Raw genomic sequence first — 144,179 nt, forward strand, 5'->3', positions numbered from 1 at the left:
TCACTTTCTGTATTCAAAGCCTGAACAAACTGCTTCATTAAGCCAAGTTTGATGTGAAGTGGAGGAAGAATGATCCTGTCTCAATTAACTACAGGTTCATTCACAATATTTTGCATCCCTACTTCCAGAGCTTCATGTTTCAGCCACTCCTTCTGTGTCCAGTGTTTCTCCCGAGCTTGGCTATCCCACAAACACAGAAAGCAAGGATACTTTGTGAAACCTCTCTGTTGTCCTAGCAGGATATTTACCATTTTATGAAAACACAAATGATCCAGTTATGCTCCTCATACTTCAGAAAGTCAAGGACAATTTTTATGTCATTCTAACTAAGTCATTCAATTCAGGTTGGCTAAACTGCTGAGGGGTTAATGACTGCTTGGCATCAGAAGAAGACCCTTCAGATTCTACAACCATTTCCTCATGCATCTTTTTAAAAATACACTTGATCACCATGTTCACTTTCTTTGTCCTTAGAAGAAATAAAACCATTGAAAACTGGAACTGGAAGTGTCTCAGAGTGTGGTATAAGATGTATTGCTGAAGGAATATTAGGATATGTGATCATATGTCCTTTTTTCTTGCCAATGCCCTTTGTATGGATCAGACAGAAATAGCAGTCACTGCTGTGGCTTTTAGGTTCATGCCAAACCATGGGAATACCTGAAGGCATTCCTTTGCGTTTTCCTTTTGTCCAGTCAGGAGGCATTTCCTCACAATTATGACACAATATGAGGAGCCAAATTCTTTTCTTGATCACCAAGGGGAACTTGAAAATAGGCAATATATGCAGGTGTCACAAATGATGAAATATTGCACCTTTGACATTGAAGTGTGTAACAGCCACATATATAATAGTAAGTGTCAGGAGTATTGTTAAATTTATGTCTACTCAAAGAAGCCATGGTTCAATCTTAAAACAAAATAAGTGGATGTTTTTTATCACAAAATAATTTTTTACATTTAAAAACAACTACAATTATGTAAAAGTGATATTTGTAAAACATTAATTGTCTTGTGGTTATGTTCAATTCAAAAGTCATTGCCCTTTAACTTTAATTTAAAAACCAATGCATGTCATTAACTGTAATAAAAAGAAATTAAAATTGCATAAAAACTAGAGCATGCACCAAAATACGGATTTCAGATTTGGAATCAGCAATGTAGAAATATATAGAAACAGTTCTAAAACCTCTTGCAACAGAAAATTAAAAAAAAAACTGTTCCTCAGTGTAATGATTGTTAGGATGCTCAAAGATCTTAGAACAACAATAGATGGTCATAACAAACAACTAAATAAAGAAATAGCAAGTATAAAAAGAACATTGAAATAATAAAAAAGAATCAGTCAGAAATGACAAATACAATATCAGAAATTAAAACCACAATGGAAGGAATTAAAAGCATGATGGATGAAGCTGAGGATTGAATCAGTGAGTTAGAGGACAAGATAAACAAAGGCACAAAAGCAGAGCAGCAAAAAGAAAAGAGACTCAAAAAGTCTGAGGAAACTCTCAGAGAGCTCTGTGACAACATGAAGAGAAATAACATCGCATCATAGGGGGTCCTGAAGAAGAATAGAAAGAACAAAGGATAGAGACTTTGTTCAATCAAATCATAGCTGAAAACTTTCCTAAACTGATGAAGGAAAAAGTCACTCAAATTCAAGAAGCACAGAGAATTCCATTAAAGAGAAACCCAAAGAAATCTACACCAAGACACATCATAATCAAAATACCAAAGCTAAGTGATAAAGAGAAAATATTAAAAACTGCTAGAGAAAAAAAGGTTACACCTACAAAGGAGCCCCCATAAGGATGACATCCAACTTCTCAACAGAAATACCTGAGGCCAGAAGGGAATGGAAAGAAATATTCAATGTAATGCCAAACAAGAGCCTACAACCAAGACTACATTATACAGCAAGGCTATCATTTAAAATTAAAGGATAAATAAAAAGCTTCCCTGAAAACAAAACCCAAAACAAACAAACAAAAAAAAACTCAAGCAATTCATTACAACCAAACCAATGCTGCAAGAAATGTTAAGGGTCTTGTTGTAAACAGATCAAAGGGGGAAAAGAATATGCCAAAAGAGGGATACAGCTTTAAGGAATAAAATGGCAATAAACAACTACATATCAATAATATTCTTAAATATAAATGGATTAAATGATCCAATCAAAGGCATAGGGTAGCTGCGTAGATAAGAAAACAGGACCCATACATATGCTGTCTACAAGAGATACACCTTAAAACAAAAGATGCACATTGACTGATGGTAATAGGATGAAAAAATGGAAATGAAAAAAAAGTAGGGTAGCAATACTTTTATATCAGACAAAATGGACTTTAAAACAAAGACTATAGTAAGAGATAATGAAGGTCACTACATAATGATAAAGGGAGCAATCCAACAGGAAAATATAACCATTATTAATATCTATGCACCTAATATAGGAGCACCTTAATATATAAAGCAGACTTTATATATTTAATGAAGAATATAAAGGGCGAGATCAACAGCAATACTATAATTGTAGTGGATTTCAATACCCCACTGACATCACTAGATAGATCTTCAAGAAAGAAAATTAACAAAGAAATAGCAAACTTAAAGTACAGACTAGATCAACTTGATTTAATAGATATCTTCATAATCTTTCACCATAAAGTAGCAGAATATACATTCTTTTCAAGTGCTCATGGTACATTCTCTGGGATAGACCAAAAGTTAGGGCACAAAAGCAGTCTCAATAAATTTAAGAAGATTGAAATCATATTAATCATATTCTCTGATCACAATGGCACAAAACTAAAAATCAACCATAACAGAAAAACTAAAAAATACTCAAACACTGGGAAACTAAGTAGCATGTTATTAAATAATGAATGAGTTAACAATGAGATCAAAGAAGATATAAAAAAATTCCTAGAAACGAATGATAATGAGCATACAACAACTCAAAATTATGGGACACAGCAAAAGCAGTACTGAGAGAGAAGTTCATAGCATTACAGGCAGACCTTAAGAAACTAGAAAAAGCTCAAATAAACAACCTAATCCTGCATCTAAAAGAACTAGAAAAAGAACAGCAAGTAAAGCACAGAGGTAGTAGAAGGAAGAAAATAATAAAAATCAGAGCGGAAATAAATGACATAGAGGCTAAAGAAACAATACAGCCGATCAAAGAAACAAAGAACTGGTTCTTTGAAAAGTTAAACAAGATTGATGAACCTTTAACCATATTCACCAAGAAAAAAAAGAGAGAAGACTCAAATAAATAAAATTAGAAAAGAGAGTGGAGAAATAACAACTGACACAACAGAAATACAAAGGATTGTAAGAAGAACTGTATCCCAAAATATTAGACAACCAAGATGAAATAGACATATTCTTTGAAACATATAATATTTTAAAAATCAATCTGGAAGAATCAGAAAACCTAAACAGACCAATGACAACAAATGAGATCAAAACAGTTATCAAAAAACTCCCAACAAACAAAAGCCTGGGGCCCGATGGCTTCACAAGTGAATTCTACCAAATATTCAAAGAAGAACTAACTCTTATCCTTCTCAAGCTATTTCAAAAAATTCAAGAGGAAGGAAGAATTCCTAACTCCTTTTATGAGGTGAGCATAATTCCAATTTCAAAACCAGGCAAAGACAACACAAAGAAAGAAAATTATAGGCCAATATCCCTGATGAATCTAGATGCTAAAATCCTCAAAAAAATATAAGGTCTACCAGAAAGTTCTGTCCGTTTCTATCACAACAAGTTTTGACATGTAAGCACATGTTTATTTGGCGCATGTGTGCCTCTCTATTTTTATCACTTAACGTATACATACTGACGTAGCAAATTAACTAAAACAAAGTTGATTCACGTTAGTCTTATGTGTAAAGTGATAGTGTACCCATGGCTACTGATAAAGTTCATTTATGCCACTGTATTGTATACGAATTTCAACAAGGAAGAAATGCTACAGAAGCATGTAGAAATTTATTGAAAGTGTTTGGTGAAGGTACAGTTTCTGATAGGACATGCAGAAGATGGTTCGAAAAATTAGAAACAGGTGATTTTGACCTTTCTGATAAGCCATGTTCTGGGCAACCATCTTTGATCGATGACGATGTTGTTAAGACCATGTTGGAGCAAGATCCTTTTCTGACAACATCGGAGATCACAGAAAGACTTAATTCAGCTCAGCAAACCATTTTGGACCATATTCGGAAGATAGGATTGGTGTGGAAGTATATTATTTAATAAAGTTTATTGATAGTAAAAAAAAATTGTATTTTGTTTTATTCCAAAAACGGACAGAACTTTCCGGTAGACCTTATATTATCAAATCGAATCTAGCAATATATGAAAAAAATCATACACCATGGTCAAGTGGGATTTATTCTGGAGAGGCAAGGCTAGTACAATATTCTCAAACCAATCAATGTGATTCATCACATAAACAAAAGGAAGGAAAAAAACCACATGATAATTTCAATAGATGCAGAAAACCATATGATAAATCCAGTGCCCATTCATGATCAAAACTCTCAGCAAAGTGGGAATACAGGGAACATACCACAACATGACAAACCCACAGCCAACATCATACTCAATGGGCAAAAATTAAGGCAATCTCTTTAAGATCAGGAACAAGGCAGGGGTATCCCTTTGCTCCACTCTTATTCTACATAGTCCTGGAAGTCCTAGCCACAGCAATCAAGAAGAAGAAATAAAAGGCATCCAAATTGGAAAAGAAGAAGTAAAACTATCTTTATTTTTAGATGATATGATATTGTATATAGAAAACCCTAAAGTCTCAGTCAAAAAATTACTGGAAAAAAAAATTACTGCTGAAGTGAATTCAGCAAGGTGACAGGATATAAAATTAATATTCAGAAATTAGAGGCTTTTTCATATACCAACAATGAACTGTCAGAAAGAGAAATTAAGGAAACAATCCCCTTCACTATTGCAACCAAAAAAATAAAGTACCGAGGAGTAACTTTAACGAAGGAGACTAAAGACTTGTACTGAGAAAATTGTAAAACATTGATAAAAGAAATCAAGGAAGATACAAACAAGTGGAAGCATATACCATGCTCATGATTAGGAAAAATAAACATCATTAAAATGTCTATATTTCCCAAAGCAATTTATAAATTCAATGCAATACCAATTAAAATGCCAATGACATACTTCAGAGATATAGAACACATGGAACCAAAAAGGAACACAAATAGCCTCAGCAATCTATAAAAGAAAGAATAAAGTGGCAGGTATCACACTTCCTGATATCAAGTTATACTACAAGGCCATTGTACTCAAAACAGCTTGGTACTGGCATAAGAACAGGCAAATAGATCAATGGAACAGAACAGAGAACCTGGAAATAAACCCACACCTTTATGGACAACTGATATTTGACAAAGGAGCTAAGAGCATACAATGGAGTAAAGACAGACTCTTCAACAAATGGTTTTGGGAAAATTTGACAGCTACCTGCAAAAAATAAAACTAGTCCACCCAGTTACACCATTCACAAAAATAAACTCAAAATGGATAAAAGACTTAAATATAAGCCATGAAACCATAAGCATCTTAGAAGAAAACATAGGCAGTAAGCTCTCCAACATCTCTCACAACAATATATTTGCTGATTTATCTCCATGGGCAAGGGAAATAAAAGACAGGATAAACAAATGGGACTATATCAAACTAAAAAGCTTTTGCACAGCTAAAGACAATAAGAATAGAGTAAAAAGATAAACTACACAATGGGAGAACATATTTGACAATAGGTCTGATAAGGAGTTAATAACCAAAATTGATAAAGAACTTGTAAAACTCAACAGCAGGAAGATAAACAATCCAATCAAAAATGGGCAAAAGACCCAGGTCCATGAGTTGAGTACCTATGTCTTCTTCTATGTACTTAATTGTTTCAGTCTTATGTTTAGATCTTTGATCCATTTTGAGTTAATTTTTGTACAGGGGGAGAGACTGTAGTCCAGTTTCACTCTTTTGCATGTGGCTTTCCAGTTTTCCCAGAACCATTTATTGAAGAGGCTTTCTTTTCTCCATTGTGTGTTGTTGGCCCCTTTATCAAAAATTATTTGACTATATATATGTGGTTTTATATGAATTTGACTCCACAGGCAAGAGAAGTGAAGGCAAAAATTAATGAATGGGACTACATCAGACTAAGAAGTTTTTGCTCAGCAAGAGAAACTGATAACAAAATAAACAGAAAGCCAACTAAATGGGAAATGATATTTTCAAACAACAGCTCAGATAAGGGCCTAATATCCAAAATATACAAAGAACTCATAAAACTCAACAACAAACAAACAAACAATCCAATAAAAAAATGGGAAGAGGATATGAATAGACACTTCTCCCAGGAAGAAATACAAATGGCCAACAGATATATGAAAAGATGCTCATCTTCTTTAGCTATTAGAGAAATGCAAATCAAAACGGCAATGAGATACCACCTCACACCTGTTCGATTAGCTGTTATTAGCAAGACAGGTAATAGCAAATGTTGGAGAGGCTGTGGAGAAAAAGGAACCCTCATACACTGTTGGTGGGAATGTAAAGTAGTACAACCATTATGGAAGAAAGTATGGTGGTTCCTCAAAAAACTGAAAATAGAACTACCTTATGACCCAGCAATCCCTCTACTGGGTATATATCCCCAAAACTCAGAAACATTGATATGTAAAGACACATGCAGCCCCATGTTTATTGCAGCATTGTTCACAGTGGCCAGGACATGGAAACAACCAAAAAGCCCATCAATAGATGACTGGATAAAGAAGATGTGGCACATATACACTATGGAATACTACTCAGCCATAAGAAATGATGACATCGGAAAATTTACAGCAAAATGGTGGGATCTTGATAACATGATACGAAGCGAAATAAGTAAATCAGAAAAAACCAGGAACTGTATTATTCCATACGTAGGTGGGACATAATAGTGAAACTAAGAGACATTGATAAGAGTGTGGTGGTTACGGGGGGGAGGGGGGAATGGGAGAGGGAAAGGGGGTGGGGAGGGGCACAAAGAAAACAAGATAGAAGGTGACAGAGGACTATCTGACTTTGGGTGGTGGGTATGCAACATAATTGAACGACAAGATAACCTGGACTTGTTATCTTTGAATATATGTATCCTGATTTATTGATGTCACCCCATTAAAAAAATAAAATTAAAAAAAAATGGGCAAAAGAAATGAGCAGACACTTCTTCAAAGAGGACTTACAGATGGCCAATAGGCAGATGAAAAAATACTCAACATCACTAATCATTAGAGAAATGCAAATTAAAACCACAATGAGATATCACCTCCCACCAGTCAGAATGGCGCTCATCAACAGAACAACATAGAATAAGTGCTGGCGAGGATGTGGAGAAAAGGGGACCTTACTGCACTGCTGGTGGGAATGCAGACTGGTGCAGCCACTGTGGGAAACAGTATAGAGATTCCTCAAAAAATTATAAATCAAACTGCCTTTTGATCCAGCTATCCCACTTTTAGGAATATACCCCAAGAACACTATATCACTGATTCAAAAGGAGAAATGCACCCCCATGTTTATGGCAGCATTGTTCACAATAGCAAGGATCTGTAAATAGTCCAAGTGTCCATCAGTGAAGAGGGGATTAAAAAGCAATGGTATATATATATATACAATGGAATACTATGGGGCCATGAAAAAGACAGAAATCTTACCTTTTGTGACAACATGGATGGACATGGAAACTATTATGTTAAGTGAAATAAACCAGGCAGAAAAAGAAAAATATCATATGTCCTCACTCATTTGAGGAATTCAATGAACAATGAGAACTGAGGAACGGAATTGAGACAAGGGAGAGATGAAAGGGACCAGAGGGAAAGGGGATGTTAGGATGGGATAAACCTGAAAGGCTATGTGGAGGGGGTCACGAGAGATGTTGAGGGGAATATGGGGGCGGGGGGGAAGCATTCGGGACAACATTAGAATCTATGTAAACACAATAAATTAAAATCAATAAAAAAACCCCAAAAGCTAATAATTGAAAATAAATTGATAACCTTCTTACCTAATGGGGACTGGTAAAAATAGAATTATTTCAGGCACCACTGAAGCAGAAATCACCTTGAGCATAAGCAAATTCAACTAAGATCATTGGGTCTATAATCTTCATACAACATCAAGATAGTTAAATGTTTTGCAGACCAGCATACAATCTCTGGTAGATTAACCCACAGATATGAGTTTGAAAAACACTGCTCTAGCCAAAACTAATTAAGAAAATAAGAGGAAATAAATTACTATTACCAAAAATCAAAGAGGAGACTTTACTAAAAATTTTATAAAACAATGGCTTTCTAACTATAACACCAAAGTCATAATCTATTATATAAATAATTGATAATCTAATCTGAACTTCAGTAAATTTTAACAATTCTGTTCTGTAAAAGACAATGTAGAGTATAAGAAGACAAGCCACAAATTGGAAATAAATATATTTGCACAGGACATCTGATAAAGAAGTGATTAAAAAAAGTTTAAAAGAAATCTTTAAATTTAACAACAAGAGAACAGTCCAATTAATAAAATCAAAGTTCTTAACAGCAGCCTAAACAAAGAAAACATACCGATGACAAATAAGTATATAAAAAGAATTTGCACATTCTATGTGGGAGATAGCTGTAAATTTACACAGTCCTTAGAATCTAGGGTTTAGTTTAAGAGGAAGCTCTTCCCCACACCCTTGGCTGTTGCATGGTGCGGGGTGGTGCACTTTTGAAAGGATTCCCATTTATAGCTTAGATATGTGACTTTGTATCAGAAACTTCGTTGTTTTAAAAATGGATTTGTTTTCTGCACTATATAATAAAGCTGGCCAGGGGTTTTGCCTCTTTTTTTCTTGTATGCTCAAGGAAGCCTCCCAATCCCATTCTTTTTCTTTCTATGTTAATTTTCTTAATCTTCCACCATTCTTCTTTAGGACCTGGACAGTTACAAGTTTGCCTGTTCCAGGCAATTCTATGTCATCATGGAAATGCAAATTAAAACAAAGGGACACCACCTGACTAGGCAGTGGCACAATGAATAGAGTGTTAGACTGGGATGCAGAGGACCCAGGTTGAAAACCCCAAGGTCACCAGCTTCTGCGCCGGCTCATCCGGCTTGAGCATGGGCTCACCAGCTTGAGTGTGGGGTCACTGGCTTGAGTGTGGGATCATAGATATGACCCCATAGCCACTTGCTTGAAGCCCAAAGTTGCTGGCTTGAGCCCAAGGTTGCTGGCTTCAGCAAGGGCTCATTCACTCTGCTGTAACCCCCCCCCCCATCAAGACACATATGAGAAAGCAATCAGTGAATAACTAAGATGCCTCAATGAAGAACTGATGCTTCTCATTTCTCTCCCTGTCTTTCTGTCCCTATCTGTCCCTCTCTCTGTCTCTTTCTCTGTCACACACACACACACACACACACACACACACACACACATTGGGACACTATACATCTCTTAGAATGGTCAAAATTTAGAACACTGACAACATCAAATGTGAGGATGTGGAGTAACAGAACCCTCATTCATTGCTGATGGGAATGAAATGGTGCAGCCGCTTTTGAAGAGTATGTGGTGATATTTTATGAGTATATGTCCTCCTACCATAAGATCTGGCAATCATGCTTCTTAGTATTTACCCAAAGGAATTGAAAACTATGTGTACAAAGAGACATGCACAGGAATTTTTATAGCATCTTTAGTCATAATGGCCAAAACTTGAAAAAAACCAAGATGTTGTTGTCAGATAAACTGTAGTACATGCAAACAATAAAATGTTATTCAGCACTAAAAAGAAATGAGTTATCAAGCCATGAAAAGACACAAAAGAAACTGAAATGCAAACTAATAGGAAGACATATGAAAAGATTACAACCTCTATGATTCTAACTATATGACATTCTGGAAAAGGTTGAACTATGGTGACAATAGAAAAATAAGTAGTTGTGAGGGGTTAAGGTGATAGGGATGAATGAATAGGTAGAGCTCTGAGGATTTTAAGGATAATAATACTGCCTATCATACTAGAGTGGGGGATATATATCACTATAAATTTGTCCAGGTCAGAAGATGACCAAATAAGATGCCTCCCTTCCACATTCTACCATCAATAGCAGTGTGTCATCTTTCCATTGCCAAATGTGCCTTTGTGAGAGCTTTGGGATCCAGGAAATTGTGAGACTCTCGGCAGTCCAAGACTAGAGAGAACCATTTTGAAAAGGCAGGCTATCCCTACCCATAAAGTTACACTTTCAGAAAGCCAGAAAGGTAACTTAGATAACTAACTGCTTGAGTACCTCACTTTTCCCTTTCTATGTCCTAATTCTTTCTCTTATGTTTTAATTTTACCAATAAAAAGAACTCATGAAACCCTAGGCATTTCACCCTCAAATCATAATAAAGACAGATCCATCCTTCCTCCCTTTTTCTCTGCTTGCAAATTCTCTGTGTGGCCCTTGGGCAAACTATATACCTACCAGGATTTGTGAGCAATAAATCTTGTTCTTAGAAGTTTACTGATGGTTGATGCTGAGTTGATTCCTGCAAACATAAGAACCACAAGGGCCAGTCCTGCCACAATATTGGCTCCAGAGAAACGCCTGTGGGGCTCTCCAGGGGCTCTCCACAAGCAGAGACACTCTCCACAGGTGAGTGTTTCAGGCATTTCTAGCTAAAGCATCACAATCAATAACAGGCTGAGACCTACAGGACGGGTGGTTACCAGAAGGCAGGAGAAATGGAGAGATGTTGGTTAAAGTGTACGAATTTTCAGTTATAAGATGAAGAAGTTCTGCGGACCTAAGATTCAGCATGGTGACTATAGTTTTATGATACTTAACACTATTATGTACTTAAGAGTAAATCTTAAATATTCTCACCATAAAAACAGAAAATAAAAAATGTAATTATGTGAGTGGTAGATGTGTTAACCTTATTGTAACAATCATTTGACCATATACATGTGTATAAAATCATCACATTGTATACCTTAAATTTACGCAATGTCATCTGCCATTTATATCTCAGTAAATATTGAAAAAATTTGTCTAAACATATAGAATGTACAACAGTAAACAGGAGCTATAACATGAACTATGAACTTTGGTGATAATGATGTGCTAATATAGCTTCATCAATTATAACAAATATACCATTCTGTTGTTGGATTCTGTTAATGGGGAAAGCTGTGTGCGTTGTAGGGAAGAGGGTACATGGGAAATATCTATACCTTCCTCTCTCTTTTGTTTCATGAGGACCTTTTGCACTGGAATCTTTTATGATACTTAATAATTTTTTTATTTTTTTTTTTACAGAGACAGAGTGAGAGTCAGACAGCTAGGGACAACAGACAGGAACAGAGAGAGAGAGAGATGAGAAGCATCAATCATTAGTTTTTTGTTGTGCATTGCGACACCTTAGTTGTTCATTGATTGCTTTCTCATATGTGCCTTGACCGTGAGTCTTCAGCAGACCGAGTAACCCCTTGCTCGAGCCAGCGACCTTGAGTCCAGCTTTGCTCAAACCAAATGAGCCCACACTCAAGCTGGTGACCTCGGGGTCTCGAACCTGGGTCCTCTACATCCTAGTCCAATGCTCTATCCACTGTGCCACCCCTGGTCAGATGATACTTTAAAATTTTTGATAACAGGAGTACACCTAAAATCTCCTAGGTCAAATCTTTGAGAGCTATACCCAGCAATTTGCATTTTAATAAGGATTTCAGGTAATCCCCCCAAACATTAATGTTCCTTGGATGTCAGCATAGCTTGTTTTAACTTCTATATGTTTTTACTGAAATGAAAACTTCTCAAAGATATCTTCTCTGGTGATTGTGCATAAAATTGTAGTCTCCCTATCCCAATAGCCTGCATTTCCTATTCTCCTTCTCTAAATTATCTCTAGAATTGATCACTGTTTTAAACACTATACATATTATTCATTTATTGGATTATTCACTCTTTTCCAATCTACTTATTAGCAACTAGAATGTAAACCCTATGAGAACAGGTTATTGTTTTAAAATTTTGTTCATTGCTGAATGCTCGATACTTAGTGAAACCCTTGAAAATTAACTTCTTGATAATTATTTGTTAAATAAATAAATTTATTTGTTAAATCAATTAATTTACTTGTTTAATAACTTTTAAATTTATATACTTATAATATTAACATTTGTGTTTTTCTCCATCAAAGAGAAATCTCAACCTTGCCTTTTCCCCCAAATAGGAAAAAAGCAATGTGTAATTTGGATCTCTACATGAAAGTTTCCTTGAAATATGTCTAGTTTGTGTTCTTCACACCATAACCCAGCAGATTGCTTTTGAGATCTGTCATCACAATCTTTGTGTTTTTCTTTAATGTCAAACTGGGGTCAAAGACCAGGTGAGGATAAAAGTAAAGGAGAAATATCAAGAAGTGTCAGCCTTAATGGCAGCAATAAATAATGTTTTGCTAAAAGCTGCCTAAGAATAGATGGCACAGTCTGTAGGTGTATTTAAATAATATGCAAATCAGAATTCAATTTTAATGCAAATGTATGTGTGGTCCTCCTAACTATTTCATGCACCTGGATAGAGCCCCTAGGAAAATTCTAGTGGAGAAAAATGTGCTCTCAGCAATGTTTTAATGACTGAGTGGATTGGAGAGCTCAGGGTATGACACCTGGTATATATTTAAAGGTCTGTTAGTTAGCTGTTATAAACAAGCTCTTATATATGGAATATTGCTTTGCAGCTTTGATGAACTACCAACTTAAATTGTGCATGCCTTAAGTTACCTTTTATACAAGTTGGCATGACATTGCTTTGCCTCAGGCTAGTAGAAAGTGTCATCAGTTAACAAATACTGTTCAAAGCAGGCATACATGTAAGAATTTTGACCAGCAGAATTGTTAAATATAAACTATCCCAACTCAGTGCTATGATCACATTTCATTATGAAACACAATTCAACCTGTCTGGGTAATTCGCAATCTACTGGTAGGGTGAGTTCTACAAAATGGAGAAAACTGTTGGATGAAAAATAGATAGTAAAATAAGTTGGGTACTATAACAAGAGTTTAAATATAAGCAAAACTGATAGAAGAAACAAAGGCCCAAAAGGAATGGCTCAGTTCAAAGACTATCAACTGGCAACAAAAGAAACAAGTACCATTTTGTCTTATGACAGCATTATATGATTTGTCCATTTCAGAGGATAACAGATGATTATAAAAAATACCACCAAATTATATTGTTTTATTTCTATAACCCTTTATTATTAACAATGCTCTTCCAATTCTATTATCTCTACTGATTGTGCTGACAGATAAATAGGTTTCCATTACAAACTCTCCTACTCTTTTAAATAGTTTTAAAAAGCAAATCAAACTTTTGTTTCTGGCATTATGACTAGGTGCTCTAGGGACATTTCAGCAGCCAGACACTAGGTATTGTACTGTAGCATAGACAATGACTTCTCGGAGACCACATGGCATACACTGAGGGACTTAGGGGAGACCACCTTACAGTCCCTGTTGCAGTAATATATTGTTATAGTAATTAAATATATAGAATTATAGAAAAATATAGAAGATATATAGAAATAATTAAGATACAATATTAAAAGCGGTTAAGGAAATTAAATAAAGTTATGCCATCTGGAAAGGAATTAATATAGTGTGTACAGATATGATAAACAGACTCTGCCTTTCATGCAGGGCTCAGTGTGTGTATGAAGTTATATATAGATAAGAAGTGGCTTGATGTCATAACTCTGTAGTAACAAGCTTGTAAACAAGAAGCTTCCCTAGGAAGACTTTAAAAGTGGCTTGATGTAACATTTTGGTAGATTAACATAAAAAGGGCTCCCTTTGAGGAACTCCCAAAAAGGTGGTTTGAGGTGATAATCCTGTAGATTGACACCTGTTAGAAGTCTTTGGCCAGAAAAGGTACTAAAGCTAAGGGGCCCCCCTGCTGCCGTAGTTGCCCAGACTCCAACGTTGAACATGGAATGTGTCCATGCCTCTCTAACCAAAGACAGCCGAGAGGAGCACGCCATTGGGGGCCCCCTTAAGCTGTATCCAGGGACACCAAAAGGATTTGCGAGTAATAAACTGCCTGTGTGATTCTTGCAACTAACTTGTGTGTCAGTCGTATCTTTCCTCCAGTGGCAGTTGGTCTCGGCACTGATAAGTAGAATCCTCATAGCTGCCTCTAGAGTAGTCTGGAAGGGTCTGCCAGCCCTGCTGATAAGCAGGAGTGTCCCACTGTGTGGGGAAGTCGAATCAGGGAGTTTGATCAACATAGAGCTTGGGCTCTACTGTGACAGTCCCCTATACAGGTTTCATGAGATGACTCTGACCTCTAGTCCTTAAGAGTATCTTTTGATACACATAAAATAGAAGCAGGTACAAGAATGAGAAAGTCAGGAAGGAGAACTTCTTTAGAGCAGATTAAAGGGCAAGCAAAGTAGCTCAAATGCCCCCACCTACTGATTAATCAGAATTGCTAATTCTATCCCTATTGTGCTGTGTTCAGCATAGTACTGCATTCTGTACTTTTGTCAGTAAAGTCATTGTGGCCTGTGCCTCCAGGCACTGAACTCTGTCCCTGTTTTATGCTCCTTTTCAAGGCCTCTACACTGTACAGAATACATATTGTGTGGTATCACTTGTCTAACATGAATAATTCATAATGTTCCCTCTTAAAAAAAGAATCTTCAGCAGTGAGAGAGAGGGAGGCATGGAGCTAGAGACAAATTTACAGGTGAAAGATGTACAGGATTTCCCAGGGAGTAAATACTAATAACCCTGATCCTATTAGGATACTGAGTTTTGAGTTACTGTGGGATAAGGCAGTTTCTGGTACTATTTCAAGTAAAGGAGAATGCTGGTCAATGTGAGCTTAGTTTTTAGGTAGAGCCTTCTGACTACCAGCAAACACAGAACCTGAAGCAATTCTTCTAAGCCTATGCTACTCAAAATGTGGCCTGAGGACCAATAGCATTAGCATCTTCTGGGAGCAGATTAGAAGCCAAGAGCCTCAGGATTCAACCCAGATCTACTGAATTATAATCCACATTTTAATAAATTCCTTAGGTGATTCTTATACACATTATAATTGAGAAAAATTGTTGGAAAGAAAAATATCTTCTAATGTGGATCCATCAGACTATAATCAATTAAGATAATGAGCTCATAGTTACATACTACCAAGGATATGAAGCAAAAGCCACTTGGAATAAACATCATCAGGAATAAAAACCATTATAATTAGACGTCCAAGGACTGCATATGAAAATGTCAAATACAGAGCTAAAGCTAGTAATGTATAAATCCTTCAAGACAGAAGGGAACCAAAAAGTGAGCATGCAGTGGAACATAACAAGGAATGAATAAGTACATTGGGAACTTGAAAATTAAGCTTCTAAAATAAAAAAATATAATGTTGAAATAAAAATAAGAAAAAATTGTGGATGTGTTAAACAGTAGATTAGACATAGTTAAAAATAGAATTAATAAGCTGGGATATATATCCTTAAAAAATTATCTAGAATGTAGCACTAAAAGAAAAATAATATGAATAACCTAACATACACAGGACAGATTGAGTCTAATAACTTAAATGATTGAAGACCTGAAAGGAAATATTAAAAATCATGGAAGAAAGGCAATATGTTAAAAATAATGGTATAAATTATCTATTATAGCACCAATAAAAAATAAAAATGCAGTTTTTAAAACACCCAACCTAGATAGAAATTGAAATTAAGTGGCAGGACACCAAAAGAAAATATATATATATATATATATATATATATATATATATATATATATATATATATATATATATTATCTTAAAAGAACCAGAAAAAAAGAAGAAATAATATAGAAAAAAAATAGAATAACAGCCAATTTCTGTTGGATAAACAAATGTTTTTAGGTTTGCTTACTTGTATTGGGGCAGCACCATGTGTGTGTACAGTGGTCCCTCATCTAACGTGGGGGTTAGGTTCCAGAACCCACCACAATAGGCAAAAATCTGCGAAGTAGCGACCTTATATTAATTTCATTATTTATATATATACTTTAAGGCTGGCTTTTAAACCCTTCCCACACTCTTATTAACCATTCCCACACTGTTATTAACCTTTGCCATACTCTTACAAACACTTCCTATGCTCTAAACACTTTCTACACCCTTAAACTTACGTAATTTTAACATATAAAATTCTATATGGGTATTTACCAGTGAATACTAATATGTTTTAATTAAAATTTTTTATATTGTTTTTAATTTTTTAGGCTATAAAATGCTTATTTTACTGCAGGAATAATTAAAATAATAAATATATAAAAATACCTATATACCGCAAAATCCCATGATATAGCGAAAAATTCGCAATACAAAATTAGATATATACAATTTTAAAATCCGCGATACACTGAGACCGCAAAAAGTGAACTGATATGGTGAGGGATGATTGTATATAGTCTATGAAAATCTGCGGGTTCTGTGGGTGATTGCCCTAAGAATGGCAGATTGCAAATTGTGGATTACCTTCCTGCTTGGGAGGAGCCATTGTTTGCTAGAGAAAGTTCCCGCCCCCCCCCCACCTGTTTTACTGAAGGGAAAGCAAGAGAGAGAATGCTGATGGGCTTGGGAGCCCTGCTGAGGCTGGTGGGGGACATGAGTCTAGCTGAATCTGGAGGGCTGAGGGGCTTGGGATCCTTAAAAGAAAGGGAAGTGGTCTTCCCTGCCTGCTTGCTTGTCCGCCATTATGAGACTTTAATAAACAAAATGGCCCACTATTTTCTGGCTCCACAGTTCCTTAACCATCTGTCTGAATCCAATGGGAACCTGCATGGCCATGGCAGCGGCCACTGGCCTTATAATTTCTCAAAAGTACAATTAAAAAAAAAACAAATATCAGTTGATTTTGATAGAAAATGGAGCCAAAAAAGCTACTCTTCAAAAGTAAGTATTAAATTGAAATATTTAATGGAAAAGTTAACCTTAGAGAATTTACAATTGACTAAAAGATAATGAGTCACCTTACTCCTTTACATTCAGAAGGTCCCTTCAGTCTTTGTTAAAATAAAAAATAAAAGCTTGAATACCTAAACCTTATCTCTCTGTAGTTGGGTGGGATGGTAATTTTACATTGTAAAGCCAGTAGCCACGGCCACCGTCACAGCCTCCTGGTCTGTGCAGATTCACATTTGATTCAGACAGACAGGAATGAAACAACAGAGCCAAGAACTGGCAGGTCATTAGCTTTAATCCTAGCTTGCACCTGGTGGGCAAGAAATACACACTGTGGGAAAACACTTCCCTTTCCATTCAGGGCTCCCAAAGCCACTGACTTATCCAAGTTTCCTAGAATCAAAGGTTTCTACCTCACCAGCCTTATTCACCTCTGTTCTCCATCTCCTTCTCTCTGCTCAAACTGGCTTCTCCTTCAGCACTCCACCACCATTTTGGCTGCTTCTGTTCTCCTCCATGTGGCCTTTCTCTGCTCTCCTCTAGCATGGGCTCCTCCTCTGCCCCATTTTATAGTGTAGAAATCACAACCTTTAATTCATTATACAAACAAGGAAGTCTCTGATGCAAAGTCACTTATCTGAGGCATAATAGGATTCCTCATAAGAGTGCACCACCCCACATCATGCAATAGTCAAGGGCATGGGGAAGAGCTTAGTTTTGAAAAGCTCTTAGTATTAAAAGGGTGGAAAAGGCTTACTTAGGCTATAATGACCCTGCCTGCTTACAGCCTGTCCCCCATACCCAATACAAACTATTAATATAAGCGAGCAAACATATACATATATCATATTTACAAACTTATTTGACCAACATACATCAATTAAATTTTTTATCAATATTTTTTGCATCAACATAGAAAACTTAATCCTAAAATTCATTGTATATTTTCAAACTCCAGTCATTTGCCTTTCCTATGATATTTGTATGTACCAACCCATTAATCCTCCACATTTAAGTACACTCATGCACCACATAATGTCTCAATCAATGAAGGACTACATATACAAAAGTGTTCTCATAAGATTATAATGTAGCTGAAAAGTTCCTGTCACTTAGCGACATCAAAGCAGTTGTAATTTTCTAGCAAAATGCATTAGTTATATGATTGTGGTGATGTTGGTGCAAACAAACCTACTGCACCACCAGTCATATAGAAATAGGGTACATACAATAACAATGGTAGGCAACACCATCTAGGTTTGTGTGACTGCACTATAATGTTTGCACAACAACAAAATCATGTAACAATGCATTTCTCAGAATGTATCCCAGTCATTAAGAAGCTCTTGACTGTATGCCTAATCCCCCAACATATCTGACTAAGGAACTTCTGCTCTGTGGCCCCAGTAAATCATGTACACATGGTTTGTGTTCAACAGGAGTTTGGGGGTGAGCTGTATTTTAAAATATTTCATAGCCCTTCTATTTCCTTTCTGAATAGTATGGCATACTGAACATAACATCAGGATGTCATTGGTAAAGAAGACTCTTCTAGTGGTCAATTTAAACTTCCAGGCAAGGTACACAATAGTTTTGTCTGTAATTCTCATATGCTTTTACTTCCCACCCAAATCTTGACTCTGCACCCACCTGAATTCTGTTATCAGCCTTTGGCCTTATTCTTATTTTTATCTGTACTACTTTTGTTGTATACCACCAATGAATATAGATTTTTCACATTGAGAACACTATCAAAGCTTTGAGTCCAGGCCAATAATCCAGAAGTTTTCAGATATTTCATTCCCAAATTCTCTCTCTTGAAATCTAGGGTTTCCAGGAATAATTGTGATTCTCAGATTTGTTATTGATATATGAAGCTTGATAACTCTTTCCCTGATATCTACCCCTCTCATCACTTGGAATTTTGTTTCTAATGGATTTTTCTCATTCCACTGATAGAATTCTTTGACAGTCTCCATGCTGTATTAACTTTTAATTCTCTTTTTGCAGAGAGCAAGTACCCTACACTTCATACAGCCAGTCTATCAAGGGAGCTAAAATAAATAAACAAATAAATAAATAAAGTTATTGATCTCTAAATGCAGAGATTTTCCCCTTAGACTACAGCCCACTCCTAACCAGCAAGCAAGAGCACACTGCAGGTGGGAAGGGAGAGTTGGTCTGATGTATCTCACACTAAATTTGTAACCACTACTTTCTTTTACGATGAGGTTTGGGTGCTAAGGCTAGTCTGTTTTGCCAGATTAACTCAGTGGCTTTCTCTTAGAGGACCCTTGTTTCTATTACTCCAGTTCAATCTTCTCAGGAAAAAACAATGTTTTTCAAATGGATCTGTGCATTTGAGACTACCATGTTATTGTTGAACTCAAGTTCTCTCCCATTGTGTTGTGTTCCATGCAGATTAATTATGGGGACTAGAATTCAGTTTCAAAGTCCTAGAATGTATGGAGAAGTTAAGAAGCTCCTGGAGGCGTCAGCATTAGAGATGGGTTTGCTAAAAGGACAGAGAGAAGCTCACTATGATAAATCAAAAGCTCCCTGATTTTGATTTGATTTCTCTTCATCCTCATTTGTACGCCGATTTCCAACTCCTTCTCAAAGACCAAATTTCTAGTAAGTAAAGAATTCCATTTACTGCTACCTGTGTAAGCTTTGAATCATTTTGCTTCTCTTAGTGGGTAACCTGCCAGGTGACATAGTGACAATGTATTTGCTACAGTTAACTTTGTATCAGAGTTGTTTCATAGTACCTATTCTCCTTTTATTCTTCAGTAAAAGAACTGGCCCCCCTTTCATTTTAATTTGGCACATGATATTCCAGAATAAGAATATGTTTATCAGAACCATTTTTTGCTAGACATGATCTTACATGATTGTGTTCTGGCCAGTGGGAGGGTAAGCAGTAGTGTTATCTTTATAGACTCTTCCTTAAGAAATAGTGCATGTGCCTTCATCTTTATACCTTTTTTTTTTTTTTTTTTTGCATATGTGACAGAGACAGGGAGAGAAAGACAGAAAGAGGGACAAATAGGGACCGACAGACAGGAAGGGAGAGAGATTAGAAGCATCAGTTCTTCACTGCAGCACCTTAGTTGTTTATTGACTTCTTTCTTACATTGCCTACATGGGGGGGCTACAGCAGAGAAAGTGACCCCTTGCTAAAGCTAGCGACCTTGGGTTCAAGCTGGTGAGCCTTGCTCAAACCAGATGAGCCCATGCTCAAGTCAGCGACCTCGGGGTTTCAAACCTGGGTCCCCCGCATCCCAGTCCGACGCTCTATCCACTACACCCCTGCCTGGTCAGGCCATATCTTTCTAATGTAGGGAACACAGAAGACATACTTGAGCATATCACCAGATAGAACACAAGATAGAAGAATTCTATGCCCCAATACCATTCAATTCCTTATAAGCTTTGGAGTGCTAATTAAGACTTTTTTTTTAATTAATTATTTTTTTATTTTTTTACAGAGACAGAGAGAGAATCAGAGTGAGGGATAGACAGGGACAGACAGACAGGAATGGAGAGATGAGAAGCATCAATCATTAGTTTTTTGTTGTGCATTGCGACACCTTAGTTGTTCATTGATTGCTTTCTCATATGTGCCTTGACCGCGGGCCTTCAGCAGACCGAGTAACCCCTTGCTTGAGCCAGCGACCTTGGGTCCAAGCTGGTGAATTTTTGCTCAAACCAGATGAGCCCACGCTCAAGCTGGTGACCTTGGGGTCTCGAACCTGGGTCTTCCGCATCCTAGTTCGACGCTCTATCCACTGTGCCACCACCTGGTCAGGCTAATCCAGACTTTTATATGAAAAAGAAATACACTCTAACCTGTTTCAGCTGCTGTTGTTTGGGGGGTTTCTTTCACTCAAACAGTTATCAAGTCTGATAAGTTTCACAGAAATGGCCTCCGAAATGCTTGGAGCCCAAACTGCCTGATTTGACCTGCTTCATCCCTCCCTCTTTTCTTTTTCTTCGTCTCCCGTGCTATTGATCCCGATAACATCTCCCCATTTATGCTTTTGCTTCTTGCCTTCCATTTGCAATGTGAGCCAGTTTCCCTAGGTATGCTTTCAGTTCTCTGTCTAGTGAGAGCTTTCATTTTTTCCTCCTCAGCTCAGTTGTTACCACGAATACTCTGCCACTGATCATCTCAGTTCTCAGACTGCACTCAGTCCTGAGTCTCCTGGACCAATCAGACATTGCAGGAAGAACTAGACACACCCACACGTGCAAGACAAAGTGTTTGTGTTCTCCAGCCTGTCCCCTAATATCCCCTGCAACAGACAGTTTTGCAAAACTTTTATTCACTTCCTCTTTCTAGTTAGGACAAAGGATAAAAAGAACACAGAAAGAACACTCATTTCCATGAAAAGAGCATATTAAAAGCACACAAATAAATAATTTGAAAGATGCAAACTCTTACCTGTCAAACACATCTTTCCATTGACTCAGGCTCCAGCCAAACATCTTTGAATGGTGGGATGTTATTTCTGTGTCAGGCTGAATTGACCCGTTTCTGGACACTTTCCCTGAGATACTCCAAAAGTCTCTCATATAAACATCTCTATTATTTTCAATAGCATCAGTGGAAAATAAAATAGTGTGTCCTTACCTCAGTCCCAGAATAGAACATCCATTATCATTAATGATGATCATAACAGGAGAAAGGAGTCAATTGACCTCTTAACATGTGCCCTCAAGCTACATAATCAAGCTTCCCTGGGGGTTTAGGTATGCATTTGATAGGACAGGATTAATTCAGCATAAAAATGTTCCCTGGCCTATTTGAACTTTAAGTAGAATACAGAATGACCTACTTTGACAATATATTTAACTTTTCTTAGTTACTATTTTCCCCAAGTCTTTGTTCGTTACCTTGCTAAAGTGTTTATGTGAAAAGATTCTTAAATTCTTAAATCCACACATATATTAAAATGTTAGTACGTTTTAACACCCCATCTTGTCAAGAAGTAGCCCCAGTAGGAAGTAAGCAGTAAATTAGTATCAGCACAAGATGAAAAGTGAATCTGGAATGGAGACTTAGGGAAGCAAATCTTAAAAAATTCCATTTGACAAGTGTATGGCCAGGAGCCGCCATCGTGGCTATTCACATGCAGATTCCCATTGGATTCAGGCTTATAGTAAAGAAATGGTAGAGTCGAGGATGGTGTCTAACCAAGACAGGCAAGCCACAAGAGAAGACAAGGGAAAAACAGAAAACCTGCTTTTCCCATGAAGGGCAAGGGATATAGCAGGAACTGAGAGAGAGCAAGCTCCCAGTCTGCCCCACTTTATAGTATAGAAATCAAAACCTTTTAAACAAGGAAGCCTCTGATACAAAGTCACTTATCTGAGGCATAATGGGATACCTTATAAGAGTGCACCACCCACATCATGCAACAATCAAGGATGTAGGGAAAAGCTTAGTCTTAAAACTAAGCTTCAGGCTATAACAACCCGGCTTGCTTGCAGCCTGTTCCCCACAGACAATGCAAACTATAAGCGTGCAAACATATATATCAATTTACAAACTTATTTGACCAACAAGTATTTCTGAACTGATGGTATGTTAAGACACAGAAGGAAGAGGCTGTTCAGGTAGCATACAATTTATAAAATGGAAGATCAATCCTTCAAAAGTAATCAAGTTAAACTTTCATAAAAGAAACACATTCTATCAGGTAATCTAAACAAAAACAAAACAAAACACCAGTTATATATAGTATTTTTTACCTCCAAATCAGATATAATTTAAACAACCTATTAAAAGGGAAATAGAAAAAATTAACTTTACTGGTATTCTGATTCAACTTTGGTGAGTTATTATCACAGGCTATAAATACTGTAGCTAGCTCTCCCATCTTGAATATGCTCTGATCCTATGAAACTCCAAAACTGGTCATTCTTTCCCATATTTTCATTCTATATTCTTAACAAAATGGTAAACTTTTTGAAGGAGAATCTATTTATATTTCTCTTGAACCACATCAGGTACTTGTCACCATTTACTCGAAATTCTTTATAAACAAAATGCCAAGAAAAATGACAATACTAATGACAATGTAAGACCCATGAAAACTTTAAAAAGCATAATACAGACAATGACTAAGTAAATTAAATTTAGATATTTATATTAACACAGGGTAGGAGGCATACTCCTTAAATAAAGAACTCTGTTGATATAAACAAATTGGGTTTTATTTACTTTAGCAAGAGAGAATATAAGGAATCTTGTGCATTAGCATTTCATCACAGAAGGTAAATGCACAATTTTTATTGCTTATGGGTTGGACAGAAATCCTTTGTTTGGGATATAGAAAGGAGAGTGAGTGAATTGGTTGATTTCTTAAGACAAGGACAATTCAACTAGATGAGGTTCTGAGTAAAGATGGAAGTATTATGTAAGTCATGTAATATTCTGTGATTCTACCTGCATTACTGATAATGGGGCATGGGGTGGAGTTCCAGTTCTCTGTGACACAGGTTTTTCGGCAACTTCTGGCCAGGCCACACTGTTGGCAACAAAAACAGTTTCATTCTGATTTACAGTACTGTCCTAATCTCTGATGTCATCATCTTAAAAAAGAAAAATAGTGTAGAGCCAAAATGGGGTCTGACCTTTTGTCTCTTTTGTTAAAGAATGATCGTCAGGTCATCTGAGAAGACAGAGGCTACACAGCTTCATTTAAGACTGAAGATGTTTGCACAGTAAAAAGAAGTGATGGCTGGATTTTGCAGTATGCTTTAAAGCCAGGTGCAAAAATGACTGAACGCTGAGAAAGACAGTATGCCCAGAATCTATTAGTATACACCTTGGAGAGTCAAGTGGCCAACTCCTTCAGTTTAGAGCAGTGTTCTACTTGACTAATCATATTTATCCAAATGCAGCCCAAATTGCTGGTAATAGCACAGATACCACCTTGACTGGTTAATAGAAAGTCGAAAGCTACTAGAGGTCCTATTACCACTTGGTCCGAATAGTTTTTTGACTTGTCTTTTGAACTTTAAGAACTGGGAAAGGATCATTTAAAACTAAAGGTAAGATTAATGGCAAGTTTCTGATCTTTTCCAATAATACAATCCTTATGTAGAAACCATCACCCAGATGGTATGCATAAAAAGTGAATCAACATTTTCTCTGAATCATTCTCCTGTCTATGATGGCTTTATTTTGTCAATTCCTGAACACATGCTTCAAGGAGACGTCCAAAAAAGGATTCCTAAAGTTTCTGACAATTACACTGCAGACACAAATTACAGAGAGGGAAACAGGAAAGGTTATGTCCACATAACCATAGTATTCTGCTGAGGTGTAGGTGTCATATACCATAACAAGAGTGTGCCAGTTGGCCCTGGCTGGGGAGCCCAGGTGGTAAGAGTGACATCCCAACATGCCAAGGTTACAGGTTTGATGCCTGGTCAGGGCACACACAGGAGTCAACCAATGACAGCATGAATGGGTAGAACTAGAAATTGATGTTTTCTCCCTTTCTGTGTCTCTGTCCCTTCTTCTCTAAAAATCAGTTAAAAAAAAAAAAAAAAAGAAAAAGAATGGACCAGTTATCTCTTCCCTGAGGAAGGCAAATCCCCAGTGTATAGGTTGGCAATCTACCAGAAAATAAGAGAACTAGTAAGAATAGTCCTGATATTTACTCCTAGGCCTTGTGTGTCTTCACACCTGTGAATAGTGTTGTGGTAAAATTTTGGAGACCAAACTACCACCTCTGTTTGTCCTGTACGTATTTTTCTCAGCTGGCAGTATTTGTGCTGATCTCATTTACTCAAAATCTTCATGAGCCTCCTGTCAATCTCTTTGTGGGTCAATTCTTTAGATGAAAGTCACACTCATATATCTCTAAAAAGATAGGAGTTGTTCACTTTCGGTTCTTTGTTGGTGTTGTTTATTTATTTGAGGGAACCGTAAGACAAACACATAATTTCTCTGTAGGACCTTTTGTATGACTCTGGGGCATCTCCTCTAATCTGACTGAACTCTTACATATTTTAGAGTCACACCCTCAGTTTTCTCTCTAACTCATGTTTTCCTGCCATCAATCAGGAATCCAACTTTTGCTCAGGTTACATTTTGTAATTTTAGTGTCACCTGCCATCTGGAAGAGGTTGAGAATTTTCAAGCAACATCAAGGCCTGGCTCCCTTTGACAGTCTTCTGTCAAGCATCTGTGTCCTCTCCCATTCAATTATATGCAGCAAAATGCAACCAGGTAACACCACCAAGACTTTGCTGTAAGTCTTGGCTAGATAACCCAGTTCAGAAGACACATTTCTTACTTTCCTATGTTACCATAGGCAATAGAGTTGTCAAGCTGCTCATATTATATAACAAGAACTTCCCCCTACTCCTGCAGTTTTCAATACCATGTTCACCTCACTCTTTTTTCTGCTACCTCACTGGTAGTCTCTACAAAGTCCATATTTCTACTGCAAGTGAGTTCAAGGCCCTCGGGGTCTCATGGACATTCTCCTCAAACCTCACAGCCTGGTTCCAAAACCACTCCCACATTTTAGGATTTTATATCAGCCTCACTCCACAGTCAGGTACAAAAGCTGTAGGACTTATCTATTAATATTCGACATGCCACTCTATCCCCCAAATCAGAAAAAATAGACATTATCTTACAGTTTTTGTATGTCAGAATGCCAGGTATAGCTTAGCTGAGTGCCTCTGACTTGGGTTCTCTTGTGAGGTGGCTATGGAGCCCTGTGCTGAGGCTGCCACCATATCTAGGTTCAGATGAACCTAGCTCACTCAGGTGGCAACGAGCAGGCTTTAACCCTCACACTCTTAGCTGAAGACATTAGATTCTTATCACCTGTGCCTCTGCACAGGGCAGCTCAAAACATGACAACTGTTTTTACTCGGAATTGACTGAGATATACCCCCTCACCCTCTCTCTTTCTCTCTCTCAAAAAGTCATAATTTTATTGTTACCTAGTCTTGCAAGTAACATCCTATCCCTTTGCCATATTCTGTTAATTAGAATCAAGCCGCCATTCCCAGCCCACATTCAATGTAACAGGACTCCACAACAGATGGGGATCTTTGTGGCCAATTTAGAGTGTGCTTACCACAAAGACATGCCTGATTACAATAACAAAGACTGCAATGGGTGAAATCTAACTTTCCCAGCATAAAATAAACTCAATGTTCTAGAAACTTTCTGTGTTCAACAACATCAGAGCTCAGGCTGATTATGTGACTGACTCATTCTCCATTGAATGCTGGGAACCTTGAACTGAACACGACAAATAGCCTTGAAAGATAAGTGCTCAAGCAAACCAAGGTGAGGTGTCTCAGCTGAATCTGAATCTACAAATTGTAGAAAGCTCCCTGCTTAAATAAAAAAAAAAACTTGTTATGATATAACCAGAGTGAGTTTTATTGATTTCCTTAAGATAGGGAAAACACAGAGACAATTCTGAGATGGTGTCTCAGTAGAACAATAAATGCTTGTTTTTTGTTGCTTCTGAGTTAAACTCAGAGGTCATTAGAAGGGAGATTTGAAGAGGAGAATATCAGAAGTGATGTAAAATCTTTTTTATTACTTGATGTAAATGAGGCAAGGTATTGAACAAATAAGTGCTGTGCAAGTTATAAAAGATTCTGTAGTTACAATTGTGTAAGTATAGGGGTGGTTGTTCCTGTTTTAAACAGCTGCCAATCAATTTGAGACACATCAATAATATCATTGCCTAATGGAATATATTATATACTTTGTCCAAATATCTTGTATTTATTCTGTGAGATAAAAAATGGAAATGTGACTGGAGAACTCATTGCTGAATGTATAAATTCAAATATTGAAATGGGCTGTCATACGCACACACGCACGCACGCACACACACACACACACACACACACACACACATATATTTGTTTGTTTTTTAATTTAGATTATGGGGCCAGAAGTCTGTATTTAAATCCAGCTCTGTCACTCCATGAATACATGACACTGATCAAGTGGCTTAACCTCTTTTTTACCTCAGTTTTATATGTTTAAAATAGGATAAAAAATAGTACCTATGCTACAATATATGGTGGTTGTAAAGATTAAATGAGCTAATATATGTAAGTCACTTATGTAGTTTCTGGTACATAGTTAATAACTAAATCAATGGTAGCTTTCATGATTCTTCTGATGACATTTTTTTTTTAAAATCTAATAATTTTAGAGAGAAGAAGGGGAGGGAAAGAGAAGGCAATGGGGGGGAGAAAGGGAGAGAGATAGAGAGAGAAAAACATCAATTTTCTTGTTCCACTTATTTATGCATTCATTGTTTGATTCTTATACGTGCCCTGACTGGAGATCAAACCCACAACCTTGGTGTATCAGGATGATACTCAACCAACTGAGGTACCTGGCTAGAGCTCTGATGATGATGTCTTATTGTTCATGTCAAAAAAGGACTTCCTGCCTATACTTATTTCAACCCACCCCCACATAAGATCATAAATCATTAAAACTAACAACACAATATACTCTAACGGAAGATAGCATTTGTGTACTTATTATCCACAGTATGTTGTACAGGGAATTTCATTCTGGCATTAGATACTCTGGTATGGGGTAAATTAGGTACTCTGCCTGGGTACTGGCCCTGACTGCTCTTAGATGCATTTCCCCAGCCTTCAGGGTTGAAATCTATAACAAAGCACACCTAATAACTGTGTCTGCTTCTTTAATGTTTCATTTTTCTCTGAGCTTAGAAGCTCAGGGGTTTTAGTATATTTTAGAAAGTCTTTACTTATTAACAGATGACTTGTATTAATTTGTGGAGAAAATTAGATATTATGACAGCTAATGCTAAAACCTTATAAGCTATACCTCCAGAAACCTGATAGAAAATCTCACTTCTTTGCCTGTCTTCTTTAATTTTTCATTCCATAATACTGTTTCTAGTGTGCTATCACAGTCAGTAAATTTTTCACTTCAGGTCTTGGCAAGAAGCCAGGTAGTTTTAAAGTCACTTGCTCAGGAAAAAGAAGAATGGTACATTTGGAGTAGAAGTATCCTGGAGGGCATTGCTGCAATTAGATAGATGAATGGCCATGGGTTTTAATTAGAACACTAGGTATACACTCCATATCATTATTCTAAGAAACGGCACTCACAGAGTGAGGCCATGTAAGACTCCTGAGTCAATATCCTGCAGATCTGTAAGCACATTTCCTAGGTAGTAGCCATTTTAAATCCATTTATTTATACCTTTGTTATTTTTAATAGAATCATTCTTGATTAACCCTAGTGGACAATTCTATAAGCAAATTAATGTTTAAACTCAGTCAGAGGAGGAAAAGAATGAGCATTACAAAGATGGATATTAGTCATTTTTTATGTCTTACACACAGTAATAATGCTATTACCCTGTTTTTCTTAATATAGAAGCTATACTCTTTAGAAGAAAAATGTAACAGCCTTCTGCAGAGTTGCTTCATGTCACATGCTTTTAAAATCAAGATGAACATGCTATTTCTCCTTTCCAGTAAAGATTGCACACCAAACCGTGAAACAATTAAGTTCATAAATGTAAACACTTATCAGTAAAATGTAATAACAAATAATACTAAAAATAAAATCTTTACGTAATAAAACTACACCTACATTTTTCTCACTCACTTAAATTCATTGACTCATTCATTCCACTTTTTTTTTTCTTGATAATCAAAATATACCATTACTGAATCCCTAGAAAAAATTATAAAAGACTCTGGAAATATAAAGAAGAATAGAAAATGATCTTACTATTTGCTATGATTTAAGTGTTGTGTCCCTCTAAAAATTTATATGTTGAATCCTAACATATGTTAGGGGAAAGTATTAAGAGGTGAAGCTTTTGGGATATTTAGGTCATGAGGGTGGAAACCTCAGAGCCCTTATAAAATAAAACTAATGAAGGAGGCTTTCTTGTTCCTTCCACCAAGGGAGGTTGCAGTGACAAGTTGGCCATCCAGGAAGCTGGCTCTCAGACACTAAATCTGGCACAATGATCTTGGATTTTCCGGCCTCCAGAACTGTGAGACATAAATTTCTATTGTTTATCAGCTGCCCAGTTTATAGTATTTTATAATAGAAAACTGAATAGACTGAGGAAATATTTAATAGATGATTTTCAGAGAAAGATAATATAAAGACATGAAAAAACAATAAAGCAAAGCAAATTATAACCATTAAATTGGGCTCCTTATATAAACAATGCAGCAATGTCCCTTTCTTTGTCCCTATACATAAAGTTTGCTAAACACACTGAAGCTCTGACTTCCCCAAATTGAGCTAAAGAGATTCAACACAGACATGTCTAGTTGGACATCTGGGGAAGAATTTATAAAGATTCTTTAAAAGAGTATTTACTACACTAATCTTGCAAAACAGGATCTTCCCAAACCCCATGAGAAAATCACCTGGGATCCTCGGCCAATGTTGACCCCATACAACTCTATAGCAGTGGTGGAAATCTAAAGCCCATATAACTCCATCCACACCACTCATGCCTAGAATCGTCAGGTGGTACTTAGGACCCAACCTGTCACTTATTCCTTCTCCCCCTTCAAACATCTGTGCTCTCTCTGCCCAAATCTACTCTTCTATACCCGCACCACCCATTTCATTTTTCATAATTTTGACCATGTCCATCTCCTGCCCCTAACAGATATTCTGAAATTTGGTTATGTCCCAAAGATATACTGAAAAAAAAAATATATATATATATATATAGTTGCAAAGATATACTTGCAACTATCTGCAATGGAAATGTTTACTAATAATAGTGGTCACTTATTGAAAAATTTGTCTAGGAATCTTGCTAAGCAATTTACAAATATTATATCTTTTCATTTTAGTTAATCCTCATGATGACCTATAAAATAGATAACATTATTTCTAATTTATAGCTAAAGCAAATAAGGAGGTTAAACAATTTGTATCAAAGCATAAAGCTAAAAAATAACAGAATTAGGATGCAAATCAAGATCATCTGCCTCCAAAACCTACTCTTTTATTTTAATTCAATTTTATTTAATTTTTATCTTATCTTATTTTATTTTATTTTGTGTGTGTGAGAGAGACAGACAGAGAGAGAAACAGAAAGGGACAGACAGACAGGAAGGGAGAGACATGAGAAGCATCAATTCTTTGTTGCAGCTCCTCAGTCTCCTCAGTTGTTCATTGATTGCTTTCTCTTATTTGCTTTGATGGTGGGGAGGGGCTACAGCAGAACTCCTGGTCAGGCTAAAACTTACTCTTTTTGATAATAATGTTTTTATTTTGACATGATGCAAGACTTGTAGAAAAGTCACAAAAATAATAGTGAGTGCCTAAATACCCTTAACCCAGAACACCCAAATGTTAACATTTTATTACATTTTCTTAATCTTCTATTCTATCTCCCTATCCCACTCTCCTGAAACACTTGAGGATAAATTTCAGACATGAGGCTCTTTTAAGCCTACCTACGTGACAGTTTAGTTTCTTAATATAAAGACCATTTCTTTCATATAGAGTATGTCTTTTATACTAAAAGAAAATCCAGGATTACATTTGGCATTCAATGTCATGTTCATTTACTTTTCTTAATCTGGAATAGTTTCTGAGTCTTTCTTTGTATATTATGACACTGATATTTTGAAGATACCAGGGATATTTTTTGTTTGTTTAATATTTTACTATGTTACTCAATTTGGGTAAGTTTCATGCAAACCTTAATCTCAACAATGACATCTGCTATACTCTCCCTTTCTCATCAAATATGGTATAGCTGTTTTACCAAAGACATATTAGTAGAATAAGTATTTACCTGTTGCATTCTATTTCTTAAAGAGGCTTCCAAAATTGTATTAATTTCAGTTTCCATAAAATGCAGATCTTCCCCTTCCATAAATACAGGATGTGAAAAAAGTAGGTTTACAGTTCTTTGTATGGGAAATAATACAATAATTAATATATAGTAGTACAAGAATGAACATTTGTGTTTCACGTACTCACAACTGTAAACCTACTTTTGCTCCACCCTGTATTTTATCTTAGCATAGTCAAATGGAACACACTAGCTCTCCTTACCACCAAAGCTAATAGGCAATTATGCCAACATTCACCACAAGTCAGAAGTTCAGTGCCACCCTAAGTGTCTTTGTCTACTCTCACATATGATTGTCACTGAATTTTATCCATAATGCTTAAACAAGTGTCTAGAATAAGTCCCCTTTGTATCTTCCCCACATCACTGCATTCCCTAAGTCTCTCATCCTCTCCTTTCTGGACTATGGCAAATTTACCTTGTCTTCCAATCTCCAATCTTATTTTTTCCATCATCTATATCTTTTCCACTGTTCTGTTTTAAATACTATAACTGAACTGAATAACCCAATTGTTTAACATGAATCAGTGGCTTGAAATATACATATTAGGATAAAGTCAAAACTTTCTGGAGTGTCATGTAAAACCTCTGTGATCTAGTCCCTGACTGCCCCTCCATCCTCAGCACCTGCTTCTTCAGAAGGCTTACTACTGCCATGTCCCATCCCCATGCTTTCTACCCATATCTCAGCTAGTCCATACCCTTGTTATTACAAAAAATCCATTACTCCAAAGCATTCTTCAGACATACCAGATAATTTGATACTTCTCAGTCTTTGCACTTACTTGTTTTTTGTTGGCCTGAAAAAATATAACTCAACATCCCCATCTGATGGATTTCTATTCATCTTTAAAGTCACCAGAATCTCTTTGTGGGGTTGTTTATCTTCAACTTTATTTCCCTATGACTTTTTTTAACCTTGAATTTTAGACACTCTTATGTGCTTGGCACTTAAACATTTACCTTTGTAAATTTTGCTTTTGCAACCCCAAATTTCCTACCCCTAGTAGAATGCAGACTTCAAGTGCAGGTACTATGTCTTGATTAATGAATATCGCTGTTTCCTGGAGAGTAGCAAATGTTTGCTGAATTAATGTAAGTCCTGCCTCCGGGGTCTCAAATATTTCCTAAATTTAATGGCATCAGTTTTTGCTGAAACTAAGAATTTGACAAGTGTGTCAGTCTAGGTCCATGTCAGGAAACAAAATCCCACTCCGATGGTTCATGAGAAATGAATTTATCAAAGGGACAACTTTCAGAGGTGTACACAGGGTTCAGGGGACAAAATAGGGGTGTTTAATCACCCACTCACTAGCAATAGGGGAAGGACATAGTGTTGCAATAGCCCAGTGAGAACTGAAGTCATGGAGGAGGGACTACCAGTAAAGCAATAAATTAGGAGGGACCCAGCCACTGCCTGAAGTTCAGTGTGAAAGTAGAGGGGCAGGGAGAACAGCCAGCCTCCTTTGTTGTCCCATGCTCCCAGCTCCTGCTGAAAGCCCCCATTGGCTGAACTCACTGAATAGCCAGTTGTCAATGCAGTTCAGATGCTGCTGCTTCTGAGGTTAGACTTCGAGGCTAAGGATGGATTTAAATTGTGCAATGAAGAGTAATGTTTTATTTTAGTTTCCAGATATTTATTTAAGCATTTTGTATTCATTTCTTTCAATTCTCCCATAATTATATTTTATGAGTATATTACTGTATCTCCACTTGAAGAAACTGAAACTTAGAGAAATTAAAATAAATTATCTCAGCTCACCCCATAGCTGATAATGAAGTATCAGGCTCAATATTAGCTGATACTAGCTCCCTGTCAGTGTTGTCGCTTTTTTTTTTTTTAATATGAACCAGTTTTGCTACTTTCTCAAAAGCCCTCCTGTCTGAGCTAGAAACTTCTAAGGTAGACTTTAGGTAGAGAAGGATGTAGATGATCATAACTGCACTGCGTTATGATTTCTTTACAATTAATTTCAACCTATTTTTAAGTTCACTGTAGTTTTTGTAAACAGAGAAATGAAGAAGAAAGTTGATATAAAGTTAAGTTCTAATGACCTATTATTATCAAGGTTGCTTCTCTTTATTTTCATATCTACACAAGAACAAAGAGTTCTAATCTCATCTACATTTTGAAAGGTTCTTGTCCATGTAAGATTTCAGCACTTCTTTTTTGCTAGATAATTCCGCATCATTAGAGTGGCAAGCCATTTTGCTTCAGCTCCTAAAGTCTACATATTTAATTTTTAATAGACTATAATTTCAGTAAAATCCTCCCCAAAACAATATAAAAATCCAGAGAGTTAGTTTAGAAAGGGATTTCACATGGGTGTACCTAAGACTAGTGGCATCATTACTGGAGACTTTTATTAAATAATTTAAAAGGAAGCCATCTATACTACCTGTCAGAGAAGGAATGCAAAGACAGTTGAAAGATAATAAATAGTAAATTAAGACCCAGGAGAAAAGTTTAAGAAACAGGCATTAAGTATCCTGTAATAAATAAATAAATAAATAAATAAATAAATAAATAAATAAATAAACAAACAAACAAACCTGAGTAGAGTCTAAATAAAGGTCTCTAAGAATGTGAAAAACAGAGAAAGGATTATTTGCAACCCACTTTGTCCATTTGTGTTTAAAGCCAACTGCTAGGCACTCTGGAAAATGCAAAAGTATATAAGCTATAGCCCCTGCTCAGGATGAGTTGACAACCTTGCAGACAAATAATCAAAATGCCCGGTTCAGCATTCTAAGTGTTACAATAGGTGCTTTGAACAGATGAGGAAATTGATTCCACTCTGGTATTACTCCCCCATTATCTCTTGCCTGAATTACTGTACTAATCTCTTAATTTGTCTCAGTCATTCCACTCTTGTTTCTCTGCAATCTAGTATACACAAGAGCCAAAACGACCCTTAACCCTCAAAAGCCTCCAGCACACATTCCTACCACATCTTCAAGGCCTTCAGTTGATTGAGTCCTTGCCGTTTCTCCTACCTCACCTTCACTCCCTTCCTCACCACACTCTAGCCGCGCCTGTCCCCGTGCTTTCCCTGCCGTTCACCACGTGTGCTCAGAACATGCTGGCCCTGCGAGCTTCCTCTTCCAGATAGTTGGATCCAGAGGATGGATGTTTCAGCCCAAGCAGAGAAAGCAAATTTACCTTTTCTCTTCCTTTTCCTTTCATTCAGGCCTTCAAAGTTTTGGATGATGCCCAGCCACACTGGTGAGGAGGATTTTCTCACAATGCTATTGAATATACAATGACTCAAATGCGGTTCTCTTGAGGAGTCACTCTCATAGGCACACCGGGAAATAATCTTTTACCAGCTGTCCAGACATCCCTTAGGAAAAGGCTAGAGATACATGATAGGATAATTTGTAAAAGATCCTAGGAGACTTTTCATAATACATTTTTTTGTTTGTTTGTTTTGCTCTGAAGCAGAAGCTAAGAACATAAAGGAAGAAAATAAAGCTATGTTGTACTTAGAATAAAATCCACATTCTTGAATAGCCTTTCAAGACCTTCCATAAAGGCTTCTGTTTGTGTCCCCACCACTCACTTTCTTCTCAGCTGCACAGCCCATGCTCTCCGGCCACACTCCTTTCCTCTTAGCACCTCAAACACGAAGGCTCATTCCCCAGGTTGCTCTTTCCTTGGTTTCTCCTTCTGCTTGAAATGCTCATCCCCAGGACTTTGGAATGGCCAGCAATATCATACAACTCAGGTTTCAGCTCAGATGTGACACTTAAAGAGCTTTCTCTGACTTCCCTAAATTATAGAGCCTCTACTCAGGTCTCCTTTTTTTTTTTTTTTTTTTTTTTCTCTACCACATTTCCCTGTTTTAATTAATAGGACACATGCCACTTACTGAATTTATCTCTCTTATTTGTTGGTATTTGTTTCTCATTTGCCTCTCAGTTCTGCATAAGAATATATGCCTCATCTTACTCATTTACTGATTATTCTCCTGACACCTGGAATAGTCTCTAAACAATAAACGACACAAAACAAGACAAAACAGAAGAACAAGAAGTATTTTATAACAAGTTAATAAATCTTGAGGTGAAAAGGAAGAATGTTAAGGAAGAACACTTTATATGACCTTCATCATCTCTATAAATGAATTGTAAAGTATTTTCTTTTTTTTGTTTGTTTTTGTTTTTGTTTTTGTGGGGTTTTTGTGTAAAGCATTGTCTTAAATAAGTCTGTTTATTCCTTTCCCTCTGTTTCCACCCAGCTCAGGCCACTGGTAATTCTAACCCGAATCACTGCAATCTTCCTGCCTTGGTTTTTTTCCAACTCCAATATAGCTTCACTACTGAAGCCAAAGTGATCTTCCTAAAGCCCATTTCTGAGTATTTCACTCATCAAAAGTATTTCACAGGCTCCGTAGCTCTTTAATTACAATTCAAAATTTTACCTAGATTTTATGGTCCTGGAAGCTTATTTCTGTAGCTTCCTTTTTCATCACTGCCTCCTTGCATGCCCTTCTCATTACCCTCAATGTATTCCTTGGTCATATGGAATTCTATCATTATGCCATGTTCTCTCATTTTTCAACTATATTCTCTTCCTGGAAACTTAATTTTCACTTGCTTAATTTGAATCAGTCCTGTGTCTCCTTTGGGTCTCAGAGTGAATGTTGATTTCTCCGGCAATTTTGCAGAGTTTACTCTGACCCAGGGTAAATGTTCATTCTACATTCCCAAACACTCTAATCTGTTAGAGTTCTTAGCTACAAGAAAATAAAAAGGACCTTGATTTCTCCTTAGGAGACCCTATCTTCATTGTTACTGATAATTGCAAATAATTAAATAAATAAATAAACAAACAAACAAATAAAATAAAATAAAAATCAACCCTGGACCCCTGAAGCCGCCACCATTAACTTCTTTATCACTACTAACTGAATGCTGGCTGACTCTCTCCCTGCCTTGCCAGATTAAATTCCATTCAGCTCTTCCATTCATCTTTTTCAAGTCAGTCTCTTCTGAATTGATATTTGATGGATTGGTTGACCTGATTAGTAGACTCTGGGCAGAGGCATAAACTCTGGACTGCTGGGAGAAAAGAAAAACACTTTTTAAGCTTTTAACTTGAGAAAGCAAAACTTACAAGACAAAATGAGTTGTGATAAAAATCTACTACACGCCTATCCTCTCTCTCTGATTGTCCAAATCACAGTATATCTTAGTTGCGTGGTTTTTTTGTTTTTCTCTCTAACTCCATGAAGTCAGGAGCCATGCCTATCTCATTCATTGTTGTTTCCCTAACTGCTAGCAGAGAGCTTAACATTTACTCATTTACTGATTATTCTCCTGACACCTGGCATAGTCTCTAAAACGATAAACTACACAAAACAAGACAAAACAGAAGAACAAGAAGTATTTTATAACAAGTTAATAAATCTTGAGGTGGAAAGGAAGAATGTTAAGGAAGAACACTTTATATGTCTTTCATCTTATAAAGCTTAACTAGCTTAACAGATAGTAAATGCCAAAAATATTATTTACTGAATGAATGAATGAGCTGTAATTGGGGCTTGAAGGTAGTTTGAAAGAGCTGTTGGAATTATAATGTAAGAATTATTATTGGGAATCAATTAGAGAAGGCTAAAAGAATTGCTGAGTTGCATTTTGGATGCTGTCAAGATTAGGGAGAACACATTTACAGCAGAACTGATCATCAATGTTTAGTAACTCTCTCCAGCATGGCTAAGAAGCCAGGAAAGGGCCTGACCTGTGGTGGCGCAATGCAGGAAGCATAGATGTGGAATGCTGAGGTCGTCATTTGGGGTCCTGGGCTTGCCTGGTCAAGATGCATATGGGAGTTGATGCTTCCTGCTCCTCCCCTGCTTCTCTCTCTCTGTCTTCTCAAAAATAAATGTATAAGATCTTTAAAAATATATTTAAAAAAAAAGCCAGGAAAGGAGAACTGATGGTCAAAACCTGATTATCATTGGAAAAGGATTTTTGAGCAAAGATTGAGCTCAAACCAAATGAGCTATACATAAAAGTGACTGAACATAGAATTTAGGTTGCTTAAGGAACACACTAAATTAGAAAGGGGATAGACAGCCTGCAAGAATATAGAGAGATGATAAAAGCAAAGATAAAGTTTAGTATAAGATAATATGGAGGTATATTTACTACAGTCCCCCACATTATTATAGCTGAGTCTGTTGTTTTTCTCTCACTCAATATTTGCTTTTATGCACCAATCTTAACAAAAAGTCATAGATCACCGCTGTCAGTAACCCTTCTCCTTCCTCATCCAGCATTACTGAGTTGCCCACTCAGACCCACTAGAGACAGCTTGGCCTTGTGTTTTTCTCCTTGACAATCAAGAGTACAACATATATAGAGTTAGCCAAAGTTGTTGATTTTCCTCCCATTTCTTTTCTTCTCTTGCTCTCCCCATTTGTCTGCAAATACTTATTTTCCACTGCTGTGCCCATCTGTTCAATGTTTAGAACTAGTTATCTGTTTTGATTCTGTCTCTTACTTCTAAATAGTTTAGAAATGCTGAAATGTGCTTCTAGAAATGCTGAAATTACAAAGCTTGCTTTTTTGCCCTGTTCATGCCTGTCTTCATCCTAAAGACAAGAACTCTGCCCTAGTTATTAGACTGGCAAAAGGCCCTTGTATTGATCTCATACATGACAACTGTCCATTGTCCTGTCTCTTTAATCCTGGCCACTGTTTGGGTGTCCTAGTATCAGGCTGTGTTATGGACTGAATGTTTGTGTCCCACCCCAAAATTCATATTTTTAAGTATTTGGAGGTGATAGTATTTGGAGGTTAGTTCTTTGGGAGGTAATTAGGCTTAGAAGAAGCCGTGAGGGTTGGGCCCCTATAATGAGATTAGTGTTTCTTAGAAGAAGAAGAGGAGAGTGCTCTCTCTCTCTCTTTCTCTCAGCATGGTGAGGACACAGTGAAAAGGCACTTGCAAGTCAGGAAGACGGCTCTCACCAGAACTGGACCATGTTGACATTCTTGTCTCAGACCTCCTGCCTCCAGAATGTAAGAAAGAGCTGTCTATTGTTTAACCCACTTAGTCTATGGTATTTTGTTTTGGCAGCACAAGCTGACTAAGACAAGTTGTCTCCGCACAACTCATATTGATTTCGTCTGAGTTGTGACTCAGCTGCCTCTGCCCCTTGGACTGTCTGCTTGCTCACTCTGTTGCTACTCAGAGTCTGGCCTGTCTCTATGGCAAAGTCATCTCCGCCATCATATAATTCTGGGGAAAAAAGTAATATTGTTATTTATGCCCATTTCTTGGGCTATGACCAAATATAGAGAATAGAGTATATCAAATGAAAGAAATAACAAATGTCTCTGAAATCTCAATGACTTAAAGCTAGCTCAGAAACTTGTAAGGGCCAGATAATAAATACTTTAGACATGGATCAGAGTGTCTGTCATAACTACCCAATCCTGCCATTATGGTGTCAATGACGCCACACTCAAAACATAAACAAATGAGTGTGTGTGCCTGTGTTCCAATTAAACTTTACTTACAAAGCAAACAGATGCAGCCGCAGTGTGTTGACCACTGACTTAAAACAACAAAGATGTCTATCATGTTCACACATATGTTCATTAAAAGTTACATAAGTGATTTATTCACATTATCACGGTTGGTAGTCGGACCAAAGCTGATAAAAAAAAAGCCACATTCTTCAATTACTTTTAACTGTAGCAAAGAGAAAAGTGAACTTACAAGGTATTTACCTGTTCTTAAGCTTCTATCCAGAAGTGGCAGATATCATTTTCACTTGGATTTCATCAGCTCATGCATAATACATGTTCACTCCCCAGTTAACAAAGCAGGGAAGCCTTCATCTCCAACAGACAGGGGAACTCAGAATTGGTGAATAGTACTGCAATGTACAATAAGGATTGGTGATCAAAGAAGGGAATTTCTAGCTTAAAATTGTTGATGATGCAATTTTAGATAATAAAGAATTTCAAAGTGATATTTAACACAGATGAGGAGAAATGGCACTACAGATAACTAGGATTGAGTAACTGTGAAATCTGTAAAGAATAATTTAGGTATGAGCTTCTTTTTGTATGTGTGTGGAGCAAGACAGGAGAGATGAAAGGAACATGGTAAGTGTGGATTATTATCATAGTTCTGACAATTTTTTTTCTCCAAAATGCACTGGGAAAATAAAGTCATAATCAAAGTTTTTGAACCAATAGCTCTTAATCTACTTCCTTCATTCATGAAACCAAATCAAAATACAAGGATGGAGAGTTAAAGTGTATAGAAATGACCATTACACCACTCTCTTTTTAAGTAAAATATTTATAACTATTGTTTGCTTTTGTTTGTTTGTCAACTATTATTGGTAATAAGCTACTCCCAACAAACCTCAGAAGTGATGGAGGCATGCTAATGTCATTACAGACAGACTCAGAAGGGCTGAGTTGTTACCAGGGCTCTCTAACTGGAACACAATCATGGTTCTGTTACATAGTCTAACTAATAGGGTAAAACCCAATCGGTGGGGTTTTTTGTTTGTTTTAATTAGTTAAGAACAATTCTATTAAGAATTTGTCTTGGTCTCTGCCTCAAATGTATAGTCTTGTCCTAGGTACTAGCATGTGAATATAGAATGAAAAAAGGGGGTTAGCATGGGATAGATCTTTCATGCGGGGAAGCTTAGATTTTATATATTTTTTTTTTGTTGCTTTGTTTTTTATAGCTGTAAGGAAATAGGACATGGCATGATAAAAATAAAATCAGAAAAACCAAAAGAAGGGCCACACACACACACACAAAGATCTTCACTTTTCTGGGCATTATGCTTATTTTATATCAGGAAAGAGAAAACTGAGAACTCCCGGGAAAGTGTATCAACTTTGTTTACCATTAGACTGCATTTTAAATTTTGAATTTTGAAGTATATTACCTCTAATCTAATTGCAAATACTAATTTGTCCCATGATTTAAAATAAATGTTGTTACTGTACTTGTAGAATGCTTCTGCATGTGTATTACTACCTTTGCATCTTATTGATTGCATTTCTGGTTTCTATGGGAACAGTAGTGGAGAAATTAATTAAGATCAAGAGGTTAGAATTGAAGAAAAACAGAATTTTCAACACAGTTCATTTATCATGTACATTTAAATTAGTTTCCTTAATAAAATATCTGTTGGAGTAGAATGGCGATGGCTGAATCACTTTAATACAAACAAACAATACATGTTAAAAGTTTAACATCACATATTTGTACTCAATTCATCCCATTAAGAAGCATTTGGCTTTGGTAATCAAATTAATGAAAATCATTAATAAAGGTTTCTGTGTCTCAATATTTTCTACTCTAAGATTTTTAGTCCTGAGCAATGCATTTTATGCATTATTCTTACTATTTAATCAAACTAAGTTGGAGATTGTTATTATTATCTTTTTGTTCCAAATCCACCATTTTATACCATGCTTCCTGATGCTCTGGCCACCACTGTGCAAATATATTTTCCAGTTGCCAGTAGCTTCCTCCATTCTGCCAGAATGGGCAGAAAGGAGAGATTAGTAATCAGAAGGGTAGGAGAAGAGACTTCCTTTCTGTTGACTTTTGATCCTGTCAGTATCTATTCAGCAATGGTATTTCACTCAGGAGAGTCTTTAACACCCAAAACCTGTAATTAATTCACCATGGACATTCCTGCCTTTGAAATAAAGTATCTAGTGTATTGTATGATAGTAAGTGCATGATTGGTTTATATGTTAAAAGTAGAATGGAAGCTTACCAGAGAATAAATCCTATATTTTTATTATAAAAATTTGAGAAGTACAAAAATGTTGAAAGAAAAGAGCTTCTTAGTCTGTTTCATTACTGTTGGGCAAATGAATTTGTAAAATCTGTATTTTTTGAGTTTGCTTACTTTTATTGTGATAAAACCACATGTGCGCTTGCCCTCAGAGCAGGGCAGTTGATTGCAAATTGTGGATTATATTCCTGCTTGGGAGGGGCCATTGTTTTGCTAATATTTGCTGGAGGAGGGGTCTTTGTGGACCCAGCCAGTTTTTCAGGGAGAACCCAAAGAAAGCAGAGTGCTGAAGAAGCCAGTTTTGCAGAGAGAGAGAAGGTGTGCAGATGGGAACCAGAGCGGAGGGGCTGTGGGAGCTCCGCTGAGACTGGTGGGGCCTTTGATTCTAGAAGGAACTGGAGAAGAGTTTCCTGGTTGTGGAACCGGAGAATGTGTCAAGGCTTTCGAAGCTCTGAATGGGAGGAAAGTGGTCTTCCCTGGCTGTTTGCTCATCCACCGGTATGAGACTTTAATAAACGGAATGGCCCACCATTTTTTGGCTCCACTGTTTCTTTACCGTCTGCCTGAATCCAATGTGAAACTGCATGACCACAACAGCAGCAGCTCCTGGCCCTACAATTACCCATATAGAACTTACATGAACATTTCACTTCTTATCTCTACAATATTTTTCTGCAGATAGACACATACATTTTTTCAAAAACAACGATCATATTCTGCCTTTGTCTCCTGTGCTTTATTTTAATTTAAATCAAAACTATGTTCCCATGTTATTAAAACTTTTCATAAACATCATTTGAATACCTATTAATATTCCATAGCCCATTTTACTATTACTCATATTTAGACATTTGGGTTGCTCTCTAGTGTTTTTAAATTCTAATAAATAATAATACCATCATAAACAACTTCATGCTTCATTTTTTTTAAATATTCTGATTTATTTCCTTAGGATTTAAACCTTTGTTATTATATTCTTGTGCCAGACTCTTAATGTAGAGCCCCAGCCCACAGATATTTTGGTATTTCTCAGTGGTTGTTTTCCATGGAGTCACAAAGAATTCTCTGTGTTTCATCCTGTGTATGCATGTGTGTGTGCATGTTCATGTGTGTGTGTGTATGTGTGTGTGTGAGAGAGAGAGAGAAAGAAAGAGAGGTTACGGGTATGTGTGTGTTTTCCTTACACATTGTCCCTATGGTAATATTATAGCTGAGATTATATGAAAAAATATTTTAGATTGCATTAAAGGAATAAAGTTCCTTTTTAATATATACTAAGCATTTAATTTTTAATATATTTTTCTTTACATAATACTAACACCCCCACAATAGCCATGTAAGGTATTAATTATTAATCTTTTTTTTTTTACAAAATAAAAACCTAGAGATTGGAAAAGTTATGTCACATTTCCACGTTTCTGCAAAGTGACAGAATCTGTATTTTTATATCATTTGACCTGGCCCAACAGCTCATTTTCTTTCATGGAAATAGCTATATCTTTAATGACAGTCAATAGGATAACAGTGACAGGCTGTTTTATGTGCCTGTCACTGCCTAAGAACTGAGTTTAAATGCAATAATTCTTTAGAGAATGTTTCACAAATTTGCCTAATATGTAATTGCAATTAAATTGGACAAACAGATTATAAAAAATCCACTAATGTTGATTTGTAAACTAGACCCATATATAAAGGGCAAGAAGAGAAGAATAAAAAAGAGGCAGGTCACCCCAGTTTGGTAGAGGCCAAGGAACTTTCAAGGCTTGTTTGGTCAATTACAAGAAGAATAGCTGTCCTTTTCCACTCACCAGAATCTTAAAAGTTTATATTGAGGCCTTAGCTAGGTTCTTTACAAATACAGTCCAAATGTATTCAACAACACATTACTCTCTAAAGGCTGCATCCTAAAAATGGCTCTGGCTGTAAAAATGGAAAGAGTGTACATTCCAAGGACAGGAAAGAAGGTGAGAAGCTTCCAATTGCCTAGTTCCAGATTGCTGGTCAACCAGTGGTCACATCCTCTCGATGACCTCCTCTAATAACTGTGGTTTGCTTTTTTTTGTTTTGGTTATTGTTTTGAATGTCTTTGTTTGTAAAACTCTAAAGAAAAACTAACCTTGTTTCCAGCCTCCTAAATCTAGAATCATCCCATTCTTATTCTGTTGCTCTTTATAGTCTTTATCAAATCAATAGATATGGAAGAGTTATAACTGATAAAAAGATTTTGATACATTATAGGAAAACTTTCAAGTGTCAGGAATAAATAAATACATATATATGTATATATATAAACATATATATACTATTTATATATTTTTTATAGAAAGCTGCCTTTCACTGTTTCTTTTTTAAATTTGGATTCAATATATAATATATAATTTTATATTAAACCCAAATAGGAAAATATTTGGAGTCAATTAATTCTAATGACATCATTTGGATGCCATCATTTTTTTTTGACAGAGACAGAGAGTCACAGAAAGGGACAGATAGGGACAGACAGACAGGAAGGGAGAGAGATGAGAAGAATCAATTCTTTGTTGTGGCAACTTAGTTATTCATCGATTGCTTTCTCATATGTGCCTTGTCTGGGGGGCTATAGCAGAGCGAGTGAACCCTTGCTTATGCTTAAGTCAGCGACCTTGGGCTCATGCCAGCAACCATGGGGTCATATCTATTGTTCCACGCTCAAGCCAGAGACCCCATGCTCAAGCTTGTGAGCCCTGGCTCAAGCCAGTGACCTTGGGGTTTTAAACCTGGGTTCTTCGTATCCCAATCTGATGCTCTACCCACTGCGCTACTCCCTCGTCAGGCTGGATGCCATCATTTTTATCCAGGGTATGAAGTTCAGAGCAAGGTTAAATTTGTTAAATATCTTTATTATTTAGTAAACGCAGGGGACTTGAGGTTAGGTGAAAACTTTTTGTATATTTGTGTGTATGTATGTGTGTTTGTTTCCTGTAGGTCTCAATCCCTGTAGGACGACCTCACTGAAATAATGTTTTAAAAAAAGGAAAAAAGTTTTTTTTCCAGAAATTTCTGAATGTTGGTCAATCTTCCTCCATTCCTCCATTACTATACACAATAACTGCCCTTTCACTGTGAAAGTGCCTTAAATATTTAGTAATATTAAAAGTGGCTGTTGATTCAATGTATAAATTAAGAATAGCCAAAATGTAAATGTGTACAATATAATTCAACTATTGTATTGGAGTGTATCTTATCATTCAACTTTACTGACATATTTGATATTCTACCCAGGGTCTTCAAAGAACTCTTCTTGAAAGTCAGGCTGTTAAGTAGCTTTCCCTTTTAGAAAAATTAGAATTAGTTTTGATTTAAAATATTTTTCTAAACAATGAATTTTGTACAGCCAATTTTGGGATCAATTTAGTCAATCATGAAAATGATATTTGTCTTTAAATAATGTAACTATTTTTGTCATTGAGCTTAGTATTGTGAATATAATGCTGACAGGTCTGAAGTTGTTTCAGTTTACTAATATAGAACTGGGGTGGATTATTACACATATTTTCAGATAGAGTTGACAGTGTCTAATCAGCTATTAATTCCAGTACATTTATGTATAAAACAATCAGATCAAATTAAATGGTTACTGTTCTTGAAACAATAGCCTGCCATCCCTTATTAAAATTATCAACAACTTGGATAATTAAAATCAGTTTGTCCCATTGATTTCAAAGTGGAAATTTAAAAAAAGTAAAATAGCAGGAGACAGTTTCTAGCTATATTTTCTTATAAAGTAATATATATTTTCTGTTGCTTCATCCCTACAAGAAAATCTATACTGTTTACTTGCATAAAAATGAATCAAACTGTGGGGTCAATAGAATAATTATATGGGTTGAAATAAAGTCCTCCTATGACTCTAAATGTTTATACCTTTTACTGGAGAATGACACGTTCGGTGGTATATTTTATTATATTACAGGTATATGTGTGATTACTGAATTGCCTTTTAGTACCCTTAAAAAAAATGATATTTAAAATAGCTTACCATAAGCTTTCATTGTCATAGATCTTAAAAAGTCTGCCACCTAATTCAAAAGTTATTATAAAATTCACAGCCTCCTTAAAATGTCTATTCTATTTATTTCTTCTGTCAATAGCATAGTATTATAGTAGGTATACAAAGAACTTGCAGTAAGTAGTCTTGAGAGACCAACAATAATAATTTTTATAGATGGTAGGAGAGGGGAGGGAGTGTAAAAAACTATACATTTTTTTAGCTGGCTTTCTCTTCAAATCAGATCACATATATGTCATTTCAGGAACATGCATTGAGAAAGTACACTAAGGTTTTGGTTGTTCTTATAAAGCCTTTCTTTAGTTATTGTATAGTGACATTTCTGTTAAGAGACTTTTGTATCTTCCATTAATTGGTTTTTTTTCCCCCTGCAGTGAATGTAAACTTTCAGAACTGAAGGACATGGATTCTCCCAGGTGTGACCCCAATCTTGACTTTCTTACCTGCTATAGGGATTTTCTTTTTGATTGACTGAAGCCTGATAGTGATGTAACAATGGCTCTGCTAGTTCTGCCAGACCTCGGGCAGGACATCAGCCTTTCACATTTATTCTGGGTCTAGGTCTAGGAGATGATTCCCTGTATTGGGCCGAGGACATAAGAGAATTTCTATAAATAGAATTTTCTATCTGTCTTCTTTCCCCACCTTCTCTTTACTGTTATAAATGACTGCCAAAATTATCTCTGCTCTATTTTAAGTCAATACCATGTGTGTCTTTGCTTTACTGAAAGCATTTGCTCAGTCCTGAGCTGTAAGGATTCTACTATTTACTTTTTTCCTATATAAACCTTTCTGGTGGTTTCATCAGTTTACATAAACTCTGAAATCCTGTTAATTTCCCTGAAGATGTTTTGATTGTCTCAGTGCATTATTACCCCAAGTATCGTTTCAAACAGCAACGCATCATTTATAAATAATTGGATGAAATCCCAGTTTAAATTCCCTGGAAATTTTTAAAGACAGAATAAATCTCAATGAGTTTGAAGGGATGAAGATATTTTTTATATAAACCTTTGGGTCACAGAGGAAAACTTTGTGTGTAAATTTAGTTGAATACAATCCTAGAGGACAAATGTTTTGAGTGTCTGAACTGGTTGTAAATAGTGACAGTCTTTAGTATTAGTATTTCATTGCAATCCATTTAAAGCTCAGTTAGCCAGACCACAGTGGGTCTTGGCAATATGTATTCAATAGACCAGGACAGATGTCTACCTGTTATAATGATCCTGTAAGAAGGTTCAGAGGATCTACTGTACCCAATGGTCCTTTTGTGTGTATTTCTTATGCATAGATTATTGTGCTTCTAACCAAGCAATACCACCACCTTTGCCACAACTAATTGGACTAGGAATGGGTGACTGGTTACCTAGCCAGCCTGGCCAGCATGCTAAGATGTAGCATGAAGAGAGTTTTGCTCAAAAGAGATACTCTCTGATAAATAGAAACAATATCATCAATTATATCTTTTTTTCAAGATACTCATGATTCAAAAACAATAGTTCTGGGGAGATAGGAGCAGAAGGAAAAAATAGAAAGAAAAGCTAAATAGAGATGGATTGAGACACAAAGTTGTCAAAGATGTAAAGTGATGCTGCAATGCTTTAGCTACATCACTGCAACTGCTATGTATCTCGAGCTATGTTTTTGCTGCATTTAGGATTGTTTTTGGTGGAGGCAGTATAGGGGTGTTGGTATAGAGGCTGGAGATTTCTGATTCTTTAAAAGAAAACATCGTTTCTAAAAATAGACATTCAATAAAGTATATTTCTAATGAAAGATTATTTTAGCCTGAAGAAGAATTTTGCAGTTATCTCTGAAAAGAATGTATTTTTCACCCAGTACTATTATTTCACAGTGAATTTCATAGCAGGACTCATATTTATAAAATCCTTGAATACCAAGGCTATCTCATCACACACACACAAAGGCACAAAGTAGTAAAGTAAACTATTTAGTATCAAGGGGTATATTGAGATAACTTACATGTTCCCCTTGAATAGGACCACTTCCCTAAGAAATAGCCAACAAACAATATCAAGAATTTAAAAAAAAATGACTCTGTCCAAATGTACTCTATGCAGGATTTTACCATACCTCAAAGTAGTTAATAAAGGCTGCAGTATAGATATGGGGGAACATATGTTCTAGACAAGAAACCACAATTTGACCTCACAAAATCTCAGAGATGCCTGGGACAAACATTCAAGGAATATATCTGTCATTCAGATATAGACTCTCTTTTAAATGGAAATCAGATAATAATTCTAATACATTTTTTTTTTAATTTGGGGGGGGTCTAAGATACCTATAACATAAAATTTGTCATCTTCATCATTTTTAAGTATACAGTTCAGTAGTGTTAAGAACATCTACACTGTGGTGCAACCATCACCATTATCCATCTCAGGTATTCTTTTTATCTTATAAAACTGAAACTCTATACCCATTAAATAATAACTTCCTGTTTCCCCTAAACCCAACCCTTAGCAACCACCATTCTACTTTCTGTCTCTGTGATTTTAATAATTCTAAATACTCGTATAAGTAGAATTATACAATATTTGTCTTTTTATGACTGGCTTATTTCATTTACCATAATATGCTCAAGGTTCATCCATGTTGTAGTATCTGTTGGAATTCCCTTTTTAAAGCTAAGTAACATTCCATTGTCTGTATATACCACATTTTGCTTATCAATTTATTCAACAAACAATTGGGTTGTTTTCTTATTTTATCTATTGTGAATAATGGCATTATAAACAAGAGTCAACAAACATCTCCAGGAGTATACACAGTTCCAATAAACAATTTCTTAACACAGAATTATTTTACTACTTACTTGAAAAATTCTTAGATTAGAGATTTTTCTTATATCAGTTGTTCTTGGCTCAGTGGTAGAGTGACGGCCCAGTGTGTGGAAATCTCAGGTTCAATTCCTGGTCAAGGCACACAGGAGAAGCGACCATATGCTTTTCCACCCCTCCTTCTTGCCCCCCCCCCCCATCTCTCTCTCTCTCTTCCTCTCATGTAGCCATGGCTTGAATGGTTCAAGCAAAGTTGGCCCTGGGCACTGATGGCTCCATGGCCTCACCTCAAACACTAAAATAGTTCAGTTGCAGAGCAATGGAGCAGTGGCCCAGATGGGCAGAGCATCGCCTGGTATGGGGCTTTCTGGGTGGATTCTAGTTAGGGCACATATGGCAGTCTGTCTCTGCCTTGCAGCCTCTCACTTAAAAAAAAAAAAAATATATATATATATATATATATATATATATATATATATATGATATATATATAATTCTTTTTATATTTATATAATAAATGGCTAAAGTGCTGCCTAAATGTGAAGTGCTCTGTGACAGATAATCCTTTCACATGTATGTTAACAAAATGTATCACAGCTTTACACACTTCTACCTCCTTTGAGTAACCTGACCGCATGAGCCGTGGCCCATGGGCCTGCAGTATGGATAAAATTTGAAAGTTTGTGAGGAATTTGTAATATCAAGCCCCAACCCAGACTTTCTAAATTAGAATCTGCATTTTAATGAGGTTCTCAGGTTAATTTTTTAAGGTAAAGCATAAAAACTACACTAGAAAGCACTCGATTGTTGCTTTATAAGAAAACAAAGAATTGTTGTTAGTCCTCTAATGACAAGGAATTTATTTGCATAATACCAAATTTACACAATATTGTTTTGTTTATGGGCATTTCTGTAAACATTGTAAAATTTGCTTCAATTCCAAATCACATAAAAAAGAAACATGTTGAGAGCTATTTTGAACAGCATCTATACTCAATATATATAGTAGTAGAAATAAAACCAATTCAATGGAGAGAGTGACAACCTGAAGAGTTACATTCAAGTTCACAAATGCATAAACCATGACAGTTTAAATACCATTTGACCACAGTAATTGTAAAACATCATCTAAGATACTATGCTCACTGATTTTAGCAATGTCCAGATTAAACAACCATAATAAATGTGCCTTAGATATCCAACTGAAATAGTTTCAACAGTATTAAATGTGAAGAAGAGTTCTTTTAACAAAAAGAATCTATTGACCTGGTCTTGTCTTGTGAGACTTTCCTTTGTTAAAAAATGGCAATAAAGTAAGGGAGCAATCCCAGTCTTTCTGTCTAAATTATATCAGTTTTTTAAGAAAAACTAGTAGTAGCTGTTATGGAGAAATAAAAACTATTTCCAAAAAAAAACCTTAGAACAGAATTTGTGCAAGAATAAAGCATAATCTATGTTTATTTATATCAATATTATTCAAAGTGTGATCTGAATAGAATATGCATCATTTTTATCTTAAAGCCTTTTTTCAGAATGAAAATTTTGGGGTTACCCTCAAGATCTGTACCAAAGTCTCTGGGATAGTACCTACTCACCTGCGCCTGTACTAAGTGCCTCAGATGACTCACTGGCATGCTAAAGTATATCATGCAAAAAGAGTCTGACATTATTTTATGCTAAATTTTAAATTTTAAAATATATTTTTACCAGTTCTTATGGTTCATTGGAGCCATGACTAATTAAGATGTATATATAGATATAATATGATAACTTACTATTCACTCATTTTAACACAGCAGACTTGTCCTCCAGCTCTTTGAAATTCAAATAGTAAATGATTTCAGATGACTTAATTTTATAACAATTTGCCTTTTGCTTTAGGTTGACAAATTTTCTCTATCAATTCTATAAAATTACTCTTATAATTTGCACCAAAATTCCTCCCAAACTTCAATTACAGCTTAGGAAAATGATTCTAAATGTGAGTGGCAATTCGTTTGAAGATTTTAAGTTTATAATTACTGTTTTAGCCATAGTATAACAGAAATGGATTGAACATATGACTGAGCTTTTTTTATTTTTCATAAAAGAAAGGTATGGTTTTTTTTAATCTAAAACATAAGGGAAATGTTGTATCTCAGTTTAGGAATATGCAAGTTAGGCATTAAATAATTTTATATACAAATACACTTAGCCTATATAAGAATTTAGTAGGCAGAATTGCATAGTGGTCAATACTCACACAGAGGAAATAGCAGGTCAAAGTTTAATGTGTGAATTTTGGCAAGCCAATTAACTATAGCATATAGCTTATTTAGAAATAAAGATAATAATAAATGCATCCACCTCATAGAGTTGTATTAAATAAAATAATCCATATAAATCAGAGGTAGAGCATCAGCCCAGCATGTGGAAGTCCCAGGTTTGATTCCTCATCAGGAGAAGCAAGCATCTGCTTCTCCACCCCTCCTCTTCCCCTTTTTCTCTTCCACCCTCTTGCCCTCCCACAGCCATGGCTCAAATGGTTAGAGCAAGTTGGACCCAGGGGCTGAGGATGGCTCCATGGCCTTGACTCAAGTGCTAAAATAGCTTGGTTGCCGAGCAACAAAACAGTGGCTCCAGATGGGTAGAGCATTGCTTTGTAGGTGGCTTGTTGGATGGATCCCAGTCGGGGAGCATATGAGAGTGTCAGTTTGACTCCTTGCTTCTCCTTTAATTAAATAATAAGTGCTCATGAGTATTATTTTATTGTGACAGAGACAGAGAGAGGGACAGATAGGGACAGACAGACAGGGAGAGAGATGAAAGCATCAATTCTTGTTGCGGCACCTTAGTTGTTCATTAATTGCTTTCTCATATGTGCCTTGACTGGGGGGACTACAGCAGACTGATTAACCCTTTGCTCAAGCCAGCGACCTTGGGCTCAAGCTGGTGAGCATTGCTCAAACCAGATGAGCTCGCACTCAAGCTGGCGAACTCGGGGTCTCGAACCTGGGTCCTCTTCATCCCAGTCTGATGGTCTATCCACTACACCACCACCTGGTCAGGCTTTATTGCTGTTAATATATATATATATATATATATATATATATATATATATATATATATATTCACACACACACACACACACACACACACACAAAGGAACATACAACATACAAAGGAAAAGATCTTTCCTACAATGGTCATCTTTGAACATTAGACTATGGTTGATTTTTATTTTATTTTCTATTTTATACACCTTTGAATATTGTACAATCAAATAAGTAACTGTTATAATCAGAGCAAAAGTATTTTTAAGAATGTGAAAAGGTATTGATGTTGGGATGAGTACAATTTATAGGGGTGAGGGTACACTGAGGGTAAGGCAGAAGCCCGAGGGAGAGAAAAATACATTGAGAAGACATTATCACTTGGAGAACGGATATGTGTTGGAAAATGTAGGCAATAAAGAGCAACCAGGGCAAATTCTAAAGCAGGTGAGTGAAAGGAAAGCATTGGTGTGTGAAGATGGGTTGGGAGGTGATGGTGGGGAGCACAGAGTAAACAGAGCATTAAAGGCTCTGAAACCAGCCAGGGAACACTATAGGAATATAACCAGGAGGTGAAGAAGACATAGACATAGGTAAAGATTTAAGAACATAAAGAGTGGTTAATATCAGCAGTATTTCCAAAAAAATAGCAGTCAGACTCTGTAGGAAGTTAAGTGATAGTGATGAAAGTGGGGCAGGCCTCCTCTTCCCTGAGAAGGAAGAAACAAAAGGAATACAAGGGAAAAGAGCCAGCAGGGTTAACCAAGTCAGCCAGTAACAAATTAACTATATCTCATAGTTACAATACAAAGCAAGAAGAGCAGGATCTGTATGTAACTATGGCCAATGATCTAGAACTCCTTCCCCTTGCTGAACTTCCTGAAACTTTCCCTCCCCTTTTCTTGAGTCCTGGGAAACCTTAAACAAAGAAATCACATGCCCATTGCTTAGATACTGTAAAGGTATATAACCTGTAAGAAAATCAACTTCGGGGAGTGCTTGTTTTGGAGCCACAAATCTCACATGCTCTACCGGCTTTAATAAATTCTACTTTGTTCATCAAGCTGTCTGGGTGTTTTTGTCCTCCTCTGAATCCTGCAATAGCAGTAAAGGAAGAGTGAAAAATGACTAAAAGTTTTCAGCTCTGGCAAGCTGGAGGCCTACAGAAATAAGAGAGAGCAGTATGGATGTTAGAAGCAGTTTGAAGGGGGAGATCATATGTGCTTAGGAAAAGGTAAGTTTGAAATGATGGTGCAACGTCTAATTGAGGTCAAATGTAGGCTGTTAGAAATTTCATCTTATCAATAAAGCATATCAGCTAGGAAACACCTTGCAGATTCTTCAGTCCATGTTCCTCATGTAAGGTTTACACAGCAGATGTGACCCCATGTTCCCACAGCTGACTGACTGCAGAATCAGGTAAGGATTCACTCTGCTAAGACCCAAACCAGGATTTGCCACCCTCCTTATCCTATCAGTCTAGCTAGTACCAAATCCTAATTTTGAAGATGTCTAATATCTCAACACTTTTGATTGATGAGTGGAATATTTTCTTTTAAGATGGCATAATTTCAAGAGATCTAAGAGTATATAACATTATGCATGTTATATAACCATTCTCAAGTTTAAATGGCAGACTAGCTACCTATTGCAACAAAGATGATAGTTAAATATAGGAGAAACATGTTTCACAGAAGTTAGGTGTTTGTTACAGTTTTTATTTAAATGTCAAGGTACCTCATTACTTTTTTCTTTTCTTTATCTTTTTTTTTATCACATGTTCCTTTTAGGGCCCTAAATGTGTCTATATCACTTGGAGATGGAGGCATTCTTTTATAATTTCTCTTAATAAGGCTAATAATAGATGTTTCTTGAGATTTTTATTATCACTTTAGCCATAAAGTCTCATAATTTTGTGGCATTAAACAGACAATTTGGTCACTAACAAGAGTTTTCTAATTAAGGGTGTTGGAATTATTCAGCCAGTGGGTCAGTCTGATCATAGTTAACACAGCTTTAAAACTCAGATTTTATTTCTGAAACCAAGTTTTCTTTTGTTTTGTTTTGTTTTGTTTTCATCTTAGACTGTTCTCCACCAAAGTCATGTTACTAAAAGCTATTTAATATTTCTAAAATTAGAATATTCTTAAATCTTTCAGGAGCAGAAACATTGATCCAAATATCCATGAATGCACACTTAAACTTTCAGAGACCTTCCTTTTTTATCTCTGGAGATTTGAAACCAAGCTTCACATATGTCAGTTCATTTACAAAATATTTATTAAGTTTATAATATGAGACAGGAATTGTATGCATAGAGAATACATTAGTGAATGAAAACAAAACAAAAAAAAATGAATTTTACTCTAAGAATGATATAAAATCATTGTACAGTTTTGAATTATGTGATATAACCTCTCCTCCATTTTAAGTTGGTTGAATTATAAACATAAAATAAAGATGGACTTTACAGGATTTACTGATAGCTTGAAGATAGGTTCTGAGACAAAGAAAATTGTCAAGGATATTATCAAGGTCTCAGCTTGAGCACCAGGAAGAATAGAGTTGCCATTTGCTGAGGTTTATATAAAACTCAGAGGATGTCTGGTTTAGGAAGAAATTTCAGGAAAATATTACAAAGCTTCAGCCCTAAACATTTGCTTAAATTTTTCTAGTCTAGACTGGAAAGTATAAAATGTCAAGTTCCTTTACTATCTCTTTCTTAAATATAAGGTCATAGAAAAAATAAGTTGTAAGGTTCTGCTCCTACCCTGTGTTGATCTTCAGCTGCCTAGCCTAGGACTGAGCAAGTCTTACTAGCTTCTAAACAGTTTTCCATGCCCTACTCTTTCAAGTCTCAGAGGACAGAAAAAGAAAATGATTGTGTAATTTTTTCCTCTTCTTCCAAAATATTACCTGATTTTTACTCCATTAATCTGTATACACATTTTAAATCATTTAAGTTGAAGGGATTTTATTCTAAATATTTTTATTGTGGTGACCTATGTAAGTCATTGCCTTACCCTGATTTTCTAGAAAAATAGCACCTGGAGCAGGATTCATATCCTAATGCCTTTTTTGAGAGGTGAAATCCCAGTAAAAGAGTGAGGGGGGAAAAGGACATCATACCAGGAAAGAGGACAAGAAAACACTGCATGTTGCATTAAAGAACTGGCCACAGTTTTATAAGAAAACTCATGTTAATAACAAGGAAGGGCCATATGGAGCCACCCCTTCCTGGGAGAATCTGTCCAAGAAGAAAAAGAGAAAGCATATTTAACTGACAGCTCCTTCCTGTGTTCTGTTTCTCATTAGTCAAGGGTCAGCCCACAAGGCTTTAATTTCTTTGCACTTCTGGGAATCCTACTTTGTCCCACCAGGTAACCACTGGGAAATGAGTCTCAGTAGGTTAAGTCAGGCTGGAATTGGGCACTGGAGATGCTAAAGGTCTCCCACTATAACTAACTTGCTTTAAGGAGAAACTGAGTCAACTATTAGTATTTAAGAGTGTGGCAACAACAACAATGGCCAGGATATAAAGATGACAATAGTATTTTGAATAGGATCACTCTATCTGAGAAGCAGGACAAATGACTAAGGTCTAAGAGCTAAGTAGCATTTATTGTATTAGGAGAGGTACATAGGTTGGATCTGGCAGAATTCGTATCTTGCACTACCCAGCTCTACACCATCTCTTGTTGAAGCATATGATGCCTCCACAAGGGATAGTATAAATACAATTCTCCAAAGAACAAACAGTTGCAATATCCCAAAAAGACTTAAGGAGGATAAGCAAAACAAATGATACCCCCTGATGTGACTGGTTCTAGAATAACAATTGATACTTATCATCTCCTTCTTTTACTGCCAACTTGAGAGTTATCTCTAGATTAGTCATTTTATTGTTACTCTGGCTTGCTGTCTATGTCAGCAAATACATGGACCTTGTCTCTGGTAGTTCCACGCTGCCACCTAGCCCAAGCATTTCAAAATGCTATCTTCTTCATTGATACCTAGGATCAAAGTTCCATGGTAGAACTTTCAGCAGAGACTGCTACCAAAGTGCTTCTCAAATTGTGAAGGCAGTGCTTTTTGGGTCTTTCCTTGGAAACAGAGGCACGTGGTAGTTTCTCAGATACATGTTAACTTCTATCCCTTCCTTCAGTACTATTCCAAATATTCTGAATCTCCATCTCATTTACCGTAAGTCATTGTTTTATCCAGTCTTCCATCAGGAAAAACTCTTACAACTAACTTCAGGTACAGTTACCAGAATGTTGAACCATTCGTGTGAGTGAGTTACCCAGTGTCAGGGAGTTCTTATATTCTATCTCCCTAGATTTAACACCCTCATAACACTCTCTCATACATACTCTCTCAGCTCCTGAAGATACCTATGTGTCAGATCCTGCAATTCATTTGGTGGGTATGCTCTTTACACCCACAACAGTGCTTCATACTGTCCTGAAGGCAAGCGGGGATAATGGGGGTAAGTCTTATAGAAAACTCTTCTTTAGTGGAAGGCATCGCCTGCCACTGACATATAGGGGAAAATTGTTCTTTAGCAAAGGAAAGCTGGAGTTTCTACCAGCCAGAAGGGTTCGGTGGAATTTGAAGGTTCAGATTCTCAAGGTTTTAAACTGATGATCCTATCTCATATTTCAGGGTTTCATTCTTTCCAAATCACAGAGAATGCATTCAACTTTATTTTGTAGCTCTGCCACCAGTATGATCAAACTCTAATCCTCATTTTTAGTTTAGAATGCCTTGTGCATCAAGGAATAAGAATCTTTTTTAGAGCTGCATTTGAGACCCATGGCTTTCAAAGGATGCTGTAATTTGGTCTCCAAAGCTGTTAAAAGCAGCCAGCCCAACCACAGTCATATAATTATCATTGCTTCTTCATAGATCAAGTGCATTAAACACTTGATCTTTCAATGCTCGGTCTTCCACCAGCATCTCAATCCTATTAACCATAGGTGAAAGCTTTAATAACTGTGTATATCACCGGTTATTACCATATCACTTTCCACCAGCAATGAGGGCACTATTACCTTCAGTCATGTGGGTGATTCAACTGCAAATTCCTTTCCTGAGGGTCCATTTTCCACATAGAGTTGCCAAATGCATTGCCTAGGTTTTCAGAAAACAGATCCTGAAATAAAGTTTGTACGTGAATGTTTTATTGGAAGAGCAAAATCCAAGGGAATTGAGAGTATCACTCAAGAGTAAAGGATAGAAGGAATGAAGCAGGACAGAAAGGAAAACAAACAAAGGGAATGTGTTACCAAATGGGCAATAAGCCTGGTCGCTCATTCCTTCATTTATCCATCAGCTGCTTGCTAGATCCTGTCTTTCTTTGGTCAAATTTTACTCATAAGGCATTTCTCTCCTAGACTTCCAGGTTGCTTCACTTGGTTTCTTGAGGCAGCTGCTGACAAAGTCAAAGTGTCCTTGGCCTTGACTGACTGGACAGAACACTGCTTTGACTTCTGTCACAGAGATCGCAGTGAAGTCTTTGCTGAAACCTGGCCCTTGTCATGACAAGACAATTAGAAGTGTAGAAGATATGATAAGACCAGAGATGGTGACCATGCTTTGTGAGCATGGAAATGGCCTGTGGATTTGCTGGGGCCACTCAGCTTAGGAAGTAGGGGAAGTGGCCAAGGCCAGAGAGAGTAACAGAACCAAACTAATCTGGGGAAGTGCATAAACCAAGTTCAGTGAATCTCTGTAAATCCCTACTCAAGGATGCCAGCATCATAGTGACTTGAATATTGGGCTCTTCACATATGTATGATGACTTATAAAAAGCTAGAAACTAAAAGGTCTAGGACCTAATGTTGAATAAAGAAAGTTTATTCACCAAAGACCAGAAAGTGGTAACATAACAGAGAACGATATCATGTAAAGGAAGAAATGTTAGAGAAAACTGGCCCCAGTGAAAGTTAGGGCAGTTTTAAAAATTATTTGACACATGTACTATGTACTAAAATATCAAAAGCCAAAAGTAGGATAATATGACAGTTTTCTAGAGACAAGCTGAGAGCATGAGAAGTTTACCAACAAATTTCAAGGTTGTTCTTTATTTTCTGAAAATAGTTCTTGTTTGTCTTTTGAGGTTCTGGGCCTTCATAAGAAAGTAATTTTTATTGTTGAATCACCTATTTTCTGAGAACAAGTATCCATCTTTCCCTTCAAAAAAATTTTTTTCCTTTTACTATGATCTTCCCATTGATAGCAAAACCTTAGTGTTCAGCCTTTCCCTTGAAATAAATATGACAAGGAATATGTTTTCTTATCCAAAAATAGCTGTAACAACTGAGCTAATCAATCACTTTGTGCAGTATAAAGAACATTAAAATAATATAGTTAATACAAGTTTGATTCAATAGGCATTTTGGAGACTATTTTGTGCTTAGTGAAGTAGCACAAAGAATTCCTGAGCATGTTGTGAGTAGACCAAGGGGGAACAGAAGGATAGACTCGGAAATATAATACAAGAAGAAGAAGAAAATGAGGCAGATTATAGGTCAGCTTCAGGATATAAATTAAATAAATAAATACATGAATACTGTTGTTTTAGTCATTTTAATCAAACAACTTGTCCAATTAGTTTTCTGGCTCTTCTAAATACATGCCTAGTTTTTATTAAAGCAATGAATCCTCTTGATGAAAAGTAAAATAGCACAAATAGGCTTAAAGAAAAAGAAAGAGATCCCTATCCACCACTTCCATCCCCAGTCTTTATTTCCTGAAAATAGTTCTTGCTTATCTTTTGAGGTTCTGGGCCTTCATAAGAAAGTAAATTTTATTGTTGAATCACCTATTTTCTGAGAACAAGTATCCATCTTTCCCTTCCCTACTGAAGTCAATATTGTATTTCTTCTGGTGTTTGCCTTCTTGTCTCTAACTAATGCACTTATAAGACATGAAATGAATTCATTAATTTTGATGTTATCTATTGAATTGCTGCTATGATAGATGTTTGAGTGCATGTGAACTAAAACCACCTCCACTAATACACCCATTTTCTAAGTATGATAGTTTTATCAGTAGTTTTAGTTTGTGCCTGTTAGTAATTATTTATAAAACTCAAAATAATGCATTCACACCTGTTTTCCATGCTCCAATGATGTTTGATTGTTTTTCCTGATGGCCACTTTATAAGATTCCTTTAGTCTTTCTACCTCAACTGTCTGCCTACCTATACATTCTAACTTTTGTGATCTATACTTTTATTTTTAAATTGTCAAGATAACTTGGTCAGGCTCCTTGGGGTAATTATCTTTTCCAGAATTTAGGGCCCAACAAAGGAAAACAATAGGAACTTTGCTACAAGTCTCTTTTTCTGGTCACTAAGCGATCTCCTAAGGCCCAGAAGCCTTAGAAAGTAGGATTCATTTTTTTTTTTTTTAATAATAATTTTATTTTTTTAATGGGGTGACATCAATAAATCAGGATACATATATTCAAAGATAACAAGTCCAGGTTATCTTGTCGTTCAATTATGTTGCATACCCACCACCCAAAGTCAGATAGTCCTCTGTCACCTTCTATCATTGTGCCCCTCCCCACCCCCTTTCCCTCTCCCATTCCCCCCTCCCCCCCGTAACCACCACACTCTTATCAATGTCTCTTAGTTTCACTATTATGTCCCACCTACGTATGGAATAATACAGTTCCTGGTTTTTTCTGATTTACTTATTTCACTTCGTATCATGTTATCAAGATCCCACCATTTTGCTGTAAATGTTCCGATGTCATCATTTCTTATGGCTGAGTAGTATTCCATAGTGTATATGTGCCACATCTTCTTTATCCAGTCATCTATTGATGGGCTTTTTGGTTGTTTCCATGTCCTGGCCACTGTGAACAATGCTGCAATAAACATGGGGCTGCATGTGTCTTTACGTATCAATGTTTCTGAGTTTTTGGGATATATACCCAGTAGAGGGATTGCTGGGTCATAAGGTAGTTCTATTTTCAGTTTTTTGAGGAACCACCATACTTTCTTCCATAATGGTTGTACTACTTTACATTCCCACCAACAGTGTATGAGGGTTCCTTTTTCTCCACAGCCTCTCCAACATTTGCTATTACCTGTCTTGCTAATAACAGCTAATCGAACAGGTGTGAGGTGGTATCTCATTGCCGTTTTGATTTGCATTTCTCTAATAGCTAAAGAAGATGAGCATCTTTTCATATATCTGTTGGCCATTTGTATTTCTTCCTGGGAGAAGTATCTGTTCATATCCTCTTCCCATTTTTTTATTGGATTGTTTGTTTGTTTGTTGTTGAGTTTTATGAGTTCTTTGTATATTTTGGATATTAGGCCCTTATCTGAGCTATTGTTTGAAAATATCATTTCCCATTTAGTTGGCTTTCTGTTTATTTTGTTATCAGTTTCTCTTGCTGAGCAAAAACTTCTTAGTCTGATGTAGTCCCATTCATTAATTTTTGCCTTCACTTCTCTTGCCTGTGGAGTCAAATTCATAAAATGCTCTTTAAAACCCAGGTCCATGAGTTGAGTACCTATATCTTCTTCTATGTACTTAATTGTTTCAGGTCTTATGTTTAGATCTTTGATCCATTTTGAGTTAATTTTTGTACAGGGGGACAAACTGTAGTCCAGTTTCATTCTTTTGCATGTGGCTTTCCAGTTTTCCCAGCACCATTTATTGAAGAGGCTTTCTTTTCTCCATTGTGTGTTGTTGGCCCCTTTATCAAAAATTATTTGACTATATATATGTGGTTTTATTTCTGGGTTTTCTATTCTGTTCCATTGGTCTGAGTGTCTATTTTTCTGCCAATACCATGCTGTTTTGATTGTCGTGGCCCTATAATATAGTTTGAAGTCAGGTATTGTAATGCCCCCAGCTTCATTCTTTTTCTTTAGGATTGCTTTGGCTATTCGGGGTTTTTTATAGTTCCATATAAATCTGATGATTTTTTGCTCTATTTCTTTAAAAAACATCATTGGAAGTTTGATGGGAATTGCATTAAATTTGTATATTGCTTTGGGTAATATAGCCATCTTGATTATATTTATTCTTCCTAGCCAAGAAGAAGGTATATTCTTCCATCTCATTATATCTTTTTCGATTTCCCTTAACAATGGTTTATAGTTTTCATTATATAAGTCCTTTACATTCTTTGTTATGTTTATTCCTAAGTATTTTATTTTTTTTGTTGCAATCGTGAAGGGGATTATTTTTTTGAGTTCGTTTCTAATATTTCATTGTTGGCATAGAGAAAGGCTATGGACTTCTGTATGTTAATTTTGTATCCTGCGACCTTACTGTATTGGTTTATTGTTTCTAATAATCTTTTTGTAGAGTCCTTCGGGTTTTCGATGTATAGGATCATATCATCAGCAAAAAGTGATACCTTTACTTCTTCTTTTCCGATATGGATGCCTTTTATTTCTTTGTCTTGTCTGATTGCTCTGGCCAGAACTTCTAGCACCACATTAAATAAGAGTGGAGAGAGTGGACAACCCTGTCTTGTTCCTGATTTAAGGTAGAAAGTCCTCAGTTTTAGTGCCATTTAAAATGATGTTAGGCTGATGGTTTATCATATATGGCCTTTATCATGTTGAGATATTTTCCTTCTATACCCATTTTGTTGAGAGTCTTAAACATAAAATTGTGTTGTATTTTATCAAAAGCCTTTTCTGCATCTATTGATAAGATCATGTGGTTTTTGTTCTTTGTTTTGTTGATATGGTGTATTACGTTAACCGTTTTGCGTATGTTGAACCATCCTTGAGATTCTGGGATGAATCCCACTTGATCATGATGTATTATTTTTTTAATATGTTGTTGTATTCGATTTGCTAGTATTTTGTTTAGTATTTTAGCATCTGTATTCATTAGAGATATTGGTCTGTAGTTTTCTTTTTTTGTGCCATCCTTGCCTGGTTTTGGTATGAGGGTTATGTTGGCCTCATAAAATGTGTTTGGAAGTATTGCTTCTTCTTCAATTTTTTGGAAGACTTTCAGTAGAATAGGAACCAAGTCTTCTTTGAATGTTTGATAAAATTCGCTTGTATAGCCGTCAGGGCCTAGACTTTTATTTTTGGGGAGATTTTTAATGGTTTTTTCTATTTCTTCTTTACTGATAGGTCTGTTTAGGCTTTCTCCTTCTTCTTGACTCAGTCTAGGAAGGTTGTATTGTTCTAGGAATTTATCCATTTCTTCTAGGTTGTTGAATTTAGTGGCATAAAGTTTTTCATAGTATTCTACAATAATTCTTTGTATATCTACGGTGTCCGTGGTGATTTCTCCTCTTTCATTTTGGATTTTGTTTATATGAGTTCTTTCTCTTTTTTCCTTGGTAAGTCTTGCCAAGGGTTTGTCAATTTTGTTGATCTTTTCAAAGAACCAGCTCCTTGTTCTATTAATTTTTTCTATAGTTTTTCTGTTCTCTAATTCATTTATCTCTGCTCTGATTTTTATTATCTCCTTTCTTCGGCTGGTTTTGGGTTGTCTTTGTTCTTCTTTTTCTAGTTCCTTAAGGTGGGAAGTTAAGTGGTTCACTTGGGCTCTCTCTTGTTTGTTCATATATGCCTGAAGTGATATGAACTTCCCTCTTATCACTGCTTTTGCTGCATCCCATAGATTCTGATATGTCGTATTGTCATTTTCATTAGTCTGTATATATCTTTTGATCTCTGCACTTATTTCTTCTTTGACCCATTTATTTTTTAAAAGTATGTTGTTTAGTTTCCACATTTTTGTGGGATTTTTTTCCTCTTTTTTGCAGTTGAATTCTAGTTTCAAGACTTTATGATCAGAAAATATGCTTGGTACAACTTCAATTTTTCTGAATTTGCTGATGTTTTTGTGGCCCAACATATGGTCAATTCTTGAGAATGATCCATGTACACTGGAGAAAAATGTATGCTCAGTCACTTTGGGATGAAATGTCCTGTAGATGTCTATCATATCCAGGTGCTCTAGTGTTTTGTTTAAGGCCACTATGTCTTTGTTGATTCTCTGTTTGGATGACCGATCTAGAGCCGTCAGCGGTGTATTGAGGTCTCCAAGTATGATTGTGTTTTTGTCAGTTTTTGTTTTAAGATCAATAAGTAGCTGTCTTATATATTTTGGTGCTCCTTGGTTTGGTGCATATATATTAAGAATTGTTATGTCTTCTTGATTCAGTGTCCCCTTAGCCATTATGAAATGGCCATTTTTGTCTCTGAGTACTTTTCCTGTCTGGTAGTCAGCATTATCCGATATGAGTATTGCTACACCTGCTTTTTTTTAGATGTTATTTGCTTGGAGTATTGTTTTCCAGCCTTTCACTTTGAATTTGTTTTTATCCTTGTTACTTAGATGAGTTTCCTGTAGGCAGCATACAGTTGGATTTTCTTTTTTAATCCATTCTGCTACTCTGTGCCTTTTTATTGGTGAGTTTAATCCGTTTACATTTAGTGTAATTATTGATACTTGTGAGTTCCCTATTGCCATTTTATATCTTGCTTTCTGTTAGTTTTGTGTCTTGTTTGATCCTTCTCTTTCGTTTTTCTATCTTTTGTTTTTATTTGGTTGTATTCCATACATCTTTCCTCTGTTGCTATCTTTTTTATCTCATGTGCTTCTGAGGTGGTTTTTTCAATGGTGGTTACCTTTGAATAATGAAAAGGGTCCCTACCCTGTTCATTGTAGCGAACTATTTTGTGAGTACTTTTGCACTCCATCGTCCTTTGCTACTGTTAATCTCCATCTTCTCCCCTCTTTCTTTTTGTTGTTGTCACAGTTTAAATTTGGTTTTATTGTGTTCTTCTTGGAGCTTTTACTTGTGGCTCTGTTTTTTTTTTGTTCTTTGTATCTGATTGGAGAACCCCCTTTAGTAATTCCTGGAGTTGGGGTTTTCTGATGATAAATTCCCTCATCTTCTCTGTATCTGTGAATGTTTTTATTTCTCCTTCATATTTGAAGGATAGCTTTGATGGGTATAGTATTCATGGCTGAAAGTTCCTCTCTTTCAGGACTTTAAATATTGGGGTCCACTCTCTTCTAGCTTGTAGAGTTTCTGCTGAGAAATCTGATGATAATCTAATGGGCCTTCCTTTATATGTTGTATTCTTCTTTTCCCTGGCTGCCTTGAGAATTTTTTCTTTGCTGTTGGTTTAAGTCAATTTCATTATGATATGCCTTGGAGTAGATTTGTTGGGGTTAAGAAAACTTGGAGTTCTGTTTGCTTCTTGAACTTGAGGCTTTAGTTCTTTCCACAGGCTTGGGAAGTTCTCATCTATTATTAGTTTGAGTATGTTCTCCATTCCATTTTCTCTCTCTTCTCCCTCTGTTATACCTATTATTCTTATGTTATTCTTTTTGATGGAGTCAGATAATTCTTGTAGGGCTATCTCATTTTTTTTAATTTTTGAGTCTCTTTCTTCTTCTCTCTGCTGTGCCTCAAGTTGCTTGTCTTCTATTTCACTAATCCTCTCTTCTATCTGACCTGTTCTATTAGCTAAGCTTGTTACTTCGCTTTTCAGCTCGTGAATTGAGTTTTTCATCTCTGTTTGATTTGTTTTTATAGTTTCAATTTCTTTGGACATAGATTCTTTGTGTTCATTGAGTTGTTTTCTGAGCTCCCTAAATTGTCTTTCTGTGTTTTCTTGTATATCTCGGAGGATTTTTAGGATTTCTATCTTGAATTCTCTGTCATTTAGCTCCAAGGTTTCCAATATATTAAATTTTTTCTCCATAGATTTTTCCTCATCTAGCTGTGTTACCTCTCTTTCTTTTGTATCCATGATATTAGATTTTCTCTTCCTTAATGACATCTGAGGGTGGTTTTGTTGATAGTATTAATGAGATTTAATAAAGAATAAAAAGTTAAAAAAATAATAAAAAAATAAAAAAATCGAAAATAGTTGTTTTTTTTTTAAAAAAAATTAATAATGAAATAAAGAAAAATAAAATAAAATAAAAATTTTTTAAAAAAGGAAATTATTCCCCCCCTCCTTTTTTCCTCTCCTCTCCTCTCCCCTCTTTCTTGAGAAAATCTTGTGGTGAACTGTGAATTATAACAAACAATGCCTGTGATGGAGGGCTTGAATTGAGGAAAAGTAATAAAGGGGGAAAAAAAAAAAGAAAAGAAAAAAAAAAAAAGAGCATATGGACCCACAAAAAGCAAATAAGGAAAAAATTTGGGTCAAGAATAAAATGATTTGCTTTTAGGTGTTGGTTGTCTAAGAGTTATGATGAGAGGAATAAGAGGAAAACGGAAAAATGGGGAGACAAATTAAAAAATTACTATTGTTTTTATTGGAACAAGAACTAGATAAAATGGAGAGCCAGGGATGGGAGCACTGCTAGTGATTTAAAAAGGTGAAGTAAAACCCCCCCAAAATGCCACAAACATAAGTTTGAGTCCCAGATAAGATAATTTGTTTGTTATTGAGGTTTGAATGAGAGGAGATGTAAAGGAGAAAGGAAGAAACTAATATAGAGGGAGAAAAGAAAGAGAGAGAGAGAAAAAAAAAGAGGGAACCACTAATAGAAGAAAAAAGAAAGGAGAGAGAGAGAGTTAAGGGTTTTGGAGTGCAACCCTCATAGAGAGAAAGGAAGAGAAAAGATAATGGGAGATGTAACACTTATGGGTAGTGTAGTTCAAGGAGAGGAGAGAGTAAGACCGGCAGAGAGTTAATCGGCCAAATTGGAGGAGGAAAAAAAGTATCAAGAATGAAGATAAGAGAAACAAATGAACAAATATAATAAAATGGGATAGGTTATAAAGTCAGCAGATTATTCTTGATTTTGAGAGGTTATCTTCTTGCTTTTTCTTTTCTCTCCCTCTTCCTGGTCGGTGACTCTGTACCCCGGGTTCTGCCCCTTTGGCACGCTCAGGTAGAGGTTTGCAGTTGATAAGTCTCTATGGAAATGTCATGTATTGTGCTTTAGTCTCGTTGGCAGTCGAGGCTATTAGCATTTATAGGCTCCGACAGTGAGAGAGTCCGTGTTCCTGGAGCCTTTCTCCTAGTCTTTCCTTCCTCAATTAGTAGCCTGATAATCCAGCTATGGGGTTGCTGCTGCCTCTGCCTGGATAGTAAGAGGCTCAAAGAGCTGGCAACTCCCCACTCTATTTCCACTCAGCACAGGGCTCTGGGTAAGGCTCAGTCAGTCAGAGCTGCTAGCATAATCAGGCGGGCTTTCCGCCCACTCAAAGACCTCTGGCTCTGTCTGCCACTCTGTCCGGTAACACAGGCGGGCGCCCACTTCCGGGGCGCTTGGAGGAAACTCTCACTCACTGGCTGCGCGCGCAGACCAGGATATCCGGCCAGCAGTCTCACGCTCTGAGTGAAACCCCCAACCGCAGGGAAAAGTTGCAGCGTTGGAATTGAGTCTCGCTCCGTCCCCGTGCGCGGCTTTTGCAAGGTGCTGGGGCGGCCCGAGATTCCACTTTGGCCCACACAAAGACCCCTGACTCTGCCCCTCTGTGCGATAACACGGGCGCGCACTGCCGAGGCACTCGGAGGAATCTCTCATTCACTATCTGCGCGCGCAAACCCGGATATGAGGCCGGCCGTGTTTCCCTCTGAGTGAAACCCCCAGCAGCACGGAAAATTTCCACCGTTGGAATTAGTTCTCACTCCCTCCCATGCGTGGCTTTCCCAGGGTGCTGGGGCTGCCCAGAGACTCTGCCCTCGGCCCACAGAAAGGCCTCTGACCCTGCCTCTCCGTGGGGCAACACGGGCACCCACTCTTGGGGCCTAGGAAGAAATCTCTCGCCCACTAACTGCGCACCAACCAGGAGACTGGGTAAAATGGCCGCCCCGCTTGTCTTTCTTTGTTTGGGTTTGGCGCGAGTGTTAGCTTGTATTGCCCGGGTTGCCACAGGATCAGTTTTTCCTCGGCTTGGATCTCCGTGCCACAGCCTGGTTCAGCCGTTTGTGCCGTGGCCTGAATCTATTCACCCCCTTTGCCCGCCTCAGTTTCTATATTCACAGTTACCAGAGAAAGCCGCCCTGTTTAGGTTAGTGAGGAAGGCGGAGCATTTCTTACTCCCTATTTCCTTCGGGGTTTGGTTATATATTTAGCCAATTTTTCACTCGACCATACCTTTGGGTGTATTGCGAAGCATCTGGAGGCTCCAAGTATAGGTTTTTCTGTTTCTGGTTGAAGATCTTGTTGAGTTTTGGGGGAGATTTATCAGAATCGCTTCCTACCCCGCCATTACTCTGACGTCATCTCCAGGATTCATTCTTTAACACAGCACAGTCTGAATGCAGATGCCAGTGCTTGAAATACAAGCTTGCAAATGGCTCCTAGAGATCTGCTTTTGAAATGCCAGTCATTTTTTATCTGCAGGAGACTGTTGTAAACTGAACCCATTTTTGTCTGACCAAACCCACAGTCGATTAGTACAGAAGCATCTGGCCATCTTCAATTATTTTAAAAGAGTTCCTTATTCTACCCAACTAAGAGTGGCCTCCCTTAAGGATAGCTTGAGGCAGGGACAAGTACTTGGCTTATTCTTTTTGCAATGACTGATATCCTTGATGAAATTCCTTTGGAGTTATAAAAGGACACAGCTTTTTGATAATTTATGACTATCTGAAGAAAGCTCACTTCACCCTTGTCTTCAGCTTGTGCATTACTCTGCTCTTTGTCTGGGAAGCCTCCTTTTCTCTTCCCCATGGTGGCTTTCAAGGAGAGATGGCACTAAAGCTTGCTTTTATTTTTATTATAGTCTGTGGGTCTGAGTCTGTGTAAAAATTTGTAGCACTAGAAAATTAATCTTTATTTAGACATATGGTAGTACTATTTACAACATGTTCTGCAACATCAAGAAAATCATCTGAGACTTATCTAAACATTGTTTTTATAAGTCCAACAACCATAAACAGTATTTACATTATTCTGATTATGTAAATATCGTTTACTATAGAACCAAATAGAGGTCCATGATAACTGTTTTTTCTCTATGAGCTCAGTGCTTTAACCTCACTCCTACTCAAACTTAATAATATATAGAATCTCCTTTAACATACTCTATCAATTGTGTAAAATCATGTCAGGCTTGAATTTGCTTTATATTGGGACAATTATTTTCTTCTATATTTGCGTGGTATTTCTTGAAATAACTCATAGCCTTTCTATATTTCTTTGGGTAAGAAGAAACATAAGCCATTAATATCTATTACCTTATTGTTAAATCTTCTTTTTAAAGACAGACTTTTTAGCAATGACTGATTTCCTTTTCTATTGTGTTTAGTTGATATTTCCTGTTATTTGGACCTGAAGTTATTCTTGCTATTTCTTATGTCCCATGTCTTCCTGTTTTTTCATTTGGCTTCCTCATTTTTCTGGAGTTTATTATCAAAAAATTGCAGCAGAAAAAGTTCATTTGAAGTAAAAATAAAAGTTTTTATGCAAGTAAAACTTATTTTATTTTTTGTCAAAGCCTAATGATGAGATGATTGACTGAATAGAGTTCTTGATCAAAATTAAATTTCGCTCCAAACTTTTTTTTCCATAAAACTCATTTTATTATAAACAGTATATTAATCCCAAACCTGAGATTCTCACTCTTTTCTCTTCTTTTGAAATAACAAACTTTTAATTTGTTCTTTCTTCCAGCACTCATTTCAGTGAAGTAAAAGTCTGAAGCCATTCTAATTTTTTCTTTGGTTGGCAATCTCATATTTTCTTCTTTGCTTTTTATCTTCTTTGAAAACTTTCAGGAACATTTCTTTTCCTGAGTATTTATAACATGTTCTCATTATTTCTTAGATATTAGTTTTTCTTATTTTAACCTTCTCAGTATTCAATGAGTCCTTTCACTTAAACACTGACATTTCTTTTTTATTTAGGATGATTTTCTTATTTTGTTTCTTTGGTAATTTCATATTTGCAGTTTCTATGATTATTTTGTGGAATTTTGATTGAAAGATACTTCACTGCTCATTTTGGCAGTACATACACTAAAGTTGGAATGATACAGAAAAGATTAGCATGGCCTCTGCACAAGAATGACACACAAATTTGTGAAGTGTTCCACACTTTTCTTTAAAACAAAGGCTATAGAAAGGAATAAAGAAGGTCACTATATAATGATAAAAGGAGCAATAAAACAGAAAGATGTAACCATTATAAATATCTATGTGTCTAATATAGAAGTACCTAAATATATAAAGCAGACTTTGATAGACATAAAGAGCAAGATCAACAGCAATACTGTAAGAGTAGGGGATTTCAATAGTCCACTAACATCAATGGATAGATCCTCAAGAGCAAAAATTAACAAAGAAACAGCAGCCTTAAAGGACACACTAGATCAACTGGATTTAATAGGTATATTCAGAACCTTTCACCCTAAAGCAGCAGAATATACATTCTTTTCAAGTGCTCATAGTACATTCTCTAGAATAGACCACATGATAGGACAAAAATGAGTCTCAATAAATTTAAGAAGATTGAAATCATATTAAGTATCTTCTCTGATCACAATGGCATGAAACTAGAAATCAACTACAATAGAAAAAATAAAAAACATTGAAACACTTGAAAACTAAATAGCATGTTATTAAATAATGAATGGGTTAACAATGAGATCAAAGAAGAAATATAAAATTTCCTTGAAACAAATGAAAATGAACATACAACAACTCAAAATTTATGGGACACAACAATGGCAGTCCTGAGAGGGAAGTTCATAGCATTACAGGCAAGAAAAAGCTAGAAAAAGGAAGCTAGAAAAAGCTCAGATAAACAACTTAACCCTTCACCTAAAAGAACTAGAAAAAGAACAGCAAGTAAAGCCCAGAGGAAGTAGAAGGAAGAAAATAATAAAGATCAGAGTGAAAATAAATGACATACAGGCAAAAAAACAATACAGAAGATCAATGAAACCAAGAGCTGGTTCTCTGAAAAAAGTAAACAAGACTGATGAACCTTTAACCAAACTCACCAAGAAAAAAAGATGGAGGACTCAAATAAATAAAATTAGAAATAAGAGTGGAGAAGTAACAACTAATACAGGAGAAATACAAAAGACTCTAAGAAAATACTATAAAGAACTATGTCAAAAAATTAGACAACCTAGGTGAAAGGAACAAATTCCCTGAAACATATAATCTTTCAAAAGCCAATCTGGAAGAAACAGAAAACTTAAACAGAGCAATTACAGCAAATGGGATTGAAACAGTTATCAAAACACTCCCAACAAACAAAAGCCCTGGGCCAGATGGCTTTACAGGCGAATTCTACCAAATATTCAAAGAAGAACTAACTTCTATCTTTATCAAGCTATTTCAAAAAATTCAAGAGGAGGGAAAACTTCTAATCTCTTTTTATAAAGTGATTATAATCCTTATTCCAAAACCAGGCAACAACAATACAAAGAAAGAAAATTATAGGCCAATATCCATGATGAATTTAGATGCTAAAATTCTCAATAAAATATTAGCAAACCGGATCCAGCAATACATGAAAAAAAATCATACATCATGATCAAGTGGGATTTATTCTGGGGATACAAGGCTGGTACAATATTTGCAAATCAATTAATATGATTTATCATATAAACAAAAGGAAGATGAAAAATCACATGATAATAATATCAATAGATGCAGAAAAAGCATTTCATAAAATTCAGCACCCATTTATGATTAAATCTCTCAGCAAAGTGGGAACACAGGGAACATACCTCAACATGATAAAGGCTATCTATGACAAACCCACAGCCAACATCATCCTAAATGGGCAAAAATTAAAAACAATCCCCTTAAGACCTGAAACAAGGCAGGGATGCCCCCTTTCCCCATTCTTATTCAACAAAGTTCTGGAAGTCCTAGCCACAGCAATCAGACAAGAAGAAGAAATGAAAGGCATCCAAATTGGAAAAGAAGAAGTAAAACTATCATTATTTGCTGATGATATGATACTAAACATAGAAAACCCTAAAGTCTCAGTCAAAAAACTACTGGACTTGATAAATGAATTCAGCAAGGTGGCAGGATATAAAAGTAATATTTATAAATCAGAGGCATTTTTATACACCAACAATGAACTGTCTGAAAGAGAAATTAGGAAAACAATCTCCTTCACTATTGCAACAAAAATAATAAAGTACCTAGGAGTAAATTTAACCAACGAGGTTAAAGACTTGTACTCAGAAAATTATAATACATTGATAAAAGAAATCAAGGAAGATACAAACAAGTGGAAGCATATAAAGTGTTCATGTTTAGGAAGAATAAACATCATTAAAATGTCTATATTACCCAAAGCAATTTATGAATTCAGGCAATTCCTATTAAAATACCAATATTAGGCCCTGGCCGGTTGGCTCAGTGGTAGAGTGTCGGCCTGGCATGCGGAAGTCCCGGGTTCGATTCCCAGCCAGGGCACACAGGAGAGGCGCTCATCTGCTTCTCCACCCTCCCCCTCTCCTTCCTCTCTGTCTCTCTCTTCCCCTCCCGCAGCCGAGGCTCCATTCGAGCAAAAGATGGCCCGGGCTCTGGGGATGGCTCCTTGGCCTCTGCCCCAGGTGCTAGAGTAGCTCTGGTCGCAACACCCAGGATGGGCAGAGCATCGCCCCCTGGTGGGCGTGCCGGGTGGATCCCGGTCAGGCGCATGCGGGAGTCTGACTGCCTCCCCGTTTCCAGCTTCAGAAAAATACAAAAAAAAAAAAAAAAAAAAAAAGATAAAATACCAATATCATACTTCCAAGATATAGAACAAATATTTCAAAAATTTATGTGGAACCAAAAAAAAAAAAAGAACATGAATAGCCTCAGCAATCTAGAAAATAAAAAATAAAGTGGGTTTTATCACACTTCCTGATATCAAGTGATACTACAAGGCCATTGTCCTTTAAACAGCTTGGTACTACTGGCCTAACAACAGGCATGTAAATCAACAGAACAGAACAGAGAACCCAGAAATAAAACCCGCACCTTTATGGACAATTGATATTTGACAAAGGAGGTAAGAGCATACAAAGGAGTAAAGGCAATCTCTTTAACAAATGATGTTGGGAAAATTGGACATCTACCTGCAAAAAAATGAAACTAGACCACCAACTTACACCATTCACAAAAATAAACTCAAAATGGATAAAAGACTTAAATGTAAGTTGTGAAACTATAAGCATTTTGGAAGAAAACATAGGCAGTAAGCTCTCTGACATCTCTTGCAACAATATATTTGCTGATTTATCTCCACAGGCAAGTGAAATAAAGGACAGAATGGACAAATGGGACTATATCAAACTAAAAAACTTTTGCACACTAAGACAATATGAACAAAATAAAGAGACAAACCACACAATGGAAGAACATATTCGACAATACATCTGATAAGGGGTTAGTAACTAAAATTTATAAAAACCTTGTAAAACTCAACCCCAGGAAGATAAACAATCCAATCAAAAAATGGGCAGAAAAAAGGAATAGACACTTCTCCAAAAAGGACATACAGATGGCCAATAGGCAGATGAAAAAATGTTCAACATCACTATTAGAGAAATGCAAATTAAAACTACAATAAGATACCACCTCACACCACTCAGAATGGTGCTCATTAACAAAACAACACATAATAAGTAAGTGCTGGTGAAGGTGTGGAGAAAAGGGAACCCTCCTGCACTGCTGGTGGAAATGCAGGCTGGTGCAGCCACTGTGGAAAATAGTATGAAGATTCTTCAAAAAATTAATAATGGAACTGCCTTTTGACCCAGCCATCCCACTTTTAGGAATATATCCTAAGAATACCAAGTCACTGATTCAAAGGAAGAAATGCACCCCAATGTTTATTGCAGCATTGTTTACAATAGCCAAGATCTGGAAACAGCCCAAGTGTCTGTCACTGGACAAGTAAATTAAAAAGCAGTGGTACATATACACAATGGAATACTATATGGCTGTGAAAAATAAGAAAATCTTACCTTTTGTGACAACATGGATGGAACTGGAAACTATTATGCTAAGTGAAATAAGCCAAGCAGAGAAAGAAAAATATCATATGACCTCACTCATATGAGGAATTTAATGAACATTGTGAACTGAGGAGCTGAATAGAGACAGAGGCGGGATCAAAGGGACCACAGGGAAAGCGAACAGAGGGAATGGGGATGAGAGGACGGGATCAGAGAAGGGAAAGAGATTGATGAAATTATATATACATAACACAGCTTTATAGAAAGCAGAAAAGCAAATCCTGGAGGGAAGGGGGAGGGCGTGGGTGGGAGGGAGGCAAGGGGAAGGTTGAGGGGAAGATGGGGGTGGGGGGATGTACTCCGTGGGACACTTAAATCTCTGTAAACACAATTAATTAATTAATTAATTTTAAAAAAGAAACTTGATGTCCTGAGTTGATTCTCTGTCTCTCACCTTTATACATTTGGGGGGGGGGAATTTTTAAAATATTAAGATATACCTTTATTCTTATATTTCCCATTCTATGCTCTTTGAGAACATATCTTAGATACAATTTCCCCAAATGTTAACAATTTTTGTCATTATCTTTGATTTCTTTTTCTGAATTGAATTTCAGCAACCATAATTTTGAGCCCTTTGTTGTTTTAGATTATAGTTTTTTATACTAACCATACTTTTCTTAAAGATATCAAATGTTCTCAAATGTCTCTGACAATACTAATTGATGGGAATCTTATCTGAGTTTTGTTTTTAAATTTGTTTTTGTCTGGTATATCTGTTCCCTTTTGAGTTTATATTTTTAGTTCATTTAATATTTTATTTGACACTCTGTCCTCAGATATTTGTGTTCTTTGGTTATCTGTTTAAAAAAAAGTAAAAGGAAGGCTGACTTGGAGCTGTGTATACTTCTCTGTGAGCAGAAAACCAACATGCATAAGGTCATTCTCCCACTTCATACTCAAAGCTGAAATGGAAAGGCTTTCTTATAGAGCATAGACAGCCACATAGATGGAATAGAAGTCCCAGGATATTTTTTATTTGAGAAGAAGTGTTTATTTTCCCCCAGGTGTAAATACATCCTTAGCTGCTTCCCTTACTGACTAGAGTGATCCTTACCAGGTGTTAAGATTGGACGGAAGATCGGGGTAAGTCTTCATATTAACCTTCCATTGATGCCTCTCCTTTCAACCCCGCTTCTTACACTGGATCTCTGTTGGACATGTGCTCTCTGAGTCCAGGCATAACTGGGGTCTGGGACTAGAGGAGAAGTTAGCTTTCTTATCTGCTCTATGAATAATCTAGGCTATAGATTCTTTTTTATTTTTTTTTTAAGCTATAAATTCTGTTGGTCTGTTTCATCATTCCACAGATTTTCATTCAATTTCCATGTTTGAGATATTTGTTAAAATCTCTCATCTACTAATATTCATTGTTCTTTCATTATTGTTACTGCTTTTATTATTTCAGCATGATAATTTCTTATGGATTTACTGTTATTTTGGTTCTTGAGAGGAAGAAAGATCAACATGGACTCCATCCATCATCTTTTTATTTTTTTGAGTGAGAGGCAAGGGAGGCAGAGAGACAGACTCTCGCATGCGCTCTGACCAGGATCCACCAGGCAAGCCCCCTACCAGGTGATTCTCTGTCCATCTGGGGCCACTGCTCTGTTGCTTGGCAGCCTAGCTATTTTCACACCTGAGATGAGGCCACGGTGCCATCCTCAGAGCCTGGGTCCAACTTGCTTAGACCATTTAGCCATCCATTTGAGCCATGGCTGTGGAAGAGTAAGAGGGTCAAGGGTGGAGAAACAGGTGGTCGCTTCTCCTATGTGCCCTGACCAGGAATCAAATCAGGACATCCACATTCTGGGCTGCAGGGCTGACGCTCTACTGCTGAGCTGACCGTCCAGGGCCTTCTTCAGCCATCATAAAGCTGAACTTCATCTATCCTAATAAAGTAACACAAAAGGTATGGAAATTTTATTTTTTATTTTATTTTATTTGTAAGAGAAAGACAGACAAGAAGGGAGAGAGATGAGAAACATCAACTCACAGTTATGACACTTTTAGTCATTCTTTATTTGCTTTTTCATACGTGCCTTGATGGGGGTGGAGTGGGGAAGACTCTAGCCCAGCCAGTGACATTGAGCTTCAAGCCAGCAACCTTTGGGCTCAGGCCAGCAACCATAGAATCATGTCTATGATCCCATGATCAAACCAGTGACCCTGTACTCCAGCTTCTGAGTCCACGCTCGAGCCAGATGAGCCTGTGCTCAAGGTGAAAACTTCAGGTTTCAAACCTGGGTCCTCAGCATCCCAGACTGACATTCTATCCACTGCCATTGCCTGATCAACCTAGTTATGGAAATATTATTAGCTACTAACTAAAGTGATTAGTCAATGAGTCAATAATTGTTCCATAAAAAATAAAGTCATAAATTATAAAAAAGAATAGGCAAAACTACATGTTTTTCCAACTAACAATTAAAATTCTAGTCAGTACCTAGTCAACATAACCTCTCTGTATCTCCTGGACTATGAAAAAAAATTCCTCTGTGAAGGAATTGTTTCAGGTGGTGCTTCTTCCTGCCTGCTATAGTACAATATGTAACATTTTTACCCTAATCATAAATTATATTCATTTTTTATACCCATAATAGCTATGAATTAATTTTATTACCTTAATATTCTATTAAAACTCTGTGAATCTTTATTAATGTCAAAATATGGTCCTTTCTACTTAGCATGTCACTAATTTTAAGGTGAAATTGATATACAGTTTTACAGGATAGTAAAAAGTATTATGCTATTTTGTAGGTCGGCTTGCATGTACAATTTCAATCACAGTGGTTTCTGAAAGGCCAATAATCTGTAATCTAGCAGAGATTGCAGTGTGGGAGCCTTTGACAGACTCTGTTTCTTTTACCTTTGAGTGTACTTGTCTACTTGATAAAAAAAAATAAGAAAGAAAAGAAAAAAAAAAAGACATTACCTTCTTGTTTTTTAAATTCAAATGCACTGATAATGCTGTTTGATTTTTCTCCCCTCTGGTGATGGGAGTTGTCAGGCTGGGTCTGAAGAAAAGAAAATGTGCCAAAAAGTAAATAGATTTTATTGTTTTAAAGCCTCAGACACCAGCTATCTTTTCAATGTGATCATAAGCAAATCTTCCTAGGACTGCCAATTCAGTGCAAGCTTATGTTTGGTGGCAAGACAGTGTGTTTAGAGACAAATGTGTCCCTGAAATTGGTCTGTAGTCTGGGTAGCCATGAGGTTGGTGGATATACGCTCTATTACTATTCCTTCCGTACTTCCTTTCTGCTTGCTTTCCTGCCTTCTTTCCTTTCTTTGTTCCTTTTCTCTCTCTCTCTTTTTTATTTTATGACGGGACAGTCATCTAAGAACAAAACCAAACATGGCCTGTGTCTAATGCAATGCTCAAAGATGGATGTGGTAAAAGGTTTGGTGATGAGCTCTTTATCCCCTTAACATCCTTCTTGACTTCTCTACCTTTTCATTACTATGTTAACTAATGGGCTGTAGCTCTTTTTCAGTACCATTCCAGAGAAGAGAAGAGGAGAAAAGAGGTAGATAAAATTGGCTATAAATTCTTTGAGACTAGTAAAAATTGAGTATTATTTGAGTCTTAAAAAAAATTTCTATAGGATTTTAGCATTTTCCCTTCTCTCTCTCTCTCTTTATTATTAAACCACAGAAGACAATTCTAGTAATTAATAAAAAGTCACCCTCAAAATTTCTTTGCAAAGTTAGATCAGAATAAAAAGAAGCTGCTTTAAAATGAGATTAAAAAGAAATCTTTAGGAGATAAGAAAATGTAAAAGTTAATGGGAATTATCTTCAAATACCAGATATCTACACCATTTTATCTTTACCATCATCGCTTTGAAATGATTTACCTCCTACTCAGATCAGGAGTGTTTGGGGGATATCTTTATAGATATATATTTTTGTTTAAAAAATTTATATTATAATGTATTACTTTATTGATTTGCATATATATAATATGCATGTATAGTTTTATATATAATGTTTTTGTCTGTACCTAGTAGGATGGTAAAAAAAAAAGTGTTAGTTTAAACTGTTAGGCATATATAAAGACTATGATAATGCAGGGGGGAAAAGCTATTACTAATACTAAATAAGAACTCTCTATCATGCCAAGGAACCCAGCAAAGAGAAGATGGGTGAAAGGCCCCATAAAAAATGGAAAAATGGAACCCCCACAATAGATACTGAATTTGCTACCAGAGTCCTATAGTCTGAGTGCCTGGGATTATATTTTCCATTTTAGTTTTCTTCAATGAAAAGTCTTATGAGTTATTTTCACCTCTTAATACTGAGAGGAGTACACTTACCAACTTATTTACCTAGAAGCTCAGTAAATTCTTGATTTAAAGATCACTGATAGGAGTGGGAAGGAACTAATTTTTGTCAATCATCAAACTCAAGAAACCAAACAAACATCTTGGGAAAAATTATTTGCTCTTACTCCTTGTAAAGCCAGTGGTCAAGGCCACCACACAGCAGCCGCCTGGCCCATGCAGGTTCGCATTAGATTCGGACAGTTGGTAAAGAAACAACGGAGCCAATAACTGATGGGCCATTATATTTAATTCTAGCTTGCACCTGGCAGGCAAGTAAAAACACACACTGGGCTCCAAAACCCACTCACATTCAGTGCTCACAAAGCTACTGACTTATCCGAGTTTCCTAGAATCAAAGGTTTCTAGCTAACCAGACTTATTCACCTCTGTTCCCCATCTCCTTCCTTCTCCCTGCACAAACTGACTTCTCACTCAACACTCTGCCATCTTGACTGTTTCTCCTGGCCACATGGCCTCTTTCTGCTCTCTTCTCTGCTCTCTCTGCTCTCTCATGCTAATCTCCAGAACCAAGAGCGCAAGCTCTTGTTCTGCCCCCATTTTATAGTGTAGATTCAAAACCTTTAATCCAATATACAAAATAGGGAAGTCTCTAATACAAAGTCACTTCTCTGAGGCATGATTGGATTGTACCACCCCACATCAAAAAGGGTGGGAAAGGCTTAATCCCAAAACCAAGCCCCAGGCTACAAAGATTCTGCCTCCCCACAGCCAGCCCCCAACACACATTAATATCACCTGGGCAACAGCCTCCACGTGGGCAGTGCCATCTTTAACAAAGTGAGCATAATACATTTTATCTGCCCAACACTCCTTCTTCCTGTGTCTATTATTATTATTATTATTATTATGATGATGATTCATATATCCAGAGAAGTAGAGAGGAAAAAGAAAAAACATGCATTTTCAGTAGACACTATCCATCATCTTTGTTCTTTGTTCAGTTTGGTATAATATTAGGAAAACATTTCCTGGTGTGAAAACATATCCAGGAAACTTTAATTAGGTCTCTATGATTCAAATCCAGACAAGAGCAGAAGTATACCTATAGAATTTACACATCAAGATTAAAAACAACAACAACATTCAAATTCTTCTGTTTGACACTACACATTTTTCATTGAAGGTCTGAAGCAAGAACCAGCACACTTTTCACAGAAGCTCATGATTACCTGCTGTTTGTTACAGGTGGTACCCACACCCCTATGTCATTTCAATGGGAAGTAATTTCACAAATCCCTATAGAAATATAAAAATATTTTTAATTTAGACTTATGAGGTCCATTTTTGCCTGCATTGACATTCTATGCTTCAATATTAAAAATGTTTTTTTCTGTTCTTTTTATTTTTCTTCTGTAAGTAGAGGTCAAGAGAAAATCACTCTTCTTCCTGACCATTTACTTCATTTCTATAGCTCTTCTGCTCATCATTCTTTTGTTACCTTTTGGGTAATTTTTGTTTTTAGGTCAGTGACTCTCACCTCTTGCTTTTTGCTAAAAATATTAGAGTAGTTCAATGTTTCTATTAGCTGTGAAACGAATCATTTTTTATGTTTCACCCAAGTTTTTGCTTATATCTTAGCTCTATAAAGCCTTATAGCCATGGGAAAACTTCTTCTGCAAAGATCTTTTATTAGAAAATTCTCTTCTGACTTTCTCTATAAGTCTCTGTTGTGATTTTTGTGGTTTTTAAATTATGCATGTTGGCTATAAAGTTCCTCCCATCTTTGCTTTGTGTGACATGAGATTAATTACCAGACTTTGAAGATAAGCAGGAAAACGAGGAACAGTTTAGTCAAATTCTAACTAAGAAACTGGAATGACACATTAACAATATACATGTTCTGGATACCCAATATCTTGTCTCTTCTTTTTCCTTACCAGTAATACTCTAATTTTGTAATGTGGCAATTTATCTATTAAAAAATAAATTTTACATTGAATTTTTTTTCACTTCGTTGATCTGTCATATAACTAGGAATTCCCATGTGACCAGTCTAAATCATTAGATGTAAGTGGAAGTCTGCTGGATCAAGTTTCCAGTATAGATTTTTACAACAGAGAAATTTAGCCCTCTCTTTGCTCTTGTTTTTCCTTTTCCTCACAGGAATAAAGATGCAATGCTCAGAGATTTAGCATCCATCTTGTGATGATGAAGATGAAATCCACACACAACAGATGCCAGAGTAGAAAGATATAAGGAGCAGCTACACCAGATCTGGAGTGCTTATCTCTGGATTTGTTATAGAAGAACAGCTAGAACCCTTGTTTCTTTAAGCCATTATAAGTAGAGGCTTTTTAAAAATTGCTTACAACATATTTATTACTAGTATAAGAAGTAGAATAAGTAACAGCAAGAATGACATAACAAGAATCCTGCCTGAGTTCACAGGGTTTGCTGTTGTATAAGGTATCCTGTTTTCTATGAGGCATATAACTCCCTAAGTTGAAACAACATTTATGAACTTGTCAAAGCAATCTCCCTTCCCCTCCAAGGCACTCTTTCTAAATAGTGTAGCTGAGAATTAAAACACATTTTCATCATGACTTACAGAGTTGCCAAGCTCACCTTTCAGTGTATGATGACTCACTGCAGAGCCTGATAATGTGGCAATCATATATCTGAGTAGCCTTCTGGGTAGAGCAGAGGACATCTAAAAGAATGTAAAAACTTCTCACAAAAAGAGTTTTTATTTTTAAGAGCAACAGATGCTCTAAATATAATTTCTTCTTTTCAATTAATAGCAAATTACGCTGGCCATTATATCTAAGAACTGACATTTTTCCTTAGTTTGACACCTTTCTTCTTTAAATGATAATATATTGCTCACAAAAATTAAGTGATATTTCAAAATGAATATGCAGTAATAGAAAAAGAAGCATTTGATTTTTTTTTTATTAAACAAGAACATCAGAAAAGCAAATGACAAGTCAAAGAAAGTTGTTCAATTATGCAAATGAGATGCAAACTCAACTTTTATTTCATTGGTGAAAATGCACTATACAAAAGGCTGAAAGTACTGGAGTATCTGCACGTTCTCTGATTCCCTAAATATTTGGTTGTTTTTCTTCATTGGGAAAGGTTTTCTTCCCACCAACTAACTCTCCTTCCCACAAAAGAAATTCAAGGTCATTTACACATTATCTCATTGAGCACATTAATCTACCAAAGTTTTCCCAAGTTATCTTAAACCAAGAATTTCTACCAGCTTGTTGTCCTGAAACAAAAGTAAATTTTTTCTTTCAAATTCCCATGAAATGTCAACAATGTGCCTGTGTTATCTATACTAATTTTTTCACCTTTAGGAAAAGTGGATCCAGTCTCCATCTCAATAGAGAATAACCAGTTTCATTCATATAAAATATGTACTGTCTTTAACAGGAAATGAGTCTTAGGGATCACCAAGTGAGTCTCTTTGCAATATAAATCAAGAGCCACTTTAAGAAGTTGAATGAGCTACCGAATTCTCATAAAACAATAGTTTCATCAAACATGGTAGTGGGGGTAATTCAAACCTTGTTTTTGTATACATTTAAAAATATATATAAAGCTTAACAATTATTGAATTGCATAAGATAATGTGAGGTAGACTTTGACTAAAGTTTACCTTGAATTCATTAGCTCTTCTTCAAAGTAAAGATGAAGTGTTTAAATAAAACTAAGGGTAACATTAAAATAAGACATTTTCAAGTACTGTAATGCATTAGAGAAATAGCTATGTACAAATCTTTTCTTATCTAGTCATTAAAACAAGTGAACTGGCCCTGGCTGGTTGGCTCAGTGGTAGAGTGTCGGCCTGGTGTGCAGAAGTCCCAGGTTCGATTCCCGGCCAGGGCACACAGGAGAAGCGCCCATCTGCTTCTCCACCCCTCCCCCTCTCCTTCCTCTCTGTCTCTCTCTTCCCCTCTCGCAGCAAGGCTCCATTGGAGCAAAGATGGCCTGGGCACTGGGGATGGCTCCTTGGCCTCTGCCTCAGGTGCTAGAGTGGCTCTGGTCGCAACAGAGCGATGCCCCAGAGGGGCAGAGCATCGCCCCCTGGTGGGCAGAGCGTCACCCCCTGGTGGGCGTGCTGGGTGGATCCCAGTCGGGCGCATGCGTGAGTCTGTCTGACTGTCTCTCCCCGTTTCCAGCTTCAGAAAAAAATACAAAACAAACAAACAAACAAAAAAAACAAGTGAACCAAGGATCTGGTCAGGAAAAGATTTATTCTATTTCATTTATATCCTTGAAATTAATGAATGTCATTGTACATCACTGTTTACCTACCCTTTCCTTAGCTTAGTTAATACTATTCTAGTAGTTTAATTAAATTATTCACAGTTTGAAAGAACAACAAGATGGCGATGGAGTAAGTGGATGTACCAACTTCCACCTCCCAGAAACAAAGTGGATTAATCTTAATTTTAAGCACCATCATCTGGAAAAACCAACTTTGGAGTAAACTAAGAAGACTCTTTACCCAAGGAACACTGAAAAAGCCACACTGAGACTAGTAGGAAAAGCAAAAACACAGAGAGGGCTGCCCACAGCAGCCCAGAGAAATTTGCATGGCGGGAAGTGAGTTTAGTGGAGAGGGGAGGATCCTGGGCCCCAGAAACAAAGGCCCAGCCTGAAGCCCCAGAGCCTAGAAGAGGTGTATAGACAGTATTTAGCTGTGAAGCAAGCCAGAATACTGTTTATGAGAAAGAGACAGATTTCTCAGACCCAGGATTCTTCTTAAAGGGACTGCTCAGAAAACCTCTTTCACAACCACTCACCCAGGACTCAGGGTGACTGGGAGAGTTGAGAGGACCAAGTAGCAGGAAGAGAGTGTAATCTAGGAGGCACAGGGAGAAACACTATGTGGGACAGCCACCCTAACCCCTGGGCTGAGTCACACCCAAAATCTAAAGTAAATATTTCCCCTGGAACAAGCAATACCAGCAAAGGGAAGCAGGACACCACTCAAACAAGCTCTCCCACAGCACTCAGAGCAGAGTTGCTTAAAAGGAGGGAACCTTCAGGAATACAGTATTGTGTGCTAAGGTCTGAGCTGCATCACTCCCACCCACATAGCTGAGGGCTTGCAGGTGGGCAGGTGGCAGTGGGATGCAGAAGCACAGTCCTGTAAACAGGGGTGGAAGCCAGGCTGGCCACAAATGGGGCCCGCATAAGCTCAGTCTCTACCGGCAAGGGCAGAAGGGGCGCACAAAAGCAGTCTGACCTGGCTGCGGGTAGGGTGAGCAAGAGCAGTCCTGCCTACAGTCCCGCCTGCAGGGGAAAGGTGAAAGGGGGGGAACCGCAGAGACCGGTGGCGGAGCATGGGTGCAGCCCCACCCCTGGAGCTAGGACTTGAGACCCAGAGCGGGAACACTGCCCTGCCCAAGGGGGTGGGGTGAAGGCTGAGGCTGCCAAGGCTTGTAGACTCAGCACATAAACACAGCCCCACCCGTGGAGGAGAGGCAGAAACTACAGCGACTGCTGCAGTTGGCCAGCACTGGCAATGCCCATACCTGAATGCCCAGGGCAGCAGCAAGGGGGTGGTGGACCTGCATAACAGTCCACACTTAAGGAACACAGAACTAACACCCATTGGACTCCAGTGGCCACACCCTTCTTATAAACAGACAAAATGAAAAGGCAGAGAAATGTAACCCAAATGAATCAAGAGAAATCCCCAGAAAAGGACTTAAATGAGTCAGATATAACCAAATTACAGGATGTAGAGTTTAAAATAAAGATTGATAGGATGCTCAAAGATCTTAGAATAACAATAGATGGGCATAACAAACACATAAATAAAGAGATAGCAAGTACTAAAAAGGACAGTGAAATAATAAAAAGAATCAGTCAGTAATAACAAATACAGTATCAGAAATGAAGGCCACAATGGAAGAAATTAAAAGCAGCATGCATGAAGCTGAGGATCTTATCAGCAAGTTAGAGGACAAGATAAACAAAGGCATGGAAGCAAAGCAGCAAAAAGAAAAGAGACTCAAAAATCTGAGGAAACTCTAAGAGAGCTCTGTGACAACATGAAGAGAAATAACATCCACATCATAGGGGTTCCTGAAGAAGAAGAGAAAGAACAAGGGATAGAGATTTTGTTCAACAAAATCATAGCTGAAAACATTCCTAAATTGATGCAGGAAAAAGTAACACAAGTTCAAGAAGCACAGACAGAGAATCCCATTAAAGAGAAACCCAAAGAAATCTACACCAAGACACATCATAATTAAAATACAAAAGCAAAGGGATAAAGAGAAAATATTAAAAGCTGCTAGAAAAAAAAGGCTATCACCTACAAAAGAGCCCCCAAAAGATATCATCCAACTTCTCAACAGAAGCACTTGAGGCCAGAAGGGAATGGCAAGAAATATTCAAAGTAATGCAGAACAAGAGCCTACAACCAAGACTACTTTATATAGCAAAGTTATCATTTAAAATTGAAGGAGAAATAAAAAACTTCCCAGACAAAAAAAAACTCAAGAAATTTATTACAACCAAACCAATGCTGCAAGAAATGTTAAGGGGCCTATTATAAATAGATCAAAGAGGAAAAATAATGTAGCAAAAGAGGAATACAGCTTTAAAGAATAAAATGGCAATAAACAAGTACATATCATAATAACCTTAAATGTAAATGGTTACATGATCCAATCAAAAGACATAGGGTAGCTGTGTGGATAAGAAAACAGGACCCATTCATATGCTGTCTACAAGAGACATACCTCAAAGCAAAAGATGCACATAGACTGAATGTAAAAGTATTGAAAAAAATAATTCATGAAAATGGAAATGAAGTAAAAGCTGTGTAGCAATTCTTATATCAGACAAAATGGACTTTAAAACAAAGGCTATATTATAAGATAAAGAAGGCCACTACATAATGATAAAGGGAGCATTCCAACAGGAAGATATAACCATTATAAATATCTACGTACCTAATATAGAAGCACCTAACTATATAAAGCAGACTTTGATGGATATAAAAGGTAAGATTAATAGCAATACTATAATAGTAGGAGATTTCAACACCACACTAACATCACTAGATAGATCCTCAAGAAAAAAAAAATTACCAAAATACAGCAGACTTAAAGGACAGAACACACTAGATCAACTGGATTTAATAAACATCTTCAGAATCTTTTACCCTAAGGCAGCGGACTATACATTCTTTTCAAATGCTCATAGTACATTCTCTAGGATAGACCACATGTTAGGGCACAAAAGCGGTCTCAACAAATTTAAGAAGATTGAAATAATATCAAGCATTTTCTTTGATCACAATGTCATAAAACTAAAAATCAACCAAAACAGAAAAACTGAAAAATACTCAAACATATGGAAACTAAAAAGCATGATTTAAATAACAAGTGGGTTAAAAATTAGATCAAAGAATAAATAAAAAAAATTCCTAGAAACAAATGATAATGAGCATACAACAACTCAAAATTTATGGGACACAGCAAAAGCAGTACTGAGAGAGAAGTTCATAGCACTACAGGTATATCTTAAGAAGCTAGAAAAAGCTCAGATAAACAACTTAATCCTGCATCAAAAAGAACTAGAAAAAAAACAGTAAGTAAAGCACAGAGGTAGTAGAAGGAAGAAAATAATAAAGATAAGAGCAGAAATAAATGACACAGAGCTAAAGATACAATAAAGAGGATCAAAGAAACCAAGAGCTGGTTCTTTGAAAAGATAAACAAGATCAATGAATCTTTAACCAGACACACTAAGAAAAAAGAGAGAGGACTTAAATAAATAAAATTATAAATGAGAGTAGAGAAATCAGAAGTGACACAACAGAAATACAAAGGATTGTAAGAAAATACTATGAAGGACTGTATGCCAAAAAATTAGACAACCTAGATGAAATGGACAAATTCCCTGAAACATATAATCTTTGAAAAATCAATCTGGAAGAATCAAAAAACCTAAACAGACTGATTACAACAAATGAGATAGAAACAGTTATCAAACTCTCCAAACAAACCAAAGCCCTGGGCCAGATGGCTACACAAGTGAATTCTACCTATTATTCAAAGAACTAACTCTTATCTTTCTCAAGCTATTTTAAAAAATTCAAGAGGAAAGAAGACTTCCAAGCTCCTTTTATGAGGCAAGCATAATTCTGATTCCAAATCCAGGCAAAGACAGCACAAAGAAAGAAAATTAAAGGCCAATATTTCAGATGAATTTAGATGCTAAAATCCTCAACAAAATATTACCAAAGCAGCTCCAGCAATATATAAAAAATATCATACACCATGATCAAGTGGGATTTATTCTGGGGAGGCATGGCTGTTACAATATTTACAAATCTATCAATGTGATTCATCACATAAACAAAAGGAAGGAGAAAAACCACATGATAATTTCAATAGATGCAGAAAAAGCATTTGATAAAATCCAGCCCCATTCATGATCAAAACTCTCAGCAACATGGGAATGCAGGGAAAAAATAATATATAAACAAAAAATGATAATGGCTATCTATGACAAACCCACAGCCAACATCATCCTCAATGGGCAAAAATTAAAAGCAATCCCCTTAAGATCTGAAACAAGATAGGGGTGCCCCCTTACCCCACTCTTATTTAACATAGTCCTGGAAGTCCTAGCCACAGCAATCAGACAAGAAGAATAAATAAAAGGCATCCAAATTGGAAAAGAAGATGTAAAACTATCATTATTTGCAGATGATATGATATTGTATATAGAAAACCCTAAAGTCTCAGTCAAAAAACTACTGGACATGATAAATGAATTTAGCACAGTGGCAGGATATAAAATTAATATTCAGAAATCAGAGGCATTTTTATACACCAACAATGAACTGTCAGAAAATGAAATTAAGGAAGCGATTCCCTTCACTATTGCAACAAAAAAAAAAAATAAAGTACCTAGGAGTAAATTTAACCAAGGAGATTAAAAACTTGTACTTGGAAAATTATAAAACATTGATTAAAGAAATAAAAGAAAATACAAACAAGTGAAAGCATATACTGTGTTCATAAAGAGGAAGAATATACATCATTAAAATATCAATATTACCTAAAGCAATTTATAAATTTAATGCAATATCAATTAAAATACTAATGATATACTTCAAAGATATAGAACAAATATTCCAAAAATTTATATGGAACCAAAAAGAACAAGAATAGCCTCAGCAATCTTGAAAAAAGAGAATAAAGTGAGAAGTATCCTACTTCCTGATATCAAATTATACTGCAAGGCCATTGTACTCAAAACAGCCTGGTACTGGCCTAAGAACAGGCATATAGATCAATGGAACAGAACTGAGAACCCAGAAATAATCTATGGACAACTGATATTTGACAAAGGAGGTAAGAGCATACAATGGAGTAAAGACAGCCTCTTTAACAAATGGTGTTGGAAAAATTAGACAGCTACCTGCAAAAAAATGAAACTAGACCACCAACTTACACCATTCACAGAAATAAACTGAAAATAGATAAAAGAGTTAAATGTAAGCCATGAAACCATAAGCATCTTAGAAGAAAACATAGGCAGTAAGCTCTCCGACATCTCTCGTAGCAATATATTTGCTGATTTATCTCCACGGGCAAGTGAAAAAAAAGACAGGATAAACAAATGGGAGTATATCAAACTAAAAGCTTTTGCACAGGTAAAGACAATAAGAACAGAATAAAAAGACAAACTACACAATGGGAGAACATATTCAACAATAGGTCTGATAAGGGGTAAATTACCAAAATTTACAAAGAACTTGTAAGACTCAACACCAGGAAGACAAACAATCCAATCAAAAAAATGTGCAATAGAAATGAATGGTCACTCTCCAAAGAGAACATACAGATGGCCAATAGGCATATGAAAAAATGCTTAACATCACTAATCATTAGGGAAATGAAAATTAAAAGCACTATGCGATATCACCTCACACCAGTCAGAATGACGCTCATCAACAAAACAACACAGAATAAGTGTTGGTGAGGATGTGGAGAAAAGGGAACCCTCTTGCATGGTAGGAATGCAGACTGGTGCAGCCACTGTGGAAAACAGTATGGAGATTCCTCAAAAAATTAAAAATGGAACTGCCTTTTGACCCAGCCATCCCACTTTTAGGAATATATCCCAAGAACACCATATCACTGATTCAAAAGAAGAAATTCACCCTCATGTTTATGGCAGCATTGTTCACAATAGCGAAGATCTGGAAACATCCCAAGTGTCCATCAGTAGATTAGTGGATTAAAAAGCAATAGTACATACATACATTGGAATACTATGGGACCGTGAAAAAGAAGGAAATCTTAGCTTTTGCAACAGCATGGATAGTGAAACTATTATGTTAAGTGAAATAAGCCAGGCAGTGAAAGAAATATCATATGACCTCACTCATTTGAGGAATCCAAATAACATTGTGAGCTGAGGAATGGAATTGAGACAGAGGAGAGATCAAAGGACCAGAGGAAAGAGGACAGAGGGGAAGGGGATGATAGGATGGGATAAACCTGAAGGGAAGGGGGGAGGGTGCTATGGGGAGGGTGGTGTGGTAAATGTTGAGGGGAATGTGAAGGAGGAGGGATGCATTCGGGGCTACACTAGAATCTATGTAAACACAACAAATTAAAATTAATAAAAAAATTATTCACAGTTTGAGACCATTAAACACAATGTTAAGTAGAAGAATGTTGGTGAGATTTTGCTTTATTTATTTACTTCTTCACGATCTCTTTTGATGCAACTATGAATTTTCACATTTGTCCCTCTCTGTTTCAGCTCTTGTCTTGCTGTTCATGTCCTCTTGCCCCCACCACCTTCACTCTGATTGTTGGTGTGCTCTGTTGCCTTCTCTAAATTGTGTTTCCAACACTTCTTCAAACTACTAAATATGTTATCCATATCTCGGGGTCTACAAAATACATTTCAAACTCCTTGGGGTTAGAACCTTGTCCTTTTGCCGTCTAATCCCTGTTTACATTCTCTTTCAGGTTTTCTACATGGGAATCTTTGTATTCTGCTACATGGCTTTATTCACAATTTGCCTTTTCTTTCAGCTCTAAAAATTCTTGTCTTTTTAAGGTAAGGAGATTCAGAGCACTCTCCAAGTCTCTGCCCTGGACCATCCTCCTCTGTGAAATTTCTGCTGTCTTTGGTACAGAATGAACATCCATAACACTCATTGACAGAAACTAGGGTTAGAAGTAGAAGTTTTACTCTGAGACAAATTCAAATCCTATCTTTATCACTTGATGTGACCTTGGAAAGCTTATTTCCTCTTCTCTAAAATGGGAGTAATAATAATACTACTACTACTAATAAATATAGTACACATAAAGTTTTTAGAACAGTATGTGACATAAGGTAGAAAATCAGTAAACATTAGCTATAATTGTTTACAGTAATGATGTTTTGTTTCTCTATTGTTTTTAGTCCTATTTATTCCTGGATACTTTATCTCTCCAAGTAGATGGTTTAGTAACTGAGGTCCAGGCCTCTGCTGATACTTTTTTGAGTCCTCAGTAGAGTAGCATCTAGGACTTCACTCACACGAACTCTGGTAGGTACTTTGCTCTCATGGGCTCAGTGTTTGCTGGTAGACTAAGGCTGTGTGTACAGTACAAGAGTTATCAGCAAAAGATACCATCTCAAAACTGGCAAAAAATGTTTTCATAAGTTTATGATGAAGTGAAATCTTTTGGTTCTCACCTGAAACATCTCTGCAAAATATTTATATAAGGACTATATCAAAAAGGCAAGAAACTCTTATTTTCAACTAAATGCTCTAAGCTAAAGTTGGGTGGTTTAAAATAGCTAAATAAATAAGCAAGTATATTTAAAACTCATTTAATTTTATTATCTCATTTTGACTGTCAAAAGTATGTTTACCAAAAACTCTGTAATATTCAGTCTTTATATAGTAAGATCCATAGCACATTGCTGGGTACATATCACAAGCAAGCAGCACTACTCTGAAATAGGCTGTAAGAAATATTAATAAATCAGAGCATTTCAAATTATAATTTTATTGTGCATATAATAAGTATCACTTTGGGTCTACAGGGCAAGGTAAATAGTAATATCCTATGGTAGATAAATTAGGAATAAATAAGAAACATTTTGGGTAAGAAAATGTTGCTATGGGAATCTACATGTTCATAAGCCTGCTTTTGAAGGCTCTGCTGCCTTGCCAGACTTTTATATTTAACTGTCTTTTAAGATATTTATTTAAGAAAAATTAAAACGTCCTTTTATTGCTGAGATTTAAAATGTGACAATGACAACCTACTCTCTAAGAGGCATGTAAATAACTTGTCCAGTGTACAGCTCCATAGCATAAAAACAGTTTAATTGGAGTTGAAAAGAAAAATAGTTTTAAAAAAAGAAAGAAAATAAAGCCGTGAGTTCAGGCTTGATTTGAATTTCCTCCCTCAGTGGGGTTGGGGGAAGGAGCAGGACAAGAATTTGCCTCACCGAAGCATCTCCGTGCCAGGTCACAGAGCTGACAAAGATAACCTTTTAAGCACAAGTTGAAAGCCATTTTGAAATATTTCATTGGCACAGAGCTCTTTGAACCCCAAAGTCAGTGTTGCTTGAGAAGGGGAAAATGGTGTGTTCATGGAATTCACAAATATTAAGTGTTCACACTAAGCCTAGATACTTCTGGCTTCAAACTTTTAAAAATTTTATTTATTTTCTTCCCAGGCAACTTAAATATAACACAACCACCTATGGGGCCGGAAAGCTGAGACCTACTGAGGCTTCATTGATTTCTGCACTGGGAGTCTTACTGGCGCTCTTCAGCTTGTGTCCTTGCTCCTCTTACTCTGCCCACACACTCAGTGGCAATTTTCTGTGAGGAATGGATTTCCCTCACGTGCAGTCACCAGAGTTGGATACACAGGCTAGACTCAGAAAGAAGTGGTCACTCCTTGAACAAGATTCCTTGAGGAACAACCTACTAGATTGCAGATGAGACCCCAGATCTGTTGGTACCTAGTGCTAGCATTTTCAAAGTTCCCATACTCCCTCCTTCCTTTACCCCAAAGGCTGAGAACTAGAACCCTAATGGAGATAAGTGGACACAAATAAATTACAGGGGCATTCAACAGCATTACATTTTCTTTAGGATGTATAATCTCCTACTTGTAACAGTTTACATGTACCTTGAGCTTTCTACTCATTAGAACCTTTGTATTATCTATAGGAACATTATGTAAAGAAAAATATGGCTCCCATGTAACTTAAAAAAAAAATGGGTCCTAAATTTAAATATAATGGAGCAATAGCTTGATTTCTCTCTATACTATCAAGAGGAAGCAAAATGAAAACGAGAACATAAAAGCCTAGAGCTTTTTATTGAATTCATACTTGTAAGTGACTCTAAAGTCTTACTCCAAATCTCCTAAAACATGCTGCCTAAAAGCTCCCCTGAGAAAATTCTCCAACCTTTTTATACTAATTAACATCTCATTTATTTCCATAAAACAAGATAGGAGTTATATAATAAATGATTTTGAATATAATTGTGGTGATTGATTACAATATTGCCTAGTCTTGTGGATTATCATTTACTTTAAAGAAATGTACTTGAGGCCCCAGCTGGGTGGCTCAGTGGATAAAGGGTCACCCCAATACACCAAGGTCACAGGTTCGATCCAGGTCAGGACACCTCCAAGAAGCAATCAATGCATGCACAACTAAAAATGATATAACTAAGTGGAACAACAAGTTGATGCTTCTCTCTTTTTTTCTCTCTCTCCCTTCCCCTTTCCATCTTCTCTCTGTCTCTCAAATCAATGGGAAAAAAACTTTTTTAAAAAAAAAAAAAAAAGAAATGTACTTGGTATTTTGCCTTACCTACTGGTTAAATACATCCCTCTATAGTTTGGTATTATTTTTTTGGCCTAGAATGGTACCTTAGTTTGTGTTTCTATTAAAAATTAGATACACTGTTTCAATAGGCAATGATTTAAAAAAAAATCAACTTGGCTCTAATGAAACTCACATTTATTGTCAGAAGAAAGAGGCAGTTTGCAAGAATATTCTAGTAGGATTGGATCAAGAAAATGCTGTTTATATTTTGTCTGAAAAATTATAGTTAGTTCTTACCAGTTCATATGGATTTTTTTGTTGTTGTTTGTTTTTTTAAATGAGAGGAGGGGAGATAGTGAGATAGAATTCCGCATGCACCCCAGTTAGGATCCACCTGGCAACGCCCATCTGGCATTGATGCTTGAATCAACCAAGCTATTCTCGGTGCCTGAGGCCAACTCTGAGACCAATCAAGCCACTGGCTGTATGTGGGAGGGGAAGAGAGAGAGAGAGAAAGGAGAGGGGGAGAGAGAAGGGAAGGAAGAGGAAGAGAAGCAATGGGTCACTTCTTATGTGTACCCTGACTGGGGAATGAACCCCAGATGTACTCATGCTGGGCCAGTGCTCTATCCACTGAGCAGCCAGCTAGGGCCAGTTCATATTCTTTTAACATAGTTATCATCTACTACAGGTGAAGAGTGGTGCATAATTTTGGATCTAGCAGTGTAAATTGGGGATAAATGAAGTAAACTATATACTTGGAAAGATGCTACTAGCCCACATTTTTATATTGAATATAAATGATCACTTTATTACTAAATTTGTAGTACTGATGGGTTCTTTTTGCGGGTTTCTCTGTTTTCTTTTTTCTAGATTACCTCAAGATTTGTTCATAGTTTTGTTTTCTCAGTTTGTCTTCAGCTGTTACTTAAATACTAGGTGTTATTGACACCTTACACCTGTCTGCCACTTAATCCCAGTGAGAAATATTTCATTAGATCTGTCTCTTCCATGTGAATTTACCCTCTGTCACTCCTAATTGACTTCAGATCCTTTAACCACCTGGTTTCATAAGTGTATACTGAAAATATAGACAAAATAGGGGCAAAATCTATTTTACACAGAATTTTATTTATAAGCTGATAGTAGATATCTGTTTTAAAACATATGGATAAAATAATATATATTTAGTATCTGGATCTATTTTTGATCTTGTGTTGATACTATCACCTAATCCTTTATAGTAATTTGTGGACACTGTATCAGATCAGACATCACATAGTATATATGATGTACCTCCCATTGCAAACATGTTCTGAAAACAAAAAGTGCAACAATCAACACTCCTGTGGGCCTTGGATGAGGTTGTAAAGGTATGAATTCCATGTATTTCCAGGCTCTGGATTGCATATTCTCTGAAGGTTTTTTCCAACCTCATCACTCTTTAGTTAGCACATAAGAGTGCTCTTTTAAATCCTAATATTTTAAAGGAAAAAGCATTTTAGGATATGTTGCCTATTATAAATAGACTATATTGCCTATTATAAGAAAATAGGCATGCCCTGGCTAGTTGGCTCAATGATAGAGCATTTGCCCAGCATGTGGATGTCCTGGGTTCAATTCTTGTTCAGGGCACACAGGAGAAATATCCATCTGCTTCTCCACCCATCCCCATCTCACTTCTCTCTCTATCTTTCTCTCTTTCCCTCCTGAAGTCATAGCTCCATTGGAGCAAGTTCATCCTTGGGCCCTGAGGATGGCTCCCTGGCCTACATCTCAGGCTCTAAGAATAGCTCAGTTGCTGAGCAATGGAGCAATGTCCCAGATGGGCAGAGCATTACTTCCTCATGGGCTTGCCGGGTGGATCTCAGTCAGGGTACATTTGGGAGTCTGTCTCTCTGTCTCTCCTCCTCTCACTGAATAAAGTATAAAAAATAATGTAAATAAAAAATAAAAAAACTAGACAATATGTCTATTGTCTAGTTTTATAGCAAGCTTTATAGCAAGCACTGATAATTAAAAAAAGATTATCTGATTAACATTCAACTGTCAATTTATATTTTTTTACTTTATCAACCTCTTTGGAAATATATTAATTACAAACTTTTCTATGGAGTAATTCAGGAACTGGTTATATAAAAATAAGTAAATCCCATCTTGTCCTTATTAAAGGTACTCATTAGTTTTCATAACAATCTTATGGAACTTTAGGAATTATTGCAACAATTTTACATGAAGAATCTGAAAATCAAAGAAGCTAAGTGAGATACCTAAGTGGCAGACCTAAGACTTTCTTCCATTTTCTAAAGCTTCTGATCTTGCTAAGAAGTCTAATTTCTTCCTATTTTATACCATATTTGAGTCCATTTGTTTTTAATATTCCATATTTCCTACAGTTCCAAATAACTTGTCACTAAATGTCCTCTCAATGGGCTATTTAATATTTTTTTCTGATTTAGAACAAATATTATTTTGGTTTATATTATTGTAGAAGAGAAAAACTTTGATCCTATAAATAATACCCTAAAACACTTGATTTGATCTGGGAATGATTGTATTTTTTGGTGGTAGTCAGATTATGGGGTCTGTGCTTTTTATCTGAGACTATTATTTTAGGTCTGAGAAACTTGCTGGCTAATTCTGGTTTTTACTATGTCCCTTTTTAAATGGATGTGGTCAAGTGAGTAATCAGGTTTCTATTAATATCTTTTATTTTGTCACACACATATAAGAAAACCCCTGGTGAGCAAATTCATCATCGTTATCATCATGGTAAGGATAAGATGATAATTTTGAGGAAGAAGCAGGGCAATGGCTCTCTTGCTGGAGACTAGGAGAGAAAGTAAAGAGGGATAGATAGGTCCAAGAAGCAGAATGTGATCACTGAAACAAACCAAGAACCAATTATTATTTTATTTCTATCAAAGCACATGGCAAAATATTTATGTGGAACTTATTGGTTTTTAAGAAAAGAAAGGCAACATTTTTTTTTTTTAATTGCAGTTTCCTGATCCAACCTTCTTAATTCTCCAAAGGAAACAATTTTCAAATCATTTAGATTATTTCTCTGGTATTTTTCTTCACACTTATAAATATTAACACTTTTATTTTTATTTCTTCACTATCAACTTTAGAGACCATCTACTGACTTCTGGTGGAAGTTGATTTAATTCTCTTGAATAATTTCTTCTTTTCCTACTCTGTTATCTTGCAGAAATGACAACATTTGGCTGTAGTGATAGAATTTACATTATCCATACTATGTGTATATTGTTTACTAAATAATGTATCATGAATATGTTTTTATTTTACTTCTTATTTTATTTTATTTTTTGCTTTAAAAAAATTTAATAGTATACTAAACTTTATTTGTAATCTTGTAATATAAGGAGAAATTAAATATTTCTAATCTGGTGAATGGTAATCACACTATGATTAATCAATAAAATGAAATACTACTCTGCAATAAAAAGAAACAAAAGGGGAGAAAAGTGGAATGAACTACATATATACATAATAACGTGGATAAACCATAGTGCATTAAGCTAAGTAAAAAACAAAAGCCAGATTTGAAAAGCTATGTGTTGTATGACTCCATTTATGTATTAGGGAAAAGGCAGAAAGAACTGTGGAAACAACAAAGTCAGTGGTTGCCAGGAGCTGGGAGTAGGAGAGGGATTAATTATCAGAACAGTCAGAGAGCTTTGGGGGATGATAGAACTATCTTATCTTAGATCTTGTGGTAATGGTTCTATGACTACATGCATTTCCAACACATGCAAATCTCTATACAAAAATATCAAATTTTACTACATATAAATTATCCCTTAATACAAAATTTTAAAATGCTTTAAAAATAAAATCTTTTGCTTAAAACTCTATGTGCTTAATATATTTCCTGAATATCCTAATATATCTGGCAAGCAGCAAGAATTATCCTTAACACTCAATACATTAGATAACCTATCAATTACTTTATTCCTGGAGTCCCCCTTTCTGTTGCCCTCAGTCTTGCTGCTCTAGGATACACTGACCCTCCTTGGCGTGTGACATGGGTACTCTGGCTTCTATTTACCAATATCCCCAGGGGATACCTAATTTCTGAGTTCTGCTGTCTTCCATTTTATTGTTTACTGCTTCTTTTGACCAAAGCAGAGATGCTTCCTGGATCAGGATGTAATGCCTATTACCTTTGGTAGACAACCTTTATGTGTACTTACAAATGTAAAGCTCAGGTGGGATAAACCAAACAGGTTTGGATGAAAGACCCAGAATCTGGGGCCACAAAGAATTGGAAATAACAATTGTTCAAGATACTCATGAATGGACTTTCCGGGGGCGTCTCCTGGAGCATCAAGCTCATCAAGAAACATGGCAGGGAGGCCATGGAAAATGCTCATCCTATCACCTCTGGGGTGCGGGAGGTCAGACAATGAAATGTCGTGCAAGTTCTGCAGGGAAATAAGCAGGATCCTGCAAAACGACTTGTCTTTGCTTAAGTCTTTGACCCCTGGTAGAAAGCTTTGTTCTGCTTTACATGAACTACTTTTAAGTCCCCTCAGGCATCTGCCTTTCTTATTATTTTCCCTCAGCTTAGAGGGCCTTGTGTGGCATTTCCACCATCTCCACCTCCTGGACAGCTTTCTCTTCCATAAAGGCCCACGTTAATCATTTCCTTTTATACCCACACAAAATTACCTCCTTATTTACCTGTCTTTGCAGGCACTTCATTTATAACTGTGCATTCAATACATGATTTAAAACCCAACCCAGATGTGGAGAAGTTTAATTTTCTCTATCTCAAAAAAAAAAAAAAGGTTAATTTTTTTCTTCTTTGAGAGAAAACAGCAACAATAATAACCAAAACACACAAAAAACACACCTACTCCATTGAGCTACACTCAAGTGTTACCTCGCTTTTCCTCCTTCCCTTTCACACTTCTGCCCCCTTCCAGACCCTGTGCGGGAGGCTGGTTCTAGGTCTCTATCACTCTGTGAAACACTACTGACTTCTACATGCCCCTGGGCTTTAGATTTTGCACCTATATCATGAAGAGGTTAGCCAGATAATTTTGAAAGCAACTCCCTGAATGAAAATTAAAAAAATAATAATAATAAGCTTCTCTGGCCCTGGCCGGTTGGCTCAGTGGTAGAGCATTGGTTAGCATGTGGAAGTTCTGGGTTCAATTTCTGGCCAAGGCACACAAAAGAAGTGACCATCTGCTTCTCTACCCCTCCCCCTCCCCTTTCTCTCTATCTCTGTCTTCTCCTCCCATAGCCATGGCTCCATTGTAGCAAGTTGGCCTGTGCACTGAGGATGGCTCTATAGCCTTCACCTCAGGCACTAGAATGGCTCCGGTTGCAATGGAGCAATGCTCCAGATGGCAGATCATCGCCCCCTTGTGGGCATGTTGAGTGGATACTGATCAGGCACATGTGGGATTCTGTCTCTCTGCTTCCCACTTAAGAAAAATACAATAATAATAATAATAATTAATAGTAAGCTTCTCAGAACACATATTGGCTATAAACTAGAGAAATCTGCACTTAGCTTTGTTAATTACATGGAGTATAGAACTATTTCAGTCTACCCTTTAGGCTTTTAAAATTTCCTTTCATTCATGGAACTTGCACCTATTTCGTAAAGAACTACGTAGAACTTCTCAAGGGAACATAAAAACGATGTTTCTGATTTCAGTCCAGGCTTTTCAGTCTGAAGTTCTAGAGCAGAGGTCGGGAACCATTTTGGCTGAGAAAGCCATGAACACCACATATTTTAAAATGTAATTTTGTGAAAGCCATACAATATGTTTAACACTAAATACAAGTAAGTGTGTGCATTCTATGTAAAACCAACACTATTAAAGTACAATAAGTCTCTGAATTCTTTTTAATAACATTGTTATGCTGTTCCTAACCAATGATGAATAAAGTACTTCTTATCATTTAATGCGACTTCTGGTGCTGCATGGTTTTGCTGAAGGCTTTGTAGTCTGGTTAATACGTGGTGAGGTTAAGCTTCATTGTGAAAATGCAAGGTGTTGGAAATAGTCTTATCCCTTCATGCAGGCGTTGAGACTTCCATCCATTAAAAGTGATTGTAGGTTGGTCTTAATGTTCTTTAGATGTGAAAAAGACTGCTCACATGCATACGTAGAGCCAAACATTGTCAGTACAGCAATATTCACACACCGCAGTGAGTGGTATGTGATGGGAAATGCGTTCCAAGTTTTGACAATCAGCTGATTCGTGGGTTGAAGTTTTTTCATTTCTCCCCACTTGTGTTTGCTCACCAACTTTGCTTTCTGTCATGTAATTCTTTCCAAATCTTCATTCAGTGACTTGAATTTATTCCCTCACATGTCTGAGGACTTCAGGTCAGCAGCTTGTAGCTTAAAATCTCTGATGGAGACACTGGGGATGTAACTCAGGTCAGCGCTGTCCACTGCACACTTGTGTGGATGGTGATAAACTTAAAAAGACAAGTGCGCTCACAAAATTCTCCAAAGCACACTTTGAATGACTGCAGGAGATTAGATGTGAAGCCCGCTAGCTGCTGAAGATCAAGATGTTGAGCAGGGTCACTTGCTGTGCATGCATCTTTAAACTCTCCCAGTTTTTCAAAGTGTAGTAAACGACCTGTTTCAATGTCTGCAATGAAGAGTTCCAGCTTGTTTTCAAAGGCAAACACTGCTTCTTGAAGGGATAAGACTATTTCCAACACCTTGCATTTTCAAATTGAGCTGGTTCAGATGTTCAGTCATGTCCATGAGATAGTAGAACTTCAGGAGCCACTTAGTGTTAGCTAACTCAGGATGCTCGACATTTTTCATTTCAAGAAAAGTCCGATTTCGCTCAGACAAGCTGTGAAACAGCTGAGCACCTTCCGTCTTGACAACCAACGCACAATGCTGTGTAGAAGCAGGCCAGGATAATTATTCCCAACTTCATCCAGCAGTGTTTTAAACTGGCGATCATTTAAAGCTCGGGCAACAATAAAGTTGACCACCTGAATGACCAGCGACATTACCTTACCAAGCTGCTCACCACACATCTGAGCACAAAGCGCCTCCTAAAGTAGATGCAGTGAAAACTTAGGATGGGTCTCTTTCATGTTCACGAAGAAGCTCTATGAATCCTCTGTTTTTCCCCACCATGCACGGAGCTCCATCAGTACACACTGAAATAAGTTTATCCATTGGTAGATTTTTTTCTTTAGCGAACTCAGTGAAAGAGTTGAATAAATCCTCCCCTCTTGTTGTCTCTTTCATAGGCAAAACAGCAAGACTTTCCTCATGTAGTGTGTCACCGACAGCATACCTTGCAATCATGCTGAACTGGAATAAATGGCATACATCTGTTGACTCATCCGAAGTGAGAGAAAAGAATCGTACTGCATTTATGTCCTTCACTTGTGTTGCCTCAATTTGATTTGCCATCATGATGGTATGATTGTGAACAGTTCTTGCAGACAGAGGCATGTCTTTTATTCATTTGATTATCTTGTCTTTATCGGAAAAGTCATCAAAAAGTTCATTGGCAACATCAAGCATGAATGTTTTGGCATACTCCCCATCTGTGAATAGCTTTCCCTTTCTCACAATTGCTAAAGCACCAGCAAAGCTAGTCGAATTCTAGTCACCTTGTTGGGTCCAAACATGGAGTTGCTGCTGACTAGCTTGCCCTCTGCACAGTAGCTCATGACATGCTTTCATCCTGCTGTCCCCCACTGGATATTTCAATGCAAATGTGTATGGTGTGTGTTAAAGTGCCGCTTGATATTTGATCGTTTCATCGATGCAATTTTATCATTGCATATTAGATATACTGCAGAACCTGCTCTCTCCACAAAGGCGAATTCCTCTGTCCATTCCTGCTGAAAAGTATGATACTCCTCATCTTTTTTTCTTTTAACCATCTTCTTCGTCAAAAGGGTTTCTGGCCTGACCTGTGGTGGCGCAGTGGATAAAGCGTCAACCTGGAATGCTGAGGTCGCCGGTTCAAAACCCTGGGCTTGCCTAGTCAAGGCACATATGGGAGTTGATGCTTCCTGCTCTTCCCCCCTTTCTCTCTCTCTCTCTCTCCTCTAAAATAATTTTTTTTAAAAAAAGGGTTTCTGCAATTAGCTAGCTGACTACTTGATTAAAAAGAAGGAAGTTTACTTCCTGACCTCACAATGACCCTTGTACATTACACATTATCCAATAAAAATTTGGTGTTGTTCTGGAGGACAGCTGTGATTGGATCCAGCAACCATGAACATGAGTGGTAGGAAATCAATGGATTATAATACATGAGAATGTTTTATATATTTAATGTTATTTTTTTTTATTAAAGATTTGTCTGCAAGCCAGATGCAGTCATCAAAAGAGCCATATCTGGCTTGCAAGCAATTGGTTCCTGACCCCTGTTCTAGAGTAACTATGTGTCCTTGCCTTTCTCCACTATTTTGGACCTTGCTGCTAGGACTTTAAAATAAAATTCAGATTCATACTGATGGCTACAGTGCCCTAAGTCATCAGACTCTTGACTTCATCTCCCAGCTCCCTGGATACCATGTGCCCTTTGGTCTCTGTGCTCACACTCCCTCTTTCTCACACCTGTTCTCTCTTTGTGGAAGCACTTCTGCCTGTTCACTTGGCTGGTCCCTTTTCACTCTTCTCTCTTAGCTCAAAGATGAACTCCTTAGAGAGATCTCCTCTGACCACACTATCTACACCAGGGGTAGTCAATCTTTTTATACCTACCGCCCACTTTTGTATCTGTTAGTAGTAAAATTTTCTAACCACCCACTGGTTCCACAGTAATGGTGATTTATAAAGTAGGGAAGTAACTTTACTTTATAAAATTTATAAAGCAGAGTAACAGCAAGTTAAAGCATATAATAATAATTACTTACCAAGTACTTTATGTTGGATTTTTGCTAAGTTTGGCAGAATAAATCTTTATAAAACAACTTACCATAGTTAAATCTATCTTTTTATTTATACTTTGGTTACCCCACTACCACCCACAATGAAAGCTGTAATGCCCACTAGTGGGCGGTAGGGACCAGGTTGACTACCACTGATCTAAACTATAATATCCCTGTTATTCCCTGTCATTACACTAATTTTATTTGCTTCATAGAACTGAACACATTAAAGGCAATATACACCTCATTTAGGATGTGCCATTCTGAACAATTTACCAGATAATTTAAGATTGCCACCTTAAAATCAGGTCCAGAGAAAGAAACAGCTCACAAAATTATTCAGACTCTAGAGTCAGACACTCTGCCACTTGGCCCATAACACTCAGTGTCTATGGAAAATCAAGGCGCTATATGAAATGTTTGGAAAACCCAGATAAGACAATCACAATGCAGGCTTTTAGAGTTTTGGAGTCCAGCAAATAATGTTTCCACTTGTGATGAACGGTCCCTATCATACAGCTAAATCCTGGAAAAGACTGGCTATCTGGCCTTTACATACCAATGGTTCTTCTAACTTGAGTTGCCAGTCATGGCCAAGATGTTAATAATTTACCCCTCTCTTGAGTCAGGTATGCCCCATAGCAGTTTAGTATTTTGTGAAGGTATTCATGAGAGCTGGAGCCTGTTAGAGTGCGAGTCACCTGCATGAGCTGATGGAAAACGTGCTCAGTGCATCTGCTTTGCACCCTCAACTCACTCCCAAGAGATGTGACATCCAAGAACTAAAAAAAAAGCAAATAGGAATGTTTCAGGTAATTGGGACAACCTAGAAGTTACAAAATAGAAGTGGTATTTTGGAAGTTGAGTACAGCAGGAGGGAAGAGAGTAAGAAGTAAACAGTGAGGATGAAAGATGAGCAGGTATTGGACTATGAAGCAGCTTACAACACAGAGTAAAACCTTTTGTCTTTATCTAGGACTAATGGCAAGAAAGGAAAGGACTCTAATCTGGGAGTGAGCAGCCTGGTATGAACAGATTGCATTTTTCAAACATCACTCTCGTTGCAGTGTGGGGACTGGAATTAAGGGGTCCAGTGAGACCTGTGATGAGATCATTGTAGTAATCCACTAGGGAGATGAGAATGTTTTGGGTGAGCATAATTATATTAGGATAGAGAAAAGTGGATTGCTCCTAGAATTTATTTAGAAGAGGCTCAACAGGACTTGATGATTGATTGGATAAGAGAAATGATGGAAGAAAGAGAGAAGGTAGGTCTGACTTCTGACTCGGGGAAGTCTGTGGCTGGTGTTAGCATGCACTGATATAGGGGTCACAGAGAGTGTTGGAGCAGGAGTCTGCTTCTGAATATGGGAAAGGGCACAGGTTGGAGGAGATGATGTTCCCCCTTTTATACATATTGTGATGAGCTCGCAAAAGGATGTTTAATCCAAGACAGCTGGATACACAAAGATTTGAGAGGTTTAGGTTAGATACACTTATTTAAGCTTTTGGCATACACATGCTCATTGACATGAAAATGAGTGAGATTGTCCACTAAGAAGAATAGGAGTAAATTAAGAAGAGAAAGAACCTAAGAGAGGGACTTAGAAGTTAAAGAGCAGGTCCAACTACTCTTTGCTTTAGTTTGTAAACTGTACATTAAGTTATACAGACACTTTGTTAGAAAAAATCAAAATGATAGTTGCTTTTACTAGCAATTTTCTGAAATAAAAAATGTACATTTTATATAAGATGCTACTATCATTGAGTTCTCTCTTTTCTCTGCTTATCCAGCATAATGAAAAAAAATTTTTTTAGTCTGTTGAATATAGTTTAAAAAATTATTTGTAAAGGTGCACAGGAGAATTCCTAACTAGACTGAGCAGGTCACAACCAATCAAGAGAGCTAAAGCACATCGGGGGTAAGACGCGTGTTCAGCATGCGCAGCTGCAGCGTCACATTCGCGGCATTTCTTCATAAACAACGGCTTCACCTCACTACTCTGGGCATTTTTATCTTGCTCTCTAAAGGGCGATCCTGCATGAAAATCAAGCTGAGGATTTTACAGCAGTTGCAGACAACTCTGTCTGAATATAATAATGCCAATACATGGTGTTCTTGAGAGTCCCGTGATACTAGGTGAACATACCCTCTCGGAACTGCAGAAGGAAATCTGTTTGCTGCGCTGCTTTGTTGTTGCCTCAAAATCAAAATTAGTATTTCATGGAATACTAATAAAGAAAGAAAGAAAAACTAAAGAAGAAAAAATAAAGGCCGTGGATGTAAATATGTGACTTTTGCTTAAGGTAAATTCACCTTGAATTTAGCATTAGTCTGTTATAGTGAAAGTGATTCTCTGTTTTGTAGGGCTTATCTCCTAGAGTTTTATTAAATTTGAATGTTCATAATAAAAATAAAACTAGTTTTCAGAAATACCATTTTGTAGTTCATATTTTACTACCATCTCTTTTGGGGGGACTCGCTGCTAGCACGTTATTGGATTCAATAACCACCTCATTAAAGACAAAAGTATAGGTCTTATCTCCCAAAACAGGGCCTTATTAATGATACATATCAAATAAATAATTGCTCACAAAACAGCTGATGAATTAATTACAAGTGAATAGTTTCTACTCTTCTCACCTACTCCATTGACAAAATTCCAACATACTGTGTTGATCAGCTTATTCAGAAATGGGCACTCGGCACTTACGTGGCTGGTGGGAATGAGAAATGGTTCAGTGCCTCTGGAGGAAAAATGGCAGTTTAGTGATTTAAGAAGGAAAAGGAGGTGGCCGCCAGCAGATTAAATTGTAAAGCACATTCCCAGCAAGAAGACCAGAGAAAGGGCTATTGCAAGAGTCTAAGAAGGCATTAAAAAAAAAGAGGAAAATTTGATATTTAGCAAAATACTTAAATACATAGAAGTTCAGTTCTGAAATAAGATAATATAGATCGAGGCATAACAAAATGGGAAATATGAAGTTTCACACGACTGGGTCTGAAAGGTTCTGCCATGCACTAGTTGCTTTATTGTGAGCAAGTTAAGTAACTACTCTAGACCTCAGTTTGCTGCTTTATATAAAGTGGGGATGTTATGAACTATGTCACAATATTTTTTTAAACACAGTGCCTGATGTAGAATATGAATATAACCACTCTTCCATTAATCTTGATGGTCATTTGCTAGACTAGGCAAGGGAGAATAGAGAGCCAAGAGGAGGGTTAAGAAATTGACCCTAGAAACTCAAACTGGAGAGGAAGGATTCCTCTTACTGAAACACTATGTGTACTTACAGGAGTTTATATGTGACATTTTAAACATATTTATTAGAGCCTGACCTGTGGTGGCGTAGTGGATAGAGTGTTGACCTGGAATGCTGAGGTTGTCGGTTCAAAACCCTGGGCTTGCCCGGTCAAGGCACATATGGGAGTTGAAGCTTCCTGCTCCTCCCCACTTCTCTCTCTCAATCTCTCTCTCTCTCCTCCAAAATGAATAAATAAATAAAAATAATTTAAACATATTTATTAGATACTGGGCCCTTGAAAACAAGTCAAGGCATCCTTTTGGGATTCTTGGAAGCATAATTATTCTCCCATTTAGGAAGCTACTGTGGATCATTTCAGCAAAACATGCAGTCACAGCAAGTCACAGCATGGTGGAATAGCTCTTTCCTTTTATCCTTAAAGATGTGAAGTTGTCACTGATACTACTAACTGCTGGGGAGGGGAGGGCCCCCCAAACTTCTTTAGGTCTTTGGTTGGACCAATAATAGAATAATAAAATTGGTATAAGCAGAGGCAGATTTAACAGCAGGTGCACTGGGCGTGCTCCCTGGGCCCCGACTTCTGAAGGGCCCTACAAAACACCAACTTTACACTTTTTTTCTAATGATACCAAATTTGGTTTCATATGTGCAATTTTAACATTAACAGTAAAAAATATTTTTTATTTATTTAAAAATATGATTAACATGTATTTTTATTTTCCCTGTCTCTCTCTTTGTTTTTTAAGGGGCCCAATATTTTCTTCTGCAACCGGGGCCTCAACTAACCTTAATCCGCCTTTGGGTATAAGTCTGTATTAACAGGAGAAAAAAATAATAATTTAATACGTGCACACAGGAGAATCACAATATGATGTTCAGATCATAAAATGAAGCTCAAAGAAATGATTGAATGAGGCCCCTTTTACATTTTTCAGACAAATATACAGTGAATTTGTGAGAAATTGGCAGGACAAAGAAAGTGCTCATTAGAAAGGAATCGAAGCAAGGTTGGGGAATTCATTAGTGAATCTGAATGAAGTTTGACCTTGGGTAATAAAGGAGTAAAAGATTTGTTTCTTCCTCCACACTTCAACCCAGCATCACACTTTCCCCTGGCCCTATATAACAATAAGAATAATAACAGTAATAATAATTTCAGGAATGAACTTGGAGGAATAGAAGTATAAGGGTAGAACATGCACATTAGTCATATGTCCACAAGACACTGTGTCTCTCCTTTTCATTATCATATTTCTCCTTTTCATCTGCTTTTTTTTTTGCCTTAGTCTTTATTGTATTTATCAATTGCTGCATGTACCCTTTACTTACGTTTTATAGCAACAAATAAACAAACCTAATAATAAAATTTAAAACTAAAAAAAAAAAAAAGATTTGTTTCACACACACCTTTTTGACTCTGGAGTTTATAATTCTCATGGTAAGGTTGTCTCTCAGTCCTTCAGGAGTGGGGAGGCCACCTGTCATGGAGAGTTAATTCCCAAATCTCCCTTAAAACAGAGGAGAGTCAGAGAGTTGTTCTTCCTGCTCCTGCTGCTCCTCAGGTGACTTTAGATGGAAATAATCAATATGCCATTATGGGACATCATGGGGTGCCTGGCCTGGGCCCCAGCACTGCATTATTGGAAGCCGAGCTACTTCCAAATGGTTTTACATGAACAGGTTCCCAGCGATGTTCCCTAAAATGTGCCACCAAGAACCCTGTACCTAATAAGGTCTTGCTATGCTGGAGAGAACAGAGAGAGCGGGAAGTCACTTTATTCTGGGCTGCTTACCTCATCTTGGAGCTTTTAAAACAAGGTACATGCTTCCAACCCCAGGATGGCAAGGGATTTTGACTCAGGTCGATGCTTGCTTTTACCTCTACCTTGTTAGGAAGAAAAGAGAAACAACACAGAGGTTCCTATTTGTTAACCACTAGGTGATCGGGTATCTCGCTGAAGGAAGAGGGCTTGTGGCTCTACAACAATCATTCATTTGCCAAGGCTGCTGTCATTCTATAGACTAGTTCAGTTTCCTGAAAAGTTTCTATTTCCAAACACCTTCTTCTGGAATGTGTATAATTATGCCTCCTCTATCCACCTTAAATATGCAAAGGGCATCTCTGAAAGTATATATTCTTCAGAGAAACTGAAATTTTCTATCTCTTAAAGCCTTACTGTCTCATTAACATATATTACCAATGCTGGGTGCCTGCAGTCTGTGTTCTGGTCTGCTAAAGAGTTCTATAGCTCGACTATACTTTTCTCAAACACAGTGGAGGGACACTTGTATCAGAGTCACAGAAGAGTGCATATTGAAATGCAAATTTGTAGATGATACCCCAGCTTGTTGCATGATAACTCTATTTCCAAAAGGTAAAACCATGTACCCAATGCTTGGAGAGATTCCCCCTTTAAATTAGGCTAGAGTCCTGAGCAAACTTAACAACCTATCTAAGTAGACCTCTGGAGGGCTGGAAATCATTACCAGGGGTAGTTAGCAAAGCTCTTCCAGTAGCAGCTAACATGAAATGTGTTTGTACGTGTAGGCTCATATATTATTTAGGACAGTCTGATCACAAGAAACATCCTTAACATGAATATAGAATATTACTTGGACTTATGTTGAAAATCTCACAGGTACAAAATGAATGACATGCATGTCAAAGCCAATTTCCCTCTGCCTTTTAGCACTGATTGTGTTAATATGGTAAAAGGGACCCAGTGTTCCACAAGAAGGAAATAAATAAGATTCTAATTATAACTTTCCTTGGTAGACTGATTACACAGAGATTTTGTTGGCCATTCATGTGTAACAGTCAGGAATGAATATATCTGTGACCTAGCTTGATCTTAATTCCTAGTAAAGACTACCATTGGAGACTCTCTGGCAAATTAAAAGTTAAGCACTCCTGCCCTGCATCAGTGTGCTCAACCAGATGTCTTGGAGAAAGTGTCAGAATGGGGGGTGGACTGCTTGGTGAGGTAGGAATAATGGCTACCATTTTTGGTTTTTCACAAATAGCCCAGAATTGTGCTGCCCAACATAGTAAACAATAGCTATAAATAGCTACTTATATATAAATTAATTAAAATTAAATAGGATAAAGAATTCAATTCCTCAGTAATACTGCACAGCTTTCAGATGTGAGTCATCACCTGTGGGTGATGTATCAGACGGTGCAGATAAAATGTCTCTATTGTCACAGAAAGTGAGAGAGTTGTTTCACATGATTTTCTAAGTCATTATGAGACTTCTTTGGGAAAGTAACCCAAAAGCATAGTAGGCCAAGGATTTTTTTTAATAAAGTGAGAGGCAGGAAAGCAGAGAGATAGACTCCTACATGTGCCCCCACTGGGATCCACCCAGAAACCCCCATCTGGGGATAATGTTCTGCCCATTTGGGGCCGCTGCTCTACTACTTGGCAACCGAGCAATTTTAGCACCTGAGGTGAGGTCATGGAGCCATCCTCAGCGCTCAAGGTAAACTTGTTCATTCGAGCATGGCTGTGGAAAGGGAAGGGGAGGAGGAGTGGAGAAGCAGATGGTCACTTCTCCTGTATGCTCTGACTGGGAAGTGAACCCGGAACTTCCACACACTGGACCACAGAGCCAACCTACCAGGGCTGGACAAATATTTATTTACTGTGTGTTTAATAAATCAACTATATCAGTATAACAAGGAGTTTGTCTTAAGCTAGTGCATTAAGAGTTGGCTATCCAGTCCTGGCCATTGGTTTAGTGGTAGAGTGTCGGTTCGGCATGTGGAAGTCCTGGATTTGATACTTAGCCAGGGCGCACAGGAGAAGCGCCCATCTGCTTCTCCACCCCTCCCCTCTCCTTTCTCTCTATCTCTCTCTTCCCCTCCCGCAGCCAAGGCCCCACTGGAGCAAGTTGGCCCGGGTGCTGAGGATGGCTCCATGGCTTACAGCTCAGGTATTAGAATGGCTCTGGTTGCAACAGAGTAATGCCCCAGATGAGCAGAGCATTGCCCCCTAGTGGACATGCCCGGTGGATCTCAGTTGGGTGCATGTAGGAGTCTGTCTCTCTGCCTCCCTGCTTTTCACTTCAGAAAAAAAAAATAGCTGGCTATCCTTAGGTAGGAGTAGAGCAAGAGACAGAGGTATTTAATTTAAAAATTCATTGATATCTGATATGTATACAGAGCATCAAGAAGAATTTTATGCATCACTCCAAAAACTGTGTAATGACATCAGAGCAAAGAACTAAGCATAGGAGTTAAATATTAAATATTTATGCAATTGGGTCACAGAATGTTAAGAGCAAAGATATATGTTTCAATTCTCAGTTGCTATACTTCACAATTTTTTCTTCCATATTCATCTTGTGAAGTTTCTACTTTCTGTTCTCCAAACCCATATCCCTTTTTGCCCATTTCTAAGCCTTTACTTCTGCTATGTAGCTCTCTTAACATTTATATTTTTGAGGTCCATTTTTTCCTTAAATGTTCACTCATAGTGATCTATATTCTTTTATCGTTATGGATTAATTTATTTACTTATTTGTAAACATTTATTTAAAACCCACTAAGTGCCTTCACCATATGAAAGGCCATATTTTCAGCCAAAAAGCCTATAGGCTAGTGTAGGAGATAGCAAAATTAACCCTTAATTTGAATACTTTATTGTCTTCTATGACAGATGATGCAAAAGATATTATGGGGAGTTTAGAAATTGGGAAAGCCAGAGCAGCTACCATGCAGAAATGATGTCTGAGCTGGGTTTGGAAGGAGAAAAGTATTCAAACAGAGAGATTATCACACACAAATGCCGGGAGGTATGAACGAGTAAGGCAGGATCAGTGCTGTTGAGGCAGAAGTGCAGTGAGGAAGCTGGAGTGACGGGCACACAGCACAACTCAAAGGGCTCAGGAATCTAGCTAAAGAGTGTGAATTTGAAGCTGTGAGCAGATAGGCAAGCCTACAAAAATTACTACAAACTAAGTCATGAATACTGCAGTGCATCTCACTTTAATGTCGGAAATTCATTCCTGAATATTAGATGTTTTGGGCAGAAGGTTTATCAGGAGATTATTTTCAATTATTTTATATGTGCAAATATATGTCATTACAGTCATTACACAAGAATCTCCAACCCCTTACCCAATTCTCTAAAACACATATCTAATATTACATACTTATTATAAGACCTGTATGCCTACATAAACTTAGCTAACATAGTCAATTGAGAGTTTTTCATTTAAGGAGCAAGATAAAGATGCCTTCTCTTACCACTTTTACTCATCATAGTTCTGGCAATCCCAGCCAGAGCAATAAGTCATCAGAAGGAAATAAAAGGCATCCAAGTCAGAAAAGAGAATATAAAACTGTCTTTTTTGCAGAAGGCAGGATACTATACATAGAAAACCCTAGAGATGCCACTAAAAAACTGTTTGAACTAATAAATTCAGTAAAGCTCAAAATGTCAAACTTCCTAATATCAAAATATATTACAAAACTATAGTAATTAAAACAGTATGGTCTTGGCATTAAAGAAAGACACATATATCAATGGAGCAGAATAGACAGCCTCAAAATAAACTCATAAATATATGGTCAATTAATGTACAACAAAGAAGTCAGAATATACAATGGGAAAAGAGTATATTAGTCTCTTTCATAAATAGTGTTAGAAAAAGTGGACAGTCACATACAAAAGAATGAAACTAGACCCACATCTTACACTATCCACAAAACTCATCTCAAAATAGATTAAAGACTCGAATGTTTTACACTATGTTTGAGAATCTTCATTGAGGTATTTTTTTTGCCTCAGTTTAAATGTTGCATTTCCTTTGATTTACATTTATTATAGGTTGTTGCCTTCCATTTTATTTTAAATTCAGTAATTATATTTTTCTAAAAGTTAACCTATAGAATTTTTTTGTAGAACTGAATTTTTAATGTGTGTACTTCTAAAAAGGATTGACATCACTTCTTGCATGCACCATGGTGGCCACTGACCCGAGATCACTATACATTCAATTGAGGGGATGTTTTGGACAATAGTACAAGTGTTGTGACCAGCTCCCTGTAGAGCTAGTCTTTATTTTCTTTCATTCACAGCAGAGGTCAAAGTAAGCATTGGTCATTATACTCCTGTGTAGTACAGTTTTTTAAAATTTTTGTTTGGTTGGGTTTTTTTTTTTTTTCCTTTTTTCCTTTGCTCTACCACTCTTCCCTTAACCCGTGAGCAAAGGTTATATTTTTAAGTGGAGTTCTCTGATCTCATGTCCCGCTTTGCTCAGGCCTCAGTCTGGGTCTCCTACTGTAGCCTGTGCAGTACTGCACTTATTCTGACACTCCAAACATCTAGTTCATCAGGGATTAGAAAATGATTACAGGGTCTGCTTCTGTGCTTGCATATATATCTAGATTTATGCTTTCTTATTCATTTGGTTTCAAAGGATTTTATTACTTTTTTTCTTCTCATGTATACATTTAAAATATTTTAAGCACTTTACCCAACACTTTGTTTTGTTTTTAACTGGATGGGTTTAAAAGACTATTTGTTAGAAACATGTCACATTTGTAAACAGAGGCAAGGCATAATTATAGGTCCATTTTAGAAATATCACCAGGGTAGAATTAGAAAATAGTATAAACTGAGGGAGCATGATGGTAAATAAGACCACTTCTTAGGAGATATTTAGAAAAATTAATCAAGAAATAATGAGACACTAAACTGAAGCCATAGTGGAGGGAAAGCAATGGAAGAGTTGAATACTAGATGTATATTGGGACTAGAAGAGATAGATCTTTTCAAGTGTGTGATTGTAAGAAAGAATCAACAGTCTTGAATGACTTTAATTTCCAGCTCTGTCTTATACATTACAGTTGTTGATAATGGCTTCCATTAAGAAGACAGATCATTTTGGAAAGATCCAAGAAAAGTTTTCCCCTGTATACCACATAAATAGTAAATATCTATTGACTGGCTAGAAATAGAATAGTCATATATTTTGCTACTCTTTTATTACTAGAGAGAGACAGAAACAGAGAGAAAGAGACAGAGAATGTGTGTGTGAGAGAGAGATGCTAAAGAAGAGATGTCAATTCTTATTTCCATATATTAGCCCAGGAAACGAATTACTATCCCCAAAGATTGGAGGAAGAGTGAAAGACAGAACTAAGGGTGGGGTGGACGACTACAAACAATGGAAGATTTACTCGTAGAAATGCTAACCAAAGAAAAGTGATCATAATTTGGTGTCTCCATTTACTTTTTTGTTTATCTGCTCCTCTCTGTTATACACCCCATTCAGCCCAAGAATTAATGAATACTGAAGGAACTTCCCAAGTCAATGATTACTAACAATAGTATATTCAATATTTCCTAAAGGCAACGAAGTAATCATGACCTGAAGGATCAACTATCTCCTAGCAGAATAAAAGTGAGAAACAAATTAGAGAAGAAAAACTCTGGGTTGATTCCCAGTTTTGTCATTTTAATTTAGCTCAGTTTTTTTTTTCTCCCCTTGAAAACTTTATAATTAAGAAACAATTTCCAATTCACTTTTTCTCTACTCAGATCTGTTGGATAATATAAAACTCAGTTTGCTGTTGTTTCAGGAAGTAAAAATTCCAGATGTTTTGTGTGCTAACATTAAGAAATCTATGAAGTTAGAATAAAAAAATGAACAATAAAGTTTTATTCACTCTACTAAATTTTAGTGGTTAATGCACTGCTTTATTTTCCATAGCTTTACTTCTTCACAATGCCAAAAAGTCTTGGAAATTGTCATCAGAGAAACAAGTTTTAACATTGCATATGCTGACTGGTGGAAAGTAAAACAGAAGTTTTACATTATTTTGTTTGTTTTTATTTCCTTTTCTAAAGCTAGGATTTATTTAAGCAATTGTTCTCCATATTTATTTATTTATTTATTTATTTGTATTTTTCTGAAGCTGGAAACGGGGAGAGACAGTCAGACAGACTCTCGCATGCGCCCGACCGGGATCCACCTGGCACGCCCACCAGGGGCGACGCTCTGCCCACCAGGGGGCGATGCTCTGCCCCTCCGGGGGTCGCTCTGCCGCGACCAGAGCCACTCTAGCGCCTGGGGCAGAGGCCAAGGAGCCATCCCAGCACCCGGGCCATCTTTGCTCCAATGGAGCCTTGGCTGCGGGAGGGGAAGAGAGAGACAGAGAGGAAGGAGGGGGGGGGGTGGAGAAGCAAATGGGCGCTTCTCCTATGTGCCCTGGCCAGGAATCGAACCTGGGTCTCCCACACGCCAGGCCGATGCTCTACCGCTGAGCCAACCGGCCAGGGCCTCTCCATATTTATTTTTAACAATTTATTATACCCAGCATAATATTTTTATTAGTTATTCCTGTGTTTAGATGCCATATCCTGAATGAGAGTAGAAAAGTTTGATGGACATAGTCTGTGAGATAATAAAAATATCTATCTCTGCCCCTAATTCCTGGCACAAGTTTTTTTTTTTTTTAAAGTATTTATTTATTCATTTTAGAGAGGAGAGAGTGAGAGTCAGAGAGAGAAAGGAGGAGGAGCAAGAGGCATCAACTCCCATATGTGCCTTGACCAGGCAAGCCCAGGGTTTTGAACTGGTGAACTCAGCATTCCAGGCCAACACTTTATCCACTGTGCCACCACAGGTCAGGCAAGTTTCTTAACCCATAATAAATTCCTAAGTGATCAAAGCACTAGGAGCATCTTTTGTTCTAATATTTGGTCTTGACCCAGTTCCTGACACAGGAACTCCTAAAACTCTTGAGGTATCTTTTGTTCTACTGAAGTGACTCTGGGTGGGTTCCTGGATGGCTCTTGGCGAACAGTTGGTCATGGAAAAGACCAAGCCATGATGAGAAGCTTAGAACCCTTACAATCCCTCCCCCTCTTGAGAAAGAAGAAGAACTAAAAATGGAGTCAATGATGAATCATGCCAACGTGATGAAGCCCCCATAAAAATCCCACTAGAATAGGGTTCAGAGAGCTTCTGGGTTTGTGAACACATCCACCTACAAAGAGGATGATGCACCCTAACTCCACTGGGACAGAACCTCCTGTGCTTGGAGATCCTCTTAGCTCACCCTATATATCTCTTCATCTGTGTATTCATTTGTATCCTTTACCATATCTTTTTTTCCTCTCTTTTTTTATTAAGCAGGGAGGTAGAGAGACAGACTCCCGCATGCACCCCACCGGGATCCACCTGGCATGCCCACTAGGGGGTGATGCTCTGCCCATCTGGTGCATTGGTCTGTTTCAACCAGCACCATTCTAGCACCTGAGGTGGAGGCCACAGAACCATCCTCAGCGTGCGGGCCAACTTTGCTCCAATAGAGAGTTGGCTGTGGGAGAGGAAGAGAGAAAAAGAAAGGAAGGGTAAAGGTGAAGAAGCAGATGGGCGCTTCTCCTGTGTGCCCTGGCCAGGAATTGATCCCGGGACTTCCACATGCTGAGTTGATGCTCTACCACTGAGCCAACTGGCCAGGACCTGCCATATCTTTTAATATACTAGTAAATGTAAGTATTCCCTTGCATTCTGAGGGCTGTTCTAACAAGAAGTTAAATGCATAGGGGAGGAAGTCATAAGAACTTTTGATTTTTTAGCCAAGTCAGATGGAAAGTGTCTGTAACCTGGGGACCTACTACTTATGGTTGGCATTAGAAGTAGGCAGCAGCCTTGTGGTACTAAACCCTTAACCTGTGGGACATGACACTATCCCCAGGTGAATAGTGTCAGCATTGAGTTATAATGTGGGACACCTAGCTGTTGTCCCACAGAATTGGTTGGCATGGGGAAAACTCCCACATATTAGTTGACAAGAAGTCACAAGTAAAGAGCGTTCTTTGTGAATAGTAAGGAGACATACAGGAGGAATACTACTAGGCTTTTCAACATAGAATCGAATTCATTTAAAGTTTCTTCAGTAGGTTTCAGGGTAGTGGTCATGTATGAGCAAGAATGATTTGTATAATGAGAAATTAGTAAGTGGAAATTGACTGAAATTTCTCTCCTATTAACCAGTATGTAAGGGACTGGCAACACAGAAATTTCTTGATGAGATAGCTTTAATATAAATTTGACCAGAATTTTATATTTAAAAATATATGTCTCTGTCTTATCTTAAGTAATGCTATCTTCCAAATCATTAAAAGCTTTAATAAGTTAAAAAAAGACCCTTTCCTCATTTCATGGATGAAGAAGCTAAAACATAAAGAGATAAAGTCATCTTTTACCTATAAAATTAGCACAGAATTTGAGACAAGAACAAAGAATTTCTAGTTCCAACGTGGTATTTCAGCTTGTTTCTGTGACAACATATTTTTCTGAAACCCATTTAGGAACTAGCTGAGATATGGAACCATTTTATATCTCCTGGATAATTGGAAATGGCTTTGACTTTAAAATATGATCATTATTTCCATTAATGTATTATACCTACACAAATTGCAATTTCTGAGGAGGCCAAATCACTTTATAAATTTTGGTGATATTACAGGGACCAGTATTTTATTGAATGGCAAGGAGAAGAGATAGGGTCTAAAAGAAGTCCTTTCTTCTTGATACACGCAATAAAAGAGAATGAAACCCTTCATATCTCTCTACATATATTATACACAGTACATACAGCAGCTTTATACAGATTTCTCTTCATAAAGATATATTTATTTTATTCTTTATATATAAATAACTATTAAAATTCCTACTTATCAACTAATTCACAGAATTGACTGAGGTCTCAGAATCCCTAATCATCCATTTAGTTCATGTTTACTTTTATTTAATAATCCTGGTTGCAGTTCAGCTTAAGTCAGATAATGTTTCCTAGATGCCTATTATGACCAAGGCATAATAAGCCATAGTTTTAACATGTATTTTGTCCAACAATTCTCATAGTCACTAATGTAAATGTAAGTCACTAGTTTCTTCCAAAGTCTGGCTCTTGATTCTAAGGTTTTTTTCCATACCTCTTCCATTATTTCTTTGTTTTAGGTCAGGCTCAAAGTCTCTGAATAAATGTATTCTGTAGAATCTTTTTTTTAATTACATAACTAACAATTATCTGTAAATGTTTATAGTAGTCATGTTTCAAATTACATCAAGATTAAATATAATGTAATATCTTTTTAAATGATTATGTCCAAGTATTTTATAAACCCAAAAGATGGGCAATATTAGACTACATTGAGAAAACAATGGCAACAATTAAAACAAGGTGATTTCATTAAAGGATTGCAGAGTAGAAAAGTTTATTCACACTAGCAACTTAAAAATGCATTGTGAAGGAAAGTATATGGCATTACAAGTTTCATATATTAAGCACTCAGTAATGTCATAATCATTGTGAATGTCTACTATTTCACTGTTTATTACATTATAAATTGACATAAACTTCTTAAATAAAATGATAAAATGCACTAAGAAGTGTGATGGTTTGCATACCTTTTTAAGAATTTCTACTTTTGTGTGTTAATTTTAGTAGATCTTAGAAACATCTGTCTGAAATGGTTGATGATACTGCAAGCTGAATGGTGAAAAAATTAGAAGAATATAACAAAAATTAGTAAGAAATTCATAATATAGGAATACAAATAAGATAATGTGCAGCCAAGAACATGAACATATTTACTATTTGTAATGCAACCATGGAAGATACCACGAGCCCAGAACAATTATGTATTCATTGTTTTAGACAATGATTGAACCCTTTGTGTGGTCTGTTACCAACGTATGTGCTACTTACTCACTGAATCTCCCAGTCACATTTAGGCTGGGCGTTTTCAGTTCTCCCGTGTTGATTACTTCTTTCCAGCCACATAAGTCACACCTTAGTAAACACTCTAGCCTCATCTTTGTTGCCCTGTATTCAGCCTTTAAGAATAATAAATATACCATTCAAGAATTTGCACAGAAATGTGATGTTCTCTTTAAGTAAGAGCATCCTTTTTCTCCACCGGGACCTGTTTGGCCCTGAGAAAAGGTCATCACCTCACACAGAGAAGGCAAGCCCTGGATGCTGATATTACTCCGATGGCCTGTGGAGCAGTGTCTGAGCCTTGACTGCTGACATCAGCCTTCCAAAGAGATTTTGTGTATCTGCTGCTGCTTGGCTGGCTCAGAACATTGCTGTGCCTACAGAGCATGACTATCTCCATAGCGCCACTGATGGCTTGGCTCCATGCCTGACTCACCAGCCAGCGAAGGGCAGGGCAGCAGGATCAGCTGCGTGTGAGGTCAGTGCTGTGATTGCTTAAGAATCAGTCAGCCCATGAAGAGAGGAGCTGTTTTGAAGCTTGAGTTGTTTTGAAGCTTCCGTTCCTCATCTCACCCCAACCTAACCCTCTTCAAAATCACTCCAGCTGATCACAACTAGCACAGGATGACACCATTCTGTGCTGATTAAAGGTATTACTCCCAGGAGCTAGTATTGTCATCAGAGAGTGCCCTCAGTCACTAAAGGGAGAAAGATCTGAACAAATTGTTAGCACTCTAAAAGTCAATCAGGAAACTCAATAAGAAAATGGATTTTTTTTTTCCTCTTGGTTGAAAGTAGATAATGCCCTTTCTCTCTGTCAAAACAAAAAATTAAAAGGAAAATGTTTCTGAAGGGTAATATATTTGTATGGAAAAGGAGGAGTATGGGAAGAGGAAGAAATATAACCTGGAGCTACCTACCTGTCTGGTGCTTCCGCAGGAAACACCCCTCAGAACCCCCAACCCTCGCAGTCCTGACATTCTTCCTAGAAGCATGCGGTTTATTAATCTGTTTTAATCTTTGATCATTATGAATCCAAAGGTAGAAACCAAGGATCATTCAAGGAGCCTCTTGTTTTCTAGAATGAAGTGTCAGGAGAGGAAATCTGTCCCCGTCATCTCCCTATGTCCACTGCCTAAAACATGTTTGGCACATAATAACTTCTTTTTTTTTTGTATTTTTCTGAAGCTGGAAACGGGGATAGACAGTCAGACAGACTCCCGCATGCGCCCGACCGGGATCCACCCGGCATGCCCACCAGGGGGCGATGCTCTGCCCACCAGGGGACAATGCTCTGCCCCTCCAGGGTGTCGCTCTGTCGCGACCAGAGCCACTCTAGTGCCTGGGGCAGAGGCCAAGGAGCTATCCCCAGCGCCCGGGCCATCTTTGCTCCAATGGAGCCTTGGTGGAAGGGGAAGAGAGAGACAGAGAGGAAGGAGGGGGGGAGGGGGGGAGAAGCAGATGGCCGGGAATCGAACCCGGGACTTCTGCACGCCAGGCCGACGCTCTACCACTGAGCCAACCGGCCAGGGCCTACATAATAACTTCTTAATAAATATTTGTTGAATGAATGAATAAGTGTATTAGATGCACGTACCTGAAATTCTATTCCAATCATTTTTGCTTTAATAACACATCAGTCCAGGGTTGAAACAGGCAGTGAAAAATAAATGGAAGCCCTATCCCATCCTTCAGCCACTTCGGGTATAGTGAGGTGAGAGACTGAGAAAAAAAAAAAAAAAGGCCCTGGCCGGTTGGCTCAGTGGTAGAGCATTGGCCTGGTGTGCAGGAGTCCCGGGTTCAATTCCCAGCCAGGGCACACAGGAGAAGCACCCATCTGCTTCTCCACCCCTCCCCCTCTACTTCCTCACTGTCTCTCTCTTCCCCTCCCGCATCTGAAGCTCCACTGGAGCAAAGTTGGCCCGGGCACTGAGGATGGCTCCGTGGCCTCTGCCTCAGGCGCTAGAATGGCTCTGGTTGCAACAGAGCGACGCCCCAGATGGGCAGAGCATCGCCCCCTGGTAGGCATGCCAGGTGGATCCTGGTCGGGCGCATGCGGTGTCTGTCTGACTGTCTCTCCCCATTTCCAGCTTCAGAAAAATACAAAAAAAAAAAAAAAAGCAAGAGATTTGGTAAACAGAGAGAAGTGAGAAATATAAGGAAATTAAGAGGCAAAGAGAACACATTTTCTCCTGAGCCAGATTCTACAAGTGGAAACTTATTGTATGAACCAGACTATAACCCATCGAATGCTGTTCTCCTCATTCTTAAACACTATATTCAGGAAGAAACAACTGGCCAGAATAATGGAGAAGGAGAGAGAGGAGGAGAAAGAGAGAAAGGGAGAGGTCTTCATGAAAACACTGTCTGAAGGTACCCTTTCTTCTATTCCTACACTCACCAACACAGGTGACACTCTCACTTGGATGCAGATAACCCAAACCTCCTTTCTTGTGTTGCTATTTGTGGCTTGGGTTTATCAGATTCTAATGAAACACATTTCCACTTTATCAGAGCTTAAGCCAAAGCAAGTTCTAACAATGTTTGTGAAATGATTCTAACGATATTTGTGAAATGATATGACTTGGCTTCCTCATATTATACCCGAATACAAAATTTAAAGTTTCTCTCTTGCAGGCATTTTCCAAGAGATAGGACTTTCTCTTTTATCTGATTCTTGCCCACCCTTGTGCCAGATTTAATTTAATTACTGGATCAACATTTTTTTAAAAAAAATCTCTGTCAAGAAGCCCTAAGGCCAGTGGCAACATTTTTAATAAATCAAAAGGATCAAATCAAATAAATAAATTATTTAGGTGGCAAAGGACAGAAAAGTTCCAGATGAAATGTAAAAAGGTTCTTGGCTCCGTTCAAATTGGAAACTGCATAAATCAGCAGATTGCCAGAGGTTTTCGGGTTATGAGACAAGGTTTTTTTTACATTGCACTAATTATGGCTGGAGTTAAACAAAACATAAAAAAGCATAAGGAAAAAGCAAAAACATGATTGGGAAAGTTGGCCACGGCTATCGCTCTCTAAAGCCTCATTTCTCATGACAGACACCAGAGAAATAGCTCTTTCTGGTGAGTGTGTAAAACTAAGTGGTTTAGGAAGATCTGTGTCTATATTTTTATTTTTATTTTTATCATAATCGCTCCTTCTGCTTCGGGGGCAAAAGTATTTGTTTGTTTGTTTGTTTTTCCCCCATGGGTTAGGGTGGTTAGATGACTTTTTATTTCTTCTAAATGCATCGGTGTGATCTCAAACCATTTCTTAAAGTGTCTTCATTTTTTTAAAATTTATTTTATTTATTCATTTTTAGAGAGGAGAGAGAGACAGAGAGAGAGAGAAGGGGGGAGGAGCTGGAAGCATCAACTCCCATATGTGCCTTGACCAGGCAAGCCCAGGGTTCCGAACCGGCAACCTCAGCATTTCCAGGTCAACGCTTTATCCACTGCGCCACCACAGGTCAGGCCTTCTTTTTTTTTTTTTTTAACCAACACACATATATACTGTTTAAGTACTACAAATGCCCAGGATTTTTACTCTGTGAATTTGTTAACTATCCAGTGTGCATTAGCTCTTACAAGTACTAAGCAACAGCAGCAGCTCAGTTCCATTTATTGCTTCCCAGGTATTGCCTGGTTTAAAAAATATCATATGACCTCACTCATTTGAGGAATCCAATGAACAATGTTAACTGACGAACAGAATAGAGGCAGAGGTGGGATCAAAGGGACCAGAGGTAAAGCTCACAGAGGGAAAGGGGATGATAGGATGGGATCAGAAAAGGAAAGAGATTGGTGAAATTATATATACATAACACAGTGTTATGGAGAGCAGAAAAGCAAATCCTGGAGGGAAGGGGGGAGGGAGAGGGACAAGGGGGATGTTGAGGAGAACACGGAGGGGGGGGTGGTGTTCAGTGGGACACTTGAATCTATGTAAACACAATAAATTAAAATTAATAAAAATAATAATAATAAAGTTTTTTATCATCTGTTCTGGTTTAAACCAAAGCTGAATTAAGAGGATAAACCTTCACTATTGCTTCTGTTACTGTTGTGGTATTATTATATTTTAGAAATGAGAAGGAGGTAAAAGGGCAAAATAAGTCTATATAAAGTCTCTAAAAGAATAGAAGATGAGGTCCTGGCCAGTTGACTCAATGGTTGAGAGTCTGCCTGGCGTGTGGAAGTCCTGGGTTGGATACTTGGTCAGGGCACACAGGAGAAGCGACCATCTGCTTCTCTACACCTTCCCCCTCCTTCTATCTCTCTCTCTCTTCCTCTCCCTCAGCTATGGCTCAAATGGTTCAAGCAAGTTGACCCTGGGTGCTGAGAATGGCTCAGGCACTGTAATAGTTCAGTCATGGAGCAATGGAGCAGCAGCCCCAGATGGGCAGAGAATCTCCTGGTTAGGGGGCCTGCTGAGTGGATCCTGGTTGGGGCATATGAGGAAGTCTGTCGCTCTGCCTTTCCTGCCTCTCACTTAATAAAAAAATTTAAAAAATAATAGATGAGGATTCTCCTTAACAACTAGTAATATTATTTTTGAACTTTGCCATGAAGGCTACTTCCTTCCTCCTTGATAAATTTCATCAGAAAGAAGTTCAAATAGGATTAAGAAAGTATTAGTAAATCAATCAGCCATGTATTTATCAAATATCTTCTGAGTTTCAATATTTAAGTAGGCTTTGTGGTGCTTAAAAGAAAGGTGTAAATCTTAAATGTTGCCCTCAATAAAAATCACATTGCAGTTGGGGTGGGGAGATGTATGTATATGGAATAAATAGACAAAAAGTCCCTCCAAATGAGAAGAAAAGGCATCCGAACACATTAACCATAACAGGGGATATTGAATAGGAAAAGTAAAAATTCAATATTGTCAATCTATTATTGCTTTTGACTGGTGTTACTAGGTCTATGCATTTTACTTTTACTAATATTAGTTTAAATAATTTTTGGTAGTATATATAACATGTAATTGGATTTCTCTGGTTTTTATCAGGATAAACCAAAGAGGAATTCTATGTTTATAGTACATGGAGAAATTATTCCATGGAAGCAGAGATTATACCAAGTATCTTTTGTGACCTAAATTAATCATTGGTGCTCATTAAAATTATCTGGAGAGCTTTTATAAATTAATAAATGTATATATTAGTTAACTAATTAGTTAGTAAATTAAGTAGTTAGAAAAGTAAAATCCCTGGGTTCTACCCAAAACTTCAGAGTAAGGCCTGAGTATTAGTTGTCTTTAAAGTTCACCAGGTGATTTTATTTTAATTTAATTTAATTTTATTTTATTTTGTTTTTTGTATTTTTCCGAAATGAGAAGCAGGCAGGGGTGGGGGGTGGGGGGGTCAGCAGACAGACAGACTCCCACATGTGCCCCACCGGTGGCATTCACCCTGAATGCCCACCAGGGGGCGATACTCCGCCCATCTGGGGCGTTGCTCTGCTGCAATCAGAGCCATTCTAGTGACCGAGGTGGAGGCCATGGAGCCGTCCTCAGCGCCGGGGCCAACTTTGCTCCCATGGAGCCTTGGCAATGGGAGGGTAAGAGAGAGAGAGAGAGACAGGAGAAGGGGAAGGGTGTAGAAGCTTTTCCTGTGTGCCCTGGCCAGGAATCAAACCTGAGAGGTCCACATGCTGGATTAACACTCTACCACTGAACCAACCTGCCAGGGCCTCACCAGATGCTTTTAATGAACTTCCAGAGAGTTGAGAATCCCTGAAGTAATTAGATCCAAATATTATTTGAATTAATCCTTTCTCTCTCAAACTTGTGAATTAGTTTTTCATCTTATTTTTTTTTGCTGAAACAAAAGCAACAATTTCAGGCACCTGTCAATCATCAAAGATGTGTGTGTGTGTGTGTGTGTGTGTGTGTATTAATTTTAACACCCAACACAGTAAATCATTTCTCACTTTGAAGCACTCTGCTTTGATCTGATGACACTATGTTTGGCATTCCTTATACCTGCATGGCTGCTACTCCTTTTCAAATTACTCAACCATACCTATAAACATCTGAGGTCCACACAACTTATTCCTATAAAGTCCTTTTGCTTTTGTCTGTAACTTAAGTAATGGCACCTACTCCAATGGCTTTAGATATCCTAGGTATGGTACTAATTCTTAGATTTAAATTATTAGTTCAGATAATCCTCTGATTTTAAATGTACTCACCAATTATCTATTTGGTACCTTTACTTGAATGGCTCCAAGTGTTGTAAGTATAATTTATTCACTCTGACATTTGGAGATTCTTTTTTTTTTAAATTCATAATTACAAAATTTACCTTTCAGAGTAGTCTTTTTAGAAACACAATAGAATACACATTGAGACATTTATATTTCCATGAAATTGTTCAAGATCATTATCTTTTCAAAGAAATAATTTCAAAACCAACTTCTCCTTTCAGTAACTGACCAGGATTTCAATTTTAAAATGTTTAACTCTCCTGAATAATATCTAGCATATTAAAAAGATGTAATGGAAGTCAATCTCACTATGTGAACATGTTCAGTATATATTATGAGATCTTTTTTTAGATTGAAATGTACCTTTTTTAATGTTAAAATTTTACTCTTTAAATTTATTATGGCAATAGCCAAGTAATTTAATACAAATTCTTGAAACAGAAACAAAGGTACTCAATTTTCTCATTTAGTAAACATAATAGATATTACCATTCTGGACGTTTATCAGTAATCATGTCATTAATGCTTTTCCTCACTATTTTCTGTTCTATTTAACCTTGTGAGTTTTCCTCATTAACTCTTTAATTATTTTAAGGGCTTTTGGTGAAATTAAAAACATGTCTCTCTTCCAAAAGTACCCAAATGTATAGACAAATTTGTATTTTGCTCCCAGGTACAGTGGAATACAGAAATATGTGTTTTGCTTTTTTTTATTTATTTTTATTTTTTTTGGAGATTCTTGATAAAAATATGCCTTTTCTCAAACATTTTTATTTCAGAGAAGATGTCTCACCATTTGCCTAGTTGCCAATACCCAGAAATCATCTTTGCACTGTCCTTTTCCTCACCATTTTTCACATCAAATCCATTAGTTAGTCATTTACATTTTACCTCCAAACTATATCTTGAATTCATTCTTTTTTTTCCATCTCCACTGTCTCCACCCCAGCCCTTTCTTTCACCATAACCTCTTGTTGTGTTTATTTACTGATTTTGTTTTGTTAAGTTTAGAATAAAACCTAAACCACTAGATGTGGCCTACAAAGCTTTTCTTTTCATAATCCGCCCTGTGGACTCTTCAGTTCTACCTCCTAACACTGCCCATCACTACTCATTCATTTCTCTCCAGGCTTCCATTTGAAATTATTTGTTCCTTGTCTAGTTGGCAAATATAAGGATCTATTTTTTTTTAACTTTTGGAGAAGTTTTACCTATATCTTCAACATTTTTAATTGTTTTTATCAATTCATATTTTTTGAGTCAGTTTTGGTAAGATATGTTTCTCTGGAAATGATTATTAATAAATTTTAAACTTAGGTGGCATGAACAAAGCAACTAATAGCTTCATAATATCTTTTTATCTATGTAGTATCTATAATTCTGACTCCTTTTATAAAGATCTGTAATACTGATTTTTGTTAATCTTCTTTTACTTTGACTCTTTTCAGAAATTTTAAAATTTATGAATCTTTTTCAAAACCAACAGTTATTTTTATTGACCTCTTTATTACTTATGTTTATTTTCAGTGAAGCAGACTGTCTCATCCATGTCTTCTTGGTTCTTATTATTGTAGTACCACTGCCAGCTTGAACCTTGTGATTTCAATCATCCTTTGGGAAATCTTTTTTTTTACTATTGTATTTGTACTAATTTAGAAGGGTACCAACCAAAATGGTCCTTGGGCAGTGATTCACTGGTTGGTTTAAGCAAGAGATTTTACAACAGCTAGTAATCACGAAGAGACTGAAAAGGCATATTGATTATTGGTTCTTACCTTTCAACACTCATTGATGTCACATGTACCCTTAAAGCTGGGGCAAGAATATATTGCTATTCTTTGGCCTTCACTGAATCATTTCTTTAACATTTTTTCAGCATGGAATACTATTTTTCTTTTTATAAAAGCCTTTTAAAAGTCAATATGGGTGAGTCATACGAAATTTTCATAATAGCAAGTATCAAATTGTATTGTGTGTGTATGTGTTTGTGTGTGTGTTTAATTTCAGCTAGAGTTGCTATTTCTTAAAAAAGATAACAAGAGATAAAATATAAATAATTTAAGTGACTTAGCTCTATGTTCAACTCAATGAGCTTGAGCTTAGAATGAACTTAAGACAGACAGTATATCTGATTTTCCTTCCATTAGTTTTCATTCTCACACACTTATTACATGTTCAGAAAAAAATAAAAATATGTGTTTCTATTACAACATGATCCTTAAACACAAGGTAACCTTTCCAATCTTTGCTCAAAGATAAAGTGAATTCTTACAAAGTTGGATGAAAATTAGCTATGCAGAGAAATAATATGTAAATATTAGTAAAACTACTAATGCCAAATCAAATGCATACATTGAGTCACTCATTCAAGAAAAATCTATTCATTCGCTACTATATTACTAGACATTGCCCTTTGGCCACCAACTTTAAAGCAATAATTTTATCTGATATATAGCAAGGTCAGCTGAAAGATTTACATCAGAGAGCTGGAAGGAAATCAAGTTTGGAAAAGTAATTATGGCATCACTAATGGGTACATTTTGTTTCCTGCTTGCAGAGTCTATATTTCTTGGCTATGGAGACAGAATATAGGACTCAGAGCCAGGGGACCCAGGTTTTAGTCTCAGCTCTGTGGCTAACAGGCAGTATAACTTTGTATGAGTCATATCTTAAGGTTAAGCCCCAATGTCCTTACCTATAGAATTAAAAATTTAAAAGCCATTTTTTTCAGCTTTTTTAATCTGTGATAATTTAGTTCCCTTGGTTTCAGGAAACATGACCTAATATATGAGATTTTGATTTATGCTAGAAGTCACTTTATATTTGGTTTCTCAGCCTGTCTGGTTCTCATTGTTATAATTTACAAAATGGAGATAGATATAAACCTCAATAGCACCTACTTCAGAGGAAGATTGTCAAATTAAAATAAGATAATAGATTGGAGTGTGCTAGGTATAAGAAATCCTATCAAATACACAATATTTACATTCTTTGGCTTCATCATTTTCTCCTCAACTTCTATTATCTAAGCCCTGCATGCATGTTATTGACTTATTACTGAATATTTGGGCTTCTGCCCTTTCTCTTTTTTTTGTTAGCAACACTCGAAAAGAAGAAAAATAGTGCTCTGTGCCTGTTACTTCGAGATATGTTTGGTAACATAATAAAGTTAGAAAGATCTTGTTAAATTATCATGGATTTCCATTGACCACAAAGCCCTCTATGTCACCATAGCAACAACAACAAAAAAATTAAGAGCTAGCTAGTTAATTTGGCTAGTTAACTTTTTTTTCTGAGTAATACTTCTGAAACCATTTAATTATCTCTGAACCCATTCTGTTTCTTTTCTTTTTGGTATTGTCTATATATCATCATCATTTTCTATATAGAATATTACTGTAAAATTTGAATGAAAGGGTATTTGTGATAATATTTTGTAAACCATTAAGAACTCTGCAAATGTTTATAATTATTAACTGTTAAGCCATGTAGAAAGTTATAACTATATAACTTTAACAGTTTTAACAATAATAACATTCAAAATCTTACCCACAAGTCCAAATTAAGTACTACATCTTAAAATCAGAAGTTATCAGAAGCAGAGTGTCTGTCTATGTAAAAGTTTTATCCAATAAAGGTATTTTGAACATTAATGCTGAAGTATGGTGAGAGTATTTTTAAGGTGATAAATGTGTAGAGAAGAAAACATTTTGGGCAAGAATAGAAAAGATTTGACCAGTATGGAGTACTAGCACAGAGCCAAGCCAGATGTCAAAATTCTAGCTACTTATATTACCTATAAAAATGTTCATTTTTTCAAAAGTAGACCATTTGGACAAATATGAAAGGTAACCAAGTCAATTGGTACTCTGTCCTTAATTTTCACCACCAGGAGACAATGAGGTATTAATACAGTGATGGAAGGGAGGGACAGGACATTCTTTGAAATTTATAATAGAGAAGAAAAGGCACCTTGGAGATAGGTCAGACATGTGCTGTGAGCTTTGAAAAAAAAGCTGTTGTTGTTTTTTGTTTTGTTTTTTAATGTTTAATGCAGAGGAAATATATGTGTCTTCCAGAAGCCCAATGCTCTGGAGGTAAATAGGGCTAAAGATAAATGAGAAACTCTAGAACAGAATAGAAACTGTATAAATACAACTTTACAAATAAGACCTAAGAGGAATAAGTGAGGAGACATCGTAGGTAATTGTGTGGTTGGGTTCAGAGCTCTCTGACAGCTCACATTTTAAAACGTGTTATGAGTCATGGGTGCCTAGTCCTTCCATCTATAGACAGGAATAAGGGGTGGGGGAGGTTATAGAATACAGCTTCTTTAAAAGTAGTAGGATGTTTTTGTAACATGACTCAAAGTCCTTAAGAAGAAATTCTTTAGCATAACTGGTCAAAAATTAAGTGAACAGGTATGGTATCTTGTGAGGGTTGTTGACAGGAGAATAACACATGCAGTATGATGTCTTATTTATTTATTTTTTTGTCATACATGAGGACCAGCACAAAAAAATAGAAACAGAGAAAATAAAACAGTATCTAGAGGACAAGATCACTTTAATTTCTGCACTCATTTTTTTACCCATTCCATTACAGCATTGGTTTCAACCCAGTATGCTGCAAGAATTTTTAAAACATGCAGTACCTGACTATTTAGGGGCACTGACCTCTTTTCCCTTAGATTGTCAAATAAAAAAAATTTACAACAGGCAACACAATAGCTGTCTGGTATAAATGGGTCAGAATATGCCTTTGTTGGTCACATCAGCAAAACATATAGTGCATTTTTGGGAGTGCTGCAGAATTTTAGTAATTAGTTTATGTGTGCCACGAGATGAAAAAGGTTGAAAATCATCTTAAAACCCATACCAGGTATCATGAAGATTTTCATGTCACAGGAGGAGCAAAAACAAGGAGTTTGAAAAGACTGAAGAGGAAATAGGAAGGTTATAAAGGAGTGAGAGGGCATCTCTGTGGAATACAAGCAAGGGAAATCACACCAGCACAGGCTGAGTGCCTCTCTGTGGGTGAGATCTTGTACCACATGCAGTGCATGTGGGTAAGAAGCCATACCAAGGACATACCCCCTCCATCACATCTCTTTACTTTATCACTGAGTGATAAATCTGTGAACATGAAGTAAAGAAATGTTTAAAGCTTTTCAAAGTTCATTCTGTGTTGTTTTTGCCCCTTTCCCAGAGGGAAGGCATATCTGTTGCTCCCCTCCCATTCCCTCCCAGCTAGCCAATGCAGGCTTCTGAGACGACTTCGCAGTGAGTATTGGAACATAAAATGAATCCTTTGTGAAAAACATATGGACAAAGAAAAGAGGTGAATCTGATTTCCATGACTACCTTTCCCCCATCTCCATTTGCCTAATAACACAGAGAGGAATAAACACAGGGGAGAGTTAGCACATGCCCAGGGTCCTGGGTTCGGTTTGAGGAGACTAGTATCTGGGTTTTGGCTCTGAGTTGCTGTGTGTGATGGACACTGAGATAAATTTTCCCACTAGAGTTGAGAAAAGGATGATGTTCTTAGATTCCTGCAGTTATGGTAGGAAATAATTGCAAGATGGCCAGAGACTAATGGCCCTAAGCAAACCATTTCAGAACCACAGGGATAATATACTCTGAGAGCAGAATCACATCATTTTGGAGTATGTGCTATTCGATTCAGAAGTGATTTTACTAAACAGAGAACTGAATACATTGAATATAAGGAAAAGCACAAAGTCAGCAGATGACCCATTTATATACCCTAGCATTCTTCATTCTAGAGCACAATAATCAAATGGGTTCCAGCTGAAGACACTCGCAATTTTTTGCTTGATAGCTTTCTCTGGACCACAGCACTTTAGTTGAAAGCTACACAAAAAGAGGGAGGAGTTATCACCTCTACCCATATACCCCTAGCATGCCTTCACAAAATATTTATGAGTTGATAGATAAATGTCCCAGTTTCTTTAGCTCTCAGGCTGAATGATTCTGAAACATGTTCTACACTGTCTCCTAGAACTCCCCAGTAGTAGTACTGAGCCTCTATTGCCCACAACAGTAACCTACTTATACTACAACCTTATGGGCTTCTTTCTCTTCCCGAAGTTACTTTCCCCATGCCCCTCCAATACTCCTTGGAATCACCTCGAAAAGAGCATTTGGATATTGAGAAAGCTTACTGGATGATGGATGGAAAAGTCTATTTAGTGGCTTTCTGAAAATGACACAAAAAAAACAGTACTTATTGAAGATTCGGAGATGGGCTAAGCAGGTCAGGAATCGTACACTTATACCTAAGCCTCTTGGAATTGGACTCCAAAGGACAGGGTACCAGTGAGAATTGATGCTCAATGTGAGTGAGGAGTAAATGATTTACAGATCCCTTTTCACAAGTTTATATGTCCGTGTCAAGGCTAAATACAGTCCGGAGAACTTTAATGTGATCACAGAATTATACCAGTTATTTTAACATTTTGAGAAAACAATAAGTAATACTAGAAGAATCAAAGAAGAAAGTTTTGCCCTGGTTTTAAAAGTAATACTCAAAGGACATTTTAAATTCTGCAGTGATGAGCTTAAAAGCAAAATTAGAATTACTTTTTAAAATACAGGCTTTGTAGCTAATTTTTAAAAGCAGTAATAATTAATAAACAGCTATATAAATTAAATTAATTCCCTTTCTCAGTAGATTCATTGATATATTAAAAGAAAATTATCTATATCCTGATTGCAATTCAACTTAGTTTCTCATGATCTTCTACTAGGCAAGATGAATACACCGAATTTCCACTTAAAGGCAATTGGCAAGTTAACATGTACTATTCTTACCAGTTGATATGTATTGTATTATGTCTATCAACCTTAGCATTATTAATATTTTGGATGAAATAATTGTTTGGGGAAGGACTTCCTGTGATTATAAGTTTTTGTTTTTGTTTTTGTATTTTTCTGAAGCTAGAAACTGGGAGAGACAGACAGACTCCCGCATGCGCCCGACCAGGATCCACCTGGCACGCCCACCAGGGGGCTACGCTCTGCCCATCAGGGGCCGATGCTCTGCCCCTCCGGGCGTCACTCCGTTGCATCCAGAGCCACTCTAGCGCCTGGGACAGAGGCCAAGGAGCCATCCCCAGCACCCGGGGCCATCTTTGCTCCAATGGAGCCTCGGCTGCGGGAGGGGAAGAGAGAGACAGAGAGGAAGGAGAGGGGGAGGGGTGGAGAAGCAGGTGGGCACTTCTCCTGTGTGCCCTGGTGGGGAATCGAACCCAGGACTTCTGCACGCCAGGCCGACGCTCTACCACTGAGCCAACCGGCCAGGGCCGTGATTATAAGTTGTTTAACAATATCCCTGGTGTCTACCCAGTAGATATCCATAGCACTCCCTAAGCCAGTCATGACAGCCAAAACTGTGTCCAGACTTAACAAATATCTCTACCCCTCCAAAAAATTCATTCCTCAATTAAGAAGCATTATTTAGAGGGAATATTTTGAGGCATACTCAATTACTTTCCTAGTGAACATATTTTCACTAAATGTATATAAAATTTACCAATGATTTTTTTATGAGAGGACATCATAGAAGAGAAATAGGATATGCAATTATCTGCACTAGTCAGTATTCAAATTCAATGCAACAAATCTCATGGGTAGATAAAAAGTCATACATTTATATTCAAATAATAAATTTCTTAGGTATAAATAAAAGAAGACTTATCTTGGAAAAATATGATGATTGTAGTCAATCAAAAAATCAATATAATTTAAATAAGTATATGCTTTCAAAAATAATGAAAATGTGTCATTATAACACAAGAAGTTGATAAACTCCTTATAATTTGGTCAGTCATACAAATATGGTGATTATTTCTGTATCATATTTTGAGAAGAGCAGAGGTTCAAGGGAAAGGTATTGAGATTATGAGATGTTTAGTATCCGTGTAGTTGGAATAATGACTAAAGGAAACCAGAATGTTAAGAATAGAGAAGAAAAAAAAAATCCAGGCAAGGATGGAGGGAGGATAATGATATTAGAACAGCTGTCATGTAGAAGATGGAGTATAATCTATTTCACATGAAGAGAATTAGAACAGTGAGTGGAAGCTATAGGAATGTAGAAATAAGAAGTCACAACTATTTTACAATTAAATAGACTGCCTTGCAAAGGAACAAATACTCCTTTTAACTATGGCTAGCTAGATAATGCTTTGCCTGGAACTGGTAAAAGTGTCATTAATATTAGAAGAATTATTAACTCGAACCTTTAAAGTATTCTTAATTTTAAACATTTAATTTTATAATAATTCTACCTTCTTATTATCTCCCCAGTACACTTTTATGTTACCTGTTAAAGAGGTAAATTTTATTTTAATTTTTATCTTTTAATAAAGTATTGAATTCTAACTATTCAAGGCATTAAATACATTATATTTTTTAATTCTCATGATCCTCTAAGTTGTCTAATTATCTGACTTATATATGAATAAACACAGTATAATTGAGTGACTCCCCAAGGTCCAATAGCTAGCTATTTTCAAACATAGGATTCAGACTCACAATGCCTTGATCTAAATTCTGTGCTTGTGACAGGTCATTATTGAGTTATTTTATTTAACTGTAAAAGTACATGTTTCTAAACAGTAAACATTTGAAATATAACAAACCAGAAACATTCAATAAGACTTCTTTTATTTCTTGCTATTTTTACTGAAGGATCAATACTGTGGCTACCTATTCTATTATTTTCAGAGTTATTTTGAGCTCTTAAGGATGATTGCTTAGTGGTACTTTATAAAACAATCACCATTTCTTCCATAGGGGTGGGGTTCAGGTAAGAGACATATTGCCAAAAACCCTCCAAATTGCTGTTATTTGGGGGAACAGCATTCAAGGACAAGAGCACCCACAACACAAGCACAAAATATACTTATCACAGATGGTATAGAACCGCTAGACCCTTTTGATAAAAGGAGAATTATCAAGCAGTCAGACTGTCTTCTGTGTATAACCCTCATGGAGAGATGTTTTCCCTTCTTATTTAATTTTTGAAATTAAGTGGGTATTTTTGTAGTCCATCTACCACCCTCCAACACTGCTGGCCTCCAAAAGGCGGGTGCTTTTCATGGCTAGGATCTTGCTGCCCATTGGATATGAACAACAGATCTTCAAAATACTTAATCAGTTGTCCCAATTCCTGGAGAAGTTTGTCTTCAAATGAATATCAAGTTGTTCAAAAGTGTGGATATAGGCTATGTTATCTTTATATCCAATGTCTGTTTCACTGGTTCTTACCGTTTTAAGAATTTTGGATCAAATGACCACTCAAATTTTTTTTTTTTTTACTTATTAATGTTTTACAGGTAAGAATCAGTGGTCTAAAAGTAAGTCTTACTGTGTCTTTACGGCAAATTTGCATTGGGGAAGTGGAGAGAAAATGAAACACATGTTCAAGAGGCTACAACATTGAGATAAAAAATAAGAAAGTATAATGAGAACATTTTGTGTCAGGCTTTGCTTGTACTTGGTTCTCAATGACGTCGCACTAAAATAGTTACTAAAGAAAAACCATCAACTAACCAACATTGGTAGAACAGAAGAGAAGCTGTGTTAGAGGCAAATAAAACATATAGAAAAACTGGCCAACAAGCATAGGTAAGAAGCATTTAAAAGAAGATCAAAAGGGTAGTGATGAAAGTGAAGTATCCCACATAACCTTAGGCAAAGAAAGTTCGAAAACAAATGTGGTAGGTGACTATTCAATATTCATTTTTGTTGTTTAGAGGGTAGGTTTTGAAGTATAAGAAGGAAGAAATTGCTTAAAATTACTTTTATTTTTTGACTTTTTAATATACAAAATATTTTCATGTATATTTGTAAGCACACACACACACGCATATGCATGAAAATTGATTTTTTTCTTTAGAGTACAAGTAAAATACAAAAAAGAAAAAGGGCCCTTTCACATCCGAACTCTTAGCATCTGGAGCAAAGTGGATGTTCTACCAGGTGTTTCTCTCACAAGGCTCTGCTGATCTGAATAAACTAACCAATCAGAGCTTGCCTTCTCTTCCCTCTGGTCCATTGATTTCAGCCTGAACATATTGATTCCAGACTTTCTAGGTGGTTCACAAACAGCTCAGGTTAAATTAACTTGAGGACAGTGTTTGAAAATGCAGAATTACTCTCACTTCTGCATGCCTGTTATTAAGTATTGTTTCCAGAAGATCAATCTTTTAATTACTTTGAGCTTCCCTACTGGTGGCTCGCAGTAACAATAAGAGTGTTCTAAACAAATTGGAAAAATAAAGAGGTGGAAACAAAATTCCTTATAGCACATTGCATTTCCAAAAGTCCTATCTCCAAGGTATTGAATAAAGTCTGGTCTTTATTAGTATATCTAAGGTTGGTCCTAAAACTCCATTAAAGGATTGCCTTCTTAAGTTCACATTTGATAGGAAGAACTTATAATACAGTAATAGCTATATGCTAACATTGTATGCATGTGTATAATAGGAATTGTGTTAAGCATGTTAAATGTTATATACTCTGAGATTGGCTTTGTTATCTTTCCCTATTCTAGAAGTGAGGAAACCAAGGCACAGTGCTATTCAGTAGTTTTCTTATCACCTTAGAATAAGTGGCATGATTATGTTAAATTTAGTTCTGTCTTATTGCAAAGATAATGGTATTAACTACTTTTTATGTAAGTATTTTTTTTAAATATCTGAATGCACTGCCATATTTTTTCATAGATCTATTTTTTTAATCATTTTTCATTTTCAATTACCATTGACAAACATTATTATATTAGTTTCAGGTGTACAGCCAGTGTTTAGAAATTATATAGCTTACTAAGTGATTATCCTGATAAATCTTGCACCCATCTGACAACATACACCATTATTAGAATTTTATTGACTATATTCCTTGTGCTATCCTTTACATCGCCATGACTATTCTGTAACAAAAAATTTGTACTTCTTAATATCTTCCTCTTTTTCACCCATCCCTTCTTCCACCTGGCAACCATCAAAATGTTCTCTGTATATGTGAGGCTGTTTCTGTTCTGCTTATTCATTTGTTTTGTTTTATAGATTCAATTGTCAACAGAATATATTTATTGTTATATTACTGTTTATATTTTTATCTTTTGTTCCTTCATCTTCTTAAAGAATCTTTCAACATTTTAGATAATACTGGTTTGGGGGTGATGAACTCCTTTATCTTTTTCTTGTCTGGGGCACCTTTTATCTATTCTTCAACCACAACCTCAACAGCATAAAAAAGGACCAGTATGAAATGAAGGCTACAGCCCTGGTCAGATAGCTCAGTTGGTTAGCACATCATCCCAATGTATAGAAGTTGCTGGTTTGATCCCTGGTCAGGGCACATACAGGAATAAATCATGTTTTTGTCTCTCTTCCTCTCTCCCTTCCCCTCTCTCTAAAAAAATTAATAAATAAATTTTTTAAAAAGAAGGCTACATTAACTGTAATAATGAATAATTTACAGGAAATCAATAGTAGAATAAATGACACTTAGACTCAAATCAGGTATTTGGAATATAAAAAAGCAAAAAACAATCAGGACAGCAAAAAACTAGAATAATAAAAGTATTTAAAATAAATGAGGATAGTATAAAGAGCCCCTGGAAAAACTTGAAGCATACCAATATTTGCATCATGGGGGTGACAGAAGAAGAAGAGCGAAAACAAGAAATTGAAAACCTATTTGAAAAAATAATGACAGGCCACTTCCCTAACCTGGTGAAGGAAACAAACATACAAGTGTAGGAAGTGCAGAAATGAGTATGAATCATTTGTACCACTTTCTGGATTAAAAAATAAAAAGCAGAAACACAGAAAAATCTAATGGTTTTTCCAAAGCACATAAGAGAGAAACAGAATAATATGTATATCTATGTCTTGTCTTCATTGTGATTTTTTTTTTAGTTTAAGAGATATTATATTAATAAGATGTTACAGATTTTTGCAAATTTTCCCATTTTAAGGTGTAGTCTAATTTCCCTCCCCTTAGATATGGGCTGGCCTTTGTGAATTCTTGGCCAATGTGATACAGTGCAAGTAATATTTCTATACTTTGGGGGCTTTGAAAAAGGTTCTGCAGCTTCTACCCAGCCGTGGTTCAGTTACTCTGGGCAGTGGTAGTCAACCTGGTCCCTACCACCCACTAGTGGGCATTCCAGGTTTCATGGTGGGCGGTAGCGGAGCAACCAAAGTATAAATAAAAAGATAGATTTAACTATAGTAAGTTGTTTTATAAAGATTTATTCTGCCAAACTTAGTGAAAATCTGACATAAAATACTTGGTAAGTAATTATTATTATATGCTTTAACTTGCTGTAACTCTGCTTTATAAATTTTATAAAGTAAAGTTATTTCCCTACTTTATAAATCACCATTACTGTGGAACTGGTGGGCAGTTAGAAAATTTTAATACTAACAGAGATACAAAAGTGGGCAGTAGGTATAAAAAGCTTGACTACCCCTGCTCTAGGGGAAACCAGATGCCCTGTGGAAAGCTACTTGGAAAACACGATTTTATGAGCTAGCTGCATGGAGAGCCCACAAGGATAGGGAAAAAAATGCCTAACTAGATATAACTGTTCTCAACATCTTATTTCAGACACCAGACAAGTAAATGAAGAAGCCATTTTTGACTTACTAGCCTTTACAACTGCAATGTGGAGAAGAAAGGGGAACCCAACTGTTAGCCAGGGGCAAAGCCCCAGAGAGATTTATCTCAGGAGAGCAACCCCAAACAGCCAGTGGAGCCATTCTACATAGACCCTAGTCAGCACCAGAGAGAGCAAATATTTGCTCCAAGGAATGTTAGAATGTAATGCTGTACTGTTATCCCATGTTTAGTTTATCTGCCCCAGAGTTGAGGTGTTTTATTGTGGGATTTAAAGGTTTAGCTCTTGAACTATAATATTAGCCACAGATTTCCAGGGAGCATTATCCTAAGATACTCAGGGGCATGTCCCCAAGCAGATTTGAAAATCAATTACAGGCTTCCATTTCCCTGTGAAGTTACATAAGGGGCACCAATTTTTAAGGATTTCTTACTTCTCATCAGATGCTTCTTCTTTTGTGATTCAAGCTTGTTTAAATGTGAAGACCTAAAATAATTGTAAAAATCAAGTGGCATAATGAACTTTTGTGTATTTTGAGGGAAGAAATTTGGATGCATAAATAAGAATGAACTTCTCATGATGAGAGGTACATCTTGCACACTGTCATATCTACCAAGAAGTTTAATAGTATAATTTGAGGTTCATTTTCTCTATATTGCCCTGACCCTGCTCCCTTTGAATCATTATGATGGGGCAAGGGCACATCGATTCAAGAGAGTCTAGGAGGTAACCTTCTTCTTAGCAAAAAAATGTGAACAGAAATTCTAGGCAGGCTTGATTTCATACTTCTAAGCATTTGTCATCCAGCCATAGACTTATGAGATCACCCACAGGGTAATATCCAGTCACAGGAGCTAGAGAATATATTTATCTCTTGTCCATTAAATTCCTAGCCTTTGAAATGTCTAGGACCTATATATTTTTTTTCTCAGATTGGATAAAGGGCTAAAGAATAGCTCTATGTTATACAAAAGGAAAGAAAAAAAAGATGTGATACATTTCACCTTTGTTATCTCTTTATGCTGATTCTGGTACCACTCAAATACAAGCTGGGATGAAATAGCAAACTATAAAAAGAACTAATGTCACTGGCAGCAGAGAAACAGACAATGCAGAAATTTTAAGGACATTCCTTTGGAGACTCTGACCTATATGGAGTTAAATTCTAGCTTCTCTTTTCTTTCTGAGGATTTTGGGTACAACTTTTGGTGCATTTCTGTTACTTGTTTCTAATCCTCTGCAAATAGCTCGTAATCATTTATCAAAAATCTACCTGGCTTTATCTAAAGTTAGAACAATTCGCATAGTGTTTTGAAATACTGAATCTATGGTAGGCCCCTGAAAAGGTACTGATAAGCCCCATGGACAAATATGCCTAAGAACATTTTGGACTAGTTAACATCTTGTTGCATGATATATCTCATGTGGATTCACTCTAGTGTTTGTTCCTAAGGATTCACAGAAGCGCCAAGCATTGAGAGTAGAAAATATATAGCCAAGTAGAGTGAGACAAAAAAATATGGTTTCTTGCTAAATATTAGCTTCATGATTATCTAAATCATTTTAACTACAAGTTTAAACCTCATTGACCTCACCAAAATAACACACGCTAAATGAACACTTTCTTTCTCTAGCCCACAAGTCCAGAGTAAACTTTAAGAATATTACAGCTAACTAGAACTTTAAGAAATGTTGAAACCAACTGATTCTTTAAATATAGTTTACTTGTTTATCTCAAAGGGTTTCCAGGACCACAAGCTAGCTAGTCTAAAATACAAGTCACTTACTCTGTTTATTTAAAACATTTTCTCAAATTCAGATTTAAATGTACATTCAAGTCTTCAAAAATAAGTGTATATAATATAGCCACAATTACTGATGCAGGCAGACATCAGTATTTTAAAGGTTTTTATTTGATGGGTAATAAAAATATTAATAGATAGAATAACTATTCATTGGGATATGATTTGAAAGCAACTGTATTATCTCCAGGCAGTATTATAATTAAGGTGTCTGGTTGAGTTGAAAGATGGTTTATTTCTCTTATCCTGTGAACAATGACCAAACTCTCAAGTATGTGCCATAAGTCCTTGTACGATCTGAGACATGCCCATATCTCTAGTCTCATTTTATATCACTCTGTTCTTCTCTCCTGTACCTGCACCCACTTAGCCTTCTTTCAGCCCTTACAATGGTCCATTCACAATCCTGAAATAGTTGGACCATATTATTCCATCCACAGGCAAGTTAAATTATCATATTAAATTTCACTATTTCAATATAATATTGTATTGATTCCTTGACTCTTTCCTTTTCTGCCACTCCCCACCCTGCCACTTATATTAAAATACAAACATTGTATTACAGAGACATAAATCATAGTATTTCATATTAAGTGACATCAACGTTGTTATGTGGCAAACTCAGTACAAATGTGAGTTGACTTAAAGAAAAATGTAAGTAATGTAGCAAGTTGCAATGGAAATAAGTGTAAAAATGGGGTATGTATGACTGAAATATCACACTAAAACTTTCATTTCATCATTTTGTCACACCCTTTGGAGGTCATTGCCAATCCTTGCCCAACTACAGTAGTATCAATGTCATTATCCTGGTTCTGGTACTGTACTATGGGAGTTAATAAAAGAATTTGAATAAAGGGTACATAGAATCTATTTGTATTCTTTCTTATAATTACATATGAATCTATAATCATCTCACAAATGTAAATATTAATTGGATACAGTGTGGAATATGGTTCTAGGAAAGCAAGACTTTAGCAAAATGAGGTGGTGAACCAAGGGAGGGAAGGAATGAAAGTGGTTTAAGTTAAATCACTGACAGTGATATTTAGGAGGACTGTACCTATTTGAAACATTAGCAAGGTGATAGAATCACTAGAATTTCCTAAGTGTTTGGATGTGGGAGTAAAGGAAAAGGTGTTATGGATAAGGTCCAGATCTGGTGGTTGGATAATTGGGTGAAGAGTGTATATGATAATCACTGAAAAATTTATTTAAGAAGAAAAGCAGGTTTAGGGGGAGGAGATGAGGAGAAGCAGCCAAGCAAATGATATTTATTTATCTAGTCAGGGAGTGTTTGGAGAAAATGGTGCCACAGTCTCTACTATTTCCTGAAGGAGAATGGTACAGAACGATTATCCTAAACTATTTGAAACAGTAGCAAATTCACTCAGCTTCGTTTATTTTCATTACAAGCTGTATTCCCTAAGCTGTAGATATTTGGAATGAGTGTCAAAACATTGTGTCCTGATGTTTCAAAGATTTAATTTTATTTGATGTACACTAATGAGAGCTGTAAATTATTATGTACAGGAAAGAGTCAGGTTTTGTTACTGAGTAATCATCTTCATTTGACCTATTTTTTAAAGATGTATTATATATATATATATATATATATATATATATATATATATATATATATATATATGGTATGCTTTAATTAGGCACACAATGGTATTAATTTGGCTGGTTGGAAATATATATATATATATATTACATTCCTGACACACCTTGGACAATCACACCATCACACATATACACCTGCCTACCTAAACTTGATCTTATAGGTATGTCTGTTATTGTAGGAGAGAAGAAATTCCATCTTACATCATTAGGTCTCTGCTAAGTGTCCTCAAACCCATGCAATAAAATATCTAGTGTCTAAATATTCCAGTCCACTTCATTAGTGTACAGTGAGAAAAAGAATAAGCATGTGGAAATTGTAGCTCTCTCTGAAAGGCATTATTTTTTATTAATTTCAGATGTGAGCTTACTGGCTCTTCACTAAAATTCTTTCAACCTAAAGAAAAATAAGGGTAAAATCTTGAATATGGGGAGCTGATAAAGATTATTTGGATGCCTACATATTCTTGGGTCAAAGTCATACATATTCTGACCTACTTTTAAAAAATATATATATGAAATCATCTCATTTGTAATGGAGAAAGCTCAACATTACTGCTTGTATTTCATACTGTATTTTCTCCCTCTGCTGGACAAGTGCTACATCAACACTGAAATAAATAAACCAAAAAAAGATGTTCTGCTCTGCATGGTATAATTAGGCTCTAAAACTGGAAATGTGTATTTAGAGAAAGTGTCCTAGAATATCTTGTATATTTTTCTCCCTTTGAGTGCCCTCAAGCATTCTCTATGGTCTCCCCTAAAAAATAAATCAAAACAAAAACATTCTGCCCTTAGGAAAGATTTACATTAGTAGTGTCTACCTTGGCATTTTAAGCTATAGACTCTCTGGGAGAGCCCATTCAATTTTATAAATATTTACCAGATGTACATGTGTCAGATGCCCTACTAGGCAGCTGGGCACACATACAAAAAACTATTGTCTTTCTCTATCCCCAGCAATTCACAGTCTAGCAGGAAGGCAGGTTCATAAACAGTTAAAATTCAGCATAGGAGTGCTGCAAAAGAGAATTTCATAAAACATCAGGAAATTACAGATGAAGAAGGGAAAACAAGCAAATACAATTGTGATCCAAAGCTTAAGAATTTTGTCGTATGTGCTACACTAAGGAAGGTCTTTTGGGATCATAAATCAGCATGGGCCAAGGTATCCGGGCATGAAGTTTCATTTTGGGGTGATGACTAGATGTGTGTGGCACAGCTTTGGAGTTTATGAGTCACATGGCTGGAGCACAAGCTAGAAAATTAGGTTTGTACCGGAAATGTAAGAGCCTAGCTAGAGGAGTTGAGACCTTGTGTTTGGCAAATAAGAGAGCACTATTTTAAGCAAGCACTTAACATACATATTTGCATTTGCAGCTTGATTTTTGTTCATTGAAAAGGAATTTATAGCATAGGTAAGAAGGAGGAGCAGAGTTTACATGACAGAGATTGTTTCTCGAGCTGCTACTAATTACAGCAGGTAAGAAGCTGGTACCAACAACTTTTAAGGCTAAGACTCGAGTCTTGGCTATTTTTTTTTCTGTCTATTTTTATAGTCACCTTTTGATGACTTTAGGAAAGAAATCGTGTCAATTTGACAGCAGAAATGAGGAAGATGGAAGGCATAAGTATTTCACAGTAATTCCAGAGATGACTAATGTGCAAGTAAATATATATATATAAAATGGAAATGCATTATTTCTAATTTTCTGAAGAACAGTTTCAGATGGTTGATGCATAAGTAACATTTTTTGCTTTGGACTGCATGATCTCAATTTGCTTCAGAAGTTGTATTTTTTATTGTGTTGCACTAAAAAATAAATTCATAAGATGCAGATAGAAATCAAGGAAAAGCATCGAAATTGCTGTTAAATTAATTTTTTAAATCTGAACATGGATTTGATTTCACTGACAGTCCTGAGGAGGGTTATTTATTTTACTTTCTGTTATTTTTGTCTTCTGCTTTTTTTCCTGAAGCAAGGCCGTGTCACATTTCCAAAAAGTAGAGCTATTGTTTCATTGGCTCCTCCCCTTCTCTCCCTCCCACCCTCTCTCTCGATCTCTCTCTTTGTTCCTCTTTCTCTCCCTTCCTCCCTCCATAGATAATTGGCTATGCTTCCATAGTTAAACTGGTTTTATTTTTACATTTAATATTATTTTGTATTAATTTCAGTTGTGCAGCATAGTGGTCAGACATTCATATACTTTACAAAGTGATCCCTCTGATATTTCCAGTACCCACCTGGCACCATACATAGTTATTACAATAATACCGGTTATATTTTCTATGCTCTACTTTACATCTCTTTTTATTTCTCAATTCCTTTACCTTTTTCCCCCAGTCTTTCAATTCTCCTCCCCTCTGGCAACTACCAGTCTGTTCGCTGTGTCTATGTGCCTGTTTTTGTTTTGTTTGCTTGTTTATGGTGTTCTTTAGATTCTACATGTAAGTGAAATCATATGGTATTTGTCTTTCTCTGACTGATTGATTTCACTTAGCACAAAACCCTCTAGGTCCATCCATGCTGTTGCAAATGGTAAAATTTTGTTCTTTTTTATTAAATGAGAATTTTTCAGAGAATCCAACAGCCTGTGAAGAGACATCTAAATATGCCTCCATAAAATGTTTGATGCACAAGTTGATGCACTGGAGGGAAAGTTTTGCCTTTTTTTCAAGAACCAGTTTCTCTCTTCAGAAAGTCAGGTGATTTTTCTCAACCTCAGCGATCTCACTCATGAAGTGAAAGGTGTGTGTGAGATGATCATTGAAGTCTCCTTTGATTCTAAAATTCTCTTTCTGACACCCAAACACACCATACTAGTATGTCCCTAAGAGATGGTTCACACTGTGTACCCAGGTCTTGAACGGAAAAAACAGTGCTACATGGTCTCCACCCGACAATGTCATGCTAAAGTAAACCCCAAGAAACATCCTCAGAGCCCAGGATGGAGCATAAACAGGGGCCAGCAAAATGTATGTCCAAATAGTTAAAAGTTATAAAGACATCATTAAAGAAAATAGGTCTTACACTGCTACCTTAATCAAAAACAGCTTTATAATGACAACACTTTTTAAAAGGAGTAAAGTTATGCTTATTTTAATGCCTGAAATTTAGTATTAAAAGTAGATGAATTTAATTACTATTGGACATGTCTGGATGTTTTTGAGGGGAGTGACAATGTTTTGATGAGTAAAATATTAAAAATAATATATTAGTACATCTCTATTTTAGTAAATTTATTTTATCTTAATTGAAGCAAAATAATTGATTTTGTTGTTTTAGGCCAAATTTTCACATTATTTGTGTTCTAAAAACACTAGTTATATAAAAGGTAAAAAAAAATGTTCAACCTGTATGAAGTTTAAATATGCTTATAGCAATAATGTAAAGTCAAATAAATGATTGCAAAAGTAAAATTGTGTTTTATACATATTTTTATAAAATTTTTTTGGTCTGTGATACTTACATTGTTTAATAAAATCAAAACACATTTTTATAAATTATAATTGATTAATATAAATAATTGTAGCCAAATTTTATCAATAAGAATGGAGTTTTTACTTAAGTTTTTACAGTAGTGATTAAACCTTATTTATTTTATTTTTTTTTCATTTTTCTGAAGCTGGAAACAGGGAGAGACAGACAGACTCCCGCATGCGCCCGACCGGGATCCACCCGGCACGCCCACCAGGGGCGACGCTCTGCCCACCAGGGGGCGATGCTCTGCCCATCCTGGGCGTCGCCATGTTGCGACCAGAGCCACTCTAGTGCCTGAGGCAGAGGCCACAGAGCCATCCCCAGCGCCCGGGCCATCTCTGCTCCAATGAAGCCTTGGCTGCGGGAGGGGAAGAGAGAGACAGAGAGGAAAGCGCGGCGGAGGGGTGGAGAAGCAAATGGGCGCTTCTCCTGTGTGCCCTGGCCGGGAATCGAACCCGGGTCCTCCGCACGCTAGGCCGACGCTCTACCGCTGAGCCAACCGGCCAGGGCGTGATTAAACCTTATTAACTTTTAAATGTAAATAACAAGATTTCAATTCTAGTGGTCAATGTCCATTTAATTGACAATGGAAAAAAATCAATATTAGGTTTATGCTTGTTACTTCCAACCCACACACATACAAATCTAAGAGTAATATAATTTATTTAATATTGAAAAATATTTCTCAGCCTGCCTAGTAATGGAAATATCACTCTAATATATGACGATTCAAAACCACCAACTGCAAGAACTCAAAAAAGGAAGAAATGGCTCACTTGGCACTACTGGGAAATAACATTTCATTAAGTGATAATTTGCTACATTTGTGCAATCTGAGAGAGTATAATTAATTTTAATAGTTTAATTAATCTAATTTTGATTTTATTTATTTTTTCTTAACCTAAGCTCTTGAACTCTTCAATGTAGACAGCAATACTACCCATAAACTTGTGTGTCATTTAGATGTAGTTGCCTTTTTCCCCCCCAAATGGTGTTGTCATAAAAATTAATATTTAGAATTATACAGTGGGTTCTACTTGACTTGAGCAATCAATTTCAAGTGACAGATGCACTCTTATGTCCTTATCACTTTTTTGTGAGAATGTATTTCTAATAGGTGGATAGGTGGGTCATCTAAAGCAGTGGTCCCCAACCCCTGGGCCGTGGACCGGTACCAGTCTGTGGGCCATTTGGTACTGGTTCGCAGAGAAAGAATAAATAACTTACATTATTTCTGTTTTATTTACATTTAAGTCTTAACTATGATTTATTTTTAAAAAATGACCAGATTCCCTCTGTTACATCTGTCTAAGACTCACTCTTGATGCTTGTCTCGGTCACATGATACATTTATCCATCCCACCCTAAAGGCCGGTCCGTGAAAATATTTTCTGACATTAAACCGGTCTGTGGCCCCAAAACAGTTGGGGACCACTGGTCTAAAGCATGAGGCCTTGCTGGATCTAAGGGTAGGATGATATACCAGCTCGATACAAGGGAGTCTTGTCTAATAAGTGTTTATATTCCATAATATAATCATTTTCCTCAATCTGCTAGCATCTACACTCAATTTTGAGTGCATTCAATCGAATGAATCTTTTGAAAGCTGTCCTGTCTTTCAATCTTTATGTTAAAGGTTTTGAAATCACTTCTCCCTGACTTGACTTTTTTGGCACAGTGGTCTCCTTGTGTCTTTAGTTGGATAGGATAAACTGATTGGTTCAGAAAGGGAGATCATGATGTAAAGTCCATAATGCCACAGGATAAGAGATTTTTATTAACACGATGTAACTATTTTTACTTATATTTCATAAATCATTAAAATACAAATTAAAAGAAAGAATACTTGTACAAGTTAGAATGGCTTTAAATAAATTTGTTCTTTGAAAATGGATCATTTCATAGCAATGAGTCTTCCCTGAAATTGAAGGTTGTCAGAGAAGATATATGAAAAGGTGCATCTTTAAAGTTAGATGATAGGAGGCCACACACACACAAAAAAAAAAGAATTAAAAAGGTTAGAGAAAACTACCATTGAAAAAAAATAACAGAGAAATATCTTCAATCTGGCTGGCCAGGCAAAGGAGAAAATCTTCCAAAATTAAGTAGGAAACTATATTTAGGGTAAAATGGAACATTAGTAATCATGTATATCATCATATTAGCCAGAGAAAATATGTTTTATGCTTATTATGGCAGATACTGCTATATTTAGAAGTTAGTTTCTTCTGTTTTGTAGCTGAAGTTGGAGCCAGTGATGGACAGTGCTGAGATTATTAAAAACAACAACCAAAGATATTAAAACTGGAAGAAACTTGAAGATACATAATTTACCTCTTCAGTTTATATATTATGCAGCTGTACTCTAAAGGATTCAATGAACTACATTTAAGTTTATTTAATAAAGATGAATTATTTTTATAAATTTTGTTCTAATTTGTAATTCTGAACTGAAAACCTATTTGCTATAATTGTGCTTCTGTTAATAAATGGTTTCACTTTAAAAGCAACATGTCTGAACTCCAGCTTTGTGTTATCTTGAAATCGAATGAATCTTTTGAAGGTTGTCCTGTCTTTCAATCTTTATGTTAAAGTAATAGGTACTTGTTCTCACAGCAGCGGTAAAATCTCAGGGTGCAGAAATACTCTGCAGCTGAGATGTGAAAAGCCGGTTGAGAATTACTGTCAACTCTTAAGTATAATAAGTGGAAGCAAGTATGTTTATGAAGAAAATGAGGATAGAAACATCGTCAAGTTCCAGAGCTGGTTGAGATTTTAGCAGAGATGACTGATGTCTCAAATAATGAAAAAGACAATAAAGATAAATAACATCTCAGAATATTATTATATCAAGAATGTAGCGACCATTTGATAAACAAATATCAGGCACCAAAATTTGACAAAGGAATATTAGCTTAGGTAAAATCCTCAGGAAGGGTTTCATCGCCTTTTCCCTTGTCTGGGTTGAAGCAGGAACTCACCATGGCTTATGGCTTTATTTTCAGGGTAAAATACATCGACCTAAAGTATATATATGGCTAAGCGGCAAAAAAAAAAAAAAAAAAAAAAAGCTTAGGTATTGACTTCTACACCTCACTAACTTCCTATTTTTCAGTGTCTGAGTGGCATGATTATTTGTCCACTTACCCAGCTTGCTCTAGAGTTATTCTTGTCTGCTCCTTTTCCTCACACACCACAACAAAGCAGTTGCTCTAGTAATTGTTAAAAGCTCCCATCACCTGTCCTGCTTTTCTGCATTAATTCAGGCCCATTCAGTCATTTATTGATGAATATCACTAAGGATCTACTCAGTGGCAAGCATCGCATTAGGTACTGGGCGTGCCAAAATGAATGCATCATAGTTTCTGCATCTGACACGCTAAAACTCTCCAGCTCGCTTATTTAAAACAAAATATAAAGGAATACAGATGAAGAGAAGGAAAGGAGGAAGGCTTTTATGAGTGAGATAGCTGTTGATTCCCGAAAGGCTTAAGATAGTATCTAATTACTATCATCTCTAGAGATCTCATCTCAAGACATTCTTCAGATTGCAACTGGAGTGCTATCAAGATGCAAATCTTTACATGACCATCTCTTAGAATTCTTCAGTGAGCCTGACCAGTAGTGGTTCAGTGGATAAAGTGTCAACCTGGAAACATTGAGGTTGCCAGTTCAAAACCCTGGGCTTGCCTGGTCAAGGCACATATGGGAGTTGATACTTCTGGCTTCTCTCTCTCTCTCTCTCTCTCTCTCTCTCTCTCTCTCTTCCCTCTCTAAAATGAATAAATCTTAAAAAAAAAAAAAAAAAAAAGAATTCTTTAGTGGTCCCTATCATCTAAAGAATAAAGGACAAATTACTAAGCAAGAAGACATAAAGCTCTCTAAGGTCTTATCAAGGCTTCCTTTCTTCTCTATCCTTTTCACTTTCTACAGATCTCTCATGACCCACTTTATCTTGTCTGAACCCTCCTTCTGTCCTTTCCTACATGCTGAGAGAGGTAAACACCTCTGTTCTGAGTTTACTCAAATACTTGTCACATTCAGGACAATTAATTACTTTTTGATATACCTCACTCACTCACTTGGCACATATCTGATTCTTTTATTGAAACATTAGCAGAACTTAGAACAATACCTGGAACATCACAGATGCTTTATATAAGTATGTGGCAGTGATAACACACAAATAAATAAAGATATAAAGATATTTTATAACACAATTAAGTGTATCCTATATTATATTTACTTCTTTTTAAAAAGAAGGGCAACTGTCTACATGTAACATTTTCGTAGAAAAGCTATATACTTTTTATAATATTATTTGTTATTTTTCTAGTTCAGCAATAATATTGATATCTACCATTTTATGTTGCCTATTATTTGTTGACAAGTATATTCAATGTAATGAGCTAAACCTGAAATATAATCATAAATCTAGCATGCAACTGAGATATGAGAACAATAATGCAGGCCCATTCCGAGCTATGTCACAGAAAATTCTCAAACGTATTATAGATAATGTCATAATGCTAACCAAGGCATTCTCCTTGGTAGAAGAAAACCCAAATAAATGTGAAACAGCCCAAAAGGAAAAGGCTAGGGCTGAAGCCTACACTGATTGCCACTCTTCGAGCCTTTACAAGTAATGGGAGGAGGACATGCATGGACTTGTCCCTCCAACCTATTTAATTTTACTTTCTGATAAAAGTAAAAGCCATAGACTTGTTGCAAAATAAATATGCTTGAGTAGTATAATATT

General features: G+C 36.7%; 1 non-coding gene across 1 annotated transcript; it reads left to right on the top strand.

Moving 5' to 3' along the window:
• The first annotated feature begins 67,534 nt into the window (after nt 1-67,534).
• LOC136401942 (U6 spliceosomal RNA) lies at nt 67,535-67,641 on the top strand. Its single transcript, XR_010750865.1, has one exon. It is a non-coding gene; the product is annotated as a U6 spliceosomal RNA (small nuclear RNA).
• The last annotated feature ends 76,538 nt before the right edge of the window (nt 67,642-144,179 follow it).

Source organism: Saccopteryx leptura, chromosome 3 (genome assembly GCF_036850995.1).
Source record: "Saccopteryx leptura isolate mSacLep1 chromosome 3, mSacLep1_pri_phased_curated, whole genome shotgun sequence".
NCBI classification, from domain to species: Eukaryota; Metazoa; Chordata; class Mammalia; order Chiroptera; family Emballonuridae; genus Saccopteryx; species Saccopteryx leptura.